The following is a 144,179-nucleotide window of genomic DNA, read 5'->3' as shown; positions in this document are numbered from 1 at the left end:
CAGGAGAGGTGGAGGAAGAGAAAGAGTGATGCGCTGGCGAGCTGGCTCCGCTGACCTGGCCTTTTGTCCTCAGGTTTCACAAACCCTTTTCAAACAGGAAGGAACACATAGGAAGGAACACACAAAGAGTCTCACAGCATCTGAAGGTGGGACTGCCACTGACCTGACAGTTTGACCAGGGCAAAGCTACATGACCCTCAACTTTATGCCACATTTTGATTTATTGTTTTTTTCTCAGAAATAGTTTTCTCATTTATATAACACAATGTATTGTCTGCATTGACAAAATTCAATTTTACCCAATGTTTTATGTGTAAATTTGATTAACTTGAACAAGGAACTTGAAACTAGTCTCTGCCTTTTGCTTTTGTCATTTCCAGACAGGAGAAACCTATTGGTCATGGACGTGAATCATTTTGGGCTGTTTCTACAAACTGCACTCCAATGAATGACTGACCCTCATTAGCAACCATGTGGATGAATGAGAAATGAAACGTCAGGCATTTTTGACCAATTTGTGTACTCCTGCTCCTCCAGTCTTTTCTTTGTTTCGCTACGCTGTAGCGTCCACTAACCTGATCCCCATCTTGCAGTCCATGACGCAGGGCAGGTCGAACTCGGCCAGCAGGTCGTCCATCTGATTGTACTTCTCGCCGTCCTTCTCCACGTCGCCATGGTAGGCGGGTACAAAGGGCTTGAGCACGTCCCTCATCAACCAGTCCAGACAGCGCTGCTCACACTCACAATGCTTCTTCAGGATGTGCCCGTTCGCCCCCGCCTTGAAGCTGCCTACACACAATAAAAACATCATCAACAACAATAACAAATCAACAACATGGAGGTCATTATTCAGAGGTATTCAGAGGCAGCACTATGTGGACAAAGTGGAGCTGGAGGAATAAATTAGCCTAGCTTTTCTTTAAGCTGAAATTGGAAATTCATTGGAATTTTACTTGTGGTTCATAACATGAAATGATGGGCCATTCAGAAAGGCAATCTGCAAATCAGTAAATAGTGGGGGTGCATAAGGTTATACATAAACATATTCCAAAGGGTTCCATAGTTAAGTAAAATTAAAATTGCTATAAGTGTATTTTAAACACTATACGACTTTTGTTGCACAGTGCAGTGTACTTATGACTGTCACTATGAGAATATGGAAGATATACAATAATTAAAGATGGACAATAGACTTAAGAGGACAGTAATGGGAAAAGATGGCTTTAACACTGAGTACAACAAGACTGATATGTGCCGTGTGGTGTCAATTTCATCAAACATTTCAGAGGACATTGTAACTGAGTTCTTTTGGTGAACACAGTTTTCATTCTCTCCTCTCAAGTAGGTGAGGTCATTCAGTAACCCTTACAGGTATGTCTGGTTTTTGGCAAACAGTTGCCGGAAATTTGCGGCAAGGTCATATTTTCACAAATAGGTTTCTGGCAAACAGTTGTGGTTAACTTTTGGAAATGTTGCAGCAAGTTGACTGGAAGTTTGCCATTATTGGCTAAGTGTGGTGGCAAATCACTGGCAAACACATTTGCCATTAGTGGCAAACTTCTCATTGTTGCCAGAACTTTGCTGGAAGTTTTCCTGTAGCGGCCAACATTGGAAAACTTCTGGCAATATTTTTCTAGTGAACTCATTTGTTTGCCACAAATCACCCACTTGTTTGCTGCAAATCTGCTGCAAAAGTTTTATTTTTGTGAGGGAACTCAGGAAAAAATTGCCCAAAACCAATCATGCCATAAAATCTTCTTGATTCTCATTTCAGGCCAATACATAAAGGCTAAACAGCCAAAGCAGTTCTATAGCCTATATTGCATATCATTTTGTATATTGCAGAATGAGTTATTGTTAACTGCTCTTTAATCTGTATACTGTATTTGCGCATACATATGTATATATGTATGTATGTTATACTCTATTTACATATTATGTATTTTGTTGTCTCAGACCTACACACAATAAACAGGGCCAAAGAATCCTATTGTAAAGCCAACACTGTCATCGGTTGTGGGTAGCAAATTGTGGGCTATGTGTAGCCAGTATCCATCGAAATGTTTGTCCTCAAGCCCTACCTGCATGGCCAGCCAGCTGGATCCAAGGGTACTTCTTCTTGAAGGACATCACAAATGGAGACCAGTGCACCATGTTCTTGATCTTCTTCCATGATTTATGCTGCACAAATAAAAAAAAACAGTGGAAGAATTGAGCGAATGTTATGTAATGTTATGCAATGTTATTTAATGTTATGTTTATGTTTATCACAACAAACATGAATATTTGTAAAACACTGACAAACAACGCAAATGAATGGAGTGGTTAAAGAAAATACAAAGACTGGACATGAATCAAAAAGAGCATTTGTGCGTTGAGTTCTGTCTAGACGAGTTTGAAGAGAAGCCTCAACATAACCCTGCAGACATGTCCGGTCCAAGACCCAGTTCCAAGGAAGAGGGTTTAATGAAATCGCAGCAGATAGATAAACAGATAAAACACACACACACACACACACACACAACGCAGTATGTGCCATACTGGCATTGTCATCACCAGCCAATCAAAGCTTGACAAGCGTACCAAAACTTAACAATCAACCCATAAAACAGGAGACACCATCAACCAGACTTCTGCAGAAGTTGGGCGTAATATATGCTCAGTATAAATATGGTGTCAATTTGGAAACCCCTCTCTCATTACAAGAGGGCTGTTTTTTGTTACTGTAGTGCAGCCAGCCACGATCTGTGTGTATTCTGACACACACACACACACACACACACGGATGGTGAGGCATGCTGTTACGAGTCATCGCGGCTTGGCGATGTTCCGAGACGGCATGTTTACAGGTGGCCCTCGTTCATCCCATAAGTGCCTTGCCTACACACACACCGGGCAGTCAGTTGTTTGGCTACTTCACCACATGAGTGGTCAAGAGTCCTGGCCTGGTCTGGTAAATGCAAAAACATGCAGTCAAGTTTTTGACTTGTCGAGATCTAACCTTCTATCATTCAATATATATTGTCTAACAATTCTATTCGACGGATCAATTCAATCAATTTGTTAAGCCATTCCTCTAAAGTTCATCAGTCATATTAGTAGTTATTTTCTTTTTGGCTCTGTTCTTTTCAGAAGTTTATGAGTTAATTGTATGCAAATTATGTGCACACACCACAGGCTGCAACATGAATGCACCTCTCCAAGTTCAACCTGTATGTGCAGAGGTAGCAGTGTGTTTTATGGAGCAACTCCTCTGTTTAATGGTATTACTATTATTACTGGTATTATTATGGTGTTAATGGTATTACACGCATGAAAGAACACTCACACACCCTACCTATCTTTTTTTAGGGGGGGGGCTGTTTGGCTATTCTGAGGTAGTCTCTGTGCCGGGGAGTGTTATTCCACCTCACTGAATGTCCTTGAGTGAGCTCTCTTTAATTTTCCATGCTGGCAACAAGTATTTTTTTTTCTTTCGTTCTTTCTTTCTCTCTCTCTCTCTCTCTCTCTCTCTCTCTTTCTTTCTCTCTCCTTTTCTCTCTCTGCTCTCTAAAATGGATTGGGGTTTCCCTTAGTGACCGTGTTGTGCTCCAAGCTTGGGGAAGCCTTTTTTTTAAAAAAAGGGAAAAAAAGCTTGCTTCAGTGCACACAGCCAACTCTGAAGTAGCCCTCCCTGGGCACACAGTAACCAAGGGCAGTCCTCTTCTGAGCCTGTCCAAACTAAGGAAGGCAGTCAGGGGGGAAACCCCTTCAGTCAACCAAACACAACCATGTTAGCCAAAGAAAGAAAGCAAATAAAAAAAGCACTGCACAAAATTAGCAATCCTGAGCAGAGATCAACCCATTGCAATTATCTTACGGCCTTTGGGAATGTTCTCCATTCGAGCTTTGGTTGATTTTATCTACCAGACAGAAGAGCAAAAAATGTGGTGTGATTTGTTGATAAGGTGAGTGCGGTTGCCATGTGAGCGGTTACCATTCTTTCCCCGCTCAGAGAAAGCGCTTGTTCACTCGCTCTCTTTAATTAAGGCAAGGCCCTGTCCTGCCCTTAAAAGGCATCAGTGGTAACTCGGTGCAGGCTTTATTTTTCCCATCACATGAGGGCCCCTTTGGCCCTGCTTCAGTGGAGGATGGAGAGAACGAGGGAGAGAGGGAACATCTCTCTCCCTGCAGGAGATGGGAGACACAAGGAGGGACCCACAGCCACCCACACACACACACACACACACACACACACATACACACACACACACACACCCACCCACCCACACACACACCCACACACACACACACACACACACACACACACACACACACACACAATTTCCCTGCTTTGGGGAAGTGTGAAGAGGTGGAGGCAGGTTTGGCGTGTCTGTATGGTGTATGTGTGTGTGTGTGTGTGTGTGTGTGTGTGTGTGTATGTGTCCTCTCACTCCCTTAGCGTGCACACACTCACACACACACACACACACACACACACACACACACGTCTCAGCTGGATCCTCAAGGCCAACTCTCTCCACAGATCATGTGGTGGAAACTCAGCCACCCCTCTCATGTCAGGGACAACCGAGCCTATTGAACCTTCAGTCATGTGATTTTCCCCCAAAACTCACCTGTAGCGTACCTCAGGAACAAGCCACTGCATGTAAAACCAAAAAAAGATGAATGAACGCACGACCAAAAGATGCATGTCCAAGGACAACCAATATGCGTAGACTCAACACACAAACATGATGTACAACATGATGTAAAATGATGTCAGACAACCAACATACTCGATATACAAACAAAGTACCTGACCAAAGACTCAAAGCACAAACCACATGCACAACCCAGGACTTACTATGCAAACAACATGCATGTCCAAAGATCTGAAGCACAACACCAACGCCAGGTGTTTGATACACGTAACGCAGATTGTGTCTATGGAGGTTTGAACTTCTGACTGAAGCAGCCAGAGTCGGGTCACCTCTCAAGGGTCACTGAGAGGCCAGCATCTACAGATTGTGCACTCTTCTCTAAACCAATCATGTGTGAACATCTACGATTCAAATCAATTTCCTGGACAGGCACAGACAGGTTGATACGAGTGTGTCTGTTTTCTCCCCCAGAGTGAGTGACACCAAAAGGTATTTCAGAGTGCAGTACCCAGCCTGACAGCCTCTCAGGGGATTACATGGCCAGGTCTCTGCTTTCTCTCACCGAGGTTGACACGAAACAGAATCTGTCTCAACGTGAGGGCCAAGAGCTCTGGCTGAAAATGCTTTGAAAAGCATTAGGGGGTTGATGGACAGGTACCATAGGTACTGAGGACAAAGCGAAATACAAGACGTCTTCTGTAAGCAATATGGAGGAAGTGAGGAAATTTAAAATAAAATAAGGTAGGTCACTGGATGGATTATATGGAGGCAGTGGGCCAAAACACATAAACGATGGGTTAGTGAGAAAAAAAAAACACAACAAGTAGAACAGGAAGTGTTGTAGCTTGGTACGATGATAAGATTGGTTAACGCCAGGACACAATGAACATCCCTCACTGTCAAGATAAACAAACAATTTTCGACACTGTGCCTATTTAAATGGTCACATTCTAGCACACCGCATAAGCAAACAGACATAATTTGAATGATGGGCAGAGTGCAAAGTTATCTTAATAACTAGGCAAAGTCAATCTGCTAATTTAACATCATGGGCTAGACTTTAACCACAAACACTGATGAGTCAGTACACAGCTCCCACATGCCACACAATAGCTACAGTTCATACACGAGAATTCTGCTTGCTGACAGACTTTGCACTTGGCCCACTTTTTAAATTAGGGCCTATCGAGTCAATCATCTCAGAGTAACAAGAAAACCAGCCAATGACAAAACAATTTATTATGTAATACAGGAACCTACTGTATAACATAATTACTTTTGTTATTGGCCCAGAAATGTTATCAGGTTATTGGCCACTTATTATGTTATCAGCTTTATTAACTATTAGCAGTTATTATGTAATTGGCCATACCATAATTACATTATAGGCTGTTACTCCTGTTAGTGAAGACTGAGTGTACATCTTCCTTTTTCTAACGACAAACAACTCACAGTACCCCATACAATGGGTGGCAAGTAAATTAACACCAAAACAATTCTACTGTTCCTTCCCAGGTGTAGCATGGGGTAGTGTAAGCCTTCTATGTAAAAAAAATACATGACCAATTATTACTATTGTTAGAAAAATGACAAGACAAGGTGGTCGTAATCTGATTTCACACCATGTGTCAAAAAAGCATCAGAACCCATCTGAGGCAGCAGCACAGTGTATCATAGACAAAGAGTGTCGCAACTGAAGGCAAAAGCAACGATACTTTTACTGTACCTGCAACTCAGTGAGGGCAAAGACGAGAAAGGTGACGACAGACTTCAGCAGAGGGAGAGCAACACGCTGGACACTCGAGAAAAGCGATGTCATGGTGGCGCCCGGAGTTAAAGATAATGGTGTGCCAGGACTTTCTCTAAGGTGGACACAGGGCAGAGCATGCCATTTGGTCATTTGCTTCCACACAAAACCCTCTGAAAACAGCCGAGCAGCCCCCATGCAAATGCCTGGTTGAGGAGTCAGAGTCGAGCACATAGGATGCCACCATGTGTGTACGAGGCCGTGGATGCTATGTCCAGTGCCATGCAAATGAAAAGCATACCCCCATTCACCTCCCTTTCATCGGTACTAGGTCTGGTCCCGGGAACAAACCCAGAAACGTGAGACCAGCCAGACATCCATATAATGTTGAGCAGAACCACTTCAGACCTTTGGAAAACCTCGGCCCAGTCTGAGAGTGTGGTAGCGAGGTCAACTAGAAGAAGCGGCCTGTTTGGTGTGGCTCATCTCTGCAGTTGCACAATATTTGTTCTGTATAAATAAAAAAATCCCAGCAGTAACTGGTAACACCCAGGACAAAAAATAAACGCAGGCCGAAAAATAAAGGCACTCCATCTTTCGGTAAATATGTGTTTATATATTCAGAGCATATTCAAACAGATGATAGACAGGTTGTTCCGTGTTGTCATAGTTGACCTTGATCCATAAGGGCACTACCTTAAATGTAGCCTAACTGTTCAGTTGAGTACTTCTTATGGTTGTGTTAAAGAAGTACCCTCGTAGGTGCCATTTCAGTTGGTTCATACCTTCAAAAGTACTGCAGAGAGACAATCACGTTTACAATGTTTAGAGTATGTACCAAGAGTTTCTGCATTTTATGCAAAACATCAAATAACAAAAAAAGCGTTGCAAGCACGGTGGGGGTTAAAGGAGCTCTAGAAAATTGTTTTGTTACCAAACCATGACGGATCATTTGCAAGCACAAGCTGATTTGAATAATGCTGATTAAATTGCAAAATGAGCTCTCAATTGGGCAGGAGGAGAAAGCTATTATGTGAACAACAGGGGAGGTCTATTCTCCATACACTAAATACCAGGAAATTACCCTGCATAATTAAACAGAGAAAAAGGCCAAAGCTCTGCAAATACAGCCGTCCCCAAACCCCCCACCCACCCCTCTCAGAGAGCATCATTTGACGCTGATGATGAAAGACAGGTGTCTTGACCAATGTGGACGATTCACACCGACTGTCATAGAGATGACACACCAAGATCTGAATGCTGAGGGCGAAAAAAATTCTTGCGTGCTTTTTTTTGTCTTTCTTTCTTTCTTCACTGCAACCAGCACAGTCTGGAAACCACAATAGTTTCCTACTACAGTCTCATGTCATGATGCACCTCTGAGAAAAAATCACTCAGGTGCAACACAGTGTGAGCTGAGACTTGCAAAGCAACCCTGTGACAAACAACCCTGCTACAACCCTGTCAGACACAAAAAAATGATTCACCATGGAGTGGCTGGTGCGTTTGACCACCTGTCTTTCAGTGGCTGGCTCAGATATTCACATTTGAAAAGGTTAATTTCCAACCCTATCATTTGCCATTCTATACCCTGTTGAACTTTTAAACCCAAGCCTTAGTGTTTCTAACCACCCTGCCTTTCCAACTTACACTTACTCATTTTCCCGTCTCTCTTCCCTCGGGCAATCCATCACACAATCCTGAGGCAGCAAGACTCCTAGCAGGCTTATTTCTGTGACCAGGGAGCAGCCGTTGCCCTATAACCTACCCCCAACCACCACCACCACCACCACCCAACTTCCCTCCTCACCCCCCCAACACACTCATCTCTGATAATTGTTTGTGAGTGTGTGTATGTGTGTGTGTGTGTGTGTGTGTGTGTGTGTGTGTGTGTGTGTGTGTGTGTGAGAGAAAGAGAGAGAAAGTATGTGTGTGCATGTCTGTGTGTGTGTGTCTCCACTATCAATAGCCTCCAACTTTCTTAAATTGGGGTGGGCGGAAAAGGCTACATCATATCAAGGGGAAAGCACGAAACCTCAGTGCGCCGTGCCATTGTTCTGATAAAAAAAGGGCCGGCGTGCTATATCAAGGCTGGAGGAAAGGGATGCTGCACTCTGCGAGCGACTCCTCGACCTCAGCGGCACTGTTAAAGTTTCCACTGAGTGCAACATGGGAGGAAGTGGTTTTAACCCCTTGAGAGGAACCTCTCTGCAAGACAGGAAAGCGGTGGAGCTAAGAGACAGTATTTTCCACGTCGGTAACTCACAATTGAACACACAGACACACACGCAGACACAGACACACACACACACACACACACACACACACACACACACACACACACACACACACACACACACTCACACAAATACATACACAAAACATTGATCAGCAAAAAAGGCCAACGTGTTTCTAACTACATGGCACTTTCCATTAACCTTATCTCACACACACACACACACACAGTGGCTCTCACACTCACACACGTGAACTTTTGTCCACTTTTAGATCGTGTTCCCCACTCTGCAAGTGTTTGAGTTTAAGTGAAATTACGCAGACGTGTTGACCAATCAAGTCCAGTGGACATGCAGCGGCCACATTGCTTCACCGCTGGAATGTTATTTTGAAGCGAGTCAATATTGTACAAGGACATGATGCAGCCTTCTTCAAGCACACCCCCACAGTTCATATAAACAAAACAAGGCCGCTGGCCTTCAAAGAAGAGAACATTTTCAAAGATATTCTCTTGATATTCTTGTGAGGTTGAGCTAACAATGTCAAAGAGCATGCAGGCATAGGTGAGATAAAGTAATTTAAAACCATAAAACACATACTGCAGTTAAAACAACAACATATCGCTTGACAGGCCTTATGATATTTCCTCCCTTTGCATATCTCACTTGTACTGAGAAATCCATCTCTGTTAAATCAAAGAGTGATCATGAGCTCATAAAATTGTTGATTGCTGTGTGAGGTGTCGTGGTATCAGGTGACGTTTGTGATGGTGTGTGTCTGCAATATCCCTGCACACGAATCTTTGTGTATTCGAGGACTACCACTAAATGTCATTCACTGACACAGTAAAAATACAGGTTCCCTGTGAACCACAGCCAAGTCGAGAAAGGTGAATCTTGCTCAAGAATGCGTGTGCTAACCGTCCTTGTGGGTGAATAATGTATGTGTGAGATAATAAGATAGGGAGACAGAGAGAAAGTGTGAGTGGTGTGTTTGAATGTGGATGTATATATGCGTCAGAGTTTGTGTGTGTGTGTGTGTGTGTGTGTGTGTGTGTGTGTGTGTATGTGTGTGTGTGTATTTGTTTGCATGTGGGTGTGTGGGTATGTTTGTGTATGTGCCTGCATGTGTGTGAGAATGTGTGTGATTGTGTCTGTGTCTATGCGTGTATGGCCATGATGAGATGTTATAGGGGGGGGGGGGTATGCAGTGCTGTGCTATGCTATGCAATGTTTCACCTGTGCTTCTAAGCCACCACTTCAAGGGGAACGCTGACGTAGAGCGGCGAGGTCATCAAAGCAGCCATGGCACACTGCTCCGTTCCCCCGGTAACCCCTCAGTCCCACACACCACTTCTCAGAAAGCCAGCGACAACGAGAGACACAACTCTCTTTGGAAGACGAGACTATTGGATTGCACTCAATATGCTATTCTCTTCCCTAAAATAAGGCAGCTGGTGAATATTTAACTCTTATCTCTCTAGATGGATTGAGACGAAAATAAAAACAACAACAACACTACTACTTCTGCATGCAGAAGAGTGTGTGACGCAGTTGTGACTCCGTGTAAACTTTGGGTGACGAACATGCAAAAAAGGAGAAATCCCTAAAAAGGAGTCAATACACTTGAGAAATGCAAATGTTCTTCCGCAGTCTGCCCGAGTGTAAACAGCGGCTGATTAAGAGTTTGCCGGTGCTTCCCCCGGCCGCAGCGCCGAGCACATTGCCAAAACGCACATCAGAGTCACTCTCTGGCAGCCACGGGGGCCCTCGCCTCGAAACAAAAACACCAAAACGGGCCCAGCCAATGAGGGTGAAGTGGTACACTTATACTTCCTGTCTCATGCATATGAAAGGAGTGCCTCCACCACTAACGCTGGAGTTACATAGAACCCCCCCCTCTTTCTCTCTCTCGCTCTCTCAACCACTCACCCCCCACACCCCCTCCAACACACACACACACACACACACACACACACACACACACACACACACACACACACACACACACACACACACACACCCCGCCCCCCACAGCTGTTTGAACTGAGGCTGACTTGACGTCACCCGGTTGTCAGGGCAACAGCCTACCGCAAGGGGTGTTACATTTTCCATTGTAACTGAGGGCCTCAGATCCTCCAGGGCAAGAGTGAGTCTTCTTGAGGCACTAAGAGTGTTCACTTGCTGAGGGTTAACAGCCAGAGTGGCAACTTTTGCTCTAGAAACCCCTGAGCTGGCAGCAGTAGCAGCAGCAGCAGCAGCACTAGCAGCCATTGAATAAGACTGAGAGTGAGATGGAGACCAGACTGTGTTTAGAGAATGACTGCAGAGGGTGATCCATGAGGCCCCCTTGCATGACAAGTTCATGAGAGATGCCTGCAGAGCAATAACCTAACTGACAGCCCAACATACACAAACACACACACACACACACACACACACACACCATCATGGAACTGGTGAGTAGGATTGGGAACTGAAACATTACAATCACATAGAGTTGAAGTGGAACTGGGACTGATAAGAAAGAACTGGGACATATAAAAAAATAAAAATAAAAAAATAATCCTGATTTTGAATTGGGGTTTTGACTATCAATTCCTAAACACAATAGCCCCTTTATTATTGCAAATAAAGACAAGTAAAGAAGTTTGTCACTTATTTTGAGACACTCCAAAACAATAAGTCTTAGCAGTTATTATAATAAGCTGCTCCAGACTCATCTGTATGTATTATTAAAGCCATAGTGTTTTAATGCATATGTCTGTGGATCAATATTTGTGAATAAATGTTTTTGAATGTTCAGTAAAGACTTAGACTACCCCTGGAATAAAGACCAAAGACATATTCATATTTGATCTAAACATGGAATCAAAATGAGGACTCGATAGGAACCGGATTCGATAAGCTGAATTAATACAAAATAAACGTGACCCAACTCTACTGGTGAACTGAGTGCAGCACACGGAAGAGGTCCTTTCAAAATTTACGACACCACTTTCCAAGTGGAAACAGTCTTTAAATTACACACCACCTCTTAAGCCTTTATGTTGGAGGGCCACTAGGAGAGAAAACACCGACTGTGGTTTGCTCACGTAACAACATATACACACAGAGTACAAGTTTTTTGAAACCACAATGACTATGATCAGATTGGAGGACATGTTACTTCAGGTCATTGGCTCGTGTTGAGATATGCTGAGGGGCTGAAAGGAAGTCCTCTCACCTCGTAATAGATCCTCTGGGGCAGAGTATCAGCACAACAATGACGGCAAAAGTGGAACAAATTTAAGGCTAATTACAAAAACATCTTGACTGCTGACATCAATGACAACAGTAATTCTAGGATCTAATTTTACTTAAGGGTTCATAAAGGTTCAATGAAGTTAGGGGGTTGAAGTTTTAATAATAATCATCTGTTTATGTTATAGAATATCTGAGGCATGAAAGTGAAATACAATGGGCAAACAAAAAATATTAGTAATAAAATGTGTTAATAGTTAAGAGAATCATTTGCTTAGTAATAAATGTTAAATACTTAACGCACAAGTTAAATGAACCTTAATGTAACATTTTACCATTTCCCTCGGTCTTGAATGGAAAGGATTGATGCTCTTTGCACAGCTATAGAGCAGCTCGGATGAATGGTCAAAACATTCCCTAGTGCTGTTTCCCCTCCCTCCCCCCGTACACTGGAATACCATCTTCCCACACTGCGTTGGCTGGGAGCATGTGAAACCAGCCACTCATGCCTTGACATGTGCTTCACACCACACACGCAAAGATTAACGAGTGATCTGACAACAATAGAACAATCTGCACAAAAACAACAAAAAAGCAATAATCTTGTCAATAATAGTGATAAGACTGTATGTGATCATAGTGCTACAACAAAAACACAACAACAGCAACAACAGAGGTAGAAGTTGTGAAGTCAGCTGATTAATGCAGACAAGAAGCCTCTGAAAGATGTTTCACATCTGGGCTTTTCCAGGGATAATAATCATGACTGACTCAAAAACAGGTTCTTCTGATGAAGAAATAACTGATGTCACCAACAACAGCACAGACAAATTTGTATCAGTTCTGTCAGTCATAACATGTAGTGACAAGACAATCACTGTTATCCCTGATGGCACCCTGCATCGCCAGCATGGACAGACGAAAGAAAACAACGTGGATAAAGCACTAAGCATTTCAGGCCAAAACAGCAACAAGTAGTCCCACATAGAAGTCCCACACACAGACACAGAGTTCCCATTATCCTTCCACTTAATATATAGTGTCTTCAATAATAATAATAATAATAATAATAATAATAATAATAATAATAATATACTTTATTTATAATGCACCTTTCTTATAAAGCACCTTTCAGGACACCCAAGGCCGCTTTACTGCCATGTACTTAAGTTAGAGTAAAAGCCTGTATATCCTACTTGTGTCCCATATTTGTCACATAAAAAACATGTTATTATTGATGAGAAGCTGTTCAGTAACCGGAAGGTTGCTGGTTTGAGCTCGAGTCCTTGTGTCCTGACCCTGTCGAGGTGTCCTTGAGCATGACACTGTCTGAATCCCAAACTGCCCCAGAAGTGGTGGTTGGCACCTTGTATGTCAGCGTCTGCCATAGCGGGTGAATGTGTGAGTGAATGAGTGAAAGTGAGGCGACACTTCGAGTGCTCAGAGGTGTAGGAAAGTGCTCTATAAATGCAGTTCAGTCCATTTAGCATTATAAAATAAGCAGATAGGGGAATACCAAGCTGAGAAGCATCTCACGGTCCATATTGACATGTTCTGTTCTGCTAACCTCAGGGGCTTGATACTAATGTTTTATGCTCTGTGATAAGAGATATTTATCACTACATTCCATTCCTGATCTGAATCCAACCTGGTCGTGCACAGCTGTGGAACTTCTTCAGATAAACGCTGCAGAGATGCAGACTATATAAATAGCCAGTGCAGCCAGTTAAAGTTTTAAGTAGGTGGGTGGTATGTATGTTGTAATGAAGACTTAATAACTGTAGCATTTGTATCTCCGTTAATATCCTTATTAACGTTCCTTATTAATCTCCTGAACTTGTATATCCTGCTTTCTAGGGTACCCTGGGGGAAAATGCTACCAAAAGTGCTAAAAAAGTGAGAAGAAAAAAGCCTAATCAAAACAGGGTTTTCACCTCAAAGTTTCAAAAGCTTTGGTATGAGGAAACTTGACTTGCATGCTGTAATAGTCAACTATAATATAATAGTCATAGTGCTTAATAGTCATAAGCAGAACATGCTATTGTGCATTTTTACATGTGTGTGTGTGCAGGCAGGCACACACACACACACACACACACACATACACCCCACACACACACACACAAATAATAATAACACTAAGGGCTCTTCCCTTAGCTGTCACAGGACGAGGAGACACCATTAGTGTTATTGGTCTCTTCTTGAGGTTAACAGTACAAACAACTGACACTTCTGACCAGTTCTGCTTCTGCACTGTGCCTTATTTAAAAAACAACAAACACCACCGACCCATTGATGATGCAGTAATGTTTGAGGCCAAGGCACAACCTTTAACTTTGTATTCCCTAGAAGAATTTCCAACTTCTTAAAAATTATTTTAGCATTTTTTTTGCAAGCCTGCACATATAGAGATATATATAGAAGAGCTCAGATTTCCCTCCTCAGTGGGATGCAATACCATTGTATTACAGCATGTACACCACAAGTTGTGTCAGTCAGTGTTCATTACGACTAACATTGAAAACATACAAGGGCCAGAGAAACAGAAACGGGCTGCAAATGCCTGCCTGCATATTTCTACGAGTGCATGATAATACATGACTATACGGGCATTCCACTCTGCTGACGGGCCAACCTCTTCGTATCTTGGCACTCTGGCAACATGTAAGAGCCAGGACGTTAGTGTGGAGGTGGCAACGGGTCCACCCCCTTTAAGGGCACCTTAACCCCTCCGTCCCATGTCGGTTTGGCATAACCTCAGACCAGATCAGGTCACAAGAGAGGAGAGAGGGAATCAAGTATTGTTTAATTTTAGGCAACACCTCTGGAGAGACTTACAGTAGTTGAGGACAGGTCCTCCTCCGCTGTACTACAGTGGGGTTTTCCACTGGTGTTGAACTATGTAAAGCACTCACAGAGACAACAAGGAATGAATATATAACCATGCTGTTGAATGCTATTTCATGCAGTGTACAATTATTTGCCTTGTCTTTGCTTTGTCATGCTTTGTCATTCCAGTTAAGATAAACTTCATTAAATATAATTAAAGTGAGATGGTCAGATGAACAGAGAGAAAGAGTGAAGTAGTTAGAAACAAAGAGGCCCAACAGGTATTAGTATCTGAAGCATAACATCACGCTTCAGGGGCGGAAAAGCAAGCCCAATGGAAACTTCTCTGGGTCACTAGTAAGAACTGACAGCACCGCAGCTGATAAAACTTTTTTATCATTACGTTGTTCCTTTTTTTCCTTCTTTTACCCAAGAGCGCAGCTAATCTTCATCAACAAGGACTGAGTTTTGCTTTGAAGCCTAAAAAAAGAGACTAAAAAACAATTAGGGGGAGTGTTGATGGTTATGTGGTTCGATTACCTCGTCTAGAGGTACTTATCAAAAGATGAATCATCCTGTTATTTTTTGCCAGAAAGGAACAAGTCTATCAGCCTTTTTTTAGACTTTTCTCTCTTTCACTGTTTCTTTTTAGCCATGAAGTTAAGTCATCTAGCAGACCTGTGATGAGAGTGGAAAACAAACACAATGTCTGAAAATGCTAACAGGCCGTGACATTCTGTCTAAAAAAAGGCACAAGACCGTGGGCTAGACATGTGCTTTCTGACATGGCTCCACTCGGAGAAGAATACGCCTATTTAGAAGCGGAAAAAAAAATTGTAGGGGAGGTCCAATTTGGGTGGAAAAGAGGTCTTTAGGGAAAAGTGAGACAAGCTTAATGGGGCCTTTTTCCTGCATCAGATTATTTATGTCGATGGACCTTGTTTTACATGTTTCAAAAAGTGTGGCAGTCGGGTGGACAACAGAAACAACAAGAGATGAAATAGAAGCACTGCCCTTTTTTCAAAATATATCTGTTATGCTTGGCATATAATAGAAAACATTTCACCAGAAACCCTTTTGCGGACTGTTTGGCTCTCTAAATAGCCCTTTGCACTGGGTGGGTAAGGCCAATGTCAAAGTATTCATCATTTTCGACAGAGCAAAGATTAGTCTTTGTATATTTGTATCTGTGACCACAAGTTATGATAAACATTCCACTCACTCCTTTGAAGCTGTAAATCTTTTGAAGTTTAACAAAAAGCAGGACAATTTCGACAGGGTATGTGCTCTTCAGTACCAAGCATACCAATAATTCAACCACAAATGACCAGAAACATACCCCCACCCCTTTCCCAAAAACACATTTTTCCAAATTTCCCAACTTTGTCCATGTACCAGGAGGCCATCTCCACTTTCACAAGACAAATGCACAGTAACTCAATAAGGACAAAGAAAGACTCCAAGCACATGACAGCATTCCAATGCAAACACAACACAAAAATGCTCTGAAATGCTCAGACAACTACTCTATCCTAGTGCACTATCACACTAAAATGTTTGTAAATCTCATAAGTTTGTTTGCTGCCCCCTCAACAACCCCCCCCACACACACACACCCCTTGCCCGAGCTGGCCCAGGAGGATGTTTTCCCCTATCCTGATGATTTGGTGTTTACATGAACTCCTGATGATTTGGTGTTTACATGAACTCCTGATGATTTAATGTTTACATTAACTTGATATCATAAGTGGGGTGACTCGGCGCAGGCATCTTGACTCAGCCGCCATTGTTCTTTCAATTAGCCACTGAAGGGCTTTCCCTGATAGCCATCTCCCAAACAACCCTGCAGTTGTGTTAGCGCACAGCTGCGGCAGCATGTGACTCAGCAGCGCTGACTCGGCAGACAGACTCTCCGGTGATCGGAGAGACAGCACGTTTGACCCCAGGAGAGCTCAGGGAGGTACCCTAAGCAATCACCCTGGCAGGGCTGCTCCCTGTTAATGACCATCGTGCCCTGGACTGTCACCAGGGTTGCCACGACTCATAAAACCTAATTAGGCAGAGAGAGCTTTGTAGTGTCTGACAGCCACTGGTCGGGCCCATGTTTATCTATGACAAATGTGTCGCAATTTTAAATGGCCCTGCTATTGCGGTCAATGCTTACTAGTGCCCGACCCCATACTGTGGTTATGCTGGGAAAGCTGACGTTGAAAAGGTTTTCAGTACAACTCACAACTACAAAAAAAGACAGATGGGAACTATTACCATTTAGTGACACAACAAACAAAATTAACTGATAAGGCTTTGCCAGTCCGGCTAAAAATAACTTTCGCTAAATATGCCACGTCCTGTAGAAAGCTCTACCCATGAACCAAGCCCAGCCGGAAGCGGCCTGCTTCAGCCTGAAGTAGTTCTCCAGTAAGTCAGTTTAAGGCAGAGAGACATGTAAGTCCTTTTGTTAAGTGAAAATGTCAGCCATTTCTCTTGCACAAGGAGGCCTAGTTCTAGCCGGGACAGAAAGTTAACTGTGTGACAAAGAGCTAAGCGCAGCCGCTTAAAAATAAACAATTCATTTAAGTGCCTTCAGTCAGTCTGAGCCAACAAGCTCCAGACCCCCACGGCCCACTAAATGGCTCCCGATGGGGGATGTCATAACCCTGAAGCCACGTACAGTGCTGGGGGCTGACAAGCCATTTATTTTAAATAAAAATAGAGCTAATATTTATCTGTATGCCTATAGGCGACATTGGACATGAGACGCAAATGAAGTACAGCATATAGTCAACAGAATTAGAGAAATGCTTGTTTGGACAGGGAAATTAGGGAGAGAGGCGAGAGAGTGGATACAGGTTTGGCAGAGGAAAATCTGGTGAGGCTTACCGCTTTCTGCTGGGTCTGGAGTAAGGCAGGTGAGAGGCCCTCCACCCGCTCTGGGTCGCTGGAGATGTCGTCCTCCGATTCCTCCCAGGACGAGGAGAAGCCCGTGGACGAAGCCGAGGAGGAGGAGAGCTTCCGCAGGGCCCGGTTGGAGACAGGACTGGGCTGAGGTTGGGGCTCGGCATCACCCTCCCCGCCAGCGGCCTCCATTCCGTGGTCTGTCACGATGACGGCCGGGATGGTGCCGAGCTCCAGGCCGCCCCCTTCCCCGCTGGGCCCGCCGGACCGGGCCCCGCCACCGGCCTGCACCTGGACGTCCGTTGGCACGCCTCGCTCCTGTGTTGGCAGCAGCGTCTTGGCCGGCGCTGTCGCCGCCGTCGGCAGACCCTCGCACTCGGCGGCCAAGTCTCTACCAACCCCCAGCAGAGAGCTTATGGCCTGAGCATGTTTGCCCGAGCCGTCAGAGTCTGTCCAAGTCCCGGCTGGTTTGTTCACGTGCTGCGCTCCACCACCAACACCACCAACACCCCGTTCCGTATTTGGGTCAGTGGCTGTCAAGCTGTTCCTGTCCTCGTTTCTTTTTATGTCATTCACTGTTGCTGCTGTTGCTGCTGCTGCTCCTGCTGCTGGTGGTTGTGCTCCTGCTGTTATTACTCTCTCTGGGCTGCGACATCCTCTCCCATTCTGGAGCTGGTTGGGAACACTGGGAGGGCAGTCCCTCCAGAGGTGGGCCAGGACTCCCCCTGGGCAGGGCTTCCCCAGGGGGGAGGCAGGGGAGGGGCCTGGCCCAGGGCCAGGGCTGGGGCCGGTCCGCCGCGGAGCCCTGGGGCTTCGCTGGATCTCGGCGCTCTGCACCTGGGCACGCAGGCCGGAGATCTGTGCCTCGAACAGGCCCACCTTTTTGTTCACCTCCACGTTCTGGAGCTCGCGGTGGATCTGCACGATCTGCACCGTGCGTTTGATCTCGCCGTTGGGCGCACCGTCACCGCTGCCGCCGCCGTCGTCCTCGTCACTGCCAAACCGCCCGCTGCTCAGGCGCCGGACCCGGCTTCCCACGTTGACGCCCAGGGTGTCCGGGTTCCGGCAGGGCGACCGAGCGCGAGACACACTGGGGCTCGCCACCGGCGGGAACACAAAGGACGGGGGCGCTCCGGGCGAGCCGGGACTGGCACTGCCCGGGCTGTAAGGTAAATCCAGCAGGGGGCAGTAGGTAGAGCGGTCAGGCACGGGCAGCACGGGCCGCCCCGTGCGAGGGCTGCTCTCACCTTTCATGTTGTTGGCGTTCATCATCACAAGGCCGTTCAGGGTGCATGCAGCCATAGTGCAAGGCTGGCTCCCGCGGTGTGAGCGCCCATTTAGGCCCGGTCCGGAATGGTCCACCCACTCGTGAATGCCACCATATCACTGGGCAGGGCAGTGGTCAAGGAAGATCAGCTCAGTCCTCTATTAATGTGGCAGACGCAACGTCTGAAAGGTTAGAAACACATAACACAGTCAACCCCAGCTGTACATGCACAATTAAAAATAAGCAACCATAGAAATAAATCTCAAAACACTTTTAAGTAGGCTTGTGCCTAAACAGTTGCTCCATTAATTATAATGGTGGATTTTGACGAGGCAACACGTTTAACATTTGGATTAATGAAACACTGAACAGAACAACATGCTTAGCACCAGCCGAAAAAATAAATACATTTAAAGACTAAAAAAAGACTTTATCAGCAGTCCCATTTAATAAATTGCTCCTTCCCTTTAAAACCCAGTTCAGTACAATGAGGCAGGCAGGTTAAGAATATCCCCAAACCTAAACAAATCAAGTTACGTAGACATTCGCCCCTTGGCTGTTGCCAAGGATCCTAATGGAGAATTGCTATGCAACTTTTTGTGGAAGTGTTTAGGCACTAAACACTACAAGTCATAAGCAGCTATATAAACTGAGTTGCTGCTTTACGGGTTGGAGGTTTATTTAGTTGTACTATTAATCTTGGGCACCACGAGGCACCACACCACGATGGAGGAAAACTCTTTAGCATTACATAAACGGGATAGAGTTTGCCTCTCTATAGCTTTTTTCTATAATGAAAATATACACGGTGAGCCCCAAAATACTGAAAACACGTTTTCCAAAAGAGAACAGTCAACATGACCTTTTATGTCCGTGCGTCAGTGAGAGAAAGAGAGAGACGGGATTAATGGTGTGCTGCTGTGGGAAAAAAAGAATCTGTGTCTCACATACCACAACTCTTATATCATGTACAGTAAAGGTGGGTACGTGAGTGCTTATAACAAGATTCTGCCCTAACAAGGGACCACAAAAGAAGGCAAAAAGGGTGAACAGACAGACAACTTTGTGTAGTCTAGCTCTCCTTCTAGCTCTCCTTCTAGCTCTCCTTCTAGCTCTCCTTCTAGCTCTCCTTCTAAGAAATATACAGCTGACCGTCTCCTGTTACAGGACTGAGAGCAAGACGTGCTGGATGAAACATTAGATCAAAGATCAACAGAGTCTGGGAGGCCTTAGCTCTCCCCATCCAGCAGCCACACCATGGGACACTGCGGAAAACAGACAGCAGGGAGACCCTAAAGTGGGCCTGCAGCCATTTAAGGAAACAGTTATACATATCTCTCTTGCATACATCCCTTGGTTTCACTTAAATTTCTGCAATATCACCCTTGCAGTAATCTTGATGTATGTAAGGGGTAGTATTTATTGTTACTCTATGGGCTCCTATGGCACAGGAGCTTGAATGCAGTTCTTGATTTCGCATAAAAGTCAGCATAATGGTTAAATGTGAAATATAAGTGGAAAGACACATTTCAATAACGCCTAGGATCCACACATTTGTCTGTGAAATTGTCTTCAAGGATGTGTGGATATTTATGGACACTGGATGTCTTTGCATATACATTGCCAATAGTGTTAAACTCTTAAGAAAACTTACAAGTAAAAAAGAAATACAATGACTCCAGCATTTATATGAAAGCAAAACTGCTGTATAGGCTTCACTGGTAACATCACGTCACGTCAGCCTGGTCGTATAGCCTACCAGAGAATACAAGGGGATTCACGTATGAAAAGTGAAAGAGCGCTCTTGCTCATTTTACATTGATTCAAACTGTAACAGAGTAAAGTGAAGTTTGTCTCTTCTCTTTCACAGATTGTCTCTTCTCTTTTACGTGTCTGTCCAAATGATAACTTTCTCCAACATTGGGGTTACGCCTGCGTGCGCCCGTATTTCAGATGACACAGGGATGGGACCCATTCAGGTGACTGAAAATCATGAGCGGGTCGGAGGACACGCACAAAATAGCTGAACACGTGCTTCTAGGGCAGTCAGATGTTACATTCGCCTGCACTTCAAGACAAAACACGTCTGTCTTCCAAATTGTAACCAGATTTCATTAGCTCATTGGTGTAAATAAGCCTACTAATTTAACCAAGTAAACCTGTGAGATGTCCACAAGACTGAGGGAATAGGTTAGATACCGGCCCCTGCAATTTAGCCAACAAAAGTCACTGTACACATATCCAATGTTATAATTGATAAATTAATACAAATACACCAATGAAAGTTAATTTGACCATCATACTTGATAGGTTATATTGTATGTTGGTAACAAACTGACTGTTGATGCTATGCGTAAAATCAGCGTAAATATCATTAGCCTAATAATTGGTTCGCATAATGTAGGCTAAGTCGTGTATTGATGTAGCCTATATATGTATGCCATCAACAGTTGTCCTTCCTTACCATAAAGAATAAATCTTTTTGAATCAACTCTTCATTTTCTATACACCGAGCTTCATAGAAACACAGGCCAGGGAGTTGCAGCTTTGCGAACAATTAGAGTAAAAAAGGACGATCAGCTTACCTCGGCAAGAGTAAAGTAGCCTAAACCTTTTGGGACTTCAACAATCACCGTCTGCTGCTGTCAGCTTTACCAAGTCAACTGGCGATTGATCCAGAGGAGAAAACATCTGTAAACGACGGAAAGATCCAGGCAGAGACAACGCTGTTCAACACATTCCACAGAAGAGCTTCTTACTATCGCAAGAAAAGTTCCGAATTTACGTTTGTCTTTTTCTTCTGGTCCATGTTAGATCTTATTGGTCGTACTCCCATGAGTTCTTCAACACCTCGTCTCCGCGTATGTTTGTTTAATGTAAGCTACAGAAAAGCAGGAAGGAAGTTAAACTGACAGTGACACTGAATACAACGGAACCAGCAGCTTTTCTCTCAGTTGCCCCGCACACAGAGAGTAGGGAGGAAAACATTCACCATCCCAAACTCTACAAGATTATGAATAGCGAGTGCGTCAACATTAGGTAATTTCATTTGTTTGGGTAGCATTCTTTTCGCAAGGGGGACACTGATTAACCGTGATCATGTTTCTTGTTCTGCGTAGACACAACACATTGTTTGCTGTGACAATTATTGTCAACAACAATAGTAACAACAAAAAAGACCAAGTTAAATATACAGAACATCTATAATGTAGGTCTCACTAGTTGTTTGAAAATAGAGTTAAAAATATTCAAGTTAACTGTGTAACCAGATTGATAGCAACATGCTTTTTTTTTAAACAATGGACTTAAACAACTTTTCGTAGTCTACTAAATTGTCTTTAAATAGTCGTTCCAGGTCATACAACCCATAAGTAAAACTCAGGTGTGTAACCTGGCAGATCAAACTGAATGGAAAATACTATGCTATTGCCCCCTCTGATTTGAATGAGACTAGCTACCTGATAGGTTTATGAAAATGAATTTTCCATTCCCTGTGATTGAAACTAGGTTCACATGCAGGCAAAGAATCTTGTTTTCCCTCAAAGGTGACATCATTATCTGTTCAGTTTTTTGCATGCTCTTCTTATTGAACAATTTATAGGTATTTCAGTAAACAACATACATTCAGATTAAAGAGATTTGGCTCCAGGCCTACCACTAAACACAATTTGGGGTGTGAGTGTTTCTGTCTCTGTCTCTGTCTCTCTCTCTCTGTCTCTCTCTCTGTCTCTGTGTGTGTGTGTGTGTGTGTGTGTGTGTGTGAAGACAATAAAGCATGAAATGGGAGTGATCATTTTAATACATGCATATTCATATAACTGTATATGAGCATACACCCATAGCTCTGTAAATATAGTTTTATAGCTGAGTAAATACAGTTGTAGTTAAGCTCTGTTTATTTTTCCAAGTAGGCATGGGTGTAAAACTATTAGGCTATATCAGGTGTGTCTGTTGCTGTTTCGCCAATATGACCTTTACTCCCTATAGCAGGAGTTGACCATAAACACTGTGACACTGTGTATTGATCCACAAGGTTAGCCCTGAGATTAGCACCACTGCATTTTTTCAGAATCCCATGAAGAGGCGTGGCCGGTATGTAGGTGTCCACATCCTGATAGCAAGATTACTTATCAGCACATTAAATGTCAACACTTGAAGTAAACATCCAAATAATCTTTGAATGGTTCGATGGTATAAGGTTGGTGTTCAAAAAAAGTGAGCCGTGGGGTGTTGCTCCAATCTCACATTTCTTACCATGTAGTAGCCTAGGCTAGGCCTCTCCAGTAGTTTGGTAGGCTACTTTGAAATTATGAGCATTTAACGCCACCTGTTGGTAGGCCTGACGAGCACAATACGCAATTCTACCAGTGACCACACGGAGGAGACACGTTTTAGGCCTATTATTATTATTACAGTATTATTATTATTATTATTATTATTATTATTATTAATAATAATATTGTTGTTATTCTTATTATTTTACATGTTATTGAACTGACAGACTACTGGACTATGTGATGCAGCCCCATTGTGAGTTTGAGGTTTAATTATATTTCAGTTGTGCAGTCAAATTGTCTTCTAACCTCCACGAACATAGGCCTAGGCTACTCCTGAAATTGTAGACCATGAGGCTCATTCTCAAAGATACTTGACACAGCCTGCTTAAATAGGTCTAATGCTGAAGGAACAGTACAATTCAATGCCATGTCTTCATGTCAACGTTAGGTGGCAGCAGATAGCCAGTGGTGGAAGAGATTCATCCATAGTAAAAGTACCAGCACAACCAGAGAATGTCTGGTACAACCATAGACTGTAAAAAATAGAGTAGACAACCCAGCAGATTATGCAGATGGAACACTGAACACTGTAAAGCCATGGGACTTTTCTTTCTTTCTTTCTTTCTTTATTCGATATTTTTGTTGTTTCAGTTCAGTGGAATTTAACAATACAAATTAATAGTAATAATAATAATAACAACAACAACAACAACAACAACAACATATTTATATTAATCGTCACCATCGTCAGGCTATTTGTTTTATTATTTTTTATGTATTCATGCAGCTCACAACTTTGCATTACTTGAACACGTACGTTGCACGTGCTAGACCTATGTTTTATCAAAGATTGTTAAGGCGGAGCAAGATGTTTCATCAGGAGCCACTTCCGGGAACCCGGATCGCACGAGGGGGGGTCAAAATCCCCCTTTATGCAGAGCAGAGGCAGCGACTGCTCCATTGAAGTCTATGGGCATAGCTCAGAATTTCACCACATATGCTAAGGTCTTGGTTCTATAGAGTTAGGAATGTGAATTTCGGGCACGTTTTCATGATCCTCAAACCCTTCTGAACATTTCAGGTACATTTTTAGCATTTTTGAGCATTCCAGTCTGGAGAAAATCAACCTTATATCAGGTGTGCGCCGGTTATTTATGCAGCTGCTGTTGGCCGGTTGCAACGTACGCTCGTCAATACGTCATCGACACGCCTCTTTATGCAGACAGGATTCGATCCCCATTTCGCGCCCATAGACATGAACTACGACGAAGTATCTTGCTCCGCCTTAACAATCTTTGGTTTTATTTTACAGTCTGGAAAGTGGGACTGCCTGGGTTTTGAAGGACATGTAAATAACAAGGTCGTAGCCTGTCAAATTCAAGCATGGACAACCCCTCGAATCCAGATGTCTTCGTATTGGTTAAAAGGTCTGTTTGACGTTTTGTTTGTGATGTGGCCAATAAGAGGTTAGAGCTTGGCCACTGCCCACAGTTTTGAGAATAGTTAGATAGCCAATGATATATTGCTAGAGGCGGGCTAAAATAACTCAAGCAATCACAGTCTAAAGTTGGTAAACAGCAGCACAAGCTGGCTGACCTGACCTCATGGTGCAAGCTTTACCAGAGAAGGGGACGAGCCAGAGTGCGGAACGACACTGATATTCGCTAATACAGGTGGTAGGTATTGAATCTTAGTCTTCTTATATGCAACGTTGACGACAAAGTAGCAGATATTAACGTTATAGCAAACTGTTCAGAATATGGAGGCACATGTCACGTCAAGGTTAACGATGACAGGATCTGCAGCTATGCCCACGTAATTCTCGCTAGCACCGTTGTTGTGTCTGTTATTTGTCGTCGATTTATTTCTGATGTTTTTAGTTAGAATGGTACGGATGAATTCTAATTCGATTTTAGATGTGGATAAATTAGACAAATCTGTACGGACATGTGTGACTAAAGTAATGCATAAACTTAAAATTATCTTACTGATTCAGTGGTATAGTGATGCTAACGGTTAAATGTATTAACGTCAACGTTAAACTGATTCAAACCTTTTAAGCTGTTTAAGTGTAACGTTAACGTGCCTTGATGAGCGTTTGGTTGCTAAGTTGACTAAGTCAACCTGCTATTTAGTTAGTGGTGTGCAGTTTTTTTGTAGATAGTGATTTGATTTGCCTGTGGCCAGTTACTACAATCTACTTTCAGTGCTTTCTCAGCAGTTGGAAAGTTGATGTGGTGCATGATTGTAGTCACGTCCCCTGTGAATCATACGAGCAGGGCAATTGATTTTAAACGTGATTTAGGCCTAGCACTACATCCTGTGTGGTGGGAAGTTCAGGATCTGACAATCGATGACTGAACTTGTGTAAACTTGTGAGCTGTAAAAAACATTATTGTGATTCAAAAGTAAACTAAATCCTCTCCTACTATGCCATGTTTTCAAGCATGATAGACCAAAGTTACATTTAAGTGTAAACCTCACATTCAAATGCCACTTGGCACCCTCAGCAAAGTAGGACTATTTAGGTGAGGCTACTTGTTTGCCGATTCTGTTGGTGCCAAACTTCACTTCAGTATGGTCTTGGTGTCGCTTTCATATCAAGCCACAAGCCTGTCAAGAAGTGTATGGTAATCAGGAAGATTTTCCCCCTTTGAAATCAGATTCTTAGAATTTCAGATTTCAGACTTTCTTTTTTTACAATCAGATTTTTAGAATGCAAAATACATGGACAGGATGGCATGCGTAAGGTTTGCCATGTTTCAAATGTAAACTAATTTATCATAATCAGAAGTGTTGGTCTGGTCTAATCTTTGACTGATGACTAAGGCATTAGGGCTTAGGCTACCATGAATACTAGCCTACATTGTTTTATTATCTGTATTTTCTTTATTAATCTACTGCTTTGTATAGTCCAACAGTTTTTATATCATATCAGCTCAGTTTGATAATGATTAATATGGAGCTATGTGGTTTTGCTAGGAATGCTTAATCGAGCAATTGTAAACAGGAAAGACAGGGGTGTTGCCCCAAAGTCCTTTGATTCCTGATCCCTGATTGGCTGATAATACCAAAACCTTTCCATCTCTCCTGCAACTCTCTGTCCCCATCTCTGCTCACCAGACAGTTGAACCCTTGGGTGACATAGCCACCCCCTTGCCCCCCTTACCACAGACACATAGTCCTAAGCACACGTCATCATCACCTTACCAAAGACGTATGCTGTTCCTCATACCACCCATCATCGGGACCTCCCAGGCTCTCTGGATCATCTCCAGCACTGGACCAGAGTGCCCCATCCCATCCAGTTCACATCATTCATATTCAGAGACATTGTTAATGGACGTGATTACAATGTCCTCTTATTCAATTTGTGAGTTTCGGACGACACACACACACACACAAACACACCCCCACACACACACACACACACACACACACACACACACACAGAGACCTCTCAGCCTCCTAGAGTGCAGTAGTGCTGTGGAGGGGACAGTGCAAAGGAACTGGCCTCTAACCTATCTGTTAGAATCATTTGTACACGGCAGCCATTTTCCATCTGTTAATTGGCATTTGTTTAGAAGGCAGTGCTTTTATCTTTTCCTCCATGCACTTTTGTGTGTGTCTGGTGTCGTGGGAACCGAGGGAGACCTCTACTGAAGTTGACGTCCTGGAAACTGACATGTGGTCACATTTTTGATAGGAATGGGGACTGTTTTAGGATGGGTTCTGATCTTCACATTAACTCATTGTTATGTTCTAAGATGGTTCTATGGTTATGGTACTTAGCAGAAGATGGTTCTATATTCATCATCTACATTTTCCTTCTAAATGTGATAATCATATAGCCTGGTCTCCTTTTTATTAAATTATTTTGATGTAATATAATAAATCTGTTGGCTACAGTAGGTTACCATTTAATGGCAACAAGTGTTCCAGGCCCATGGATGTTTATGCTGATGTTCCTGTTTTGAAATTGTGCAGGGAAGTTGTGCAATGGTGCATTTCAGCAACTGTGATATAGGCCTACACAATCAGGCCCTTATTAAAGCTTACAATATTCCATACACATTTTAAAAGGGTACCTGTGACTGAACTGATGTAGGAAGCTTCACTGATTGATCATGAACTTGCCTAGGCTATGTTATGGGTAGGCTTTGCTCACTGGAAAATCAGATTTTCTATGTTCATTTTATAAAACTTCTCCACCAGCTGATGTTGAAATGCTAACCTAAATAGAATAAATCAATAGGCTTAGACCTCCAAATGTAAGGTTTAAAACAAATCATAAAACTTTATAAAAAATAAATATGGGTTGGGTATGCGCGCAGGCATGCCACCACCTACACACTTCATCTCTAGCGTAAACAAGCGATGTCAGCGTTCAAGCGTGGCTCCGCTCTGCTTCGACACGCCCCTGGCCTCCACACCCCTGTTGTGGAAGCATGGCTGTGGTGATATCTCAACGCTTTGACTGTTTGTTGATAAGACAACTGAATAACACTCGTGGACTCAGTGCCAGTATGCCCCAGTATTCAGCTTAAAGCTTTTTTCTTTTGTGCTTTCAGGTTGTACCGTGTACTTAGTACTGTCATCATTACAGTACATGTAATATTTACTGTGCCTTTATTTGACAAGCCTTTGACCATTAGGGCCTCTCTGAATTCCATGATACGATCAAAGTGTTTTAATCAAAAGAATTTTTTAGGTGATAACACTGATGAGGGCGTCAGTTAGTTGGGTTTATGATGAGAGGAAGGCAAACATCCTTGCTCTCCTCGTTCCAGCTTGTGGAATTCGGACCCTGTGAACAACACACATTGGTGCATTAGGTTAGTTACTCTATCAGGCATAGCCTAAGTAGACCAATGTAAACATTGGCTGCTACAAACGGTGTTGTTGGTCTGCATGCTGAGGACGAATGGCCGAAGCCATACTAACTCATCTGGCATGACGCCACCAATTACGTATGCTGCTGGACTTGGAATGCGTAGGGCAAACGAGAACGAGAGGAGACGTTCGGTCAGGTGAACAGAGACACCATTCTTGTTGAGTTCTAAAGTCTAAAGAGAGTCCACCACAGCCCTCTAATGTTAACAAATGTCACATGCAGACGTCACGCCATGGCATGGTCACTAATCAAGAGCTCGCTCACACACACACACACACACATGCATGCACACACTGTCTTTGCAAACGATCAAGAGACCTATAGACACACCCTCCTGTTTAAAGTAGGTTCTTTGCTCTTCTGCAGTTGGTCACTGCTGTTGCCTCTTAGCTGTTTTATATGTCCGGCTCTCCCAGCAGTCTAGGTCAACACAGCAGTGTGCTGCAGAGAAGGGAGGGCTGCGGGGGATTATTTCTGTCCAAGCGAGAAAGTCATCCGGAGAGACTTACTGGCTAACGGGAGCAGACTCCTGTGCGTGGGTAGGTGTGTGCTTGTGAGTGAGTGTGTGTGTGTGGTGTCTGTCCTTCGACTGTAAAGTGTGCCATCAAAGACGGTGATGGAAAAGAGTGCCGTCTCCACCAGAAGCCTTTTACAGAGCTTAGCAAGACGTTCAGAGATTAATAACACAGAATCCTGTATGTGCATTCTTACTGTTTGCCTATTGGAAAATGAATCAAAACCGTGGGGGCCATTTTTATACAGTAATACAATAACACACAATGTCAAGAAGACAGACACTATGAGGTAATTTCCTTGTGCAGCTCTCAGTGTGTGAGCAAACTGTTAAGCCTTTGGGAAAGGCCATGCAGTGGGCAGTGGGCAAATTTACTGGCAGAGCAGTCTGGCAGCAGAGACAATCCTCCCTTTGGCATCCAGCAATTCCAGGCCTCCCGAAAGAAGGGGAAGCGTGAGTGACGGTGCCCTTCTAACACTTTTATAACTGCACAGCACCGATTCGTCTCGTCCCTATTCTTAGCTTGAGGGCGATTTGTCAACGAGCCCTGTTTGATAAGAGGACAATTGCTTTCTTGGCATGTACCCCATGGAGGACAACAGGAGCCTTGCTTGGTTGACAAGTAAAACAAGAGTGCATAAAACAAGGGGTGCAATTCATGCTTGTTGTGACCATTCGCGTTTTGTTTATACACTATTGCACACGGTTGGTTGGTCGGTTTGAGTTATTAGGCAGAGGCTGTCTCTGGATCAGTAGCCGACAGTCAGCAAGCTGTTTTATGCGTCTTATTATTTGCCCTTACAATGTTTGACTTTCAGAAGTGCACAGCAGCCCCGTCCGAGTACTGGAATGAATGAGGCTTTCTCTATATATATTTTCAAGGGCTAGTTCACTCAATAATGTGAAGGCTGGAGTCACCCATGTAATTCCATCTCAGTGCAGAGCTAAACCTTGTGACCAGAAAGGGAAAAGAGCCATCCTCAAAATCGATACTAGTCTATGGATAAGGAAGAAGTGTTTGAGTAGGCAAAATAGTTTATTCACTATGTCAGCACAGTACCAAAGTAGTGGGCTTCCATTAGCCATGCTGTCAGACATGCTAGTTATCTACGATACGTGGATGTTATACTCCGTCTGTTAGGATCGCTTGGAACACCCTCACATGTGTCACAAGTGGTTGCCATCCTGTCAAAGTGGTGAAAACATGATGGCCCAGTCTTATCGCTAGATAGCTCAGGTACCTGGTGCTACTTTGGTCAGTCACAGGTTAAGGACAGCCATTTATCTGAGCTGTGTGAAATTGGCCTAACCTTTGAGGGAATGTCTTGGCTGCAGTGAGGCACGATAGCAGCTGTGTTGTGCTTGCATTCCTAGGTTGTTGATCCTTGGTGTTGAGTGCTTTGCTGGCCATATGCCCCCATGATCGCCACCACCGTTATGCTACCCTGAGCCAATAGCATGACACCCGCCCCAACGCACCATGACCAACATTTCTTACGGCCTATGGAATCTCTGGTTCGGTTCACCCTCGGCTCATTTTACGGTTACCTAAAGCCGATGACGGGTCATATTTCTGAGAGTTAATTTTAGCACTGCATTGTTTGTTTGCTTGGTGTGTTTTCACTGACCGTCACTTTGTGGCTCTGTTGTTTGCTGCGGTCTGCTCTCTTACCTTTGCGACAGTGAACTGAGTCACTGAAAAATGCCTGCAATGTATCTTGTTGTTTACGCAATAGTGTCACAGTACACAACACTCTTATTGCGTATGAGAGAAGCCTGTTGTGTAGTTGGACAATGGATCAGGTCACTTCAAATGTGCTTTCCGTATCTGTCAGTTTACAGTGTCGGCCATATACACAATCACAGCGTTAACTATAAAGTATTAGCATTTTGTGTCAACCTCAAACCCCTTATCATGGATACTCTTCATCATTGTAATTCATTTAGCAAAGCCTTTTTATTTAACATGTCTTGCAGTATATTACAGATACACTCTTTTTTTCAGTATACTATTCATGATATACCCTTACCTAGCGATGAAACTCATTACCTTGATGTAATTTGCACCTTGCTTATAACAGTTGCTCACTGCGTGGGTACTCGATGTTAGCATCTAGCGTTTTATACGCAAACTTCAACACACCCCCTAACCCAGATCCTCTATCTATCTATCTGTCTGTCTGTCTGACTCTTTATGTTGTGTCCGTCAGGTGTGAAGGAGACCCATCATGGCGGGGGACATGATGTTGCTGATGCGGGGCCTGGCCAAGCTGAGCCAGGCGGTGATCGAGACGCAGGCCAGTATGCTGCGCAATGGCGGCGCCCAGGGTTTCGCCCAGGGCATGCAGATGACTGCAGAGCAAGGCATGGGAGCGGCCATGCAGAAGATGCAGGTGAGGAGCAGAGGGACTCAGTAGAGGTGGAGGAGAGAGGGGTGTGGTGTTAGAAACAGGGTTCGTACGGGTGCTTGAAATCCTTGAAAATGCATGAATTTTAATGTTACGTTTTCAAGTTTTGAAAAGTGCTTGCATTTCGGATAAAGTGCTTGAAAATGCTTAAAATTGACAAATAGCTATTTGATGGAATAGTTAGCTTAGCCTATTAGATGCAGAAAGTCGGAGAGTTTAAAATTAAAACTTCTCCGCCATGGTCTTCGCTCGCGCCTCTGCGTGTGTGACTGATCTGCCAGTCTGTTTTCATGCGTGACAACGCCCCCCTGCACACCGTCGGAGATGACCATCAACATGAAGTGAGGTTGCCGTTTTAATGAGCGTTGGTTAGAAAACAGCTATTTCAGACTGTTGAACAGAAATCATGTAGGCTAGGGTCATACAGATGCATTACTAGCTGGGTCGCCATTTAAAGCTAATATATTATTGAATAGGCTACTTAGCTCCAATCATTGGAAGACAAGGAGAAAGTTAGGTTGAAGAGGGAGACGAAACTTTATGGTAAGTGAATGCAAAACCGCACCAGTCATGCTATGGCCGTATCTACCATAGAGGTCACCTTTCTTCAAATTTCGTTTTATTTATTAACTAAAAATTGCCGACAAAACAATTATCCTTGCATCAACGCACCGTCACGCAACACATAGTTGTAGATACCTCTGACATGTCAGAATGAAAGTAGAGTTGACTCTGCTATCGCAGAGCTATGTCCTAACTAACAAACGCAACACGGTGTCTCACGCAGCTCAAATAAACTTCAATACCCACAAATCCATTGTCCAAAATAAATAATCGTCAGACCTGAACAAAGGCTGACTTCAAGGCCTACTCAAAATGTTATGCTGAAATTCAGTGGAGTTGCAGCTAGCTAACCTGCACTGAAAATAGTAGCATAAGGATAGTAGCCTAGATAGTAGATAATAGTAGGCCTAAATATTTATATGGATATTATCTAAGCATGATATTGATTATTGGTCAGTTATTTGCACAGGAGATAGGAGAAGGGAAATCGGGCAGAAAGGTGGAAATGAGGAGAAAGAGTTAAGAGAAGAGAGGGAAATGATAGGCAAAGGGCCCTAACAAGTGAGTGAGAGTCAAGAAGTGACACTCACTGTGTCAGGCTGCTGAGCTTGAACGTTCTATGACCCTGAAATTTATAAATGCAACATTCACTACTCTGATGAGAAGAAGCAGAGCATTCTTAATTAAAGATGGAGCAGAAATCCTCAAGATCCTTGGAGAAAAGGCTCTTAAAATATACTGTACAGGTGCATCTAAAAAAGTAGAATAATATTGTGGAAAAGTGTATTGGTTTAAGTTTTAAACAAAACATGTCATAAATGATCATGATCACCTTTATATTACAGCCCTCTATGGTGAAGTCTTTCATAGGCATATATAGGGCTACTTTGCTCTTTTATAAATGTACCATATGCCTAATAGGCTGTATTTCTAAGTGTGATTTATGATATAATGTATAAATTATATTTATGTCTATTTATCTATTAGTTTCCGCAATATTCACCATCATTTAAGGGGTTATTTTTCAAATTTTTCTTCCTTGGGGGCATGCCCCCGGACCCCCATAATATTTTGCGGGGGGCAACATTTCTATCAACACCCCTGACCTCGGTATTTGAATCCTGGCTACGGCCTTGGTCAGGTCTCAAACTTCAGCTTAGTTTTGTGGTTTAATGCTTATAGGCCCTACAAGTGGAAAGGACATTAAAACACCATGCATTATGTGCATATCGTGCCGTTTGGCAAGAAGTTAAATTTATCCACTTATATGACAACTCCGTCATCTTCATGTCACCCAACGTCACATCTCCGCATTGCTAGCCTACTGGTTGGTAGCTCATGATAACAGATGTACTGTAGGCCTGTCTGCATGCCGTTGTAGGCAAGAAAGAGACATAATCAGTCTTGACTGTCATGAAAGAGCGAGCCTTAACATTAGTTTGAGTTCACATATTCAGCAAAGAATAGTTATTTGTTGAGTGATTTATTTTCTTATTTTATTTTATTTATTTATTTAATGTTTTTTTTTTTTTTGTGTATATTGACACAGCCAGTTAGATAGCAAGCAAAGTCTACTTCCTGACAGGTGACACATTTTTAAGTTTTCCTTTAATTTCTTTTCCTGCTATTAAGAAACACACTTTTGTCTATTAAAACCATCTCTAAATGATAAAAAAGTAAAAATCATTTTGAGTTAGTATTTGTATAATATGTCATTTGCCACCGCTGTAAAGTGCTGAAAAGCTTGAAAATTGACCTTGAAAGTGCTTGAAAAGTGCTTGAATTTGATCTTGGAATAGGTGTACGAACCCTGTAGAAAAAGTGCTGTTGGAGGGGTGGAGGAGAGAGAGGTGTGGTGTTGGGAAGGTGGTGTTGGAGAGAAGAGGTGAGGTGGGGCTGTTGGTGGTGGAGCTGTGTTGTAGTCTAGTCAAGACCACCTAAACCGAGACCAGAGTATCAAGCATCAAGGGAAGGCAAGACTTTGGCTAACATCTGCTTGATCCTAGACAACAAGAGCTTCTTCTAGATCTTTACCTATACCCTGTATTCAGTTGCATTCGTGTGTGAATGGTGGGGTGAACAGCTGTTGAAAAGTAGGATTATCAAATTATTAATGACATTTGATTTGAAGCATTTGAAGCAGAATGTTTTATATCCAATCACAGTAATGTGTTTACAAATACTTTTTCAGGCATTGTGATCTAGTGGTCTAGTCTTGAAATAAAACCTTGAGTCCTCTATGTCCAAGACAATACAAACAATACAATCAATTCCTAGACGAGACCAAGACTGTGATCTTGAGAACGGTCTAACACAGTGATTGGGTGGGGGGAAAGGGTGGCGTTTGTGGAGTGGGGTTGAGAGTGATGTGGGACGGGTGGGTGCTGCTCTTATGTGTTTGCCCCTGCTGTTTGTGTGAGCTGACATAAACCTGCTGCAGTCCTGCCTGCATGGAGCTTCAGTCGCAGGTTGGAGCTTGCTTCACTTGCCCATACACAGGCAAGAAGGGGAACCTGTTTAACAGAAAGGAATGTTGGCGCAGACAGCTTTGGCAAAGATGGAGTCCCGAAGCCATGACGTAGCGTTGTCAAGGCAGCAATTTCACTGGATCTAAACAAATCAATCTACCATTAGAAATCACCATAGCGGTGGCTTTCTTAATCTATTTCAATAATTTTACAACGTTTTCTAAGACGTTAGTATATTTTTTTTTACACTGTAGGAATCGTATACTACAACATATATTCATACCAACACGATCAAATTTGTGACTACAGAGTTTTATTTTAGCATGGATTTCCTCCGTAAAAGAGGCCTGCATGTAACTTCACAGCATGCGGTTAAAATCCTTAAATTCACAGACGTGTTTTGCCTTTATTTTTTTGGCAAAAAACGTCGCTCTTAACAGCCGCCAGTCTTTGAGAAGACGTGAAATATCCACTGGAATTTTCTTTCTTTCTATTACACCTGCCATGGAATCCGTGTTATGTGGCTAAGCTGCTGCCTAGCAGGTAAAACACCTTTAAATGGATATAGGCCTATTTATTTTTATTAGCTAGAAATGATGCCACATGTCTACATTCAATGCTATTTATGCCATTTCGAAAGTTTGTTTAGATCCAGTGATTCTACCGTCATGGAAACGCTACGTCACACTTCGAGACTATTGCATCTTTGAGCTGGGGCATGATGTAATAAAAAGATTTAATTAAACCCTCCCAATACATTGTCCACGCTGAACAATGCCTTAAGCCTCTGACCACGCTTGAAGAATGGATTCAGAGTGACCTACTGATTGCTGCATGAATTTTTAATTGTAAACCCCAAACTTTAAAACAACCTTCTCATTGTGGACATCTCTGTCGAGAAAGTGTTGGATGTCGCTTTTGTCTTGCAGCCTTATTGTTGACTTAACATGACAAAAAGAAACCTCTTGGTCTATGTTATGTAGGAGGTAGTGCAAAGTGTTTCCTCTATGCATATAGTAACAATCACGCTCTATATTTAGAAATGTCTTTATACTGGCAACTAATATGTGTTTCATTTATATGTTTATTATAACATAATATATGTGTGTTTGTTTTTTTTTTTCAGGAATTTAGTGGTCAACAGCAGAGCATGTCAGAGTTTGATTCCGAAATGGACACAGAGTACAACTTCACTGCAGAAGAGGGCATGGAAGGTTCTGGTTCTGGCCAGAGGGGCATGGAAGACGAGTTCAGGCACCACGCGGGCTCGACGGCAGCAGCGCCGGGGGCAAAGTCCAACCTGTTCGAGGGCTACAAGGACCCCAGCAGGCAGTTCTCCAGCCAGGTCCGCTCCTTCCACCAGGTCCGCTGCTACCATCAGGACCACTCATCCGTGGGCGGCTTGACAGCCGAGGACATTCAGAAGGCCAGAGAAGCCAAGCGCAACGAGGGGAAGCCCCATAAGCAGATGGTATGGCTGCATGCCCTTTCTCTCTGCTCCTCACTGTGTAGGCCGGCACGGCACAGCCAGAACCACACACACACACACACACACACACACACACACACACACACACACGAAAATGTCATTAATTGATGACATTTCATTATTGGCACAAGAAAGGATCTCGGTCACATAAAAAAGATTAAAGTTCTAAATACTCAAACAGTTTACTCATTATGTCCTGTGGCTCTGGCGACTTATAAACTCTCACGAGTTAGCCAACAATATCAGCTGTGTTTACACTGCTTGTCGTCCTGCCTTGTTCTCCATTATAACTAAGTGGGAATGCAGTAATGATTAAGCCGCATTAAAAGCCGCATGCCATTTGAAACAACACCAATAATTATATATTTTCTATCTGTGTTGAGGTGGTGGTGTAAGTAGTGTAAATGTACTCTAGCTGTCTCAATTTACATTTGTTGTGTACTTGTTGATATATAATTGTGAAAACTGTTTTCACTGCTGTCAGTTAGATGCATCCTGCGTAAGACTAGTGAACTTGAACTAGTGCTGTGTTTTCAACTCAATGTCAACAGAGTGATGATATGAGAGAACCTCAGCTCACTCCACTGTGAGACCACAGAGACAGATTGAAGATGATCTCAATCTAATGCATCACACACCAGATCTGTCAGAGCAATGGCTTCCTCTTAGCCTCTCAGTCTTTCTCGTTTCAGCTCAGCGAGAGGGCCAGGGAGCGAAAAGTGCCTGTCACACGATTAGGAAGGCTGGCCAATTTTGGAGGTAAGGACCTTTCAGCTTTTTGTTATATACTTTCTTTTTATTATTATTTTTTTAAATACTGCAATTAACAAACATAACCTCAGAGGAAATCTGAGAGAGAAATTATTTCCCCTGAATTTTAGCTGAATCAAAAATTTGTATCTGATATTCAGTGCTTAATATTTATCCTCTCTCAATATGTTGTTGGTTAAGAGAGAGTTTTGAGTCTCCCTTTCATTTTTGTATACATCCTTATAAGGTTGTAGCGTATTTGTAACATTATCTGACCTTTGGGAAAACAAAACAAAGTCAGATAAAGGCCCTCTCCTTGTGTGTTGACTCAGCCAGTGTTTGTCTTGGCAGCACCACCTCTCTATTTTAGACCTGTGTTCGTGTGGGGCTTTACCTCAGATCCTGTTTTAATGAGCTGGATTTAAGGTTGCAACTTAACCTTTGCAACCCTCTTTTCTTTCTTTTTTTTCTCTCACACCTTCCCTGCCCTGCTCTCTGGGTTTTTCAGCTGTCAGTGTGATTGCTCAGATGGAGATATTGGGCGGTCTTGGGTTTTGGGGTGTTGGTGAATAAGTATGGTCCATAATACACTACTCACACACATAATACACTACTCACACACACACACACACACAGACACACACACACACACACACACACACACACTAATGCTTTTATTTGGATCTTAGCACAGAGGAAGAATGTACAGACCCAAACATTGCTAGAAGTATGTTACAGGTTTAGACAGGTCTAATGAAACCCAGAGATGTGTTGTACTATTTTTCATCCTTTCTGCACTTCTGTTTTCAGTGTTACCCAAACAGATCCATTACCACCATTGTTATAAATTGTCATCCTAGACCCACACATACAGTACAGTACTCACTCATTCACACACACACACACACTGTAGCACGTCCACGCACAGGTACAGTACAGTACACCTACGCAACCAACACAAGATTGAGAGATGGAGCCCTCTGGGCACTTTTGCGAGTGACGCTGCAGACTGTTTTGGCCGTGGCCGTGTCATGGTGCATGGAAGAGCTTGGCTCGTCTGGCAGGCTGACGCCAGCTCACCTGTTTCCCCAGTGGGATCCCGGCCCTCGGCTGGCTGGCTTGCTTCAGCTTTAGTTCTCACTGGCTGGGACCACTTTTCACTAGTTCAGGGTCATGATATAACAACGCTCCTGGTCCAACATAAGATTGTCCTCCCCCTGGCATCTGAACCCAACCATTTGACAGACATTTAAGTGCAGTATGTCAAGTTTCTATCTAGTTTTGTTCAAATTGAATCGTGTTGTGTTGAAGACTGGTAGGGCCTGAGGATAGAAACTCGTAATAAAACCCCCCTATTCTGATTGGCCTTTCCATGTATGATACAGATGTAATGTTTCTGGTCGTTCGCCTATTCAGACAAATGTGTCCGTTCTGTTGAAATACAGTTGTTTTGTGTAGGCTATGCAGTTGTCAGTGTGAATGCTCAGATGAAAACTGATAAGGATTTAAGTACATACACAGTGATATACAGTATGTGACCTGTCACTGTTACTCTATGTATAGTATATCACTTATCTTTGCTTGTCATCATATATAATTTTCATAATTTTACCACATAATTGTGTTTATTATTACGTAATAGTATCTGTAGTGCTTGTAATGTTCCATAATGCAGGTTTTTGATTGTTTCTGTTGTTGGTAATGACTCGTATGGCCCAACTTTAAAATTAATTTAACTAAACTAATATTTAAATATGCCCATGTGGGTCTCCTCAGGGCACGGTTCTATTCACAGTAACGACGGGCACGAGGCACATGCAGACACAAATACACAAAACTATAATTGAATATTAGGCTTGAGTATCTGAACATGGCCTTTGTCTCGCTCACAGAGGAGGCTTTCAGTGACCTCTTTCTCCGTGGAGTTGGACTCAGTCGGAGAGGAGAGGGAGGGCGAGTCTGTTTGGGTGTTTGTGTGTGCAGTCGCTTGGGCTCAGGCTGGTACTGTAGGTGGCGAAGGGACATGTCACTGTCAGGCCAAACGGACAGTTCAGAGTGTGGGAACGTTCGTGCGAAAAGCTCTCCTCCTTTCAGCACCCTCCTTTCTCTCTCTTCTCTCTTTTTCTTTTTCTCTCCATCTCTCTCGCAGTCTTCTGTCCCTAATGTTTATTTTCCACTGCCACTTGATACCCTGTACATGATAACAGAGTGGGATTACTTGCTAAGTTCCCACCCTGGTGGCAGGAACACGTGTGGCGCTTTGGAAGGACGATATGTGGCGCTTTTTCTCCCCGCCTCCCGTTATCAGATCCTCAATCTTAACGGGACGTTTAAAAAAAAAAAAAAAAAAGAGCCAAAAGTGGATAGGTAAACACCCGCAGGCACCTGTTCACATCGGCCCCTTACAAGGCCACGCCGCCACTCGTATACATTACAGGAACGCCAGTTCGTCATCGCGGACCCCGCAGCATCTCCCCATCACCCTCACCCTTGACCTCTCCTTGACTACCAGGCCCGGTCTCCACCAGCAGAACCTGAATACCCGGCCCTGGCCGGCCTTGAGAAAACTGCAGCCTCACCGACTTTCTCCAAGATTAGGTTCTTCACAGGATATCCAGTTCTGGTTCTCCAAGATTAAGTTCTTCACAGGATATCCAGTCCTGGTTCTCATATGCTCATGCCTGTGTAGCAACCCCAGCATTGGAAGGCAACCAAACACGATGAAGGATTGACCCCTGAGATTAGCGAAGGTGTACTGGCTGGCTTGCACCACCACCATCTTGTCGTTAACACCTGTCACACTTTTGAAATCTCATTAAAGCATGTCTCTCGAGATGCATCGAAATGACCAGTGGGGACCTGCTTGCAAACGACCATCAACAACATAGCTGCCTGTTGTCACATTTATTCCCAGTCTTACCATCTATATTTGTAAACCCTCTGTGCCATGGCAGCTCAGGCCTTTTGTCCTAACTTGGTTGCCTTAAGAGTGTCCCAGGCAGCTGGAGAATGGCCCAAAAGGCCACTCAATGTCACCTCAGTGGTGGATGGCATCAAGGAGGAAAGGTGTGGGATGGGTGGGGGCTGGAGGAGTCAAGTTTGCACAACAACAGACAACGACACGAGTGAGGAATGCTCTAAACTCATTGTGTGTAGAGGAGAATTGGTTCAACACCAACAAACCAGTTTCTTTTATGCGGAAGAGGCTAGACTGGTTACTGTTGCATGGTTTTGTGCTTCGGTATAGTGGGCTAACACACTTTTCATGTTTCTATTCGGTCCATGCAAAGTACCAGTCTCTGTGGGATGTTTATGAGTGTAAACCACAGAACTGCATGCCCTCAGGCACAATAGACAAATTACACACACACACACTGCACTAGCCGTGCTATGTAGTAATAGTGTTTTCCCAGAGCAGGTGCGGTTTATGTCTGACTCCACAGCCTTGTAGCTCTACCTGCTGTGGTGAGTATTACCAGGGGAAACGGTAACCAGTGGTGTAATCAATACCTCCTATTGATCCACATTCTCCGTTCTGCCAGCCAAGTAGAGCTGGGCAGAGCAGAAGCCTCCAGAGCCTGAGGTTTGCACTGCACTGCACTGCACTGCCTGCTCTAAAGATCGCTAGTTTGGGAGTATAAGCAAACTGGAGCAGGATGGTTCAATTCAGCTCAATTGCAATTTTATTTCTATAGCACTTAGAGAGCAATGGAAATGGTCTCGAGGTGCTTTACAGAGTCCAGGGCCTGACCGCCCCCCACACACCCTTGAGAGCGAGCGCTATGGCAACGGTGCCAGGAAAAAGATTAGATTAGATTAGATTTCTTTATTGTCATTGCATGACACATACAATGAAATTCAGATGTGAAATGGAGCTCAAAATACTACTCCTCAATCATTCACATACAGCAGCTCATTCACACATACACAATTATCAATATATGCAGTAACACTTTACTTGACGGGTGGGTTCATAACACATTCGTAGCAGCTGTCATAAACTGCACATAAAGTATTCATGACTGTTTCATGACACGACTCAACATTCATACCAAACCTTTCATGAATGTGGAAGACAGAATGACGACCAACAAAGTCCAACAATCGCAAAGGTAAACTAGCCATTCAGCTGACCCGTATTTGTGTAACCTAGATACCATTCATTTAATCTCTCCAACCTTTGTAAATATTTCATGAATATCTTCCTCGAATTTCACTTTACTATACAAGTTATGAAGTATTCGTAATCACTGAGTTTAACGCTGGGAGGTAAACTAGCCTACATTAAGCTGACCCGTATTTGTGTATCCTGGAACGGTTAGACATTCCCAGTAGCAAAAGATGGGAAATCATCTGCAAAGGTTACATCATAAAACAAATACATTTTTATGAAACAAAAAATATTTGCTTGACCATGTTCTGTCTTTTTGGCACTGGAGTAGCCCATTGACTCAGATGTGACGTGATCAAGTAAGAGGTTTGGAACAAAAACGGCAATGCTGCTTTGCAATTGTTGGACTTTTATTTTGACAAATTGTCGTCGTTCTGTCTTCCACATTCATGAAAGGTTTGGTATGAATGTTGAGACATGTCTCATGAAAGTCATGAATGCTTTATGTGCAGTTTATGACAGCTGCTATGAATGTGTTATGAACTCACCCGTCAAGTAAAGTGTTACCATATATGCAAACTAACTCTTTTAAAAGAGTGTATTGCACAGGTTAAAATGATACATATATAATAATAAATATAATGTTGCACAGCTGTGTCTATAAGGTGTGTGATTTCGGTGCAGAGTTAAGTGTGGCTTTGGGGTACACACTGTTCCTCAGCCTTGTGGTCCGTGCTTTGATGGACCTCGAGTTCAGACGGACTCCCTTTATTTTCCTTGGCTCTTTCCACGTTTCCCCGCCTAAATGCCCCCTCGCACACACCAGGCAGTCCTCTTCGTTCACCCGTCCGCTGCTTGTGGATCTCCACAGCTCCAACAGAAGGAGGAACTGCGGATAACGTACAGTGCGTTACTGTGCTCTGCTCTGCTCTGCAGTTCCTCCTTCTCTGCTGAATTTCACAAGCTAGGGGAGTATTATGTAACGGCTGACGTTACGCAACACCCCAGCAGCCGAAAGCGTGCTCACCGCAGTCTTGTTATTGTTTTTTCCTGCCATTGCCCAGTAAGGAGAAAAGAGAAAGTGCTGACTGTTAAAATTACTGTTTGAGACTGTGCATATCATTGGCGTGGCCTATTTGAAGTGTTGCCCCCACCTCAGAATATAGTGGTATGCTGTGGTATTTGTGGCAGGGCCATGTGCGTTGCTTTTTTGTACGCTCCCTCCGACGGAGAACAGTTTGTGACAGCTGCAGATAAGACCTGTTCTCTCACCTCCGTGCCAAACTCACTCACTCAGATGCTGCTGCTGTTGCAGTCGCATGGGTAGAAAAGCACTGAAGCCTGTATGCTGTCCCAGAAATCCCAGATGTCTGATTACTCCACGAAAAATATATTTAGATATTTTCTGTGTAGTGGCAAAATAATGAATACAGAAATCCTTTATAGAAAAACCTATGTCTGCTTGTGTATTTTTATATTAAAAAAAACAATGCCTGCTTGTGTGTTTTTTGTTTCAGGCCTTGCTGTTGGTCTGGGTTTTGGAGCTTTGGCTGAGGTGGCCAAGAAGAGTTTGGGAGGACAAAATGAGGAGAAAAATGGTAAGATAATAATCAAGATTTTTATATTAATCTCTGAGCATTCACTACTGCATAGTTCCCTCTAACATAGACTAACTATTCCCAGTCTGATATGTTAGTATAATTAATGTGGTGGTTATGGTATTTAGCACTTTTGGACACGTTTGTCCAAAGCGACATACAAATAACAACAATACAATCTACAACAACAATGCAAAGCCCTCCTCATTGCAGATTGGCAATTCCACAACCCTACAGAAAAAGTAGGACATACTGAAGCCTGCTGGACTGATGTTAGTGCTGCCTGTCAACAATAGGGCGCTTACTAACCAGATTAGATACAGGGATATGTTGAAAGCACATTATTAGCAGAAGGATTGCCAGATAACAAGGTGAGACGAGTGAAACTTATCTGAGAGGTGCCTTGCTTGTGTCCTTGCTCGGTGTTGCTTTACAAGCAGTATATTGTGTTATGATCCTGAAATCAGTCATTTATGAGGCTCTCCTGAGTCACGATGCGTGTGCTGCCACTCCTTGCGCTATCCTTAAAGATCTCGATGAATTACTCTACAACCTGGTGGCAATGAAATGAGACACCAGGGTCACTCTTTGTTTGCAGCATCTCTCTCGCCCTTCTTATAAAACCTGTGACTCTTCCTCCTTCGTGCAGTCGCTTCCTTTTTATTGACGGGACGGCCGAGGTTCGTACTTGTCCGTAAAGTTCAGCCGGCAGCTGCCAAGCAGGACCAGCCACATATATTAGGCCATATATTCAGCTGACCTTTAAAGCCCCACTGTCGCAGAAGTCCGTCACCAAGGCTGGGAACGCCGTGCTGTGTTAGAACTTTAGAACCTGTGCTGTCTTAGAATCCTTTGTCATAGAAACATCAGGGACATTTAAAGGGTTCCTGTCTTAAGTGTGTTGAGAATAGAGCAGGACTCGTCACATTGACTTGGCATGCAATTGATGCAGTTGCACACCACCATCTGTTGGAAATGTATATTGCATAAATTATATAAACAGATCAGGTGTAAACATATGCCTGTGTTTAATTGTAGAGTAACTCCCAACTCCCAGTGGCCTGGATAACGTCACACACATTCTGGCAGATTACAGATCTTGAGTAATCCGGGCTCAAGGTAGTAAGTCGGCTAAAGTTTCGCACAGTGTGCGTCTACACCATGCTGCAAGTCCTGGCCCACTGACACACATTTGTATAACTCCTGCTGTTGACCACTAGAGATGGTTTTGTGTCCATTCTTTTCCTAGTGTTGTAATAGAAAATGGGGAATCAAAGAAAATGTTTTCTTCCTGTGTGTCCATAAATGCCCACTTGAATCTGCCTTTAGGAATCAAACTGAGTAAAACAAGGTGTGTTTGTTCAAATTGAATTGTGGCTGCGTACAAAACATCTGTGATGGACGGGCCTGCAGCTCTGTAGAGTGCCCAGGAAGTTATCAGGGACCAGTAATGACACACACACACACACACACACACACACACACACACACACACACACACAGGACCAGTAATGAGATCCAGCCTTCAGATGTCACACAGAGAGACTAATGAGGACAAGTAACTTCATAAACACGTCCAAGAATAGCTTATGCTTGGACACACACACATGCACATAGACACACACAGCCAGACAAACACACACACACACACACACACACAGCCACACACACACACTCTACAGTGCCATCCTGTAAACAAGTTGAGGGGATCCTCCAGGGCCACCATAGACCTTCATTACAGGCAGTGTTTACCAACAAACAGTGCTGTCCTGCTCTCTAGTGTGCCCAGTGCAAAGGTTTCTTATGCAAACATTCTAACATGCACATTTTGCATTGCATAATAATAAGCACACAATGCAACAACATGCAGTGCAGCCAATGATCAGTGCAATGACAGCAAACAACTGTTGCTACTCCAACAAACACGCTACTGCATTATTTCATTTGCTAGCTTTTTTTTTAGATTTATTTTTGAGCTTTTCTTGGCTCTATTGACAGGATGGCGGAGAGTAGACAGGAAATGAGTGGGGGGCAGAGCTGCCTTGGGAATTGGCCTCAGGTTGGACGCGGGCCTGGGTCCCTTTGGGCACTGCATGAAGTCTGGGACACCGACCCACCATTTGCCTGTTGTGTTATATGTGCACATATGCATATGTCCTGTCATGTTTTTGTATTGTGTTTGTGGCAGCCTTCACCCCTATCCAAAACAAATTTCTCCCTTGGGAGACCTAATAAAGTAACCTTGAGCCTTGAAAACAGCTACATGGCTATGTTTAGCCTCTTAAGCTGTTTGAAAAATAAAGCATGTGTTTCCACAATATGATTACTGTACATGTTAAGCTGTGGTAGTTCTTTATTGTTGATGTCTAAAGACACCAAATACTGTAACTTTGTCTTTGAGTGTTATGAACACCTTGATTTAAGCAGCAAAGAGTTAAGTCACTCTCTGAGTCTGGCATTTTTTGTGTGGGTTGATTTGACAACATGGACAACAAACCTGACGGACGACATCTCTCCTTTCCTCTCCTCAGGGAACAAGAAGTCAGTGCTAGAGTCCAGTCCATTCTTATCGGAGGCCAACGCAGAGCGCATCGTCCGGACCCTGTGCAAGGTGCGCGGTGCCGCACTCAAGCTTGGCCAGATGCTCAGCATCCAGGGTGAGTCCTCAAGCCTGGTCCTCAATGTTGGGCCCAGTGTCGTTTCATGACCTTCCTCTCCAGTGTTGAAGGAACAACTTTTTCCCAACTTTTTTAGGAAATTAGCTTATTTGCTGTCTACCCCAGTGTTAGATAAGAGGATGCATACCTTGGAAGTGGGTTACACCAGTTAGCCTATGGAGCTATAGCCTGACTGGAATAACCCACTTCCAGTGAATTAGCAAGTAATAGTGAGCCAGTGAACTAGCTAGTAATTGCCGGCACAGAGAAAAGAAGGGCATGTATCCTCCTACCTAACTCTGGGGTATATGGCAAATAATATCCTAAAAATTGGCCTGTTCCTTTAAGTGTTTATAGTGTTATCAGGGATTAAACAGTGTTAAATAAGTGGATGCATACCTTGGTGGCATTATTGCATCCCTTAGGTAGGAATACAATGCACAATTGTTCTCTCGCGATTGAGAGCTCCTGTAGCCGCATGTGCATTTCAAAACATTGCGACGTGAAATGGCACAAAAAACAGTTTGTAAATGGGCCCTAGTAAGGTAGGAGTCCTCTCAACGACTTCTAAGCTGTCCCATTATTTATCTCAATTCAACGATTCTTAATTTGACAGTTAGGAGCTACTTTTAGCCTTAAAATTCTTTGTGACTATGGAATTTTCCAGAAGTTTTTTGGAGCGTACAAACACCGGAATACGCAGGATTTGACAAAAATATTTATTGGATTAAAATTGAGTCTCGCATATAATCTTTTCACTTTATTCACTCTTAGCCTAGTTCTCATGGTGAAGTCTGTTATCATGGACCCTAGGGCCTGTCCCTCATTATTTATGGTCACTCACTATGGACCTTGTGTTAGCCTAGTCATAGGTCATGACACAGTTCTGAGAAAGAGAGAGAGATCAAGACATGACTGTCTTACTAAAAAAAAACATCTCTTGGCTGGCAACCTTGAATGTAGTCATCCATGTATGTTCCCTATGTGTTGTCATTGACAGTGTCATAAGTCAGCATCAGTGGTGACTGTTTTGGCCAAGAGTGAGGGGCTGATTTAGTGAGCCCTTCAGTGAGCAGTGCTAGTTAGTAAATTACTTAGAAAGCAAATCATACTGAGTAAAAGATGGCAGACAGAGATCAGGGCAAAGCTTTAGTAAAAAAAAGCTGTGTAAGCTTATCGTCCGGATTCTTGACTGGCACACTTGAATTTAGTTTGCGTTCCCTGCTTGTCAGGTCGTCATTCAAGAAATTTTATCCCATACCTCTTAACTCATTTGCTGCTGTGAAGTTGATACGATCTTGACCGACATTGACATGCAGTGTTTCCCACAGAATTGAATTCTATTTGTGGTGGTAGGTTTGCAGAATTAACTCGAATGCAACAGTTTTTACCAAATTAGTGCAGCGCGGTTATGATTCTAACCAGATATAAGCACAATTTAGTACAACCAGGAAAATCATTGTGTGGTGGTCAATGTTGATATTGTGGTGGGCCGCCACAAATAGACACTGACATTGTCTTGCCCCTGACATTGACCCTGGGACTGGGTGGACTGGAATGTGAGAGAGAGATGCTAGTGAGTCTTCTCCCTGTTGTCTCGATGTGAGAGAGGTACTAGTGAGTCTTCTCCCTGTTGTCTCGATGTGAGAGAGGTACTAGTGAGTCTTCTCCCTGTTGTCTCGATGTGAGAGAGGTACTAGTGAGTCTTCTCCCTGTTGTCTCAATGTGAGAAAGGTACTAGTGAGTCTTCTCCCTGTTGTCTCACTTAGGTCATGGTTCACTAGGTTGCACTTCATATTAAGTCTAGTCATTACAATGCACATACATAAACAACACATGGCACTTTGTACTTGTTATGCACATGTAGATTCTTAGGGCTCCTGCAGACTGCCTGCGTGGCGTGAGTGTGTCAGCTGCGTGGCGTGTCCGTTTTTATTTCGGCTCCCATGTTAACAGCTTAGAGCTTGCACACTGCCCACGTGGCACGCACGTCTCAGGCGCGACTCAAGCCACGCCGAAAAAGCGCGTATGCTAGAAAGAGGTCCCACGCCTATTTTTCACGCGACACGCAAGCGCGTTGGAAGCGTTTCCATTCAAAAGGGAAAGTGAAGAGATGTTTTAATAGACAGAGGGGCCGCCGCAGCGCAGCGTCAGACACGGAAGACATAGAAAGCGCCACGCAGCCGCCACGGAACTGACATGCCACGCTAACGCCACGCTCACGCCACGCAGGCAGTCTGCAGGAGCCATTACTGTACACGTTGAAATCCTGTCACAATATGATACTATTAAAATATATTGCACAAGATAATGATGGTGTTAAAATGGTAAAGCAATTCTACCACATCAATGTCTTGTGTGAATGTGGGGGTGTACACAGTCCACTTCCTGCATCCAGCGTGTACGTCTACCAGCAAAACACCAGGCGCCTCTGTGCAAAATGGCCAGGTCCCCTTTGGCACACTTCCAACATTGTCCTGTTGGTGGTGTGTGTGTGTGTGTGTGTGTGTGTGAGGGGCTGGAGCCCAGGCTTACATGCTGAGGGACAGCAACAGCTAAGGGGTTGGGGGGGAGGAGGTATCAAAATAAGCCCTCAGCCATGCAAGGACTGTGACCTTCTCCCGCTGAGATGTAGCAACCGTGAGTGGCCACCAAACACGTACACACAAGAGAAAAACAAAAGAGCTGTGTTTGGTGTGTATGGACAGACGGGTGCCATTTGTGAGGGTACACAGGACTTCTGGCAAAGGCCTTTCGTCCAGCAGTAGATCAAGGTCATGGATTCAGTCTCATTAGAAGATAAAGTCCATGATGTTACACTGTATGCAGTCAAAACAGCAGTTAAAAGATTTTGGTACAAGCGAAACCTTCAAGGTCATTATTTCAGCAGACACTTTGAAGTACTCTGTGGGATGGACTTAATTCATGCAAATAATGTGTACAGAGGCTTCTTATCATTGCTACTGAAACAATTGACAACAAGAACTCTGTGTGTGTGTGTGTGTGTGTGAAAACAGTCTGTAACACTAAGGCCACACATGCAGGCTGCAGTCCTGTAGTATGGCCACCCTCATGACGAGCTGTGTTTGGACTGTATGTGTGCTTTCAAGAGCAGCCCCACACTTTTCCTTCCAGCAACACCTGCATCTGCTGCGGTTGTGTCAACATGCTTAGATCATAACATGCATTGTGTGCAGAGGGCAGCTCGACTTTACATAGCAGAGGTCACAGTTGTTTGTAAACGGTCAGTCATATCAAGCTGGGCCTTAGGAATGGTGAATGCCCCTAGCGGATTTTTTGGGAAGCTACAGCTATTATGCTTACAGTTACATAACATGATGGTGTGTTTCATAAAGGCAGTTTTCTTGTTTTCTCTATCAGAATATATGTGTTAATGGTAATGCTTCCTTTTGAAACTAATGTTTAATGCCAAAGAGTAGTATCGGTCAGGTGCAACTATTTATTTATTTACTGTTGCCATCACTACCATTGTCCAAAGTATTGCCCTAGAATTGCAGTTTGTATCGGAACTCCCCCTATTACCGTCGGTCCCGTATTTCCACCGTCTTGCGTGCATGTGTCACTTAATATGCATTTCTATACAAACCAAGACAGCAGACTCCTAAAGAAACGCAACCACCCACACCATAGGTGTATCTAAATTAGCTATGTACCAAAAATTACATTTTACCGTGACTCGAAGAGCTGTGACTCGAAGAGAACAGTGTTGTAAGGCTGCGTGTACACAACCGCTTGGAGCTCCAGTGGAATTTTAATTTCATGACGAGAATTCTCGGTATAACCGTTCATGTGCCGTAGAAACGGTGTAAATAGGCGACCCATCAGGCCAGCACTATAACTCAGTGTGTGGTAAACAAAATGGGATATTTCAGGCAGTAAATGCTCCCGTTAAGAACCAAACCAGATTTTGCTCAAATCTACACACCTATGGCTACTGAAAAATGTAAGTTTAATTTAGCAAATATTATTTTGAAGTGTTAAACATCGTTGTTTTAGAATTTCCGAACAAAAGTGGTGATAATTGGGGGTGTTACGATATCCATCTTATTGTTGATTGTTGGATCATTCATCGCACAAGAATAAGGTCGATCTCTCTCGATGGCTGAACCGACTGTTCCATTGCCTGTTATGTCTGCTTATTTTCAGATGATGCCTTCATAAACCCACAGCTGGCTAAGATCTTCGAGCGCGTTCGCCAGAGTGCTGACTTCATGCCCATCAAACAAATGACGGTAAGACCTGCTGTTAATCTTGGCTGTGGGGTCATAACTGTGAAATGCTATGACTGTTGGGTAAGCCTGTGATTCCCCGATGGACGTGGTGCGATTAGTCACAATGAAGAGGTCTTGAGTGATTTACATCCAACCAACATCCAAACAGGATCCCTGCATACTGACCAATCACAGCAAATCATCGGCTAAATAAATTCATGACCTAAATCTGATAGAGTAGACCTTTCTACCAGGTGCCGGCCTGAGGTCATTTGACTTATTATAAAGCAGGTGACTAGCCCAGTGACCAGTGTTTAGTCAAATCGAGTCAAAGCTCTTTTCTGTCCCTGTCTCTGGCAGAAAGCCCTGAACAGCGACCTTGGGCCCAACTGGAGGGACAAGCTGGAGTCATTTGAAGATCGGCCCTTCGCCGCGGCCTCCATTGGCCAAGTGCATTTAGCCAGGCTGAAGGACGGCCGAGAGGTGGCCATGAAGATCCAGGTGAGGCGAGCGTGTGTGTCTCCTGAGCTCACAATTAAAGGGCCGATGTGTAGTACTAGTCTTAAACACGTCATCACGTTCTCCACAACACAAGTAGTTAACGCAGCGCCACACAGGAACAAAGTGCTATTACAAGAGAGGCTGCCAGACGTTCTGGTGCTATTTCTAGGTCATTCTTGAATGTTTTAAACTTAGCTCATAGCACCTTTATCTCTTGCCAATCTTGTAACTCAAAATGTTTACTCTTATATGTATAATGAGATGTAATGAAGTAATCTTGAATCTCTTAAGTATAAAGACTCGAAGGCTGCAGTTGCTCAGTATCTGATATGACTGTGCCAAACAGATATGTTATACGTGAACTGTTAAGAATCAAATTAACTGAATGGACTGTTGCCAAGTACACTCATGGTACAACTGGCTCCACGAATGCTTAACTATGTATCATCTCCACCAGAGTTAAAACGTCAATGTAAGTGGTTGAAAATGTAATATTTCTTATATATCTCTTATATTTCTTGCTGGCATACCACAGCTGTAGGTTATACTGCTAACATTTAAACTTGGGGCGGCGTTCTCCATGGTCTGTCGTCCTCGCGTTCTTTTAACTCCGTAACGGCTCCAAGTGTTGCACTGCTGATTTGTGCTTAGCTTCCATCACACCAATAAACAGACTTCCTTATAGTCAAGTCTCAGCATGTTTCTGGGTGTGTAACACCCTTATCTGCTCCACTGTTGCTTCTGTGAGTATCCTAACCATAGAACAATACAACAGAGTAGTATATACTACAGAGATGTATCATATGGTGGTGACGTGCTGAGACATGCTAGTCTTTAAAGTAAATAAATGTTATGTTCTAGCTTGTACTCTTTGAGGTAAATAAATGTTATGTTCTAGCTTGTACTCTTTAAATTAAATAAATGTTATGTTCCGTTCTCCTCTGTTGTTTTGTTAGTACCCCGGGGTGGCACAGAGCATCAACAGTGATGTGAATAACCTGATGACTGTTCTGAGTATGAGCAACGCTCTACCTGAAGGTGATTGTCTCTGATACACACGACACGTGTTATAGCTACAGTGGTTCTGCATAAGTTTACACCCCCATGCTAAAGATCTAAAGGTGACCAAAAAAGAGGAATACAAAATTATCTTTTGGAAATGTATCTAAATGCCTTAATTTAAAAAATGAGGAATAATCCAACCTTTAAGGACACCAATTTTCTTTGCGAATTAACAATGTATCGTAAATAAATAAATGTTCTTCCTTAAAATACAGGGGGCGTACGTGTTAAATTCCCATAGAGGCAGGCAGATTTTTTATTTATTTTTTTTTTTTTTTATTTATTTATTTATTTTTTTAAAAGGCCAGTTATTTCATGGATCCAGGATACTATACATTCTGATAAAGTTCCCTTGGCCTTTGGAATTAAAATAGCTCCACATCATCACATACCCTTCACCATACCTAGAGATTGGCATGGGGTACTTTCCATAAAATCATCTCTCAATGCAAATCAAACCAGCTTTTAGGCTAACTGAAATAAAACCATGCCAGAACAGCGAGAAGAAGGAGGTTTTGGTTCAGGATTCACGATAGGTTATTTTGTTGCTCTGATTGGTTGGTTAGGTCTATCTAATTGAGTGCAAAGGCATTTTTCCCCATGTCGGTTGAAACACGCCCCAAAATCACGTCCAAATGGAGCAGTATGAGATTAAAATTCTGACTGTCAGGCTAGACTGCTCCTGTGTGGTTGCAACAACTGCAATACTATTTGGACCCTGTTAATCATCACTTGCGGCTTATGTTCTATTTCTCTATGTTGTTACTTATTTCTTTTTTAACACTTTGTGTGTGTGTGTGTGGTTGGAGTAGGTTTGTTCCCGGAGCACTTGATCGATGTTATGAGACGTGAGCTGGCCCTGGAGTGCGATTACATAAGGGAGGCCAAATGTGCCAAAAAATTCAAGTGAGTCACAAACGAGACGATGAAACTTTCTCTCATCATCTCTCTCTCTCTCTCTCATACTGTATAAGATGATGTCTGCTCAAACACATACTCAAAACGAGCTTTTCCCATATTTTATCTGTTTGATGCCATTGACACACACTGGTTCAGGATGTTGATGTGGTCTGGCTGTAGGTCCCTTCCAAATACTGTTTTTAAGCTTAAAAACTAAATAGCCTATCATTGAAAGTTAAAAATAAACTCCACAACAAGAACTATGATCTAGCAATTATGGAATCACAGATCCCTCTCCCAACGACTGCTTGGAGAGCCTGCTACTGAGGACCAAGAATAGCCCCAGTGCCGGTGTTGAGTTTCGCCCAGTAGGTATGAAGGCACAAACCATTTGTACCGCGCCTCCTTTAATATAGCCCAACTGAAAACACACACACACGTGTGTGGATAGAGGTCGGTGTGCCCTTCCTTACCCACCTGCCCAAGTCTATACCAAACACACACACACACACACACACACACTCTCGAGTTTAGGGTGGCAGTGCCACGGCTCCGTACCCTGTAATGACAGGAGGACTGAGGGATTCTGGGTTCAGAGCATGGTGCTTCAGTTACATGCAGCAGGCTAGCATGGATGTCACTCAACATGTCGTCTGAGACCCAAAGCTAATTGAGCTTGTTTGTAGTACATGTTATACAGATCAGCATAGGATTCTTAATGGGTTTCAATAAGACGGCAGTTTTCCGCAATACTTTGAAATGATGGTGTACAGTCACATATTTCACCCAACTAAGAAGAGCAGTGTGGCTGTCTGTGTTTGTGTAGATATGCTCACACATGCGGGAAAGGAGCACGTCCTTGATTAAATACAGCACATTTTTCAACACTAGCGTCAAAAAAAAAAGTGTCTGGAAAGACACTTCAAACTTTGTCAGTTCCCTCTTTTAAAAGAAAAAAATGTGGTTGGGCTGCCAATTTTCCTGTGGTTTTCTGACTCAGAGTGTGGTGTGTGTGTGTGTGTGTGTGTGTGTGCACATGTATTTGTGCCTGTGTGTGTGCGCCCGTGTATGTGTGACGTGTGTTTGGTTTGCAGGGAGCTGCTGAAGGATCACCCCTTCTTCTACGTGCCAGACGTGGTGGACGAGCTAAGCGGTCGACTTGTGCTCACCACAGAGCTGGTCCCCGGCTTCCCTCTTGACAAGGCTGAGGACCTCCATCAGGACCTCAAGGACGAGGTACACACACACACACACACACACACACACACACACACATTCATGCACACAAAAACAGACACACACACTCATGCACACTAGAGCCCGACCAATTTATCGGCGGGCCGATATTAGGCATTTTCCAAACTGTCGGCATTTATAATGGCCGATAAATGAATATTTTAAAAATAAAATAAAAACGGACGAAACACCCTTCAACCATGTCATGAGTGTTGGCGTTGTATAGTTTGTCCACCAGAGGGCACTCTACACCGTCCCTGCTGGCAACACTCGTGTATAACGCGCCACACATCCTGCAACCTGCTGATCCAGCCAGAGTCTCCAGTAGGGGTTAAGTCATTGAAAGACCTCAGACCCATTAGACCAGCCTCAGACGAGTCCAGGAAGGGACGTCAATTCCGGAAATAAGTACATAATTTACTTTACTCTTTATGGAGAATACAGCTGTAAAAATGTGTTTTCTTTTACAATTCATGGAATAAATAGTCACATTAGGTAGAAGAGAGTCGGGCAGAGAGAACCAGTTATCCACGAGTGAGATCATCAGTGAAGTGTGTTCATGGTGATTTGGTCACGAGACATACATTGCTTGAAATAACAATTAAAAGAACATTCCCATCAGTTCTCTTAACTCAAATAAGCATGACAAAATTCGTGAAAACAATGTCCAGTTTTGCTGCTGTTAAATAAGCCGAGAGTGAAGCGGAATTAGCTAGTAATTACTGTACGTTACGTTATAACAGTGTAGTTGACTGTCTGTCCTTTTAACTTTTGACAATGTGACTGAAGATGTAGTTCTTTAATAGCGTGACAGTTATTTTAGTGAGACGTATCATCTCTCCCCGGCCTGTTATTTTGAAAGCGTATGTTTTACAATTTGCAGTATGACGTTATCCATTGCTAAATTAGGGCTCATAGCTAACCACAAAGCTAGCTGATGCCATGAATATCAGTGGGACCGCTAACTTTAACATTAATGAGCTTGGAAACCACAACGAACTTATTCTGCCTAAATAAAGTAATGATTTATAACTAGTATATCTGTAGTTACAGTCCCTGCATTGTAAAATGTAAGTTAGACGTGCGATGAGTGAACATTTAGACAGACAAAAAGTATCAAACGTAGCTTGTGCATAAAAGTTAGCTTTTCTTTTACACGTGTGTGAAATCCAATGACGCCAAGTGTGCGTTTCAGACTGTCGTTCAGCCGCAGCATTAACGAGTTACATAATGGATTTAGATCACTAAATAGTAGGTTTTTAGAAGGCAGGCAGCAACTGATGATTGAAAATGGTTTGATGTAGCTTGATGGAAATAATTTTAAAAGTGCAGGAAAAGGGATAAGCAAACTGACATTGTAATTATAAGGCAGCTTATAAGGCAATAGGGACTAATTATTACACACGCACACTCAAACATTTAAGAGTGACCTTTATCTTGTTTAATGATAATACAAATGATGATAATAATAATGTCATCATTATTTTTTGTAATTATTAAGTCTTAGTTCAAAATTATATTTATGAAGCTTACTAAGTTTTTTAACACTGGTAACTTTGATTTGGTTGTTGTTGTTATTGTGTTTTTGTTCAAAAGACTAAGTTTCATATCTTAAGTTTCTATTTTTATACATTTTATTTATCAGAACTTTAATATATTTTGATGTTCCTCTGTGACAATATTATTGAAAAATAAACAACTTTGTTTTTTAAATGTATTATCATATTATTTTAGTCAATACTCATAAATAACTACAAATAACTAATGGTAGGGAAATCTGTTAATGTTTTGTTGCGCGTTTCTGAAAAAAAAAATCGGCCGATATATCGGAATATCGGATTTTTAAATCAACAAATATTTGTATCGGTATCGGCCTTCAAAATCCTTTATCGGTCGGGCTCTAATGCACACAAATACACACACACATGCATGCACACAAACACACACGTACACACAGTATTTCCTCATTCTGCATGCTCTCAGAATGTTCCTGGCTCTTCTAGCTCCCACTGGTGGACCTCAAAGTCAACACCAAGCAGCTACATACACTCCTCATGCCCTCGGCACACACACACACACACACACCACCCAAACACACACTCATTCATTTACACACACACACACACATACCCTATGCCCCTGTCACCTCTGTTGCAAAGAGACAGCTGGAGCCAGATCTGGGAACTTCTACAGACTTTAACACCGCTGAACAGGGCCAGGGAGATTTTGATATAGGCTCAGATTTCCTCTAAGGATTCCACCCCATCACGCCACACCTCTTGCTTGTATGTCTGATATATCTGTGCATACTTACATGTCATGTGAAGAGGTTGATTGTGATGCCAGTGTTTAGCACATGAGTTGCAGGCAATGCATTTTTGAGGTAGTGTCCGCCATCTAGTGGTGAAATAAAGGTATTGATCTACAAGGAGCAGGAAGAGGTGGTGATTTGATGTCGAGTTGGGTATTGATTCCATTAGTATTGTAGTCTTCTTTCTCTTATTCGGTTTCTTTCTTTGCCTTGCAGATTTGTGAAAACATCTTGAACCTCTGTCTACGTGAGCTGTTTGAGTGGAGGTATATGCAGACGGATCCTAACTGGTCGAACTTCTTCTATGATCCACAGACACACAGGGTAAGGATGTGTTCACGCAGGTTATGATTATTTTAGCTAACCTTATTTAGTAAACATAGTTTTAAATTAAATGTGTCCTCTTACAGAACTGTACCAATTATTTACTCACTGGATGTGGATGAGTTAAATAGTATAACTAGATAGTATAACTAGACACCAATATTTTTATCCCCAGGTTGCGTTATTGGACTTTGGTGCAACGAGAGGCTTTGATAAGAGTTTCACTGACACATATATTGAGGTAAAGTTATTTCCATATTTCTCCCAAAAGCTAATATGTCGAAGAATATGCATATTTGAGGTCATGTGTGGAGTTTGTTTTGATGGGTTAGCTCAAAGTTTCTTAACAGTACTGTACCTGTATATCAATAATGTATGTAGGGGGTAGATAGATACACATGATTGAGATGTACTGTACTGTGGGACTGCAGATGTAAGTTAGCCCAAGGCTAACTCTGGTGCAATGCATCAAATGGTTACATATGTTTTATTTGCACACTGTCCCTTACAAATAAAATTGAATTGAATATATAGCAGCGTTTCCTCTTAACAAAAATGATTTGTTTTCCGGACATTTTGATGTCCTATTATCACTTCTTAATTAGTCAAGTTGAGGAAAACTGGAGGCAGGCTATGTAGCTTAACATACAACAATTATTAGCCCAACTTAAACATGCTAGTGTCAATGTAAAGATCTGTTATTTCCATTTTTTTCGATTAGACTAGCCAGTCTCTATGCTGTTTTCATGGGCAGCAAGAATCCGCTTCGTTCGTTGTTTTAAGTTTGTTTGCTGCTTCTACTCCAGTGGTTTAACAGTTTCACTTGTGCAGATGCTCACACCACTACCCCCTAATGCAGGGGTGGGCAAACTTTTTGGCTCAAGGGCCACATTGGGTTTTGAAAATTGGCCGGCGGGCCGCACAACCCCCTTTCTCAATGATCTTCTGCCCGCTCCGCTATGGCTAGTGCTGTAATTATGACTGTGCCCTCTCACAGTTTTTAAATGGTCAGTAGTGGGAACTAAGTATAAGTATATATACTCTTTTGATCCCGTGAGGGAAATTTGGTCTCTGCATTTAACCCAATCCGTGAATTAGTGAAACACACAGCACACAGTGAACACACAGTGAGGTGAAGCACACACAAATCCCGGCGCAGTGAGCTGCCTGCAACAACAGCGGCGCTCTGGGAGCAGTGAGGGGTTAGGTGCCTTGCTCAAGGGCACTTCAGCCGTGGCCCACTGGTCGGGGCTCGAACTGGCAACCCTCCGGTTACAAGTCCAGAGTGCTAACCAGTGGGCCACGGCTGCCCCAAAAACTACTGTTGCCTTTCCTTTTAAAAGTTTCTTATAAGAAGGAGATATCAATTATCAACAATGACAAGGCAGCTGGAACCTACCGCTCTCTATCCCTCTTGTGAGCGCAGACGCGTTCCCAATTAAATGGATCGCATAACGTTCAAGTTAGATCTGCTGCAAAGGAGATAACTAAGAGTAGGCCTATCATCTCTATTTAACATGATGTTTTGACATTGACATTGTAAACAGGAGAGTGAAAAGCAGTTTGCAGTAAAGCTAACCAACGTTGTCTCTATCGCAGGACAAAAATACCGAGCAGCCTGATAACCAAATTAAATGCTCGCTGGGCCGAATGAAAGTGCTTGGCGGGCCTGATCCGGTCCGCGGGCCACAGTTGGCCCACCCTTGCCCTAATGCTATGCCTCTTTATTTGATAAAACTCAATTAAGAAATATTGGCTAATCTGGAAACTTTTCAGTTTTCATTGAGCTGCACTTTCTACTCACAGCCTTTCCTATCCCCGCCCGCTCTCTCTCGTAACGAGCCCACTGCTCCTCTGCATGTGCATTTAACAAAATATTCACGATTGTTGTTGCCACACAGAAGCACTGCATAGAACAGTGGGCTAAATTGCTATTAAATCCGCTTAGTATCGTGACCATGCTGTGCAAATTTGTTAAAAACTGCTGCATTAAAAGTTAAAGTAAACTCTGCTAAGGTCTTATCACAACATAGTACATTGAGGAGACTAAACTAAGTTAAGTTACAGTATGCAATCAAGCAGTATCTCAAAGCTAACGTTAATACTGTTTGGATGTCAAGTTTAGCATGCTTACTTGCAGCTGCTTGCATCATGCAGGGCTCATTTTATTTATTTTATTTTATTGAATGTTTGCAAAATCCCGATGTAAATGGAAAAGTGTTTTCCAAGACTCAAAAGTGCTTGTCCAAAGGAGAAGTAGGCCCTTCAAACCATTATTTGAACTGACAACGTTATGAATTGCATCCACACATCAGCAGCCTTTTAACTGTGTTAATGTTAATTGCAAGGATTCCCCACACGAACGTCTTAAAATGACAGGCACTCAATTAATTGACACTAATGAACTTTATTGAATGCTACCTCTGACTAAGAAGGTAGTCTTATTTTGGAATCTTAAGAGCAATAAACAAATATTGCAATGTTAAAAAAATCATGTTTTTTCCATTCAGATATGTAAATAAACATGTATTGCTATTATATATTAAACAAGTTGCTATTATAGTGAATTAATGGGGAGATAATCTAATCGAATTGAATCGGACTGAAAAAATGAATCGTTAGATTAATCGATGCATTGAAAAAATAATCGCTAGATTAATCGTTAAAAAAATAATCGTTTATCCCAGCCCTAATGTCTATTTATATCCACAAAAGTCACCAGAATCTATCACTTAAGGGACTATTTATCAAAATATTCTCTCAGGGGAGCACACTCCTGGATCCCGCTTGACAATTATGTTGATCACGGCATATATCTTGGCTTGGCCTCCCAGATAAAAAAGTGGGGTTCGACCGCACCCCCGGCACCTCCACTTCCAACTTCACTGATTCCGACCGATACGCCCGACACTTCGGCTTTTTCTCTGGTGGTAGTGGAGCTGACCGGATATCTGATGCTTCAGGCGTTACCGATTCACTGTCATCCATCGTGTCTGGCCTCTGAAAAAAGCTTTTAAGGCTAGTCTGCCTGGTGTTGTTTTGTGAGCGTAATGAGTGGATGCCAATTTCACTCTCATGATGGTGCTGTTTTGTTGCCTTAGATCATCAAGGCAGCAGCTGATGGGAACAGAGAGGGCGTGTTGAAGAAGTCCATAGCTATGAAGTTCCTGACAGGTTACGAGTCTAAGGTGAGAGCCCACATACGAGTCCCCACTCACACACAGAAACACACACACACACACACACACACACACACACACACACACAAATACACAAATACACATACAGTACACACACACTCCCAATGTCTCTGTCAGGAACTTCCTATGTACAGGAATGTCCACACAGATGCAACACACAGAGCCTATCATCTCCAAAACAATTTAACACACTTCAAATGAACAAACACACAGTATGCAAATATATGTTAACCAAGAGTAGTAGTAGTAGTAGTAGTCGTAGTAGTCGTAGTAGTCGTAGTCGTAGTCGTAGTCTATTCCAGACATGGAAAGTCAGGGAATTTAATCATTCTTGGGCAAAGTCATGGAATTTCAGGGAATTTTGTTGTAGCAGTTTAAAATTGATTTGCCAAAATACTTTAATACAGATATTTCCCTGCCGAATTGGTGTATATCTGGTTATTAGCTTTACTGCTTGTTTGAGTAGTTGTAGTTAGCCAAACTTTGTTTATTCAATGCCTATGCATTAATTCATCTCCCACTCTAAAAAAAAAAGTAAAAGATTCTTGAACACTCTGCGGCTGCTCTGAAATCTTTGGTCGGTATATTGTACCATTCATTATATAGTAGGTCATGGAAATTCTTTTTTTTTGTCAGGAAAAGTCATGGAATTTTACATTTCACTTAGAGTGGGAACCCTGATTGAAATAATTATTGTGTGGCACTGACTCCAACTTTGCTTTCATCAAAACAAAGAAGTTTGTAAGTGAGCCCAAATTAGTAAATGGTGTTGTATGTACTCAATGTTGCATATAGACCCCCACTCATCTGAGGTGTTCTCCCCTCTCCCTCAGTCCATGGAGAACGCCCATGTTGACGCGGTGATGATCCTGGGCGAAGCGTTCGCTGCGGACGAGCCGTTCAACTTCGGCTCTCAGAGCACCACCGAGCGCATCCACAACTTGATCCCGGTCATGCTGAAGCAGCGGCTAACACCGCCGCCCGAGGAGACCTACTCGCTGCACCGCAAGATGGGCGGCTCCTTCCTCATCTGCTCGCGCCTCAACGCCAAGCTGAGCTGCAAGAATATGTTCGACAAGGCCTACAGCGACTACTGGGCCCTGCGCCCGCAGGGACCAAGCCAGTGACCGCTGGCGGAAACAGAGAAGGTTGCCACGGAGCCAAGCGATCGCCATGACGCGTGAGCGCATCGCACCCCAGGAGGGAAGGCTGGTTCGGGAACTCGTTCTGTGAAGTTGGAAGTTGGACCCACGTAAAGAGGGTTGGTTGTGAATTGAATGTGTAGAGATGGCACTTTCTTGTTTCTTTTTCTGTTTATTTTGTTTAGTTTGTTTAGTTTTTCTTTTGTTCTTTTCCTTTCCTTTCCCGTGCTCCCTAAAGCATTATCTTTTTTTGTTTTATCTTTTGTGTGTGTGTGTGTGTGTGTGTGTGTGTGTGTGTGTGTGTGTGTGTGCATTTTGCGCGTTGGTTGGGAGCAGCGTATTATCCTCTGTGGTACAAGTACAAAAATTTCACACCTTGTCAATGGGATTGGACAAAGTGCTGTAATGAAAGCGTTTTGCAAATTGCAATTGGAATCCACGTGCCTACACAGAAAAGGTCCACGTAGAGTAACCGAGTTGATTAATTGCAGTGTGGGAATATTTTAACACTTTTGAGTAGTTTGAATCTCCATACATATCATAATGGACCTCGAGCTGTTTTTTCTTTCAGCTTTTTCTTTTTTTGCCATAGTTTGGCAACCCCATCTTGTGAGGACAGCAAAAGCAGCTTGTTTGACTCGTATTATCATGGGAAGGGCAGTATTTTCCATTTTTTTTTCCGTATTTACTGAAATCTGCACACAAGAAAGTGTTTGTAGGGGTAATGGCCAAGTTCTCCATGGAGGAAGAGAAGGAGAGAGACAACGGCACAGTTCCGCATGAAATGCGCACTCTCGCTTTTAAGCTTTAGTGAATGCAACCTCTTTTTCTGTGCTGAAAGGACTCTACTGCGCTTTCTCTCTAAGTATTGGAAAGGGAAGGGTAAAAGATGCAGGAGGGAGTCAGGGTATCGTTTCTTCCAAGGCCTGACTTCCTTTTTTAAACAACCCTCGTTGATGATGTTAATTGCATATTTTAGCACGGATATGCAAAGATATGTGTATTCCGTGGTTGTCAATTGTGTCTCCAACCGGTGAAAGATACCCTCATGTTCACCAGAGTACGATAGACCTCCTTCAGGTTTTTTGTTTGTTTGTTTTATGAAATTGTTATGTGATGAGAAACACTACTGTACCAAGCATCAGCAACCAATGTGCTGATTTTGTGTGTTTGATTTATGTAACCAATGAGTAACTTCTTTGTTAGTAGTAATGAAATGTAACAACAAAGGGTAAAACGAAACTGGTTGTTGAATTTTCCTCTCTTATTTTTAAGGTGAGATTTAAAAAAAAAAAAAAAAAAAGCGAATGTGCCTATAGCAGTTCTAGGACATTTCACCCTAGAAAATCAAGTATTGGTCATAATGACTTAAATACACAAAAGGAAATTGTGGGCAAGAATGGTTTTTAATTTTCATACAGCGTCAATGTCATTCTTACAAAGCATTGAGAGGAATGATATTAAACCTTTGCATTGAAAGACTGTTTTATTTTTATTGTGTTCATTATTTGGATAATACTAACAAACAATTTAGGGGAAGAGTGCAAAAAGTCATACCAGTCTGTTATAACTGGTTTAGCCAGTTTAATCAGTATTAGGTAGTTCTAGAATGTTTGTACATCGGAGAAACTCAGAAGAAACTGAGTAAGATTTGTTATTCAATGATATGCATGTTTTCAATTTGTATTTGTGTAATGTTTCAAAGCAGACTCAATGACTGCAACTGCGTGCTTATTAGGTTCACAGTTCAGAATCCCTCCCATTGAATCATGGAAAAATATGTGTACAACCTCTCTGACGTTCTCTGGGAGACTTGGTCTTATTCCCGTCACACTTTGCTTGGGGCTACTAGTATAGTGCATCACCAACAGGACGGCGTCTTTGTTTCCTGTTGGGAAACATCAGGGAAAAGAAATACACATTTTATGATGCTTTTCACAAACAAAACAAATGAACCAGCACAGGAAGGAAGCATAACCATTTTAGTTTCTATAATTGAGGGAGATACAAATCTTAACAAGGCCCAAGTCACCCTAAACATAATAGAGGCCTTACACATTTTTTTTGTGTGTGTGTGTGTGGGGGGAGAGAGAGAGGGAGTGAGACACAGAGAACCTCTTACCAGGAACATCTTTCATTGCTGCAGCAATGTTTGTCCCAGCTCGTGATGACACCGGGCAAAACACAAGGACCACTTGGCACTCCTCTAAGCTGACCTCCAGTGTGGGCACACCTAGACGCTGGAGCATGTCCTTGTGGAAACCCAGGGTCTTTCCACACATCAGTGAGTGGATTTTCACTTGACGAAGGCACAAACAAAACGTTAAATTGAAACAACTGCCACAGAACATAAAGTGCACTGTCACAGAACATGCAGCATGTGAAGTGCTGTATAAGCAGATTTGAGTTGACCGAGTGAAGTCCTGCGATAAAATGGAAATAAATTGAGGTCGGGCTGGTCGGTATATCAGAGACTTTATAATGAGGAGACCGCACTCAAAGAATCCTCCAAAGAAATGTATAAGGGGTTAGTTCGTAACACCAATATGGCAGTTGTCTACACATATCCCGCCCCTTCTTGTATTGTAAGTAACCAACTGCATTTTTAGCCTTATATTAGCGATATGGGGGCAGATATTTAAATCATTCAATTCAGATTTAAACACACATTGATTCACCTGATGTAATGTTTATGTTCTTATTCTCTTGAATAGGAAAATAGTGTAAAGTGTGTTACCAAGATGGCGGCCGAGTGGGGGGACTTGCCTAAAAGGACTTTGGATTATGGCCTAAAATATGATATATTCTGAAGCATTACAAGACAAACTTTGCATAAGTGATTGGTCTTATTTCACAGGCATGTTTTGACGTAGTGCCTTCTTCAGTGTGCTCAGGGGAAAATATACTGCTCAAAAAAATTAAGGGAACACTTACAGTTTTCCACAATTGTTAAAAATCATTTTTTGAAACCCTTTTCTCCATTCTCAAACTACGTTCACAGAATGTCTGACAGTTCTTGCAAAATAAACCACTCGCCTCAAAAGTTTTACTTGTGCTCAGAACCAAACCGATCTCAGTGTCAGAGTACCGATCCAGTGTATGAAGTGTTCCCTTATTTTTTTTGAGCAGTATATATTGCACACAGATCTTAAATACCCACACCCATACACTGTCATCAACCAATGGCAATACAGTGTATTGGCATAATTGCTTCTGCATTCCAAAATAACTTCTTGCATCATCTCAGTGTGCATGTTTTACATGGCCACAGTGATACCCTGCTACAGTATCTAGCATTTGCAGGTATGTTGCTGGTATAGTAAAATTCGTATAATTTGTACCATATACCATTTATATCTTCTACCCTTACACTGAGGTTCCTATTTGGTGGTGTGTCTGAATACAACTGCACTGTGACAATGGCACAGTTCTTTATTTACCTGGAGTGGTTGAGTTGTTCAGACGAGGCTGCGCTTGATCTTTACTGTGAGATTGTGGTGGGCATTTTGCAGCTGCCACATCGCTGCTAGGCTCCTCCAGCGGTAGAGTTCGCAGGCTTTCTAGCAGTTTCACATGCTGCCGCAGACAGTCCAGGGAGCACGCCAACCGCGTCTCAGCATCGTGCAGAACGTGAAGGTAGTCCTCCAAGAGTCCGCCAGAGACGAGCAAATCTAGAAAGTACGTACAGAACATTTTATCAGTATATGTGGTAGTTAGGTATCATGTGAATATAAGACCATGACAAGTTCCTACAGTTCAACTCCACTGATTATGTGACGGTCATGTGATCATATAATTCACAAATAACAGTGTTCACGCAGAGTTGAAATATATACCAGTCACTTCATATAAAAGCAGCTGATAAATTAATACATGTAAGAGAAGTAAGGGAAAGTTGCTTTCTAAAGTTAAAATCATTTGATCTATTTCATTGCAAATATGTTAATTTATAGTATAGATAGTTTGTACATAAGGCCTTCTTGACTTGAATAAAAAAACTTACGCTTAACATCCTCTCTCGAAATCACATCCTTCAGTCTTTCAATTAAGGAGCTCGAAGAAACAGGTGACTCCTTGAAACCAATTCACAAAAAAAATATTCATATTCATAAAAATGTAACATAATTAATAGCAAGCCTAAAATGCACAAAAATAAAATGAGATCCACACCTAAACAATAATGTGTCTAAATATATATTTATATAATTTGAATGGCAGAAATTAAAATAACCACACACCCCTATGTTTGGTCTGTAAAGAAAATAGGGGCCTATGTGAGGCGAGACATGGTGACCCCCTTAAATGATGAGTGATGGGAGTAGCCTAGTATAGCCTACTGTTTTGAAGTGGTAATTCCAGACATTTCAGACAGGCTATAAATGGATTGCACCTTCCCTCACTTGTGTAGCTAAGTTGATCAACTCCGCAATATTTCGCCGAATCTGGAAGTTCTGAGGCCCAGGGAGTAGTTCGTTTAAGTCTTGCCTTGTCAAAGTGAGTATGCCTGATTCATCAAGTCCTGCAGCTTAAACAAATGAAATGAATATGGTTGGTTTCCAAACTCTCTATACAACGGAAGCAGATAACCTAACTTTTGTGTAAAAGGTTAGTTAATGACATGATAAGAGAATATGCAACAAGACTGGCTAGTTAAGATGCACCTACCATCAAATACACGAGCTGCGTCACCTGAGAGTTGTTTTATTTGTTCCCGCAGAGTACATGCTCCCTGTCAAAAAAATGAAACTTGAGTGTGTAGGCCACTCGTCGAGGTGCAGTATTTTTTGCATCCATTCATGTTCGGGAGAGCAACTACGTAGGCTAAGCAACAGACAGGACCTTTCATCTTTTTAAACTTACCTTTCTAGACATTGGATGTGTGAACAGTGAATTTGCGCTGTCTTGAACGAATGAACGAATGCTGCTAAACATTTTGCTGTGCTATCGGAGGCGCGGCGTTATTGACTAAATGAAACTGAAAGTGTACGCTGGTTATGCTTATATTCACAGCCAACCAATCGTTCCGTCACTGATATCCAACATTTGTGGGAGGTATTTCCTTTTTTTAAAAAACAGAGATTAATTAAAATGCGAACCTTATTGTAATTTTTTTCCTAGCTTCACAAATACTGCCAAATCAAAAATAAAACTAGAAATGTAATGCCAGACGAATTACAATAGTGGATGGAAAGCTGATGGCTTAATGTTGGTGGGGAGATTCCTGGAAAAAAAAAAAACCATTGAATCACTTAATCTTTGAAACCCTCATACCAAAATACCTTTTATATTACATTACATTACATTACATTACATTTGGCTGACGCTTTTTAGCCAAAGCGACTAACAACATAGTAAACAGTTTAAGTTTTAGAGCAGTTCTCAACAATTTTAGGACAATTTAAAAACATTAGAGTACAGTAAGAATAAGTGCATCAGTGAGTGCTGTTTTTAACAGTTACTTGTCAGTTTGAGACGGCTGGTGAGTGCTAGGATCAGTAAGACTTGTTGTAAGTGTTGCTATGAGAGGAGATGTTCTCTAAAGAGCTGGGTCTTCAGGAGTTTTCTGAAAATGGAGAAGGATGTCTCTGCCCTTGTAGGAGCTGGCAGTGTGTTCCACCAACGAGGAACAACAGATGAGAAAAGTTTGGATTGGCTTGAGCGTGCGGTGGTAGAGCTAGGCGTCGTTAGATCTGAGGGGCGCAGCGGTCTGGAGGTTGGGCGTATGTCTGTATGAGGGCATTCAAGTAGGTGGGAGCAGAACCGGAGACTACTTTGTAGGCAAGCGTTAGAGCCTTGAATTTGATGCGGACCGCCATAGGTAGCCAGTGTACCTTGTGTGTCAATTCTTTAGATATAACACTCAAGGTGTTTTTGACCTTGACATTTGACCTCCAACATCAATTCACTTCATTTCTGAGTCCATACAAACACTCATATCAAATTTCAGGCATGTATGTCAAAGCATTCTTGAGATATCGCGCTCAGAGTATTCATGGACTTGACCTTTGACCTCCAACATCAACTCACTTCATCTTTGAGTCCATACAAACACTTGTACCAAATCTGAAGTATATGCCTCAAGCCGTTCTGGAGATATAATGTGCAAAGCATGAGATATGGCTGTGACTTTTATTGTGACACGGAAAACACTTAACAGGATGTGTCTTTTTAGGGAGCGCCAGATTGTATGCATTAGAAGCTGAGACAGTTGGATTCACAGGTGACACCTGTGCCAGTGTTCCGATTAGCCCGGGAACTACTCTGGGAGCTTAAAGGTGCGATTTGTAGGATTGTTACCGAACGTTCTGTAGGCCAAAATCAAAACACTGGTGAACGTTCTCAAGACTACCAGAGGCGAGCCTCTTCTGGGTTGCCAGATGTAATGAAGACTTAGCTAACGTTAGTTGACCTGCAGCTGCTTTAACGTTTCTCCAACCATGACCCAGCTACACATTACGGAAGCAGTGAAAACAAAAAATACCTCTCTAACCAACGTAACATATTTAGCTGAAGTTAGCGATGCAGATGAAGTTTAGCCTACCTTTAGCCTACCTTTAGGCTACCTGTTGTGGAGAAATATGGCCAGCTCTGCGTCAGACTTGATATTCTTCGTTTGACGAAGAACCATCTCAGGAAGCTCCTCCGATGTCCACTTAATTTGTTTCTTGTTTTAATTTTGGAAATTTGCCTGCCTCTCGTAGGCGTTCATGACTACTGACAGCTGTTGACAGTTGGCCTTTGCTAATTTGGCAACCCAAATGGGAGGGGCGCTAGCCCATTATTATCGCTATTCTAGAATTAATCGTTCAAAACATAAACGAAAATTCCAAGAGATTCCACCCCGTAACTCATTTTTTATGGGTTTTACGGGTTAGAGTAATGTTGTCAAATAAGGCATTACTTCAATTCATCGTGTTTCCTTACTCTCTGACAACATATGGTGATCATTTTTGGAATGGTTACAGTTTATTTTCCATTATTTCCTACATACTGGACCTCTAACGAGCGCAGCTGGCTTTAGGCCATTATGACATCACAGCCATTCAAGTCTATGGGGGAAAAAATTAGCTTTTTAACATTTATAATCCCCTATTTCTCAAAAAGTATAAACTTTTCAAAAAAATGAGAAACAACAACTCTCTTGCCCCACTCCAGACCTTCAGAACGGTTATTTCAACATGTCTGTACGTTAAGCGATTAGAGCCGCATTCATTTTTGAAAAGGTAAAACGAAAAGGTTATAATAACTAGATGTACCGCAGAGCGGTACAAAAGATGACCGCCGCCCAGTCCAGCACATTTTTTTCAGAAAAATAAGTCACGCTTGTCAAATTGTGTTCATTTCCTACTTTGTTCCTTTTTTGTGTGTTTGTAATTGAGTGTATGTAGGTGTGTTTGTATGTGTGGGTGCATATGTGTGTGTGCGTGCGTGTCGTGTGTGTGCATGTCAGTGTGTGTGCATGTGTAGTGTGTGTGCGCATGTGTGTGTGTCTTTATGTATGTGTACATAAATAAAGCAAATCAGGGAACCACCTACTCTTTGCGATAAGTGCCATGAGATCTTTAACAACCATGGTGAGTCAGGACCTCAATTTAACATTCATGCAAAGGAAAACATCTCCTGCAGTACAGTGTCCCTCTCACTGCAATAGGACATTGGGATTGATATTTGTTTGGTGGCTTATGGCCACAGGGAAGAGTGCCACCTACTGGCCAGCCACCAACACCACTTCCAGCAGGAACCTACTCTTCCAAGGAGGTTTTTTATCCAAGTACTAACTAAGCCCGTTTGCTTCAGTAATTCAGCAAAGTCAGGGTATCTGCTGGCCTGGCTGCTGGCTAAAAACAAAAGGTGAAAGGCATATATGATTCTAACTGTCTCACTGAATTGCATTATGCACACTCAATTGTCACTGGTATCTGCTAGACAACAAGTACCAAAACATGATTAGTTCATAGATTTCACATGTAAAATTCATTTTATACAACCCCAGCCCCATCTTGCCTGTTCATAATTCTGAGAAATTCTTGAATTGTGTGCATGTGTGCGTGTACATGTTTATGTTTATGTGTGTGTGTGTGTGTGTGTGTGTGTGTGCGTGCTTGTGTGTTTGCCTGCGTATGTGTGTTTGTGCATGTGCATGCATGCGTACATATGTCTACTGTGTGAGTATGTGTCATACGTATGATTACTGTGAATGTATGTGTGTGCGTGTGTATCTGTTTATGCACATGTGTGCACATGGAATGGGTTAACATGACCCCTGGAGGCAAACATACGGATAAAATTGGTCATCCTAGGCCCTACGGTTCTCAAGATATTCACAGAAAACTGTGTCTGCCCTACCCTCCTTTCGGGGGGTCCAGTACAGCGGGGGGGGCTACAGATCAAAACAAAAAACGATGGTTCCATGCTATCCATGTGGGGTTACATGCCCACCAAGTTTCGTGTACCCCGGTCTTTCAGTGTCCCGGGAATCCTTGTTGGTGTACGGTCACTAAATGTTAGGGCTGCACGATTATGGCCAAAATGATAATCACGATTATTTTGATCAATATTGAGATCACGATTATTTATCACAATTATTAATTAATTTTAGTGAAAAACATTTTTTTTTTCCCTAAACATAATGGACTTGCTATCTGGCTCACCCAAATTCTTCACCTCACATTTACTCCCCTAAATTACTGCAAATATAGACTTGACTGCGACTTCCAAACTAATTTTTTGTGCGTGCTACTTTGTTAATAGTTGGGGAAACGTTAACAGCCCACCGGGAATCCTCCCAACACTCCCCATTAGCCACTTAAGCTCTGCTTCTTGTTCATGAGTTTAATCATTTAGTCCAGGGGTGTCCAAACTTTTTGACTCAAGGGCCACATTGGGTTTTGAAAATTGGCCGGCGGGCCACACACAAATAATAATAATAATAATAATAATAATAGTAACGTTTTGTATTATTTAAATGACAAAGTAATTTCGTTGTATAAAATTAAATACTGTTGATTTGATGCTGTCACTTTAAGCCAGCTTCACTCAAATATAGCCTATGGATAGTGTGCATGGCTATGCCCTCTCACAGTTTATAAATGGTCAGTAGTGGGAATTACTGTTGCCATCGCGCTCTCTCCCTCTCGTGCACTGTGCACGCCCAAATGCGTTCCCAATTAAATGGAGTAGCATAACATAGTTAGATCTGCTACAATGGAGATAGGCCTACTATGTATCTCGATGTAACAAGTTGTTTTGACATTGTAAACGTTCTCTAAGAAGAGTGTAAAGCAGTTTGCAGTAGTCTAAAGTTAACCATAACGTCGTCCATCGCTAAAAAAAATTAGTGAGCGGCCTATGATAAACTTATGCTCGGCGGGCCAGATTAAAGTGCGTGGCGGGCCGCAGTTTGGGCACCCAGGTTTAGTCATTCGTTGATATATAAAACACTGACGTGTAGGCTACATTTTCATTATTGTTCACTCGTTTTGAGTAGGCTGTGTCTTGAAACGCATATGCCTTGTAGGTTGCACATGTAGCTTATAAAATACATGAATAAAATTCACGGATCCCGTCGTTAGCTCAACTCTTAGTATAGGCTATATCGGAGGAAGCAAACAAGGACTAAAAGTTAACGTGATAAAAAATGCATATGTGGTTTACGTCATGTGATGTGTTTAACAGTATTGAGAGCCCTGCTTTGCTTATGTTTTTGGTTAACTTCACTTCAATCCGAAATATTTTCGAAAAACGGATGATCCGTGTAGAGGGACAAGCTCTTGGCCTTCTGCTGTGCCACACATTTGATTTTTACTACTAACTAGCCTACTAATAATTAACATAATGCTCATCTATTCATAATGCTTAGTCTACAGTGCATCAGGCTGAGCAGTGCAGGGAACAGCTGTCTGCATGCAGTCACATGGTCAGACAGGTGCAAGGAGCGCTTGATTTGTTTTGTAGCTGAGTTCTATGGGTTGCCAGGTTAGTTGTATGGGTAGAGCACGCATTTTTAATATCGCTCGATCACGCAAATTTGATCACGGGAAGCCAAAATTGTGATCGTGATTAAAATTCGATTAATTGTGCAGCCCTACTAAATGTACACATAAATTATTTTATTGTAAGGCCCCCCATGAACGAAAGTTCACAAAACTTGGCATGCATTCGGAGGGTGTCATAATGATCCTACACTTTCAATTTCGTGCAGTTTTGACCATGTCAGCCAGAGATATTGTGATGAAAACACCTAATTTTTGCTTTTTAATTTTTTAACTAGATGGGCTATACATGAAATAAGTGGTAATGGGATGGGTTGACATGCCCCTTAAGACCAACATACAAAAAGGTGGACCTCCTAGGCCCTACGGTTCTCGAGATATTCACAGAAAACTGTCTCCGGCCACCTACAGGCCAATTGGTGTATAGTAACATAAATTAATTTATTGTGTGGCCCCCCATGAACGGCATTCCACGAAACTTGGCGTGCATTCAAAGGGTGTCATAATGATCCTACACTTCCAATTTCGTGCAGTTTTGACTATGTTAGGTCACAGATACCTGTGATTACAACACCTCATTTTTACTTTTTTGTGTTTAACTAGGTGGCGCTATACATGAAATGAGTGGTTATGGAATGGGTTGACATGGCCCCTTGAGATCAACATAGAAAAAAAAAGGTCCTCCTAAACCTTACGGTTCTCGAGATATTCACAGAAAACTGTGTCTGCCCTACCCTCCTTTCGGGGGGTGCAGTCCAGCGGGGGGGCTACAGATCAAAACGAAAAACAATGGTTCCATGCTATCCATGTGGGGTTACATGCCCACCAAGTTTCATCTACCCCGGTCTTTCAGTGTCCCAGGAATCCTTGACGGAAATTTGGACATGCGAAAAAGAAAAAGAAAAAAAAATCTGACTAAACCTATAAACTCCTCCATTGCAAGCGCTAACTGGGTAAGACGTAAACACGGAAGTGACGTAGCCTAGTTCCTGCCTTGACGAGTGACTTGACAGATTGCAATGCGTTTGGCAGATTGAATTTTGCAACACAAAGAGCGTGACCAAAGTGCAATGCAATCACGGGGGGCGCTATTTCTTTTCCATTTGAATAAAATGCCTCAAAACGATGGCAAAACGTTTTGCCCAGAATAATCCAAAATCTTTTCAGGCTGGCATTGACAGTTTTGCCAAAAATGCAATTTTTAAAATGCAATCCTACATTGCACTTTAAATATTAAATTGCAAAAACAATTGACAGTTAAATGATGAAACTGAATATAGCAAATTGAAATGCAAAATGAATTGCCATTTGAATTTTGAAACTGAAGTACCATGGCAAAATGGAATGCAATTCAATCCATGTTTATTCTATTTTTTAACCAAAATTATTGGAATTGATTTTAGGATTTCATTGTCACTTTGCAGATTAAAATACAATTTGTTGGATATTATTGCAAATTGCAATATTAAATTGCATAATGAATTGTCAATTGCATAATGTAATGTCTTTTTGAATTGCATATTGCAGATTGCATTCTCAATTGAATAAAGCTACTTATATGCTTCCATAGAGCTGCACCAATGTTTGTCCTTCTTTTCTCTCATCTTCTCAAAAGAACTCTAGATCTCATTCATAGTGTATATATAATATTTCAGTCTTTTATTTTTTATACATTTACAAAACACTCCAAACACTTGTTTTTTATGGGTGTTGGGAGTATTGTGTGTAGATTGATGAAAAAATGAATTGAATCCATTTTAAGATGAGTCTGAAACATAATGAAATGTGGCAAAAGGGAAGTGCTGTGAATACTTTCTGTATATGTATTTGTCAGTTAATTTTCCTCACGAGCACAAGTCTGTCACACAAAAAAATAAGCCATTTGCCATTTCATTTTCATCACCATCCTTGCCAGATCTTAAAACCGGAACGGCAAAGAAAAGAAATTTCCCTTTTCCTCATGAAATATTTTTGTAGCCAGTAGCCTGTGTGGAGGATGGAGACTGTGGAGGTTGTTGGCCCCATATGCGTGAGCTATGACATGGTTGTCTCTTAGGGCATTTTCAGACCTGTAGTCCAGTTATTCAGTCCGCAGCAGGCAATAAATTGTTACAATGTTGCAAACATTGAGAGTTGTTCGGTTCGGTTTCACATACACATGTTTCTAGGCAAACCAAAATGCGTAGGCGGCCTAAGCACTGAAGTGACACGATCTTGGCTCATTGTTTGCATTTGTGACTTTTGGCAAATTGTGGAGTTTGGAAACGAGTCGTGACTGCAGCTAGCTAGAAAATAATCTGATTTGCGAGGCCATGTAGGCTAGTCAGCCGACCATACACATATGAAACATTGTTTGTATCTCCTCACGCATCCACATTTGTCCATGTTTCACATTATTAGGACCAATTGCACATGGCAATTATTTAGGAAGTGAATAGGAAATTAAATCGACCTAATTTTAACGATCCAGCTCATTACAACTAGACCGTTAAACCTGTTTGTTTCAGGTTTGCTTTCTCACCAGCAGGACCACACCAGAGTTCATTAGATGGTGTCAGGGGCGTCATGCAAGCCAAAATTCAGGGGGCTAGTCAGGCACAGGCAATTTGGGGCAGAGTTTTTTCCCCCTGGAAATTTTGAAATTCTGGCTGCTAAACATACCATTTCAATGCAGTTTGGGAGGGACAGAAATAACTTAGCAGAGCAAGCAGCAACCCTCCTCTATCTGAGGACTAAGCTAGAGTATCTATTTTGTAAGTTAATGTAAAACATATAGTTTGGTGAAAGAACTGTAAGCTCAAATTCAGCTCATTAAAGTGTAAGCTCATTAAAGCATGTTTAGACACACACATTTACACTTAGGCCTACTACACATGATTTTAAAAACAGTAGGCCTACCATTGCAGTTTTTATGATTTGATTGATATGTGACCTAAGAACAATCTTACATTAAAAAAGGTGCTGAGGTCTGACTTTGTGGTGCTCAGAAATTAAATTATTTTAATCTTAATTCATGTGATGAAGGACTTTGAAAGAAGTTTGACAGGTTTCAGTGCTGAGTAAGGTTAACACTAAATATTTGAATATTTTACTACTAGTAATATATTTTTCATTACCATTATGGCAAGCAATAGGCTACCTCATTTGTAAGTTGCTACCTGCAAATCATGAGCAAGTGACCTGATAATAACCTAAGTTATGAGCACATGAGAGAGACTATTATACTTTCTTGCCCTCTACATCACGGTAATAGCCAGGGGCGTCACTAGACCTTATTCACTTAGGTTATTCACTTAGTAAAAGTCTCCAGTGCCCCAGTACAATTCTAGCGCTGCTCTGGAAATGGCATTCATGAGCGCATCTCCGTGCCTGCTTAGTCATGACTCGAGCCTGTCACTTACCAGCCAATAAAAAAAACAAGGAAAAAGAAAGGGGCCATAATAGCCAATCAGGAAATAGCACCTCTGTAGCTGGGTAAGATTGAACGCAACGACCAATGAAAATCGTTCACATCATTCTTCCGAGTATTTCATCCGCTGGAGCTCGTCATATCACTTTGAGCACAGAGTCAGGGATGGATTACTGCACGGGCCTACCGGGCCCAGGCCCAGGGGCCCAAGGGGTCAGGGAGCCCTGAAGCCCAAGTCTTTGCATGGAATCATTGCCTCAATATCAACAAATCAGGATGAAGGCTATGAATCTGATTAAATTTAGTACTGGCCATCCCCAAAATGCACCAGAATACAGGAAATCACATAAAAAAAAATGTAAACATTTCTGGGGGAGGACCCCCAAACCCCCCCTCCCACATATACGACAATAAGTGGGGGGCCCTTAATACATCTGGGCCCAGGGGCCCGAAAGTTCATAATCCGCCCATGCACAGAGTAGGTCGTCCCCTGTTTTAATGTTACAACAAATTCACAACTTGTTTGACAGAAAACATGACAAGTTGATCGCTGTTAGAGAATGTTGCCCACATAATTAGCATCTGTTTTTCAATGCTTAGCGTCGTAGCCTAAATTTAGCAACAGTTTCCCAGCTTGTGCTCTCTCCCGCACACACACACTCACACCATGTGTATAGGCTGCATGCACACATGCGGACAATTAATAATGATTTATACGTATACTGGAGAGAGAGAGAGTCCTGTAAATGTAGCCTATACTGTTTGTGAAGCTGTCCTACTGTAAAACTAAACATAGCCTTCTGATAAACTATTCAGAGATGGACATCAGACAATTCTTCCTGAACAGAGGGAAAGGAACAGTGAGGAGAGATGAGGAGGACGAGGGAGGTATGATAATTGCCCACATTAAAGGTAACATTTATGCTGGTAATAGCCAGTGCTGTGATTTGATCAGTGGTTTAATGGCAAACTTAAATAAGTTTGCTGCATTTGTAAATGTAGCCTATAATAATCTACACAGAATCACTAGATTATTAGGCTATATTTGCAAATTATCACCAAAAGTCAGTATGAAGGCTTTAGTAGGCTATTTAAGATACAACTGCAGTATTGCCAGGATGACTACAGGACCGTTGTCTGGGAGGGAAGTATATCTCAATTTTGACTAAAAATAAGCTTCCCTTGTGTAGGAAAGCCTATTAAATTCATGCAGTGAGTATACAGTAGGCCTACTTATGCCTATGTGTTTGGATGTTGCTGCAGTGGCTGCTACAACAATTGAGGGAGAGAGTGCTGGAGGAGAAGGAGAAGGAAAAGAAGGTCGAAAAGAAAAGAGAGGGGAGAAAGAGCACAGGCTGGGCAGTCCAGTACCAGACAGGAGGAGGAGGAGGAGGAGAGAGACAATGGATGAGGACATGATGGGGGCTAGACGTAAAAGCCACTTATTTCTTTTTTACATTTTTTTTATGTATTGGGAGTTGGGGGCCTGTGCCCCAGCAAAGCTCTAGGTCTAGAATCGCCCCTGGTCGATCCTATTTAGGCTATATAAAACAACTTTAGGCCTCCTTTTTAACGGGTAGCCTCAGGGGTGCAGGAGATATTTTGAAAGTGAGGGGGATCAAATTGTGAACACAAACCCATAGTGAGATCAGATTTCCAGATATCGGATTGCCACCTCTGGCCCACTTTCGACCATAAACTTGCCAGAATATTAAGATAATACCATTGATTGTTTTCAAAATATTTTTTGATAAAAATGGTCAAAACTGTGAGATGAGCACAACACCAGATCTGCCCTCAGACCAGCTTCTTGCTATGTGCAATTCTACTTTTATTTATTTATTTTAGATTTATTTCACACTATTTGGGCCAATGGTAGAATACTCTAAAAGCAACATGGGATGTTGATATTTTATGAAGCCATGAATGAATCATCATGCCTATGATCCAAACACAGACTACATGATCAAATTAGTTAGTTAGGCCTATACTTAAATTGTCTGGTATAAACCAAATCAACTCTCCACTATGTGTTTGCAGTTAATATTTATGCAACGTTAGAACATGTTGGCTTAACATGTTACCAGTCCAGAACACACAGTAAATTGCAACAGAAAGTTGACTTTATAATCAACTTCTATTTGTTCCAACAGCATTTAAACAAAGCATTTATAAAATTAAAAAATAAATACTGTTACTGTAGTAACTGTAGGCCTACCACATTATCCCAAGCTTCAAAGAACTCCCCACGTCTGTGATAGGCAGACGTGACACTGCTAAATTCTCAGCTTATTTATACCCCACACTGAACACATAAATCCTCAAATTATGCCCGGGATTGATTCTATGTATAGCCGGACAAATAATGGCAGGTTCCCACAAGACGGGGTAACAATTGCCTATACCAACAATTGCCATCAGTCCACCAGCACTAGAAGACATTGTTTCGATTTCAGTCAATGAAATAACACCTCTTCTTAATATTTTATTATATTGTTGGTTGGATTAATAGCCTACGGTTGGCAAAGAAAAGTCGTTTTCCTACCATGGGTCTCCAACACACGTTCTCAAGCTCACTCTCTTGCTGCCCCTTTCGAGGTAATTGCCAGGCTGAAGCCTGGCTACTACATTTAAACACAATTGTTGCGCGACTCAAGGCATTCCAGCCTACGAATTTAATAAAAAGTACTAAATCATGCATATTTAAACAATAACTCAATTTAGGCTACTTAGCTACGCAAAAAGGTTTCTATTAGGCTACAGCACAACAATGAATGGCTGCCTTGTCTCGCAATAAACAGCTGCATTTGTTTCACTTCAATGTCACAATCCCGACACTTTTTCAACTGCATGAAACATAACAGTGAACCATCAAATATCTCCCAGATTTCAGTGCCCATCAGTCTCAACATTTAGCAATATAATCAAACAGTCCAAAAGTAAATTAAATCCCAAACCAAACCGAAAATGTTATGCTTTTGATAGCCTACGGTATGCCGCTCCAAACTAAACGCATGTCTAAATGCAGGTTAGAAATTTAAAAAGCCTGCCTCGAAAAGGCCTACCAGCTTGCCTCAAATATCAGCAAAGATGCTGTGCTTTGCAGAAGACCCCAGCCATAATTTGAGGATTTACGCTAAGAAAGTAGCCTGGATTATTTTATGATGGTTGTTAGTAGACAAACTGGCTTCAGATATCCAACAGAGTGAATATGAGATTGTGCAGTCTTACAGTACTGTAGATGGCTGTGGTTAGTGATGTGATGCTGTTAATGGGGAGTTTTAGTTAGCGCAAACCCTATAGGTTATTATTTATTTAGCGTAGGCCTACCTATAAGGCTTTTTTTCCTTATCAAAAGTGAGGGGGACGATGGCGTCTCTTCAGCAATGCGGGGGACATATCCCCCACGTCCCCCGTGCCTCCTGCGCCCTTGGGTAGCCTATCCCTTTTCACTACATGAATTAGCTGCCAGATACAGTGAATAGAACAAGTGGAGAAACATCCATGCCTTGGTACAGTAGGCCTAATGTTATTAGGTTGGATTTTGTAGTCACTGCAAATTTAACACCCTCGTTTCTATGAAACTTTAAACAATTGAACCACAAATATTTGTACAATTTGTAAGAGTAGCCTAGGCTACGTTACACTGACACCATGTAGGCTAACGTTAATGTAATGCTCTGAAATTCGCGGCAAAACGCGGAAAATCAAATCCATAGTTCTAACTTTTTGATCACCAAGTCAAAATTTCCTGGTCAACCACAAATAATTCCACTACTTTTTATTGCTTAGCTAGACTACTTACCACTTTAACACCATTGACTGTATCTGTTTAAACTGTTACTGTAACAGTTCAACTGTTCAAAGTGTAGCCTAAAGTTAACTGTAACAGTTCAACACAAGCAAAACATTGCGAGCTCAATGCGCGTGTGAGTTGTTACGGGAACATACACAGACACCACTTTTAGGAAAAGGGCTGATGTTGACCGGTCTTCAGCTATTTTGCTATGGTTTATTACACATCCAGAAGAATACAGAAGAAGAATAGGCTCTGGCTTATTATGGAGCATAATAGGAACAAAGTTATGATCAAAAAAATTATCAGGGAAGAAAAATCCGAGGGGGCACGTGCCCCCTTTATTTTAATGGTCATGACGCCACTGGATGGTGCGGACCAGAGCCATAGAAAAGAGAGTTGCGACACTCTTTGAAGTCGCCGACACGCGGTCACGTGGTTCACGTACGCTTCAACAGTTCCAAACAGCTCTTTGCGTGTCGTGTTATTTCAATGGGATAGACAGCAGCGAGTGCGTTATTGAACGGGAAACATTACAACAAACCAAAAAACGAGTGTTAGCATGCTTACATTATAGTGTCAATTATATATTGCGAGTATAATTAGTTTGCAACATCAATCTAAAATATGTTCTTTGTAGTTCTAACATTGAACATTTGTTTCTTGCTGGACATGAGCTGTTATTGGATTCCTACATTTGCCTGTATCACGCTACATATACTTTACTTACATTGTCAAAACGTAGGCTATGCATTTTGTATCCTTTTTGTGTGTGGACATTAGATCCAGTGTCCTGCCCCCAAATCTACCACACAACTTTGATCATTGTAGCCTATAAGACTAGCAATAAACGTCTATCAAATATATGAATGGCATTCAGTAGCCTAACTAGCTCCTATATCATTGAAATGTATAGTCTGGAATCGAACCATTCACCTCGCTTAATCCAAGGGGTGGGCAGAGAATTGTCTTTCAAAGTTGACGCCAACGCCGATTCAAACAACTGCTCTTCGTTCGCCATAGCCACCTTCCTTGTTGTTCACCGTCGCAGGACTGTCGTTATCCTGTTAAGCCCGCCTTAAGACTTTCTAACAAAATAGAGCACTGTGATTGGATGACGTCCACGGCGTCAGCCAATAGAAATCCCTATGGTTTGATACTAGACGTACAGGCTGAGCAAGTTAATTTGCCGCCGCTAGGGTGCGTCTATATTTCTAGGCTATAGCCTAACAGCTTAAATTTTAAAAGTTTGATCAATGCATTAAATCTGTTCAGTTCTTTTAGAGAAATAGCATAACGGTGGCCACCACACAGCCTTGGTAACATTTTAAGACTAAGCCATAAACATGTCAAAAACACATAGGCTAAATAAGAATCAATAACAACTTAAATGTGAAAAATGTGATTAATACTGCAAGATAAGACACCCACTGTTTCAATAACACACTTGTAACTCAATAAGCAATCAACTATTTCAATAAAATACTTATAACTTAAATTTCAGCCGGCTGGTGAGACTACAGCATGAAAAGGATGACTGATACATGTTAGGTTTTCAATAGAATTTGTATTAAGTTTTTAATGTGTGTTTAAAACAAGAACAGGAACAAATGCAAAAAAGACTGGGAGGAAGGTATGGAGACACTGCAAGATAAAAAGGAGGTCTGACACTCATTTAGGTTTCCAACCAACATTTGGCTGGAGTCGGGAGTGTTATGGGAGGTGTGGAAGATGCTGGATCAACACAACTCCATTTGTGGAAGGGCCCCATCGTGTGGACCTCAAACATAAAAAATGAAATTATCTGACCATTCCAGTCATATATCGCAAACCCTTCTTGTCCTCTGCATCCTTAGGCCTATAAACATAATAAAAACCTGTTGACAACCAACCTATCATCTAAAGTTGCTCTACTACAATAGGCTAACCAAATGTGTTTTGTCTGAAATTCATTATTGACTTAGGAACATTATCTTTAAGCTAGCCTCTCTCCACATCAAGGTTTGCAGGCTAACTTTTGGCTTTAAAATTTCGGTCAACATTTAAGCAATAAATATCAGTTAAACAAGCAGCACAAAAACCTCAAAGAACAATACCAGTATCTACTAGTGCAATTGGTATAGGAAATGCATATGCCAATTAAAAAAACGTCGTACTTTCATCTACTTACCACTGAAAATATCAGGCAGAAAGCAATGGAAGTGAATGGGGCTAAAGCCGTCAATGTCAAAGTTAGGAACTTTTGAGCTCTGCATAACCGCCATTGTTTCCTATGGAAGTCTATGGGAGTGTCGCCACTCTGTTTTTCTACCGCTCTGGTGCGGACCAAGACCACCTCTTTTTGGAAGTCTCGGACCGATCAATTTGGTGCGCACCTGACTGTGATTGTTGCATTCGGCCCGACACAAACAAACTGAAACAAGGGCTCAAACGCACTCGTGTTGCCACGATAGTCAGGATAAGTCGAGCAACGAGTAAGAATGAACAGGTATGATAAGGGATCAGATTCCAAAAATAATTCGGTGGAAATGCATGGATTCCAGTTTCTTCCAGTAGCAGCAACTGGAATCCATGCATTTCCACTGAATTATTTTGGAATCTGATCCTTATCATACCTGTTCATTCTACTCGTTGCTTGACTTATCGTGACTAAATTCAAGATGGCTGCAAACGCTAAACTTCGTGAAGATACTGTCTGTATAAATCGTCTTGTAAGTAAACTACCAGTGCTTTTTCAAAGTTCTCAATGTCTCGTTTTAAATGTCAGGGCCCTCAGAAGTCTACCAATGAAGTGTGGAGATACATTGAGCCTCGTAAATGGGTGTAAAACAGTGATTTATTTGCATGGCTAGCCCGATGCCGAAGCACCACTATTGAAAAAGCTGTTGGTAGCATCGGCTAACTTGCGCCAGATTTTGGAGTGCAGGGGACAAGCCGAGATGGGCTATGAGACATACGTTCACACTCGGTATCATGTTTCAATACACTTTAGGTCAATATCACACCGGAATTCTCCTTTAAGAAACCAAGCTAAACAAATACAGGGCTCACAATAAAACGGTCAAGCAAACACATTGTTCAAGAGACTATCAAACCACATTACAAAAACAAACTTCACCCAAGGGTAGGCTACTTACCATTTCAACAGCAACAAAGCCAAGTTGGCGTCCGTTTTGCAGTCTTCTTCGAAACTACAATCTGACTACATTTTCGAGGCGCAATTGGATACTTCCGCTGAGTCACATCCGGATTTCCTCGGACCGGGAACAGAAAGTTGCATATTCGTTTTTTACGCGGAGAAGTGATAGGGGGAGACGAAGCACCAGAAAGTGTTGTAAAACCATCAGAACGACTCTGCATAATTAAGGTCATTTTTGATCAAATTGTTGCATAGTGCTTCTTTAATATTTATTTTATTAGCAGAAGGGAAATAGGGCTGCACAATATCGCAACACAATTTGAACCAATGCAATTTTCTAATCGCAAAGGCTATACTTAATCATGCATGGCTAATCTTGTCACATTTATGATTTTTATATTCATACCACCCTTTTTGTGTGACAGACTGTGAAGCTCACCACTAGGAAGTATTCTGCTTCTCATGCACTAGGCATGTTCACCCATCAGAAGTGGCATAAATTAAAGAGACATTTGGAATATTGAAGTATTTCTTGACAATGAATAATATTCAAAGATCACATATCTGTCAGAAAAATCTAACTAGACATTTTTTACAAATCGTGCAGCCCTAAAGGAAAAGACAATATTATTCAGATTTGACCTTCTTTTTGAATAAAACTGAGAGACATTTTTTGATTGCCAGGAACATAATCAATAGTATGAGCAGCAGAGCCATGAGCAGAGTCAGAATGACGTCTATAGAATAATAAGCGATCCAGGACATTCTGAAGGACTGAGTGCGCAGGTGAGGGGCTCCTCCGTTCCTCATGACGAACTCGATCCAGAAAACTGCCCGGTCCAGAGGCTTCATGGGCTGGTCATGGTGGATCCTGGAGAGCCTCTGCATGTTCTCCTTGTAGGACGGCTCATAGAGCACTTCCTCTAGCGCCTCCTTAAACACTGCTCTGTCTAGAGTACAAAAGTCTACTACCTTAGCGGTTCCTCTTGCCTCCATTTTGAAAAGATTATCAGGCTGATCTAATATCAGAGGCAGGCCCACTATCGGGACACCATGGTAGATTGCTTCTTGCACACCATTGGTGCCCCCGTGGGCTACAAATACTTTAGTCTTTGGGTGCCCCAGCAGGTCATTTTGGGGCATCCAGCCCACCAATAAGGTGTTGTTGCCAAGAGTCGAGGGCTTGGCACCCTCATGTCTCCAGATGACCTTTTGCGGAAGCTGAGCAAAAGCTGCTGCAATGTTCTCCGTAGTATCACTTGGAAGCTCGCCAAACAAAGTTCCAAGGGACATGACTATGACCCCATGTTCCCCTGAGCTTTGGACAAACTCTTCCAGATCAGCAGGAAGTGGTTTAGCAGGCTTGCATTGGAAGCCACTCATGTAGACCACATTAGGCATGGTTGGGCGTGGAAAGTCAAATGTGAAGTCATTCCTCATGAGCCAGATATCAGCATCCTGAAACAGGGAGAAGTAGTCGACGTCAGGGCCAAAAAACCTTTTGCAAAAAGCTGTGTAGTGAGAAGAAACCATCATTGGCCATTGAATAGAGCCCACGGTCCAAGCCAGCACATTCTGAAGTCTCTGGGAGAAAGTCATTTTGTCCGTCAGCTCCGTTCTTGGGTAGGGGACATATGACAGAGGGGAGGGCGCAATAGCATAGTGGGCCTCTCCGTGGACCGTCCACCTCACGTTAAACACCAACGGAAGACCAAGACGTCGCGCCAAAAAGACTCCGTTACCCATGCCTGGATCAGTAAGGACGACATCAAACTTGGCATCTGTAAGCGATTTCATGAGAGCCTCGTCTTGAAACATTATTGTCAACATCTCACACATTTGTCTATGCATCTCTGAGAACTGGCGTATTAATTCTAACTCAAACATCATACGACTCCAAAACTTTTGTTCTTTCCGTATCTGCAGCAGTCTCTTCACAAAGGAGCCGAAGAACTCCTCATCAAAGCCTCCAGCGGATGGGATAGTGATGGACGTGTAATGGGGAGACTCCTCTTTAATGTACCAGCTGTCTGAGGGTCGCACTACGGTAATGTTGTGCCCCCGAGAATGAAGCTCTTCAATAATGACCTTCATGTTCACCCAGTGGCTGCCATCTGCCGGGAACACCAGAACTTTACCCCCAGAACTCATGGACAGAGTGACCGACAGCACCAAGGCTGTCCAGGTAATGTGATGCATCTTAACCAATCTGAAAGAAAAGAACAGAGCCAGTCACTGTGTGGCCTGCTAATATTGTCAAACTTCCCTGATTCAAACGTTACTCTTTGTAAGTTAATTTTTGCTTGTTATGTTAAACCAGCTGTTGGGCTATGAATTAAATAAATAAATGAAGCCTTTATTGCCCCGGACCTAAGGAACTATTTGTCTTGTACTCAAGGGAGACACGTTGAACCTTTAAGCACAGACAACAGTAAATAACAATACAACAACACCCAACAACATTAAGACATACGGGACAAAGAAACAACAACAACATTACATTTATATAGCGCTTTTCTCAAATTGCTTCACAGTAAAGGGGGGGACCACCAATGGCAATGTGTAGCATCAAACAGAACATTTGAAGTGATTTAAAACTATATCATATAAAAATAACTATGGTGGTAGCATATAATCATCAGTCCAATATCTAAGAAGTACATAAATACACTGCAAAAACTGCTTATCTAATGAAATCTAACCTACTAATAAGTGTTATTCATCTTATATCAAGATCAAAACAAATCTAGTTTTCATTGTTTTCAGTATAAAAAGACCTAGCGCCTTTTCGTAAAATCATTTGACTTAATTTCAGAAGAGTTTGACTTATTAATAAATAGTGCATTATTGTGTCTATGTGCCTGTGGCTGACCTGTTAAGTAGTTGAATGCTCCTTTTTTTTTTTTTTGGGGTTGTTTTAATGGACTCTCCCTAGAGTTGCAAAGTATTTATATTTTATCTTGTAAAACCACCATTGTACAGTAAATACTTCCCAAGCCAGAGGACTAGCAACAGGCGAAGACAATCTCCAAGTATCTAACCAGGTATCTGACCAGGTAATGTTTCACGATTCTCGTGAGATGTTACTGGGGCGCCAACAGCCAAATTGCAAGGCTGGTTTTCTGCCTGCGGGGCACTACCAGCTATGGTGCGTGATTCTTCCTATTGCAAGTTTGTTTACAATGAAATATTACTTTGAAGCTGTGATATTTAGGTAACAAACTTGCATAGGATGCCTTTAAACCAACTTCCCTTATCAAGACTAAACACTTGAAGAGTGGGAATGTACAGTATAGAGAAAATGTAACTTAAGCCATATGCATGGCAAAAGCGAGTAATACTATAAAAGCATTTACCCAATTGAAGGTACACTATGCAAGTTTTTTACCTTTATAAATCTAATTTGATAATAAATGAACTTATAATAGGTGAGTCGTTCGCTTAGCATAGCAATACAGCATAGACGTAGCGAGTCGCTACCGAGAAAATCAGCCTAGCTGGTTTCGTGAATTTGCGAGAATCGTGAAACATTACCTTGTCAGTAGATATAGATCTTTGGAGATAGTTTTTGCCTGTTGTTAATCCTTCACCTCAACAACAAAAGCATTTTTATTGTGTAGGGGGGAATAAGTCATGAGAAGTTTGCTATTTACAACAGCAGAGTAAAATATAAATATATCGTGACTCTAGAAGGAGCTCTACAGTCGCCCAAAATACCTAAACCTGCATAGTGTACCTTTAATCGTTAGTTTCATCAAAATGTTTGCTGTTCAGTCTGTCCATCTTAAGCAGTTTAAATGCCTAAATACATCTTTGCAGCAGCCAAAGTAAAATCCAGGATGAAACATCCCACTATATACCACTCACCCGGCAGGGGACAGTCTGAATAGAGGGAAAGAGTAATTCAGGGTGGACTGAAGTCATGTAACAGATGAAAACCTTGCTACATACCTTGAATAAACCACTCCCAGTTACGACATGATCTCTGGACCTTGCTATATCTACAGTGGAAAACAGAGCCAAAGTTTGCCTGTGCTGCTCGGGTAGACTAATCTGTCACCTAAGGCAATAAATGTGTCCATTCTCAATGAAGGCAATTGCTGAAAATGTGTTTTTGATAAACAAATGGCTAGAATGTGCTTTTGTTAAGCAAATGGCTAAAATGTGCTTTTGTTAAAAGAAGACTGAAAAGAGCTTCCTGCATTCATGTGTTCTTTTTATTTTTTTTCCTTTTCGTACTTTGCCCTCTTTGACAGATTTAGTGTGAGGCAGAGAGTCACCATAAAGTAAGTTGAACGAGGTTTGCATTCACCAGTTGTGAGGGAATAATATGTTCAGGTAAAAACCCATGTAGAGAATTATTGAGAATATAATGAGTGAAATTACAAAAATGCCCACAATATGTTCTTCATATTGAGTATATTTTTGCTGCATTCCTTTAGACTTAATAAATAAAAAAAAATACATAACACTGTAAACAACATAAATAATGAACAATATAACTTTGGCAGATGCGATGTGCACCCTGGTGTCAATATGCAACAATGCTATTTGTACCTGAAGTGATGGGGATAGCCTGTGTAGGTATTTACACCTGAGTGTACATAGCTTGGAATAGCAGAATACTGGTGTCTGTAGCACCGGCATACTGTACAGTATACTGCATTTCTACGATGCACTTACCCAGCCCAGGTCTGAGGTCAGCTGGAGGAAGTTCCGGCACTATGGATCCCGTCTGAGCAGATGTTACAACTATGAACTTATATAGTAATTTTGTCGACACAGAAAACTCTGTGGACTATGGGACACAAAAACATTCCCACTTTTCAGTGTACAGTACAGAAGGGTGTGATTGTGTAATGACCGCTAGGGAAACAAAGATCCGCCTGCTCTGCAGTGTTAGACTCTCATGGGCAGGATGTAATTTGATACCCAAGGCCAGAAATGTGCATTATCTTAACTCCTAGCAAATACCACTGCTAGCAAGAATGTCTTAGAATACTGACCCATGAAAACTGTTTCACTTGCGATCAGCCTGAGCACTGTAAATAAGTATTATTTAGTATTTGGTCTGTATCAGAGATGTTACAGTATAATGAGGAGACACAACACTCAAAGAATCCTCCAATGTGTGGGGTTAGTTAGCCTTATAGAGATTTGGGCTGACTGACCACCCCTGATCTGTGATAAACCAGTTTGCAGCAGTCTGCATAGTTGTTTGTCTGCTGTCTATAGTGTCAGGCAACTCCCTCACATGGATCCCAGCTCTTGTTCTTTGGCAGCCCATCAATAAGCAGTCAATACATGTCACATGTCCGTTAGCACCACCACATGCCAGGCTCATCGACAGATGCCCTCATCCAGGGTGATACCCACTCTTCAGATGCCCATACACTCTCTCAGAGGACAGCCATGACAAATTCATCAAATGCAAAAGTTCATAAATGGATATTTATGTGAGGCATTTTCCAACGGCTATATTTTGGCAACAAACTAAGGGGAGGCTGTAGTTCTAACCAAGGGAGTGTGTGGATCCAACAAGCAGGTAAGGTTCTAACCAGATGAACTGTAGCTCTGATTTTTCTGCAATTTGAATTGTGTATTTTCTTTCCATCATTTTCAATTTGTTCAGTAGATCATGCCAGTGGGTTTCTCTAAAATTCTCTAAATTACCATATAATGAAGTTTAACAAAGAAAGAACCACCTTACTGGGAAAGATGTCTTTAAAGAGGCACACAGTTGATGTAATCTGTATACTTAATTTAATTGATATTCTGTGAATGTGCTGTTCCATGACACCTGTATCTACATTATATGGACCATCTATAGCATTGTGTATTAAGGGGATGATATAACGATAAAGGTTTCAAAAACGCAAGGTTATTTACTCAATTCTAAGATGCAAGTCTAATACTGATGTCATCAGTGCAGTTGGTTGTTTTCAAAAGCACTCCTAACCCTACTCCCCTGTCTATCATGTATAAAGCCTGACACATGTCAGATGAGTGGTTGTAATTAGTTCTTGGGTTTGAATTTGTAAGTCGCTGTGAACAGTAAAATTGTCAGATGGATCTGCAAAGCAATTTAAATGCTTGGGTTTGTTGTTACAGTAGTTTGGGTTTACCCAGGCTCCAGCATTCAAACGAGACAATCATCAGAAATATTCAGCCAAAATAATTGAAAACAATAATGTCCCAAAATGTCCCTAGGACACATGCAAAAAGCATTTTGATTGCTCTGATATTAAAGGTGCAGTCAGGGATTGCACAGGAAGTCGCGCTAGTTTGTGTTTATATTTAAATGTATTAGCAGACACGTTTGTGCAAGAAAACATACATTATATTTTAACCAAGGACCAAACTAAACAGGCCAGAGAGGTACTGTAGCTCTGCCTTCCGTATTCCCAGAGACATTCCATGCAGGGTTTTGTTTTTGTTTGGGGGACAGGCTGCCCCCACTTTGTTTGTTTCCAGTTTTCAGAGCCTGGGCTGCCTACAGAGACCGGGCTTTTTTTAGTAGTGTGCTTACGGAATGGGCAGCTAGCGGTCGTGGGGAGATGATTGCTGAATGTGACAAAAAAATGTATGGGCTTGAAATTATGTAAAATCTACACCTTTAATAAAAGCTTTTCCATTAATTATTTAGAAATTTTATGAATAATTTTGGACATGGCATTTTTCATCTGTATCCTTAGGACACTGTTTTACTATCTCTTGACATGTGTCAATGACATTTCCAGTCAGAAGAATCCTATGGTCAAATAAAAATGTACTTTAAATCAACTTTTGTCAGGGGTTTATGAATACTTCTGGGCGTTTCACCGACCCAGTGCATCATGGGAACCCTGGTGGTGGAGGTCTGCCCAGCTCTGGGATGGGAAGTGGCAGCCTTCACTCATCAGTGGAGAGCGTGGGGGCAGAAGATTCGCCCCACCCAGCCCTCTCTGCCAGACAGGACCCCCCTGGACAGGAGCATCCTGCTGCCGAGCCCCTCCCCCGCCACAGCAAGATGCAGTGGGAGGGAGCCTGTCACCATGGAGACTGCCTCAGCAACCGCCTCCAGCTTATGTCTCTGGTCCGGTGCCAGGTCATGACCACTCCCACTAAGCGTCTCAGGAAAGACCACTCCCCCTACCCATCAGCCCCGGCAGTATTCCACGCCCATCAGCATATCCCTGAGTTCCACCAGTGTAACAGGCATGTACACATGGCAGGATTGGCATGTGTGTGTGTGTGTGTGTTTGTATGTTTCTGTGTTTGTCAAGATTATATAATATTTTGTGGATTGTGGGTTTGTATGTGTGTGTGTGTGTGTGTGTTTGCACGGTTATACAATGTATCTGTTATGTATGTGTGTGTATGATTCAACCTTTGTGCTTGTGTCGTCTGTAAGTTTGTTTCTCTGTGTGTGTGTGTGTGTGTGAAAGTATGTATGTGACAGTGTGTGGGTGTGCTCATGTGTGTATGATAAAGCCTTTGTGTTTGCTTGTCTTGTGTCTCATAAACAACCAGAGGTTTGAGTTTGAGTTTATTCACAATACCACTTCAAACATTACAATAATCCAGTAGGGGTACAAAGACAGATGGGTAAAGTGAATGGGTCCATACACAGTTACCACCTGTAACCAGATGATAAATAAATGCACATAAAGCGCACCAACAAAAACATAACATACTTAACATTACATACACATACATCCCAGTGGTCCATGAGGAAACAGTTTTATATTAGATATAGATTAGTAGGAAATTATTTTTTAGCTGTCTTTTGAAGTTGGAGATAGAGGGCAACACCTTGAGGCCATCATCAATCCTGTTCCAAATCTGCGGCCCCCTACAGGCAACACTCATACTGGAGCGCACATGTTGGCGACATTTACCTGATATGAGTGGTTTAGTTCTTGTTTGGTATGTGTGCTGGGGGCTGGAGATGGGAATAAGACTACACAATCTAGGGTTGATCCTGTTGACAATTTTAAACATAAGGCAGGCATTATGATAATAATTTAGCTCAGCCAATCTTAGTAACTTAAACCGGTGAACTAGAGGGTGGGTGGGGGAATTTATCTCTGACTAGGACAGGGCCCGTATGACTTTCTTTTCCTAGGATACAAGTTTTTTAAGATGGCTGGTGAAGGTGTTGCAACATATCACATTACAGTAGTTAAGGTGAGGTTCAAAGAGAGTTTTGTGCAACGTGAGAAGGGCAGACAAAGAGAGGAAATGTCTGATCTTATAACAAGCTAACATACTTGGACAGTTTGTCTACAAGATAAAAAATAAAATAAATAAGATGGTCAATATGACATTTAAAGTTGAGACAGTCATCAATGTGGACTCCTAGGAATTTAGTGGCATGCACTCTTTTTATTTCCTGGCCATTAATTTTATTCAGGCAGTGATCAATGTTTTTTAATTTTTTTGTTCGATTTGAATAAAATGGAATTTGTTTTGCTGACATTTAATAACAGTTTGTTACATCATTAGGTGATCTCGGTGTATTAAAGAAGCCCTATGGAACAATATTAGCAAAAATGACCTTAATTATGCAGGTTGAGAGTCGTTCTAAAGGTTCTACAACACTTTTTGGGTCGTTCGGTGGGTGCTTTGTCTCCCCCTAGTGCTTCTCCGCGGAAAAAACAAATATGCAACTTTCTGGTCCCGTCCCGAACAAATCCGGATGTGACTCAGCGGAAGTAGGCCTATCCAATCGCGTCTCAAAAATGTAGTCAGATTGTAGTTTCTAAGAAGACTGCAAAACGGACTCCGACTTGGCTTTGTTGCTGTTAAAATTGTAAGTTGCCTACCCTTGGGTGAACTTTGTTTTTGTAATGTGGTTTGATAGTCTCTTGAACAATGTGTTTGCTCGACCGTTTTATTGTGCCGTTTTATTGTGAGCCCTGTATGTGTTTAGCTTGGTTTCTTAATGGCTAGCTCGCTAGCTAGTGGGGGTTTAGCGTAGCAGTCACTTGCTACCGAAGCTGCAGGGGAAGCTATGTCGTGAAAAATGCGAGCCCAAATCAGGCGAAAACCCAGAAACAGCGAAGGAATAACCAGACCTGCATAGGGCTTCTTTAATATGATCCAGAGAAAACTTCAGTTTAATTTGTCCCAGATATAGACAGAAAAAATTGCAGATATGAGTTAATAATAATAATGCCACTTAAGGTAGGCCTATACTGTGTGCAGCTGTGGCTGCTTTAGAGCGTGTACAATAGCCATGGTGCTAGATATAGGAATCAAACTGAATTGAATTGGGTCTTTGGATCTTCTTGACAGGTATGACCATCCTGACCTTTCCTCCAAACCCCACATTCTGCCCTCTTTGCCCCCGGCGATGCGCCCCATCGTGCCCCCATCTGTGGCCGTGTCTGGGCCCGCCGGGGGGTGGGAGCCTGCCATGTCCCACCATGCCCAGATGGAGGCGCTGTTGTGGGAAAACGAGAAGCTGAAGAAGGAGCTGGACACCCAACAGGATATCAGCTTCAGGATACAGAAAGTCAGTGTACATACATACAAACACACACACGCACGCGTGCATGGACACACACACACACACACACACACACAGCTAATATCAGTGTGCTTTTGGCAGCTTGAGCAGGAGCTGAGGCACGTTTCTGATGCGTACAGTCAGCTGATCCAGACCTGCGCTGACAGAGAAGCTGAAGAAAACCAGCAGAGGGAGCAGTTACTGCAGGAGATCAGGAGACTGCAGCAGCACAACATTAACCTACAAGGTACACACACGCACACACACACATGAGACTACAGCAGCACAACACTAACCAAAGATAACATACACACACACTTACACATGAATAAACACACTTCCACTTATGGACAACACTACAGTCGGGTAATCTGAGTCATGCTGTTTCATGATTGGTGGTTTTCTTTGACAGACAGATTAGAGGAAACCAGTCGACAGGTCACCGAGGAGGTGGTGATAACAGACCAACACCAACATCAGATGATGGCCCTCATTACACAGAGTGAGCTCAAACACACACACACACACACACACACATAAACTATACCGCATAGCGGTACAAAAACTGCTCAGTCCTGCACATTCTCTCCGCAAAAATAAATCATGCTTGTCAATTTGTCTCTATCTCCATCTCCGACTCTTGGAACTTTTGTGTGTGTAAATGAGTGTGTGCATGTGTGTTTGCTTTTGTGTGTGCTTCTCTCTCTCTCTGAGTAATGAGGATCTTACCACAAATCGCACTTAGACCTGTTAGAAAGATTGCCTTTAACAGAAAATCACAAAGCAGTACAAAATCACATCCAAGATGACGTGACACATACACATAACTTGTGGGTCAGAATCGATTAAAACTTTAGTTGAAAGACTTTCCCAGATTCAAAAATATGAAACATGAGTGATAATGATCTTAGTCAAACATCCAGTGAACAGCAGCACTCATGTGTGTGTGTCTGTGTATGTGTGTGTGTGCGTGTCAATGTGTGTGTGTACGTGCGTGCATGTGTGTGTGTGCCTGTGTTTATGTGCGTGTGAGTGTGTTTCAACATCATCCTCTACAGGCAACCCTTTGCTCAACACCATCATCTACAGGCTGATTAATGTACAGTCACTAAATGTACACATACATTAATGTATTGTATTGCCACCCATGAACAGATTTTCATAAAACTTGGCATAAATTCAGAAGGTGCAATAATGATCCTCAAATTTCCTGCAGTTGTTAGCCGAAGATACTGTACATGCGTTTACAACTCCTCATTTTTGCTTTTTAATTTCTAACTAGGTGGCGCTATACCGCAAATGAGGTAATGGGTTGCGTTGAAATTGTCCCTTGAGACCAACTTAAAAAAAATATTTGGTCATTCTAGTGCCCACGGATATTCACAGAAAACTGTGTCCGCCCTACCCTCCTTTTGTCAGACACCAAACAGGACGAGGACCACAAAAGCGCCACGTTCAAAAGTTTATTTAAGGGTTGGGGGGGTTAAGGGGGTTTCAGGGGTTTCGGGGTACAGGAGTTCCAGAGTCTGCGTGTGTGTGTTCCCCAGTAGCGAACAGCGATGGCAGGAGCTGGATGATCCGGGAAGTCCTGGGGAAACACACACACAACAGCAATTGAAACAAGCAGCAGTACAGTCAAGGACTAAGGGCGTATTCGTGAGAAGAGGGACGGAAGGCAGGTCAAGATACGGGGGCTGGAGAACACAGAAGTAGTCGAGCGGGTCAGGATCACAGGCAAAAGTCAGAGGCGTTTTCAAAACAGGCAGGTAACTGGTGCTGGTTGCAGTGCAGCTGGTAGGTAAACGAGGTGAGGCAGAGCAGAGCAGGAACAGGTGGAGGTCATCAGACTTCAATCAGCGTGTTACCAGGCAGAGAGAGAGCTCATGACAGAACCCCCCCCACTAAGGGACGGCCCCAGAAGTCCCCAAGAGTGACACACCACGTCGGGGGCGGAGGGGAGCCGGTGGAGGGCTAGAATTCCTCGAAGCGGTCAGTGAACATCCTCATCCCCGAGGGAGCTGGAGGGTCGTGGACAGAAGAGCCGGGACAGGTGCAGACAGGGTCAGGGTCAGGCACAGGACAGGAAGCCAGGCGGCAGGGCGGTTAGGGACCCCTGGGGGCCCCTACGGATTGCAGGTTGATCAGGATGCAGACGGTGGAAGTCGGACGTGAGTGTCAGGTCCACAATCGACTGGCTGGCACCCAGGTTCTCTCCTCAGGTCCCATAGCCCTCCCAGCTCCGGCCCGGATACTGAGGCCCCTACCTCGCCCGCCTGGACAAGCAGGCGTCGAAGCAGGGGTACACCAGCCCACCGTCACCCAGGGCAGGAGGAGGAGGAGGAAGCGGCGGGGGACCAGCGGCTTTCATCGTCGGCTTGACTTCAAAACATGGAAAGTAGGGTGCACCTCATGGAGGTTGGCAACTGGGCGGACTGCAGTTGGGCTGATGACCCCTCTGGATAGGGAACGGGCGAGGAAATCGAGGTGCCAGTTTCTGTAATTCCACCCGCAGTGGGGAGATCTTTGGCTGACAGCCACACCTTCTGGCCAACACGGTAGGCGGTGCCGGCGATCGCCGGCGGTTAGCCCCAGTGGCATAATGACAGCTGACTTGAGTAGTGTGTACGGAGCCAGACCAGGCACAGCGCCAATGGCGGCATAGGCGAGGGCAGGCGGGCAGGACACATCTCCTTCCTGGCTGGGGAACAGGGGGGGCTGGTAGCCATACACACACTGGAAAGGTGACATACCAGTGGCAGAGCATGTGAGGGAGTTGTAGGCATACTCTATCCACATCAGTTGTTGTGCCCAAGCCTGGGGTTTGGAGAAACCATGCAGCCTTCTCCAGCTCCTGGTTTGCCCGGGCTCGGATTGACCATTGGACTGGGGTGGAACCCAGAGGTGAGACTCACTGTGGCCCCTAGAACTGGCAGAACTCCTTCCAGAATGTAGAGGTGAATTATGGACCTCGGTCAGAGACAACATCCTGGGCAGCCCGTGTAGACGGAAGACATGATCAAGAACAGCCTGGGCAGTCTCTCTGGCAGATGGCAGTTTAGGGAGGGATGAAGTGTGCCATCTTGCTGAACCGTCAACCACAGTGTGAGAATGACCGCCATCCCACCTGATGGTGGGAGGCCAGTTACAAAAGTCCAGGAGGCGTGGGACCAGGGTCGGAGGTGTGCACAGGCAAGGGCTGGAGTAAACCAGCGGGGGCCAGTGGAGGACTTGTTCTGATTGCAGGTGGGGCAGGCACGGAGGGCAATTCTCGGACATCCCTTCTCAAAGACCACCAGAAGCGCTGGGCAAGGAGATGGCAGATGCTTGCGGAGCCCGGTGGCAGGCAAGGCGGGAGTTGTGTCCCCCCCGTATGACCGGGACCTCAATTCTCTGGGACGAAGAGGCGACCCGTCTGGGCATGCACTGGGACTGGGATGGTCACCGGAGGGCCTCTTGAATTTCTCTCGATATCCCAGGTCAGAGCAGCTTCGACGCGGGGATCGGGCAGAATGATGCAGGATTTCCTGGGAAGGGCGTCATCCTTATGAAACTGGACGCGGAGAGAGCGTCCGTGTTCCGAGAACCTAGGCGGTATGACAGGGTGAAGTTGAATCTGGTGAAAAACAAGGCCCAGGGACTGTCTGGGGGTTAAGGCGTTTGGCATTCTTGGGATGTATTGAGGTTTTGTGATCGGTCCAGACCAGGAGGCGGAACGGTGGACCCTCCAGCCAGTGGCGCCACTCCTCCAGGGCAAGCTTGACAGCCAACAGCTCACGGTTTCCAACATCATAATTGCACTCTGCAGGTGAAAGCCGGCGAGAAAATGCACAGGGGGGGTGCAACTTGTTGTCCTCCTCTGCCCGTTGAGAGTATGGCCCCGACTCCCCGCGTCTGAGGCATCCACCTCGACAACGAACTGCCGGTCTGAATCCGGCATCTCTGGAGGATGGGGGGCAGTGGTGAACGGGCCTTGAGGGTATGAAAGGCTGTGTTGGCCTCTGGGGTCCAGAAAAAGGGTGTTTGATGCTGGTCAGAGCTGTGAGGAGGCGGCTTGAGCTGTAGTTCGGATGAATTTCCGGTAGAAATTGGCAAAACCGAGGAATTGCTGCAACTTCTTCCTATTCCCCGGAACTGGCCAGGAGGTAACTGCGAGACCTTTTCTTGAAGGTCCATCTGGATATTGCCTTCAGCGACTTGATGTATCCAGGAATGACACAGTCTGAGCATGGAACTCGCATTTCTCCGCTCTGACATAAAGAGAGTTCTCCAGGGCCGTCGAAGAACCAGCTGGACATGGCCGGGTGTGTTCAGACAGAGTTCTGGAGAAAAATTAAGATGTCGTCCAGGTACCACTTAAGGCAATTTATTCAGCATGTCCCGCAGCACATCATTCACCAGCGCCTGGAATACCTGGGGCGTTGGTGAGCCAAATGGCATTACCAGGTACTCATAATGGCCGGTGTGGGTGTTGAATGCAGTCTTCCACTCGTCACCCTCCTTACTCGGACTAGGTGGTAAGCATTTCTAAGGTCCAGTTTGGTGAAAATAGTGGATCCCTGGAGCAACTCAAAAGCAGAGGTGAGTAAAGGCAGAGGGTACCTGTTCTTCACTGTGACATCATTCAGACCTTGATAATCAATGCAGGAAGAGAACCATCTTTCTTTCCCACAAAAGAAGAACCCGGCACCAGCAGGAGAGGAAGGCGGGCGGATGAGTCCAGCTGCCAGGGAGTCCCTGATGTAATCCTCCATAGTTTTTTTTCTTTCAGGAGGGATAGTGAGTAGAGGTGACCTTTGGGTGGAGCAGTCCCAGGGAGGGAGATCAATGGCACAGTCGTACGGACGGTGTGGGGGCAGAGATGTGGCTTTGGTCTTGTTGAACACCTCTCGGGAGGCCATGGTAACATTCAGGGACATTAGAAATGTAGGGGGCAGTGCTGGGGGTACTGAGGCGGGGGGGCATGCGAGCAGCAAACAGGTCAGGTGGCAGGCATTTCCCCACTCTTTCACAGTTCGGAGGCCCAATCGAGGTGAGGATTGTGGAGGCGGGCCAAAGGTAGCCAGGGATTAGGGGGTTGGCCTGGAGAGCTGAGCAGGTGGAGGCGGATGGTCTCGGTGGTTTCCTGACACCATCATTGAGATGGGGGGCTGTGATGCTAGCCAACTGTGCCAGTGCGTGACCGTCCAGGGCCGGGCTGGAACAAGTGGACAGCGATGGCTTTCCAAGCCCAGCTGGCGAGCAAGTCCTGTGTCAATAATGTTTGCTTCTGCGCCAGAGTCACCAGGGCTGCCAGGGTGTGGGTGGAATCAGACAGGTGAAGACAGTCTTGGATGAGGGGTTTACGGCTGATGGAGGGCTGAATGTTCATTGAGCTCATCCAGATTCCTCCCTACATCTGGTGAGCTCCGGCTTTGCTGGACAGGTGGCGACTTCGATGACCATCACCAACACAGTACAGGCACAAGTTGGAGGTGATCGTCGCTGGCTCTGCAGGGGTTAGGGGAGGCTGCCGATCTCCACCCGGTTCGAACTGGTCGGCTGGCTAGATGGTGTGGCAGGTGCCCGGACAGAAGGGCAGTTGGGACACTCCGTGTGCTGGTGGATGGACTCTGGGCCCTCTCTCACGGCGGCGGGCCTGGATCCTGGGCGGCCGATGTGGACAGCCAGAGCAATGGCTTCATCAAGAGTGGGGGTTGATCATGGGAAACCAGCTCGTCCTTTATGTAGTCCGCCAGGCTGTGGAGGAAGGCATCACCAATGCTTCCATGTTCCAGGAGCTCCGACTTGCCACAGTTCGAAAGTCAATGGGTAATCCATAACAGTCCTTCTGCCTTGGCGAATACTCATCAGGGTCGAGATGCCTCGGCTGTTGTGGATTCCAAATCGAATACCTTGAGCATCTCCCTCTGCGAATAGGTTGAAGGTTGCACATGCTGGGGTCTGGCGCTTTCGAACTCGCCCGTTCCCCAGAGTCGGCTTCGGCCCGTCAGGTGGTGATCGCGTAACCGACCCTCGCCCCTTCAGTGGCAAAAGTCCTGGGTTGCAGGGTAAACTGGACACGGCAGCTCGTCAGGAGCAGCGTACCTGGGTTGGGTGGCCGCTGAACCGCTCTGGATTGCGATCCTGGGTTCTGGGGCTCCGGCAGCCGCGGCAGCAGTGGACTGGGCAGGAGACTCGGGTGCTGGGCGGTGAGCAGGCTGGCTGGGGGCTGGGCGGTGGGAGCAGGCAGAGGAGAAAGGTTGGTGAGAAGTTGAATGATCATTGCAAGTTGTTGCTGCTGGAACTGCTGGCGCTGTTGGTAGCCCGGCTTGAAGTAGGGGAGGCAATGTCAGCAGTGTTGCGGTTTACCTCTCTCTCTGTCTCTTCCAGGCGTTGCATGGCGGTGGAGTGGTTCTGGTTGGTCGGTTTCCATGCTGGTTCGACCGTGCGCTGGGTCCATGTTTGGTCAGATCCTACTGTCAGACACCAAACGGGGACGAGGACCACAAAAGCGTCCACGTTCAAAAGGTTATTTAAGGGTTGGGGGTTAAAGGGGTTTCAGGGGTTCCGGGGGTACAGGAGTTCCAAGAGTCTGCGTGTGTGTGTTCCCCAGTAGCCCGGAACAGCGATGGCAGGAGCTGGATGATCGGGGAAGTCCTGGGGAAACACACACACAGCAGCAATTGAAACGAAGCAGCAGTACAGTCAAGGACTAGGCGGTATTCGTAGAAGAGGGACGGAAGGCAGGTCAAGATACCGGGGCTGGAGAACACAGAAGTAGTCGGCCGGGTCGGGATCACAGGCACAAAAGAGTCAGAGGCGTTTTCCAAAACAGGCAGGTAACTGTTGCTGGTTGCAGTGCAGCTGGTAGGTAAACGAGGGTGAGGCAGAGCAGAGCAGGAACAGGTGGAGGTCATCAGACTTCAATCAGCGCGTGTTACCAGGCAGAGAGAGAGCTCATGACACCTTTTGGGCGGTCCATGCGGCGGGTGGATGATGGATCAAAACGATCAATGGTTCCGTGTAATCCATGTGGGGCTACATGCACACCAAGTTTCGTGCAGCCCAGTCTTTTAGTGTCCCGGGAATCGTTCACACAAAATTGCACACATATACACAATATACATACACATGCAAACAATTACATTTTTGTGAGGAGAATGTGCAGGACTCAGCTGCGATCATATTTTGTACCGCTTAGTGATACATCTAATTTGCATCTCTTCAGGGTGTGTTGCTGGCCTAGGCTCCCCTGATCTGTGTGCAGATTGCTTGACAGACTTTCCCAGTCAGAGTTGTGAAGTTGTGAAAAGTTGTGAAATACTGTATAACCGCATATTCTGTTTTTTGAATGCTGGCGACTGGCTACATTTAAAAAAAATCCTTTGGTGACTGTCGCTACATAGTCTACCTGTTGCTAGCTTGACTCAAGGGGAGACAGGGAGGGGGCCTTCATTAACTTGCGGGGCCCTAGGCAACTTGCATAGTGTGCGTATAGGTAGATCCGGCCTTCTGCTGGCCGTCAAGGGTATACAATATTTGGAAATTTAGCAAACCTAGCATTAGTCATTGAAATGAATGGTAGTACTTCCTCACTATCTTGTTTCTCTGTCTCTGTGTGTGTGTATGTGTGTGTGTGTGTGTGTGGGGGGGGGTTCTGTGCATGTTCAGACGAGGCACAGCAGCAGGAATGTGCGTCTCTGCAGCGTCACCTGCGTCTGCTGAGCGTGCGCTGGCATGAGCTGCGCGTGCATGCGTTTGCGGTGGAACGCGCTCTGGGCGTGTCGGAGCGGCGCACCAGGGAGCTGCAGAGGGAGCTGCAGATGCAGCAGACCTGCGGAGACACCGCTCAGCAACTGCAGGGGGCGCTCTCGCGTCTGCAGGACGCCTGCGTGCGCAGAGAGGAGCTGGACATGGAGCTGCGAGTACAGTTACAGCAGCAGCTCAGACACATGTCTGACAGGTATAAACTCACCTCACCTGAGACTGATACACACTTTACAGGTAGACTCACCTGAGCCCAATACACACCTGTCTTCTTTCTTTTTTTCAAACTCAGCAGCTCTTTCCCAAATGACCAGCCAGACCCAGATATGGAGAGCAGGTAAGCGTGTGTATGCATGCAAGAGCCTGTGTGTGTGTGCGAGCTTGTGTGTGTGTATGTGTGTTTGTGTGTGTATACATGCATAATTCATGCATGCGTGTGTGTGTGTGTGTTAGGCTGGCTGTGATGACCGCTTTAGTTCATCAGAAGGATGAAGTAATCCGCCACCTTCAACAGAGGCTCCGAGAGGCTCTGAAGACTGCTGCCAGCAACCACAGTCAATCCATATTGAGTACAGGTAATTTCACACACACACACACACGCACGTGCAGGCCCGCACACACACACACACACACACACACACACACACACAATCATGCACATTATGGAGATACATGCTACATGTCTACAGACAGGATCAGACTTGGGGGGAAAAGAAGGGAAGAGCTGGCCTGGAATCTTATCTGACTAGTCTATATCTGTCAGCTCATTCATGCTGTCCTGTGTGTAGAAGCAGGAAACTCCGAATCAGAGAAGCAGCGAGCCGAGTGCTCGTCATCCACTCTCTCCAGCCCTCAGCCCAAGACTGCAGCAGCCAGCAGCCTGCCCCAGACCCTCACCCCAGCCAGCAGCCCCGGCTGCCATCTCAGTGTGGCACCCAGCACTGCCAGCCCTGTGCCCTATGCCAGTCCAAACCAGGCCAGTGTGGGTGAGAGCATAACAGTATAATCATAAACAGATGTAGCCATTACATACACACACGCGCACGGCACGCACACACGCACGCACACGCACGCACACACACACGCATGCATGCATGCATGCACGCACGGAGCCACGGACACACACACACACACATTATCCATACCTCCAAATTGATTAAAAATCCACTCAGTTAAAGCACCTCTAAGAGATCAGAGCCAACCTGATGAAGCGCTTAGCGAAACGTGTTGTTCACTCCAAATAAATAAAAAAAATTATAAAATAGTGATCAGTGTGCAGTGACTTTGATCTTTCACTTTTGGATTACACCTATAAGAGATCTTTATTTATCTATTTGTTTGTTTTGTCTCCAGACTTTGTGCAACAACTGACCGCCAGACCTCCTGACCGGCTGGAGGGGCTAGACGTGATGCAGGTGGAGGCCGTGGAGGTGTTTATATGAGGATCAGACAAGTTTCCAACACAGAAGGTTTCCGGACTAACAGAGAAGCTACACCAGGCGCGTAACTGAAGCGTTCCGTTCGCAACGCGCAAAATCCATTTTAGAAGAATGGTCTATTTTTTTCGAATGTACTAAATCCAAATCTGATTTTTAAGTGATAAATAATGACTTACAAAGATATGAATGAATTTTAAACCAAACTACACTTTTAAGAACTCTCACATCCATCCCGACTTTGAATGTTTGTTTTTTTTTTGCATTTTTTTTCCATTATGCAAAGCTGTCATGCAGCATTTCATTACACATGCTTCAGAATAAAGGTTTTTTACACTGGGTCAATATAGTGAAGAGGAGGCTTTAACAAACAAAGGCAACTTGTGCATTATAATTAATGCCTTATGCTGCTTTATACAGTAATTACTTACATACACTACCGTTCCATTGTTTTTTTAATCAGGGAAGCAGTTTTCAGACTTTATGCAATCTGAAAACTGCTGCCCTGATTAAAAAAAAAAACAATGCAACCGATCTCAGCTGGTATTCTGTCTGTGATAAAGTGGAATGGAAATTTCTAAGTGACCCCAAACGTTTGACCGGTAGTTTATATTGCCATGCATAAATTATTGTACAAACATCTACTATATGTATGATAATAACATATACAGTATGTTTGAAATTACGGTACTATTTTTGTTAAACTCAATATATCTTAAAGGTCTGATTCATGTCTGAATGTAGTGGACTGCTTTAGAACTTGTTATGCACAACCATGCATACAGCAAAATCCCAAAAGAGCATAAACCCATACACTGCACAAACAGACTACAGAGAGAGAGAGAGAGTGAGAGAGAGAGTGAGAGAGAGAGAGAGAAAAAAAGAGGCAGAGACAGACAGACATATGTGGTTCACACACACATATACTCGTAGTCCATTGATTTATGGGGTGGCAGTATGAAACTCGTGACAAGTGCCCTGAAGGCAGGATTGAATTCACTTCACGAATGTGTCCTTGTGATTAGATACACACACACCACATGCACACACACACACAAAGTATGTGTGTATCATAGCTGTAAAAATGATTTGCACAAGTAATTGTCAATATTACAAATATGCCCTGCACTTACAAATCTATTCTATGGGTACAGATCTGTCCAATAGCTAGGCCTACAAATCATCCTACAGTTACGAATATCTTACTATTACAAATATATTATAGGCTACAGCTACAAATCAATGTTCTACATACACAAAGCTCTGCTACAGTTATAATTGTTTTGCACAACCTTGGGGATCAAAATGCCTCATATGTATTGTGTGTATCATGCCATGTAACTGAAAATTATTTGCAACGATAGAAATTATTCACATAATTGTATTAATTAAAAACATAATTAATATGTTTTTATTTTTATGTATTGATTTTTTATCCTATTGTGTACATTTGTGTAATTTATTGTTTTATGGAATGCTGTATGTATCGTGTACGTGTCCTCTGATTTTACAACATACCTCAACTTGCACTATGCTGTGTAATACAATCACACAGTGTGAATAAACAAAACAGATAACAGAACACCAAAGTATTGTTGAGACAAAAATGAATGGATGTAAAGTAACTTATTCACTGCTTGATTAAATTTCCCATTGTTCTGCGTTCCTTATGTAACCCACCATTAAGTTTGGTTATTATATATATATATATATATATATATAGACCATAACTTTAGTTCAAGAATGGTTAAATGGATAAATATTTTAATATATGAATATGAATAAATATGAATAGCAAGAACAAGAGGCTGAGTTTACATGATTATATGTATTTCTTTTTCATTCCCAGATTTTTTATCTGCTTGAAAGTGCATGTATTTCAGTATTAACTTCCGTATCCATCCAACTTCCAGGCGTTGATTGTCTATGGGAAATAACATGGCGTTTCGAAATATCATACCATACCATACCGGTAAAACATCTGTAGGTAGCGAATTAGAAAAAGCTGGTGGGCAGATTGGCCTACACACTTCTGCCATCTAGTTTCCACTGGATTTTTTGATTGTCGGTGCCGTTTAAGTAGTATACTATAGACTATACTACTAAAAAATTATTCAGTACATTTTGTCTTTTCACAGTTTCTTCTCGTACCAGAAAAATGAGAAAGAAATGAAACAGACATAACAAAAATGCTCATTTTGAGAACTAGATTTTGCATTTTGTTGTCTAGTGTGTAATGACTGATTGAAATCACACAGTGATTTGACAACAGGATGTGTTGTTTGAAGGCAAAATTGGCTTCAATAATTAAGTGTTTTGAGAGAGTAACAGCCTTTTGCAAGCAAAATGTGTCATTTTGGCCAGAGTGCTTTTGTTCAGACATGGGTGTTAACTGTTTTGAAAATGTGATGCCAGAGTTGACACAAGCATCAAAGCGATCGAGAAAAACTGTAACATGTTATTTGAACACCAATGAAGTAGATCCATTTTTTTGGCCGTATCACACTTGAATATTTCTTTTTTTCTGTTTATGCCAGCCCCTAGAACTGTATGTATAAGGAATAGCAGGCAGGAGTTGGCATGAGAACTTGATGTCCTCTGGCCCATGTTAATGATAATGAATATGCTTAGGTGGGTACTGAATACAAAAAGCCTATTCTGCCAGTTACACACACGTACCTGTTTCAGCAAAGCTAGCTTTTGTGGAACCTTGTGGTCAGATCTGCTACAGAGATTTTTTACATAAAAAAGGTAGGTGTCAGCAATTGTATGCAATTTCAAATCCATAAATATTTTTTGTCACCTTCAGTGGACATTGGCAGCCTGTCCCCCAAACAGAAACAACAAAACACTGTGTGAAGGGAGGGCTACCTCTCTGATGTTTTTTGTTTGGTCCTTGTTTAAATATAATGTATGTTGTTTTGGACAAAAGTGTCTACTAAGAAATGTAAATATAAACATAAACAAACGTGATGTCAAGCACAATCGTTGACTATACCTTTAAAACTTAAAGTCTCCATGTCCATAGCACTCCACCAAGGGTCAGTAGAAATATATCTGCCTCAGAGCGTATATATAGAGAGTTGCGACAACTCAAATCATGAGTGCCATGTTTCCTCCCAACGCTGGATGATTCTACAGTGTAACCCTATGGGGCGAATACGGTATGTTGAAATAAATCACTTATTTTCGTCATTAACAGGCCTATAAATTATATTATCAACGTTTGTCAGTATGTAAAAGGCCCTTTAGGAAATATTCCAGTGTATTTACCTTGAATATGTTAAATGGCCCTGTAAAATGCCCATTAGTGAGTGACAATGACACCTAATCAGTCTCGGAATGCTAGCGAAAAAGCTAACGCTAGGATAAGGCTTGGCAAACTTCAAACTTAATTCATTTCTAAAGCAGTTTTAGAACTTTTTTGACAGATGGTATTACTATTTTCCTATGAAATGTGTTATCATAAGTTGAAATTGACATTTACTTCACATAATATTGAGTAATTTTTAGCCCTCCAGTTTTGTTTCTTCACTTTCTGCCTTTTTGAGTCACGGGGAAAATTGTGCAGCTGTTTTCCACTTCCCGACCCTGCACTGCAGTCAGACAGGCAACAATTTGGCATTTTTTAAATAAATAATTGTATTTTCTAATAATTTAGATATGGTTTCCTCTGTTCACTGTGTAATATGTAAATGGGGATCTGCTGAATATTGGGATGAAACATGGCGTCCATGAAACACTTGGAATCAATCACTAACGGAATAGCTCAGAACATTTGATTCCGTAGTTGTCGCAACTCTCTCTATAAACAGCTCTGATCTGCCTGCAAATTCCTGCATAACAATTCAACAGTGAAAATTGGTAGGCTATAGGCCCAGGGCATCTCAGATTTGTAAGAATAGCAGGGCCTTCAGTGGCAGAATCCTTTCACAGAAATAAATAAATAAATAAATAAATAAATAAATAAATAAACAAACAAACAAACAAACAAACAGCCATAGGTTCAACATTTAGATGTATTATAAAGACACTATGAAATGTATTATATTCATCCATCGTTTTTTTTTTTATTTACAATTTATGTTGCGACAAACATGACAAATTTATTTTATTCATCCATCATTTCTTTCCTTAAATTTACAATTTATGTTGCGACAAACATGACAAATGTATGATTTGATCCTTTTAAAACACTCAATAGTTAATGCATTCAAACCTTTGATATCTCAAAAGGTGATCTTTACAACTTCATGACTGATGACAAAGACTGACTAAGAGTGAGCTTCTTTGTAGCGATCGACAGCATTTGCAATCCAGTAGTAATATTTGCTAACTTGTAGGTAAATATTGGGCCTCCTTGGGACTCCACACTTCTTTGTTATGATTCGAAGCCCTCTGACATAGTGTCTTCCAGTGGTGGGGACATAGCAACTCAATGGTCCACCAGTATCGTCCTGGAGACAGATAAAAGTATAATATAGTGTAAATTATATATACAGTTGAAACCAGAAGTTTACATACCCTTAGCATACACATGCTAAAGTGGACTAAAAAGAGGAATAAAAAATCATCTTTTGAAAATTGATCTTACTGTCTTAATTAAAAAAATTCTGAAAATATTTATTCATTTGTTCAAACAAGTCTTAATGGTTGTACAACTTTTGGTTGTTGGTTGCAGAGGTTTTAATACATTTTTAAACTGTACAAGCAATTTCACCAGCCAAACAAAATGTCTAAAAAAATAAAAAATAAACAAATAAATTTGTTTTGGTAAGTATATCTGAAAGTGAAACTATATAATGGAGAGAAATTTTGTAGTTGACCCTGGTATTAAAAGTAAATTATGAATGGTTGCACCACCTGACGATGCAGTCGCGCCACTTGACTTTTGCTACTAAATTCAAATTATACAAACATTTTCTTGGACACCTATAAAGCCTTTGGGCTTTGCTAGCAAGTTCATCCATTCAATTTTCCAATACAATAAAGGCCTCTAACACGGTCTAAAATGTATGGTTACTGGCGAAAAGTTTGTGTGGGTTGTCCAGGCCACATTAAGTGTGCTTGGTGCAAGAAGGTGGGCTTTATGTTTCTTAATCTGTCATGGGTGTGTTTTGAATGTGAAATCCTTTAAACCAATGAGAGTGACATCTGTCCTTCCCTTTAACAGCAAGCAACGTGACTTCAAACAGTGCAATGAGTGCAGCTCATTGGCAAAGTGAAACTAACTTCACCGTGGTGTCAGTCAACGACAAAACAGTTATACAGAGTTAATTACTTTCACTATTGAAAATGGGCGACCATCGAAAACATAGCCTGGAAAAAGCAACACTTACCCCAATAATGTTCGAATGACTGAATAAAAAACATTTATCCTGCAGAGGAATTACTGCTTACATCTTGTGACAGTGCGTCTTCAGCTATGCTTCATATTTGCCTCTCGCCTAATCACTTTTATCCGTCATTACCAATTTGCAAATGATGGTGAATAGCTGGGAAGGAATATGTGAAAAATCATGAAGGTTGGGCACTTCTGGAAAAGTTTTAGATTTTTGCCAGGGTGTTAGGTATAGGCCTAAGGTCCTATGGATACAAGTTGGGGTGGCCCCCCTAGTGGCAGTTATCCATAAAAACCAAAATGGCCCCTGCCGAAAAGAGAAAAGGTTATATCTCAGCTTCCTTTGGTCTTAAATTGTTGTATAATGTATTTTCTCTACTTTGTTTGATACAAGGAAAACAATTTTGATATGTTCTTCTTATTTTAAGTCCATTTCCATGTAGTATCATAGTCATATTTAGCTCATCAACTGTCAATATCTCTGAAAAAGTCACATTGAAATATTACTCCTAGACCCATATGTTACCTCCAAGGTATGTTTTTCTTTGTTGAGTGGACAGGTCACTATCACTATAGTGTCAAAAATCACATGTTGTGACCAAAAGGACCATTGTTGAGGCCTTAAATAAACACAGATTCAGAACTATGCCACAGTGAAAAGTTACAGTATATTAGGCTTTTCACCATGTTAAGGATCAATATTATATTTTAGTCAAATAACACAAAAAAAACAATTCATACTTAAACCAGAGACTTTTTAATGAGGAGACACAGCACTCAAAAAATCCTCCATAGAAATGCATGAGCTTAGTTTGTAACAGCAATATGGCAGTTGTCTACACAATTCAGTCAATGAAACCCGGAAGCTTCTTTTCACTCATAGCCTCAAATCCCTGGATTCAATCCCCCCGACCCATCATGCCTTATTCCAGCATGGAAAGCGTGCCCTGCACACATTAAAATGTAGGGTCTGGGCACTCACCGTTCGCAGTGCTCAGTCCGAGGGGCGGGATAATCGATTGTCTTTCAAATTCCCTCTGCACGCAATAGGACCACGTTATGCGTCCCATGCGTTTTCCCACCAGCGGAGCTAGTTGGCTAGTTCAAACTTTTGCCAACTTAAAAAAAGCTTAACTCGTGTCACACTGTTCGCCAACAGCAACATCCATCTTCTTTGTTTTCAAGTAGCAGGGAATTCAAGCCAAACCGTTGCAACTCTGCCATCAATCATTATGTTAAGCCCGCCTAACGACTCTATACACAATTTAATTTTTTGAGCTCACAAGCCAATGGAGAGTTGCAAGACTAGCCGCTTGGTTGCGTCTAGATTTCTAGGCTACTAAAATGTAACATTGATCCTTAACATGGTGAAAAGCCTAATATAACATTTCACTGTGGCATAGTTTGGAAGTTGTGTTTATTTAAGGCCTCAACAATGGTCCTTTTGGTCACAACATGTGATTTTTGACACTATAGTGATAGTGACCTGTCCAATCAACAAAGAAAAGCATACTGTACCTTGGAGGTAAAAATATGGGTCTAGGGACCTGAGTATTTCAATGTGACTTTTTCAGAGATATTGACAGTTGATGAGCTAAATATGACTATGATACTACATGGAAATGGACTTAAAATAAGAAGAACATATCAAAATTGGATTCCTTGTATCAAACAAAGTAGAGAAAATACGTTATACAACAATTTAAGACTAAAGGAAGCTGAGATATAACCTTTTCTCTTTTCGGTGGGGGCCATTTTGGATTTTATGGATAACTGCCACCCCAACTTGTATCCATGGATTTTTGAAAACCTTAGGCCTATACCTAACACCCTGCCAAAAATGAAAAACTTATCCAGAAGTGCCAGAAGTTCATGAATTGCATCCTAGCTAGAATAACTACTCATTGCGAGATGTTTTTCGTAATATCTTTATTCTAATTATGTTTACAATAGTAATCGTGTAATTTGTAATTTGCATGGATGTGTGCTGGTGTGCGTTCGTGTATGAGAGAAGCAGGGTGTGTTGTGCACCCGCCCATATTACTGTTGATAATGCACTCTTAAAATAAAATATAAACAACTCACCATGGATTTCTGACCAGGTTTGTCTTGGTCAGTGGCATAATTTGTTTAAGGTATTGTACGATAGCGAATTTTAGACAACGCGCCAGACCTCTCCTTAGATCGTTAATTGCCACACCCTATCGTGTTCCTCAAAAAAAGAGACGGGCATGGCGAAAAAATCGTGTCTAGGATAGGAATAAGCTTTGCGTTGTGATGATTATAGAATTTTGATTAATAACTTTTTCTTAGTTTTGTATTGGTTGTACAACCTGACATGTAGAGAAAGTAGCTATTTTTTATCAATATTTTAGAGAGATTTACAAGCGTTTCACTTACCGGTAAAGGTCACTTGGGGCCCTCTTGATGAGGCAATATTAGTCTTTTCTCTCCTCGATTTAAAATAATCATTCTATGCGGTTGCACCGCTCTGATATTTCAGATATGCAAATTTCAGGAAAAAAGTTTTTTTTTTAAATGTTCAAACAATTTAAGAGCTAATAAACTAGTACACTTTGTTTATTTGAATGGTCCATAAAGTTATGCCCCCATAATTATTTTTAACTTCCTTACCTTTGAAATTCTATTAATACTATTCAAATAGTGCTAATTTGCTCAGATTTTGAGGGTTTGAGATGACAAAACAGAACACATATATCATTTGTATGACAAACAGAACAAATTATACAGGTTTTATAGAATAAAATGATGCTTGTTATGAATCATTTCAAATTATTTTAGGCTAAATCAAAGTAATCAAAGGACTCAGACACTTAAATCTCCATGTCACATCATTGACCCATATACACATATTACACAAACACACACAAGATACACCAATGGGGTATACTACGAATCTCGATTAGTGGGTTAGCAGGTATGTTGCACTCAAAGCCAGGGTATGCTGTGACACAAAAGTGGATCTGTTTTAGCGTCGCTATATCACCATGGTATCTTATGCTCGCAACTAAACCTGGTCGGGAGGAGGTTATGTGCTAAGTTATAGCTCAAATCGTGTAATCTACCGCCCACTGACCAATCAATTGTATTGAAAAAAAGTTCTCACGTGAAGGATTCTGTCATATATCTTACAGGTGGAGCTCCGCCTCTACACACATTTTGGATATCATATATGCGCTTTAATAGTGTTGTGCGTGCAAATATGCCACTATGGACGTGCATACCATACAACATCTGATGACAGTCGATGTATTTGATGTTATAGGCTAGACGCTAAAAATAACCGCAGTGTAGATTACACTATCGCTCATAAATGCGGAAGTAATTGTTTTTTAATATAGGCGGCATAGGCGCCTATACCGTGGGTGCTCCGTCGCTCGAGCACCCACGGAAAATATCGAGCACCCACGTGTGCCAGCTTAGTCCTGGCTAAATTTACATTAGTTTAAAATCAAACATCGCAGTTGATGTTAAATTCAGCATCTCTCATAATGTGATTGGCTATGTTGCTGTCAATCCCCTACTCCATATCCTAACCACCAATGAGAGCGTCTCTCGTATGAAAATTCCTGACACTTCCCACCTGAAGAATTAATGCAAGGCCTTGTCGGGTCTTCAGCCCCGAACGTTTAAAATAGCCCTGAATATCATTTTAAAAGTAGTCTGACAAAGCTTATTGTTTTGTGACACAGCTAAACACTGGTACCTCATAGAATGTCTATAACATAGCCTATTAATGTGATGAGGTGGTCGCAACTCGCAAAAGTAAAGCAGATAGAAAGAACTCTAGCCTACAACACACAGACAGCTTCATGCGCAGGGGAGAGAGAGCGAGCGCACAGGTGTTTTATGATTGTTGGCTTCTGATGGTATCTTGCTAATTCACTGAAGAAAGACTTATGATTATGTATAGAACATTCTGAAAAGAAAAGGAGTAAGGCAATGAGGAGCAATGCTATAGTGGAATACTCATGTTGCTGTATCAGCAGATGAGAAGAACCTGAGAGTGCCACTGACGACGTGACTGCCTCATAGGCTCACAGGTTGGTGAAGGAGAAAGCTACATAGCTGAGCCCAGTGACTATGCTTTTGTGAGAAGGCACACCATTCATAGGCCTAAGAATATCCCTGGCAGACCTTTACAAAAAATATGATACCATACACGCCTTTTACACCAGTGTAGGATATGGCAAAGTTTGAGAACCACTGCTTCCACTTACTGTCAGCTAATGCGCGCTTCTGGATGGATAGGCTATATCTCGTTTTTTTAACGGCGTGATGTCAACACGAAATATAATTTCTGTTTATAAAAACAAAGCAAAGTGTTTTTCCTTTTAGTTTGGGTTAACGCAATTAACCTTCTGTTACGTAAACTGTTCAGGAGTCAAATGTGTAGGAGTAGGTGACTGAAAGTGCACAAAAATTGTGACTTTGCTTAACAGCATTTAAGAAATGTCCTCAGGGGTGACACCCACGGACTCCCGCAAACTGTATTGACGTTTTGTGTGTCGGCCGCTGTTGATTTCCTAAAGTGTTGAAGTGCATACATTACTTCTCAAAAACTGTATGGCAACAATACACATGGGCGTTGGTATCAGGCATTTAAATGTTTGAGCACCCACCGACGGAAACATAAATCGGCGCCTATGATAGGCGGTCTTGTGCGTCTCCATGTTTAACGATTGGCCAACGTCATCCCAACACCGAGAACGAGCGCAGATCTGAGCTTAAAGCCTAGTTTGACAAATATATCACATAACTGCTATCGTAGTATCACTTAACGTATACCCCTGAGTAGGGTTGGGTATCGTTTGGGTTTTATCCGATACCGGTGCTAAATCGATACTTTTAAAACGGTGCCGGTGCCGAAGCGGTGCCTGAACCGGTACTTTGTTTTTAAATTAAAATGGTCTAAAGCATGAATTGCTTTTTTTATTGATAAGACAAATTTGAACATGAAATTGAACTGTTATATTCAATTTACTATCAATATCTCATTGCTCCTACGCATAACACATTTAAATGTTAAAACAGCTTGCCATGGATGCACACACAATGGTAAGCTCTGCTTTCAAGTTTACCCCATAGACTGTATATATAGTGTATGGTTTACCCAGTGTAGGTGGTTTGCCATAAGGTATGTTAAAACCGCTTGCCATAGAACTGCCAGGTCATGGACAACGGCATTTGCAAGCAAACTAATCTAACAGGGACTCAACTTTCTAGTTAATTCAGTGTGTTCCCAAATGCTTCAAGAAATTTCATGTCTTCTCCCATAACACGCAATAGTTTTGAACATATCAGGCTACATTATGTCGGTGTTGAAGTGTTTAGATTCCCAGCGCTAGTAGTAGGTATTTTAACAGCAAATGGCTATGCGCCAACACCAGTCAGCTGAGTTTAATTAGCAATAACGTACGGATATGGTTCCTAGCCTCTTTGACAGCTCAGTGACATCAGGTATGTAACCTATTTATGTTTTTGCCAGCTAACTTTTAACATGATGTTCATATGCATTGTGATGCTATATGGGCCTCATGCACATGAAAGATTAATATCATGCCATTATGTTGTTTAGAACACACCGTGAAATAAAGTTTTCACCTTACTTTGCTGATAACATTTCAAATAAATGCCAGATAGCGCATTAGCAAGGATATTGTGTAGTATACTGTTGATGTTGTTTCATAGCCTTTTGCTTGTGTGTAGTTAGGCCCAATGCTAGATTTTGACAGGAGCTCGTGATATCTTTAAATAAGCTACTTGGGCTCATGCAAGCTGTCAAACACTGTCCACTCGCCTATGTGGTGCACCCCTCTGGTTTATACATCCAGTGTTTATGTTAGCTAACTGTATCTGGATGTGTTGCTATCAGCAAGACGGTAGAGATGGGGCATGACATGCAGTGATGCCTCGTATATATATATATATATATATATATATATATATATATATATATATATATATGCCTCATTTATTGCTTAAATGGCGAATTTTTTTTTAAAATATATATTTAAAAAAAAACGCGATTTAATCGGGCTAACCAAATCCACGCTGTTGTTATTCGATGCAGTTACTACCGTTTGCGTCGGCACCGGTGCCATATTAGAACCGTGTTTCGGTGCCCAACCCTACCCCTGAGTCAAGGCTTTGTGAAGCCTCGATATGTCTAACGTGCTTCGTAGTATACCCCACAGATTAATATATTTTTTTTGCTTGAGCCAGAAAGTTGTTGCACATACCAGACATCCATCAAAACCTCCATACTCGTAGCCGGCGCAAAACATATCTGCAGACACTTTGAACTTATGCCATGAAAGCATGTTACATGTTGAATGTGGAAATATGTTCACAGGGCTCTCTTTCAAAACTCCAGTGTTATCTATTTGGGGGAAAGGCTGTTTTTGAAGTCATAAACAATCATATTTTCTGTGTAACCAGATTAAAACAGTCAAAAGAGAATTAACAAACAAAACGCTTAATTATATTACCATGGACAGTGATGTGGCACGTTGAATACTTAAACCGCTCCACATTCATTAGGTCAGGTATGCAGACACGATCAACAAAGTTATTGAATACCAGTGGTGTTGTCAACTTCACCAGTGCAATGTTATTCCATGATGAGTCAGGGTGGTAATCTTTGTGCAAAATAACATCTTCCATTGTGGATGTCTGTATGTGGGGGCTATTATAATTCAAGTCAGAAGACCCAGTTTGGATCCTCCAGTTCCTTGAATTTCTGCAAAAGAAATGCATTATCTCTTTGTACTGAATGAATGACATAATTATGGAAATTTCACAACCCCAATGCTACACCTTGACCCTTGGTTAGTAATTTAGGGGTTACTTTGAGGTGGTGGCTACTTGACAAACCTTTTTTTCTTACAGTTTTTCTCCATTGGTTTGGCTCATTTCTTGAAACAGAAATTACATTCTCAAAATAACACGGACAAACCTCCAAACTACTTGGCAATTGTTCACAACAGAATTTAATTTCTCATTCATTTAATCAAATTGCAAATGTCTTAGTACATGTCTCAATGTCTCAGTATATCTGCAAATGATTAAGTACAGGTAGCCTCCATATAGCACAATTTTCAAGTGAATAGACCTTGTTGGTCTAAACTGATTGTTGATTCTCAGTCTAATGGTTGTTCTCTCAAAAACATGTCAGCATCATTTCATTGTATAAGTCATCACATGCACAATACTCTGTTCAATTGTCAAAATTGCACTATATTGCACTACATTTTCTTTTTACAGCTTTGTAAAAAAGCCGCTTTGGTACATTACTCAGATCAGAATTGAAATTCTCAAAACTACCTGTTCAATCTTCACATCATTGTGTCACTTATGCACATCAAAAAAACACCATTCTCATTTCTCTACTCTTACCGTAAAATCCCATTTTTTTCTTTTTCCATTCTATACACAATTATATTATGTTAGCTAGACAAAAAAACGAGTACAGTAACCATTGTCAATGAAGGTAAGCTACAGTAAGACTGAGAGGTGGACATGAGGGATATTTAAATGGTCCTCTGCCATAGTGACAAAACATCTAAACATTTTGACTTGCAGTGCTTACACCAGTGGTCCCCAAACTACGGCCCGCCACTTCATTTTGGGTGGCCCTCCAAAACATTTCCGTGGTATATAGCATCTGCCCCGCATGGAAGTACGACATCGTCAAACTATAACCTCCGTAATTTCCCCCATTCATTCTCTATGGCGTGTTTTACAGTTTTTCTCAGTCGCTTTGGTGCTTTTTTCAGATCAGAATGAAAATTCTCATAACTATTAGTTCAACCTCCACAACATTTAGTCATTTATGCACATCATAGTAGCAATTTCTCCTTCCTCTGAACAAATTACAAATACTTTTGGACATGTATCAGTTGCTTTCATACAATTCTCTGCTGTTTTTTAACATTATCATTTGCTTATGTCATGTCAGTCAAAATGAACTATACTTATGAATGCTGAATAGTCGTTCCCAATAAAACTAATAGTCTTCATTTCATTGCTTGAGTCATTACATACAAAATTGACTAGTTATCAAAAAACTAGTTATCAAATTCTGTCACAATGCTGTAGAATTGCAAAGGGCATACAGGAAAAATGTACGTATTCAGTGTCTTGTACTCACTTACTCACCTAACTACAGCAATGTGTAACTTTACTGTAGATTTCAAATGCCTGTACAAGTACTGTATAGTGCTGTCTTGAGCATGTTCAGGTAGTGTCACCGAGTTCTGACCTTTTTTGCATTGGAAAACACTGAGAGAACTGTCATAATGAAAACATGACAAAGCCGTTTGACTATCTTGTTCATAAATGATGGTGTCAAGACTTCTCATTTTGATGACACTGACAGTTTCATTGACATGAATACCTGCTTTTGAGGAATGGACTATCCATTTTGAGCAAGTGACGTGCTTTTGCAGGTCATCCACTAGGTTTTGCAGTTTGCACTAATTGTTTTGAGAATTGCACTAACTGCTGTGCAAATGTTAATAGTGATGTGAGAAAAGCACCAAAGCAACTGAGAAAAACTATAACAGTACACATGTAATACTCTTTTTGTCCACTGGTGGTTGTTTTGGCGCTGTTTCGCGTTTGCCATCGAAAACGGAATGAAATGTAGGCCTACCTGCAAACAATGTAAGAGGCCTATGCTGACTGCATCAGTGCTCAAAGTATTCTAAAAGTTTATCAATTAATTGCTAATAACTAACTAACTTCTATTCAAGTCATATTTCTGGGACTTTCTGGGATAATTATTTCTATTTTTTATTCACTCGTTCAAATGTTCTCATCAGGTGAGTGAAAGTGGTCATTTCAGGTGTTTTTGCCAGCACTTCATAAAACTCTCATAGTTTGAGAACTTTAAATTATTTGTAGGATATTACTTGTTCACAACTTAAGCTGTGTATGCAAAGACACAGAGTTCAGAGTTCACACATTTTGAATATTTCATTTGAGCTACATTTTACACTGATATGGCATGATGGCAATATAAACACATCTAACAATGGTATTAAATTGCAGTAGCCTATGATTAAATGTAATGGAATATTCAACTAAGGTAGACTGCTACAGCACTAAGCTATTTATGGTTACTGATATACTCCGAGTCTCTGGCCCTCTCTTAGAGCCAGTCATAGTGAGCTGGCCCTCGGAAGAAAAAGTTTGGGGACCACTGGCTTACACAATGCCAAAGGGACGATGCATTGGGGGCATTGGCTATTTATATGAGAAAGAAATTTAGTTTTGACACATGAGTGAACTGTTTTTGGAGAGATATGAGCTTTTGCAGGTGAACCATGGTGTTGTGCTGAACCATCCAGGTTATTTTGGCAAAAGCACCAAGAGTGTTGAGAACGTCCGGTCTGTTTCAAAAAATGAGCCAAAGCAATTGAGAAGGATCTTTGCCATTTTCGTGACACTGACTCTTTATATGGGAAAGGAATTTAGTTTTGAAGCATGAGTGAACAGTTTTGGGAGATATGAGCTTTTGCAAGTGAGCTATAGTGTTGTGCTGAACTGTAAGACTGTTTTGCCAAATGATCTTAGAGTTTTGAGAATGTAATTTCTGTTTCAAGAAATGAGCCAAACCAATGGAGAAAAACTGTAATGTAGAGGTACTAGAAACTTGCCAGAATCAGGACTTTTTTTCAGGATGGAGAATAGGCTGGTTGAATAAAAACACTCATAAATTAGGCTATCTAGATATAGCGTACTGTAGCCTACCAGTTACATATTTTTATATAATTTAATATATGTACCAGTAATATATATATATATATACACAATTGATCTATATAATAGATATTAAGACTTAAGAGGTTCCATGATTTTACTGTTTGTTAATTTGAGTCAAATGTGGCTTATCTTTCCACACTCCACACGCTAATAACAGGAATGACAGCACCTTCGACCCATCACTAAATTCACAACACAAAAAAAACTTTTCCGTTTTATGCTTTATGTTGTTTAGGCCTAGGTTTTTTTTTTCAAGCTTTTGTGTACCTTTGGGTAGCCCCGTGTTTCACGTCACAACACTATGAATTGTAGGTAATAGACCATCACAGTCCCGCCCACAGCTGATTCCGGAAGTAAGAATCCAATACAATTTCACCATTGACAATTGTATAAGCCATAAAAACGTAACCATACATGGTAGACTTAAAACCAGTTACGGCTGTACTAAGCAATTGTATAATATAGACGGAAAAGGCCATAGGGCACCAACCTTGTTTTGAGATAAATGTCTTTTATTCGCGATGTCTTGGATAAGTACTTCATTACCCATAATCCTGAACAATCCCACAGTGATGCCTCTGATTGGTGAAAGTCCGTTATGGTAAAGTTTGAAACTTTCTCAGCGAAAATTGCTGACCAAGATGGCGGAGTCTTTTACTGCCTATGGCGAAAATCTTAAAGGGATATTCCACCATTTGCGGAATTACACTCATTTTCCACCTCCCCTTGAGTTAAACAATTGATTTTTACCTTTCTTCACACCAGCGCACGTCCATGCAAAACATTAGAAATTGCACGATTACAATGGGAAACGTAATTAGAATAAAGATATTACGAAATACTGTACATCTCATGATGAGTAGTTATTCACCATCATTTGCAAATTGGTAATGACGGTTAAAAGTGATCAGGGGAGAGGCGAGAGACACGTATGGAGCACAGCTGAAGACGCACTGTCACGAGATATAAGCAACTCCTCTGCAGGATAAATGTTGTTTTGTTCAGTCATTTGAGTAAGTGTTGCTTTTTTCAGCCTATGTTTTCGATGGTAACCCATTGTCAGTCAATAGTGAAAGTAACTGCATATAACTGTCTTGTCGTTGACTGACACCCTGGTGAAGTTATTTTCACTTTGCCAATGAGTTAAAATAATAGACGAGTGCAAATGCGTGAAGGCTATGCTAGGTTTTAGTAAAGCATGGTTTAGTGGAATGACTATTCCATACGGTCTCGCAAGCAGCTTCCTTCAAATGCGCCGTTGAATGCCAAAATACCGATGCATTTATCTGACATATCGCACTTTGTGCCGTTAAAGGGAATGACAGATGTCATTCTCATTGGTTTAAATGATGTTACGCCCCAAACACACCCATATGACTGATTAAAAAACCTAGGGACACCATGTTGCGCCATGCGCTCGACGTTTGATAACGAAACCCCTCTCAATGTGGACTGGACATCCTCCTAAATTTGAATAAGCTTTTGACGAGTGACAATGCGCTTTAGAATGTCATGATAGGGCCCTAAGAGTGAGTCTTCGTTGCTATGGATGACGTCATTACTCATGCACAAGCTTGACTGAAGTGACCACCTTGATTAGCTAATGATTGTAACGCGGGAATGATTGCAAACACCTCCCTTACGATGATGAGTAACAGGTGACAGGTCTGAGAATGCGTGTGCTACACAAGGATGGAAGAGGATGATAGATAGATAGATAGATAGATAGATAGATACTTTATTGATCCCCAAGGGGAAATTCAAGGGTCTCAGTAGCATACGGACATCACACACAACATGCACTTCCAGCAGAAATGGTAAACATCAGTATAAGTAAAAACATATAACTAAAATCCACTGTACAATAAAGACAGTAGAAGATAAGACAGATAAGAAAACTAACAAAACTAAATACTAAATACACTATATAAATTAAATTTAAAAAGTCCAATGTGCTTGGGGGTGATTAAGCATAAGACGCTTGTAGTGACAGGGCCAGGACTGGTAAGGGGCTAAAGGGAGTGAGTGTCATGGTGAAGGTGCAAAAAGTAGTCCAACCATAGTCCTTTAGTTATGTGTGCATGGCAAGGTGCTCAAGAGAGTGAGTGTCATGGTGAAGGTGCAAAAAGTAGTCCAACATTAGTCCAACAATGCAAGAATAAGGTCTAGAGACCAGCATAAATAATATGGACAAATAGGAGAGTAAAGTATAATGTAGACAAGGTAATATAAAAAACTATGTCAGTGCAAGAACAGGTTGAGGTAATAGGGTTATAGCCATTCATTCATTCAGTATTGTAGCAGAAGCCAGACCGCAGCCATTGATCATGTGTGCTAATATAGCATGAAAAACAGTGTAGCAGTAAAACAGTAGTGAAAACATTAGGCTGTGGACATTAGTAAAACAGTAGTAAAACAGTAGTAAAGCAGTAGTGGGCAGTCAGTACTCAAACATGGAGAGGATGGAGAGGAAGACAGACTAAGCAGAGAAGTCCGTCTCTCCTCTTCCCTTTGGTGAGGCATTGAACAGTTCAATGACCCTGAGGACAAATGACTTCCTCAGCCTTTCAGTTGTGCATGGCAGTGAGCGAAGTCTCCAGCTGATCAAGCTCTTTTGCTTTTTAATAGTGCTGTAGAGTGGATGACTTTCATATTCCAAGATGTTGATCAGTTTGTTCAGGGTCCTTTTGTCAGATATTGAAGTGATGCACTCCAGTTCAGCTCGGACAGGCCTGCCCCCACTGCTTAAAAAAATCCTAGAGGAAACACTGCTGACCAGTCCAGTTTATTGTCCAGGTGGAGACCCAGATACTTGTAGGTGCTTACCACCTCCACATTAGACCTGCGGAAATCCACCACCATCTCCTTGGTCTTTGAAGTGTTGAGTTGAAGGTGATTGAGTTTGCACCAATGCACAAAGTCCTCCACCAGGCTCCTGTACTCCTCCTCTTGCTCGTCCCTGATACACCCCACAATTGCAGTATCATCAGAAAACTTCTGCATGTGGCATGACTCGGTGTAGCAGAAGTCAGATGTGTACAGGGTGAACAGGACTGGAGAGAGCACAGTTCCCTGTGGCGCTCCGGTGCTGCTGATCAGTGTCAGAGAGACAGTTCTTCAGTCTGAGGTTACCAGGTGAGCGTCCACACGCTCTGAATAACTGAATAAAAAGGCCTAGCCTAAATGAATCAAGAGTAAGGCAAAACAAATAGCCTAGTAGCCTAATGAAACATATGGATTGATGCAGTATCTTTGTAACATTATTAAATTAATCTGTCACCATAGCCTATGCCTACATTTGCAAAGAGGACATTTTAATTTGATTCACATTAATATGTTACATTTAATTTACCTGTTGACAATGAGTAGCCTAGTTTTGGTTGTTGTTGGTGGCGTTATTGCATCAGTTAGTTATGCCTACAATGCAAAATTGTTTCCTCGCGATTGGAAGCTCCTGTAGCCGCATAGGATTTCAAAACATCGCGATGTGAAATGTGAATAGGTCTTAGTGAGTTAGGAGTCCTCTCGACTTCTTTTAAGCTGTCCCAGACTTAGGTGCTACTTTTAGGTCTAAAATGCTTCGTGAAATACTTTTAGTGAAAAAAAATAGGAGTCCTAAAGTTAGGAGTGACACGCCCATTATTTTTAGGAGTTGCTCCTAAATTCGCCAGTTAGGAGCTACTTTTAGCCTTAAAATTCTTTGTGAATACGGCCCCTGACCAGGTGTACAATAGTGATTTTTAGACAATGCTCCAGGCCACATTGTTTAAACACTCAAACTTTTCAGGTAGCTGACAGGCTGACCTTTAGCATTTCCGACATTGCATGTCATTATGCTGCTAACATTAGCCTACATGGGTAACACTCCATAATAAGGTGCCATAATAAATAGCAAACTAGTAATTAACTAACCCTTTGGTAATATTTGTTAATTTTTACTAAAATATCTATTTTAGTAAACAAGTCTATGTACAAGTTAATAGTTTTTTCATCATTAATTAAATATTAGTTGTTTGCACAAAATCTGCATGTTTTAACAAATCTATTAACTAATAATGTATTAATATTTGTTAATAGTTAACTAAATGTCTTTTTAGCACCAATTAACAGTTATTTTTACATCATTTAAATGTTAAATGTTTATTTACAAACTATATGCTAATATAAAAGTTAATGACAAATTATTATTTATCAAGCTTTTCTGATTAGCTTTGTGGAGAATTTTTGGAATTTATGGTTTATGGCTTTATGGTCTTGTGGGGTGTATAAGGCACCCTACTGCCAGTGGTTGGTTGTGTGAGAGTTTGCGCACCTATTCTTCCACTTCATCCTTATTGGATACCTTTGTGGTTGGCTGTCCTGTAATTGGTGACCCTCTGTCTAGTGTTTGAAAGTAGACAATCTTTGCCTTTGGAAGTACTATTTGGTTGCTGCTCGAATTTGGTGAAATTCAGGGGAGGTGGGTGTAACAGAGTTAGAAATGTAGTTTAGTGTTTGTATGTGATTTTCGCCGCTTTATTGAGATTGGTGTTTTGGAGCCCCCTTTGGAGAAACGGTATACTGCAGCTCTGCTGCGTTTTGTCCTTGTATTGTTGCCATAGCCGATCAGAAGCGGTATGCTTTGCATTGGGTAGGTTGCCTGTATAAAGCACTCCCCACTTTGTTTTAACTTTGTAACTGTAAAATGTTGTTTAATTTGAAAACTTCGATATACCACCTGTATTATATTACTTTATTACACGGCTCTTCGGAGTGCTGCAGAAAGTTCCATTCACATGAATGGGCCTTCCCAACGTTCGGGCCTATGTGAAATCTATATAAATCACCGTTCGCTTATTGCAATGGAATTTCATTGAAAGGGAAAGTAAGCTAGTAAGACGTTGCCATTATGACCACGAGTTCATACACACTGAGTCTTACGTGACTAGCTGTAAACTCCGCTAGCAACTTTCCACGCATTTAGTGTAGTTAAGCTTAGTGTGCATGGAAAGTGCAATTCAGTCTAGCAGGAAATGAATGTACACTTAGTTTAGCATTATGTTTATGCATTACCTCCGTATGGTCTACGTCTGTGAATGTTTAGTGAGTCTCAGAATATTAATTAACTGTCGTTCTGTGCACCTGAACATTCCATGTCGCATGTCTCCCTTGCTAGTATAGGGCTGACAGTGATGGTATAGGAATGATTCATGTAATATAGCCCATTCAACTACTTCTTTTTATTTTGCTTGTGCAGATGCTGTTTTATGTATGCCAGTGCCTGAAGGCATGTTTTGTTTTAACTTTTCCTAAAGGAATAAATGTGATAAGCCAGTTTTGGTCTCAGTCCCTTCACTGTCTGACTAATAGTTATGTATTACTAATATATTAATAAAGCTTAACCAACTTTATTATAAGGGTCCCCCATACTGATAGTTATATATTACTAATATATTAATTAAGCTTAACCAACTTTATTATAAGGGGCCCCACACTGACAGCTACATACTACTAATATATTAATTAAGCTTAACCAACTTTATTATAAGGGTCCCCTATACTGATAGTTATATATTACTAATATATTAATTAAGCTTAACCAACTTTATTATAAGGGGCCCCACGCTTATAGCTATATACTACTAATATATTAATTAAGCTTAACCAACTTTATTGCAAGCGGTTCCAGCGCTGACAAGAGTGACAGAATGTCAAGGTAGCTCTCTATCTATTGTAAGGGTCCTATGGGGAGTGGTTCATATTGGGATAGGCAGAAGCACAGAAAAGTCATTAACTTTTCTATTAACATATAGTTTGTAAATAAACATTTAACATTTAAATGATGTAAGAAATAACTGTTAATTAGTGCCAAAAATACATTTAGTTAACTATTAACACATATTAATACAATATTAGTTAATAGATTTGTTAAAACATTAACATACAGATTTGATGCAAACAACTAATATTTAATTAATGATGAAAAAACTATTAACTTGTGGCAAATAGATATTTTAGTAACAATTAACAAATATTAACAAAGGGTTAGGTAATTACTAGTTTGCTATTTATTATGGCACCTTATTATGGAGTGTTACCCCTACATGCTGCAACACAGGTATGAAATAATATTATGTTTTAGTGACCTTGTTGTTTCTATGAACATGAATTGTTGCTTATAGGCAACATCCACTTAGTCAAGGCATAAAGAGCCCTATATCCTCATTAAGTACTTATACTTTTGAACTGATAGCTCGTTGCCACCACCGCCTAGACACTGCAGTGAAATGGTTAGCGGTTTGGCCGTCCATGCCCCCGTGGCAATATTTTGCTGTTTCAAGGACGAGAACAAGTGTCCAAAGGGGTGAAAACCACTTTAAAATCGGGTCACGTTATTGACTGTTGTGTGTCCAAGAGTCAGCTTGTGGGTTTTGTATAGAGCCAGCATGAGGGACAATACCTACAAAGTTGTGGTGAGTTTTGCAGGGAGGTTGGTAATGCTAGTTAACATTAGCTAGGCTACTGTAGCCTTCATACTATGAGTCATACCAATCATTAACTCATTGAGTGCCACCTTCCCATGCGTTGAGTGCCAAAAACGTACTATTACGTTTTTAGCTTTTTTTTTTAAATTACGAAACTAGACACTCTAACACACCTTATATGTGATTTTGGGAACTCTGTGATGAATGGAAATGAAATATATGACGATCGAAAACTCATGAAAACTCATGAAATCTGGACATTTTATCCTAACTTGGTTGCCGCTTTGGGTCGAATCAGTGACGCATGCACGTCAGGTCAAAACTAGGCCATTTTCGTGGGTCTATCACTAGGTGGCAGTCTCACCAGGTCTCGCTGATCAATTCCCGGAAAGTTTACCGAAGTTTACAGGCAACACTTCATATTTCTTGAAAGACGTTATATCTCCATTTCTAGAAAAAAAACAGCGAAAACTAGCCACTGTTTAGCTTGGGATTTCTCAGGAACAGAGGCGTGTAGAAATACACGGTTTGCACCGACTGAGAGCTTAAAGTGTCACCTTTTAAACAAGTCATTGTATGTGTTCATAGCTATAACACAGAATATGCTGTGGCTGTACAAAAATCATCAACAATGGTCTAGATTGCTGGCACTCTAGGACAAAGCTTCCGAAAACAGCTTGGCATTCAATGAGTTAACCTAGGAATACTTCTTTGTGCATTTAATGAACATTTTGTGTAATAAATCATGGCAAGTTAATAAACTGAATATGGTGGTCAAAGAGCAGACCATGCACTGATCCATGCATCAGCCCGACTGAGCGGTGATGGCAGTTAGGTTACCAAGCACTGCACCATGTTGCTAATGTTAACGTTAACTGCTTTCACACACACACACACACACACACACACAATATAAAATCTAAAATTCAATACCACTAAACACTATTGTTTACACGATTAGTCCTGAAATAACTGCACATTCACTATATAAAAATCACTGTTTAGAGGAAAAGGTTTGTGTGCTGTCGTCAGTTGGAAGTTGTTCAAATGGCTTTAGCGGTTGTGCCTTTATATTATTATATTATGGGATGAGTAGTTCCTTCACTCGGAAATGAAAATATGTACACAGTCATGTACACACAGTGCATGTACCTTTTGGGATTTTCTCTTTGTTTTTTCCACTCAAAATGATATGTTGTATGCTTATGAGTTACGCCGTAGCTGGTTAGCCTAAGACATGCTCTAAAACTCTTTAGATACAGATTTTTCCAAAACGTTAATGGGAGAAATCAATGGGAAACTTACTTCCAGAAACTAAGCTCTCTTGGCGGAGGGGCGGGACTGTGAAGCTCTATTCCCTTGAGTAGCCTAAAGTGTTCACATATGCCGACTTGGGAAAAGGACTCGGAAAGGTTCATCTCTGATGAATATTCTAATTTGAATAGACCTCGGCTAGACCTACTTGATTTTGGAGATCATAGCCTACTGTTTCTGGGTCTATCTTCTGTAACATTGGCTCTTTGTCCTGCTTATTTGAATCCAACTGATCTCCTAATAAAGCACAGGTACACTGACCTGAATGCAGTCTCATAGAAACATGATGTTGCTGTCAATATCCAGTCTTCATAAATGATGGCTCCTGAGCAGTATTGCTTAAATGAATCCAAGCCATTGTGGCTGTATTGTAAAGAAACAATCCATGGCCAAATACTGATGTTTACAGGATAACCAAATAAAGGCATGTAATGCAATGGTGGCAGCATTGCCTTGTTTTCTGGTCTGTTGCCACAATCAGCTGTAGAAAGGATGGAAAACAGACACAACAATGATTAAACTTTACCCAAATCAAACTGAAGGTTAAGTTTAGTCATATCTTAATAGAAGTTTTATCATATCTTAAAATATCAGTATCATGAAATAACGTGATAATTTTATGTAATAACTTGATACATATCTTGTTAAAACGTGAAAAAGATTTTGTTATAACAAGAAACTTTTCACGTAATTACATAATACTGAGCATTTTTATTTATTTTAGTGTGGCAGCAATACGTTTCCGTATGTATCTAAATTAGCTATGTACCAAAAATGACATTTTACCGTGACTCGAAGAGCTGTAAACAGTGTTGTAATAGTCCAGCAGCCAAATGCCATACTTGAAGTTTTTTTTTTTTTGCTGTTTCTTGTTGCCAAGGGGTAACTCAATAAGATTAGAGAGGGTGCCCGGTGATATCCCTTGAGCAATTCTCGATATCAAGCCTCTCTTGTTCAATGTGTTGTTATAAGGCGAGGCACTACAGGTGAATAGGGTAAAAAAAAAAAAAACTAGCAGATATCACTATGAAACTTCCCCAGTTTATTACTTTAATATGGGGGGGAAAATGTATTACAAGTTTTCTGTAATTTAATGTTTAAATATGCAAATTAGGCATGATCTAATTAAATATGTGCTGATTTGCATAAACTTTAAAAAAGCTAAATCTGAACATTGGATAAAGCCAGGTTCAAAATTACTTTTTCATTGTGTTGACATATTAGATGAAAAGTCTTTGACACAGGGAATTATAGATATCTCTTTTAGTTATTCAGTAAATCAGAAAATACTGCCAATAGCCTTAAAAAAACAATGTTTGCCATGTTCTTAGGAATAAAATGTCATAAATCAGGCTAGGAATAATATATCAACAAACCCCTCAGTAAAAGCCATCTATATATAGTTAGGTATAAGACTGGAAAGTTTGGTGAATGTAAGTGCTTCTGAAGTGCAGATTTCATTCTCAGAGTGGGACAGGAAACTCATCCAGGTGCTAGAATCTCTCACTAGCACGTCTCTTAAGGTGTTGGGAGGGAGGTTTACTTACTGCACAGCTATGTAATTACAGTGCATGAAAATGCACTGTGCTGTTCTTCCTAGGCTTTTTACAGTGCATGAAAATGCACTGTACTGTTCTTCCTAGGCTTCTTCTTATTCTTCTAACGCAGTTAATGCAGCTTCAACCGTTTAACATAGAAACTTCATTTAACTATGTTACATAGATCTTACTTAGGACATCTGGGCTATGTATTTTTCATCTTTGTAACTTTTATACTTTTTAAACTATTAAAGGAGAATTCCGGTGTGATATTGACCCAAAGTGTATTGAAACATGATACCGAGTGTGAACGTATGTCTCATAGCCCATCTCGGCTTGTCCCCTGCACTCCAAAATCTGGCGCTAGTTAGCCGATGCTACCAACAGATTTTTCAATAGTGGTGCTTCGGCATCGGGCTAGCCATGCAAATAAATCACTGTTTTACACCCATTTACGAGGCTCAATGTATCTCCACACTTCATTGGTAGACTTCCGAGGGCCCTGACATTTAAAACGCAGACATTGAGAACTTTGAAAAGCACTGGTAGTTTACTTACAAGATGATTTATACAGACAGTATCTTCACGAAGTTTAGCGTTTGCAGCCATCTTGAATTTAGTCCGCGATAAATTCGAAAGCAACGAAAGTAAGAATGAACAGGTATGATAAGGGATCAGATTCCAAAAATAATTTAGGGGAAATGCATGGATTCCAGTTGCTGCTACTGGAAGAAACTGGAATCCATGCATTTCCACTGAATTAATTTTGGAATCTGAAACTACTCAAAATAATAATTTAACCATTTAAACTATCCACCTATTTAACTGTTCAGTCATTCCAACTATATTAACTCATTGAATGCCAAGCTGTTTTCGGGAGCTTTGTCCTAGAGTGCCAGCAATCTAGACCATTGTTGATGATTTTTGTACAGCCACAGCATATTCTGTGTTATAGCTATGAACACATACAATAGCTTGATTAAAAGGTGAGCCTTTAAGCTCTCGGTGGGTGCAAACCGTGTATTTCTACACACCTCTGTTCCTGAGAAATCCCAAGCTAAACAGTGGCTGGTTTTCATCAAAATCGCTGTTTTTTTCTAGAAATGGAGATATAACGTCTTTCATGAAATATAAAGTGTTGCCTGTTACTTACTTGTGTAAACTTTCCGGGAAGTGATCAGCGAGACCTGGCGAGACTGCCACCTAGTGATAGACCCACGAAAATGGCCTGGTTTTGACCTGACGTGCATGCGTCACTGATTCAACCCAAAGCGGCAACCGAGTTATGGTAAAATGTCCAGATTGTGCGTTTTCATGAGTTTCACGATCGTCATATATTTCATTTCCATTCATCACAGAGTTCCCAAAATCACATATAAGGTGTGTAGAGTGTCTAGTTTCATAATTTTTTTTTTAAAAAAAGCTAAAAACGTAATATTACGCTTTTTGGCACTCAACACATGGGAAGGAAAAACGTAATATGGCACTCAATGAGTTAAACCTCATCTACCTTGCAAATAATTTAACCATTTAAACTATCCACCTATGTAACTGTTCAGTCATTCTAACTATATTAAACCTCATCTACCTAGCAACCAATATAGCAACCACCTCAAGTACCCTAGCAACAGCCTAAAAACCACTTCCACAGTTACAACCTAGCAACCCATATAGCAACCAATGAGTTTAACCTAGCAACCAGCATAGCAACCACCACAACTAACCTAGCAACAGCCTAGCAACCACCTGAAGTACCCTAGCAAAAGCCTAGCAACCATTTCAAACACCCTAGCCACAGCCTAGCAACCACTTCCACAGTTACAACCTAGCAACCAACATAGCAACCAATGAGTTTAACCTAGCCACCAGCATAGCAACCACCACAACTAACCTAGCAACAGCCTAGCAACCACCTCAAGTACCATAGCAACCGCCTAGCAACAGCCTAGCAACCACCTCAAGTACCCTAGCAACAGCCTAGTAACCACTTCCACAGTTACAACATAGCAACCAACATAGCAACCAATGAGTTTAACCTAGCAACCAGCATAGCAACTACCACAACTAACCTAGCAACCACCTCACATACCCTAGCAACGGCATAGCAACCACCATAACTACCATAGCAACAGCCTAGCAACCACCTCAAGTACCCTAGCAACAGCCTAGCAACCACTTCCAAAGTTACAACCTTAGCCAAGTGTGCACTTTATGGTTAAAATGTACTTTAGCCAAGTGTGGAGTAACAACAGCAACGCCTCACGAGACTTCACGTCACGTGACATTTCAAAATTCCAACCTGTTAGTAAGCTAGGGTTTGCTGTTGCATACAACTTCATTTCATTTTCGAAAGAAATACTGGACTATGTTTTAAAAAAAAAAAACGGCGACGAAATTGTGAATTTCCAGAGCGTGTTACTCCACAATCGGCAATCGACTCCTACGGACCTTCCCAAGATGGCAGCTGCAGCAGCAACATTTCCGGAAAGGTACTGGCTTGATGAAGTTCATTCTGGACTCTCTATCCGACCACATAAAGACTTTGGGATACTTCGGTTTGGCTTTAAGGACCCTCTACTCACTACCACGTAAGTATAATGTTGTTTGGAACTGTAGAAGAGGTATAAAAATAGCATTTTGTAGCGGCGAAATCCAGGCTAACGAGTTTTGACTAAAAACTGTAAAATCGAACTTTCTCAAACCCTAACCCTAACCCAACTCAACGTATGTACTCCCAATCATCCGTAAATTATCTACCTACCTGTAAATTATCTACCTATACACAGCCATTAAAGTATTTGAATAGCAACATTCATTAAACTTTCAGTCTGTCAACAACTTTTAAACTATTTACATTCAACGTTTTAACGGTCTACTTTTAAACTATCATTAAACTATCCGTCTATCAACAACTTTTAAACTATCTACATTCAACTTTTCAAACAGTCTACTTGTAAACTATCTATCTATTAAACTAGCTGTCTATCAACAACTTACATTTAACTTTGAAACTTTTAAAAATCAACTTTTATTAAGCTATGCAACCAGCATATCTATCCTAGCATCACCGTAGTAAACATCTCTGTATTATCTATTTTAACTATACATGATATTTTACATCACAACTTTTGCATTTTGCATGCACTGGTAATTCCTTGGAATTGCATTTCTAGTTCTTATTTTTCTTCTTCTAACGCAGCTAATGCAGCTTCAACAATTTAACGTAGAAATTCATTCAAACTATGTTACGTAGGTCTTAATCAGGACATGTGGGTTTTGTATTTTTTAATCTTTGTAACTTTTATACTTTTTAAGCTATTAATTAAAAACTATTAAAATTTCCCCTTTGACTTAACATTGCGATTATGACATCACAATATGGCCATTAAGCGTTTTCATTTTTGGAGATACATGGATTTTCATTAAACCTGAAATTCAAGTAGTTTCACTGGAAAATGACATGTCGATAACGACTTTTGCAACTAGGGTGCGGCCATATTTTAAAAATGCAGGCGCTTCGTCATCAGAATGGTTAGCGTTTGTTTGTGGATGTTTTAGCCATTAGCGGATGTTCACTTTATTTCAATATGCCTACGCAAATTCTGTTGATGTTTGTTTTTGTGTTTGTACAAGAACAAGGGCCGCTGTAATGTAGCCTGTAGGCCTATCAGAGACAGTACTTGATTAGATTTAAAGATGCCCTGCCACACGTATTTCATTACTTTGTGGTAATGTCTGAAGTTCTACCATGGACTCTGTAACATTTTTTGTGGAAAACATGCCTTGGTTACCTTGTTTCAAGCCATTCTAGTGTGGTATTGAAAGCCTGCATGAAGACTTGGCTCGATTTGCACCAGTTCTCATTAATATTCAACGAGCTAAGCTGCTTGACTCTGATTGGCTAACAGCTAGTAGGTTTCGTCCATAACATGACAGCTGTTATTAACTAATTTTAGCTTCATGGCATGAATTTAGCTTGGCTAGCGAGTGCTAGCATTGTCCAAATGTGCATAAATAAAACCTGCTAGGCTAGCGAGTTCATTAAACCTGTATAACATAGCACTTCTTTGACAATTACGTTTTACTTACAGGCACTGGTCCTCTTACAGACTGCGATGGTAGCCTGCTCCAGGCTTCAACAGCAACGTTTTTGCAAAGCCTGTGGCATTGTTCCAAAAAATAAACTGAAGCCATTTTATCCTCAAGTCTGGGTTCTTGGGCAAAATGCATTGTTAAAGTTCTATTTGTGCATAGCGCACAAGTCCGTTGACATTCAGCCATTCTTGCATAGGCCTACGAAAACTGTCAGAGCTAAACGAATTTTGTGGGCATGGTCTCAACTGGGCGAGCTCATGAATAGTAATGAGCTCATCAATTCCACGTCAATCTGAAGAGCTTTTGCAATTGGCCTAATTTCTCCGCTTATTTCTTTTCAGTGGCTAGAGCTGACAGAGGAGTTAGCTGTTCATTTTCACATTCACGACATAGCACAAACACATATGGACCTAACATGTTTAAAAAAATACAAGTAAAAACGGTTTTGTGTGGCAGGGCACCTTTAACTTCAGTCGCAATAATGTGTTTGGATGTTCTCGCACAACTTGTGGATTACGCAAATTAAATGCACACACACACACACTCAAGCCTCCCAGGACACAACTGCATCACACACACACACACAGCAAGAATGTATTGTTGAATAAACTCGGGGGAGCGAACTTCTAATGTGTGAGTAAGAGGTTTCTTTTTGTGATTGAGTAGTATCGATGACTGCATTTGTTTCGCTCAAGAGGTAGTGGAAACTATTTGCATAGACTTGCCAACCTAGGGCCTATTGCACAAAACTAGGATAAGGGATTAAGCCGGGATATCTTGTTTATCCTGGCTCAATTTATCTGTGATCCAGTTGCACAAAAGCGGGATAGGGGGCAGCAGGATATGTTATGGTATAAATCACCATGGCGATTTATTCTGTGGAGCTAAGGACCAGGATCTATTTAATCTCATCCCTTATCTTAGTCAGCAGTCACCACAATCGGAAACCAATGGTTATTCCACTGCCACTACACACTGTTATCACATATAACTAGACCCACTGTCATTATTTAAACGTTTGTGATCATTAATTAACTTTTACATGATCGCCATTCCCGACCTGTCATGCGACAATGTGACGTCAGGGGAGTGCCTAACCATTTCGCACGTGGTGGTCGCGGAACTAGTTGCAATATTCTCCCAAACAGAGGTGTTGCTGTTTGTTGCTGTTGTGAAAAGGCTATCGCTACCTACTTCACACCGTAGAAGAAGCAATGAAGCCGCTCTAGTTGCCATGGTGAATCAGTGAATCTGTGATCGGTGGCGGGGTCTATCTGAGGGAGCCGTGAACACGCACTTATCCAGGATAGGTTTCACCTGGCTTGATGAATCAGTGTCTGCTCATCCTGGCTTGCTCGTTGTGCAACCAATTAAGCCTGTACGCTCTTGTTTTGGATTCATTGCTCAGCTCAGTAATTTATCCCGGATGTCTTAATTCTGCTTTTGTGCAATAGGCCCCTGGTGAGAACCTGTTGTGGGTACGCTAGCCTACGTCTGACTTGTGTAGGCTACTCTGTAGTAGCCTAGGTCTGTGATTGTCCGTCTACGTCCTTATTATTGGACATTCTCTGGATTGTGACAGGCATGGTTTTGTGGGTAGACGTTTATGGACTGTAGGCTAGGCATCTGAGTTTTGATTTGTTTATGTAAGCTGACATTAAAATATTGCTGCAAGCAACAATGTGGGGGCCTAGCAGAGCGCTAGCAGGAATGGTGTTGAGCAAGCACTCACAGCAAGTTTGATGGCAATCGGATAAAGAATGGTTGAGAAATAAGCTCATTTTCTTTGTTACAGCGCCTCTAGAGGCCAAATTACACCAATGTCCTTGTGCGTTCTCACAATCAGCTACCATGTCCCTCTACCAAGTTTGGACTTCATACACCAGGGCTCTTGAATTGGCGGCCCACGGGCCAGAGGTCATTTGTACTGGCCCTTTAAAAAAATGTAATCTCTAGCAAGCGCATGAGCTGTCCTCCACTCTTGCATCTCTCGCTCGCTTTAGTCCTGCAGCCACTGCAGCTCAGCCCATGGCACAAGTTAGGCTACATTACAATTCATTACATTTGTACGTAAGTTGAACGTAAGTTCCATCTTAGTTTAGTTTCAACCTAAATTGAAGTTTATGAACTACTAATATTTAACAGGTTGCACCACACAAATAGTTTCTGTCAACAATATCGCAAAAAACCACAGGCACAATTTCTGCAAAACTTGGTGAAAAGGTGGAGCAGATCCGACTCAAAGTATTTCTATAGCCTGGCTATTTTTTTCGCAACGATAGCGAAAGAAAAACTTGGAGTCTCTGTGTCTGATGAATTAGTGAATGATGAATTTGTGCGTAGGCTATTGCCGATGTAGGCTATTGCCTTCATTTCTTCACATCTTACAACATAAACAAATGCAATAATCGTCTAGTGAAGTCAGGAATTAGTCTGTCTAAAAGCCTCTTGGAAATCATGTGGCATGTTACATTAAATGCGCACTCAATGCGATTCGAAGCAAAAAGTATCACTGATAGCCTAACGAAGGTAAATTGCATATTTGTAAAAACATCCACCAACAAACGCTAACCATTCTGATGACGTAGCGCCTGCATTTTTAAAACACGCCCTAGTGGCGAAAGTCGTTACCGGCATGTCATTTTCCAGTGAAACTACTTGAATTTCAGGTTTAATGAAAATCCATGTATCTTCAAAAATGAAAAAGCAACCAAAAACTGGTCACAGTTCTCACTGCTTCATTTCCACTTTAAGGTACTGTAGGATGTTCAAGAACAAATGAGTCAGAACTGATCAAATCCAATAGAGGAAACGTGTATATTGAGAATTATTACAGGAGATATCTGAAATTATGAATTCATTATTTGACATAGAAAAGGGTTAAATTTTCCCAATTTGAATGCATGAAGTATTGTCTGAAAACTATCAGTTTTTCATAATTTTGGCACATTGGGCTTTTTTCACATTTCAACATTACATTTTCAGAAAACATTTTTTTCATATTAATGTAAGTTGTCAACTGGGGAAGTGTCATAGTAATATATCTGCTAGTTAATTTTTTTACCCTATTCACCTGAAGAATCTCGCCTTATATTCAGCACATTGAACAAGAAAGGGATAATATATTCAATTGCTCAAGGGAAAGCGCACATGAAAGTTTCAGGTGAGCACATGGACATTTACCTGAGCACATGAAACTAAACTTTAGATTTTTTTTTTGCCCATGTCCCCTTAGGGGCTCCGTAGATATCACTGGGCACCCTCCTGAATCTTAAAGAGCTACCCCAGAGAATGTCTAATAAGGGCTCTGGCTACCCCTAGTCTACAAGATAAAAAAAAAAAACTTCAACCAGAGAATCGGCTCTGCTTTAACCGACAAAACCAGGTCTGACCCCATGGCTGCCGGACTATTAGGTTGTGTAGCCTACAAGTACAAATCCGTTTGCAGCTGGTATGGAGTGGAATTTTGATTTCGCGAGCCCAACCGTTGCTGAGCCGTGTGAAATAGGGCACCCATCAGCCCAGCACCAAACCCAGAGCACGGTAAACAAAATCGTATTTTTAAGGCAGTAAATGCTCCCGTTAAGAACCAAACCATATTTTGTCCAAATCTACACACCTATGGCTACTGAAAATGGAACGGTTCATTTATCAAATGTTATTTTGAAGTATTAAAACGTATATAAAACGTATTGTTTTAGAATTTTCGAACGAAAGGGTCGGTAATTGGTGCTTTTACGATAATATAATTGGTCACATGTTCTGGTTAATTTCTTGCAAAATTAGGCTACTCGACTAGCCTACTTATATTAGCCAACGTCAACACTATTTGTCAACCGAGTTAACGCCTAGGGCCTAACTCACGTTACATTAAACATTGCTTTGTTTGTGCTTTAGCCTAACAGTTAGCCTACGTTGACAGTAGGCTAACGTTAACGTTAAACTTAGGTAAGATGTAGGCCTAACGTTAGCCTACAGCACTGATAATACATAAATACAATACAAAAATATTAACTCACACTCCAAGTAGAAACCACTTTGTTCTACAACGCCAAAGTATAAAATCAGACAAATTGAACCGACGCCAATTAAGCATGAAAATTTCCCGCAGAGGTTCATGATTCCGGACTGTCTCACACCCAGCACAAAAGGCAAAATACAGATCTGTAAACGGCGCTAGATTCTACACTCCAGAGCAAAGATTCTAGAGCGCTACGCGCAAGATGGATTACTGGCTGGAAAATACGTTGGATATGTTGAAGTACGTTCTATGACTCTGGGCGCCATTTTAATAAGCTCAGGTGTCGTCACAGACGCTGGCTACTGTGGGAATCCTATGGCGCTGATCCTAAAATGTTATCAATATTTGAAGGGTTCAGATGCAAAAGCCTCTAAATGCCACCTATGTCAAAAATGACATAAAGATGGTGAGGGGATGCTCTCCACACATAGTATACGCTAATCAAATGCTGTATGTTGAAATTACGAGAAACCCAATAGACCACACCATGTCTAGACCAGTTAAATATATTGTATAAAGACAATGTCGAATTATTTCCGAGGGTAAATTAGGCTAGGGCACTGACATCTGTCCATCATCCACCAAAACTAAGTTCAATAGACCTATGTTTGGGATACAAGGAAGTTTATTGTCACATGCATATAGTTACTGGAAGTAAGAAATGTAGTGAAATTATGTCTGGTGTCAGCCTATAGCGTCGTTAATGTAATTTCGTTACTTTGTTGGGAAACGAAGTAGCATAGTCTAAAGGTAGCCTAGGCCTACATTTAAATTTCATTAATTCGTTACATTGAATAACTGTAACGTCCATTCCTGCATTATGCCTAGGCCTATTCATATAGACTATTTTTGTCTCCATGATTGCTTATTTAAAATATGGATTAGTATTGACAGGCTACATTATTTCATAGAGATGTGTGTAGGCTACAGCACGCATTCTCTCCCTCTCTCCCTCAAACGGGTTCAGCCTGCATCTCCCCTAAGCAAATCAAAACGGTGGCTTGTGCAATAACTGTTCATGCAGACTTCAACTGGCGCGGTAGCCTACACAACTTTGCAAAGTCAACTTGAATGTATCAATTTTGAACAAAGTTAGTATTAGGCCTACCCTATTTAACACAACGGTGTCTGTCGCGTTGTTAATCGCAAACGCAAATTTATTCAAACGGCTAAGGAATTAACTGTAGCTTAATTTGTGGAGATCGAAGAGAAAGCATCTGTTTGACATAGGCCTACGCGTAGCCACGGACGGCACGGTCTACTTGTCAGTCTTGCCCGTCCGATTAGAGGGCTTTCCTTCGTTTACGCTCACCATCTTAAAAAGACGCGCATAAGTCAACACTGCGCTGAAACCTCAAGAATCAAATCGCGAAAAGCCACAGCTCCGTTTAATTGTCAGGTGTGATGAAATGCGTTCATAATCCACTTCTTAGGCTATGTCATAAACGTTGAATGCCTATGGAAAGGTTTTGTGGTAGGATTGTCCAATGGTCAGTGTTGCTTCAATTTGTGTTTTGATTTATGCGACGAACCGATGCTGGGTTCATCAGTTTTGCGCAAGTTTAAAACGTTTAGCCAACTGTCAATTTGTCATTTTCGTTCTATAATTTCCATTTCTCATGTCATGAATGTAACATGCCTATGATAAGGCTTTGCAGTTGTACAAGATGGTCAATCTATTGTCTCAATTGTGATTCATGTGATGCGCACACCAATGCTGGGTTCATGCACTTGATCAGCCTAGAACAAGAACATTTTGGAGAGGGAATGAGAGAATGAACCACGCAAGAAACACTTTTTAATTAAACGTAGGCCTAATTTACAAAGACATCGTAAAACACTGAAAGTTAATATTTACACCACGGGTCTCACGTCGCTCTCAAGATCAGTCGCGTGCTGCCCACTTTTGAGCTTGCAAGAGGCTTAAGATGCACAATTGCGCAGCCTATAATAAAAAGTAAATAAAGCTTAATTAAATAAAGGCATGTGCTTACGCAGCCTATAAGTAAAGAAAAGACCCCTGCCAAATTTGAGGATTTACAGTAGGCCTAGATGAGTAGGCCTAAATAATAGGACTACAGCTATTGTATAACTCAAGCAAATTGTTTTAGCCTAATTGCACAAATTAAGTCCAACGGTTAGATTCATCTGGACGTGTTTTAAGGTGGCTGCAGCCTGTAAATAGGCTAATGATTTTTGAAAACAAACTTCTGTGGACATGTGGGCAAGCAGGACAATTTGGGAGTTTTTTAACGTTACTGCATGGAAACGATACAATAGACTAGTGTCAAGCACGGTTGTGTTTAGCCTAGGCCTACCATTTGCATTTATTTAAGTTATGAACATTAGACGCTTGAGTGAAATCTCGACCTTATTAGTGATTGATATAGCCTATCATATGCACTGTGTTTAAGCAGGCCGTGAACAAAGGGTTAACTTATAGCCTACAGGTAGAAAAAAGAAAAATGGTGATAATATAACTAACGTTAGCTAAGTTAGTTTGCCTGCTAGCTAGCTTATCAGTAGGCTATACAGTCTCTCAATGGGAATTTATGTGATCTATTTACCAGTGCAATAGCTACGTCTGTCTAAATAATAGGCCTATTTACCTCTCCTTATTCAGTGTAACCTTGGAAAAAGATAAATCAGGCCTTTCACACTGTCAGTTCTTGCAGTTCATTACCGAGAAAGAAAAAAAAACAGCTGGTAACGTAGGCATGGGAAATAACCTCAACCAGCCAATGCGACAGCCGCTGTTTGGAAAGCGGTAGTCCCTGCTTCGCCGCCCCATAACAGACAAAAAGTTGAGTGTGTTCCCTCCTCAACGACTGCGTACAGGCCAGAGAAGCTCTCAAAGCCCTGACTTGGCACAGAGTGAGCAACTTGTCGCGCTCTGCCTGTGAGGCAGCAGACGGCTGGAATTGGGTCAGCTCCAGAACCTGGTTGATAGACTGCTGACTTAGAACCTTAGGCAGGAAGGCTGGATTAGGCCAAAGTGACACGCCAGTGCCCCCTGCCTGCCACCTCAGGCAGTCACAGGGCGCACAGCTCCCCGACGCGCCTGGCCGAACAAAGAGCCAGGAGAAAGCTAGTTTTCAGAGACAAAGATCGCAGATCTGCATCTAAAATGGGCTCATCTGGGCTTTCAGTAAGAGACAATAAAACGGGTGGGCAAATCCCAGTTTGGTGCCCATTAAAGTGCTAACTGGGACGCAACCGGCGGGCCCCTTTTAAAAACTGACCAATCAGTGGATGCCTACCCAAGGGCCTGTTATCCGCACCCTGGTGAAAGGCTGAAATGGCCGAGGCATAAACCTTCACAGTACTGACCGCCTTGCCTTGATCCAAATAGGACTGCAAGAAGCGCAAAACTTGTGGCACAGGGCAAACCGCTGGCTCAAGACTCAAGCTGGCACACCAATCCGAAAAGATCCTCCACCTGAGTGCATAGCAAGCTCTAGTAGAAGGAGCCCTGGCGTTGTTCAGAGTCTCCTGCACAGACTCAGCTAGCTGTTCAATGACTGACTCTGCAGGGGCCAAACCCACAGGCGCAGGGCACCTGGGTTCGGATGCCACATCTGCCCGTCTGCTTGTGACAGAAGATCCGCCCGGCAGGGTAACTGCCATGGCTGACCCCGCAGGAGCCGGAGAAGGTCTGGGAACCAAGGCCTCGCCGGCCACCGTGGAACAACCAGCAGAACTGTGTGTTGGCCCTCCCTGATCCTCCATGGGACCTGAGGTACAAAGGGGATGGAGGAAAAGCTGTAAAAAAGCCTGTCGGCCAGTCTTGTGACAGAGCATCCAGGCCCAAACTGCCTCCCTGTCCCACGAGAGAGTACCACTCTGGGCAGTGAGTCGTTTCTGCCGACGCAAACAGGTCCACTTGTGCAGTCCCATACTGAGCCCAGACCTGGCTGACCACCTCTGGGTTCAATCTCCATTCCCCCGGGAGTGGCCCGGTCCTGGAGAGAATGTCGGCCGCCCTGTTCTCCACGCTTGGAACGTGTACTGCCCTCACTGAAGCCAGACGCGGCCATGCCCATGACAGCAACTCCTCCGCCACCTGGAGGCACCGCCAGGACCTCGTGCCGCCTTGGTGATTGACATGATACACCGCCGAGGTGCTGTCTGACCTCACCAGAACATGTTGGCTTCGCAACCCTGGCAGGAACCTCTGCAGGGCGAGATGGATGGCCTTCAGCTCGAGGACGTTGATGTGCTCTGACGTCCAGGAGGGAGGCCACACGCCCCTCGCTGACAGCCCTTCCCAGACAGCTCCCCAGCCTGTCAGAGAAGCGTCTGTCGAGATGACTTGCCTCTTGTGAGGAAGGCCCCCCAGTGGAACACCCTGGAGTAAGAACCTCCTGTCCCTCCAAGGGCCTTGGGGCTCGGATGCAAGCAGGAGACACCCAGAACTTCACATGCCTGTCGTCTCGGGTGGAGCTGAAAGGCATTGAACCAACACTGCAGGGGGCGTGCCTTCAGCAGGCCCAATGGCAGTACCGCAGCTGCCGCGGCCATTAAGCCCAACAGCCTCTGGACTTTGTGGGCGGTGACCAGTCTGCCCAGCCGAAAGCCTGTCAGAGCCTCGGTCAAGCTGTCTGCCCTCCGTGGAGTGAGAGAGAGCCGTCATGCTGACCGAGTCGAGGAGGACACCAAAGAAATCGCCTGCTGGGGGGCTGCAAGTTGCTCTTTTTCCAGTTGACCGTGAAACCCAGGGCCTGGATATGGGTCAGAACCGTGTTGGTGTCATGCACCACCTGCACCTGAGATGGGGCACAAATTAGCCAGTCGTCCAGGTACGGTAGGATCTTTAGGCCCTGGACCTGCAGGGGGGCTAGCGCAGCTGCCACCACGCGAGTAAAAATTCTGGGGGCCAGTGAAAGGCCAAATGGGAGGACCTGAAACTGGAACACCCTGCCTTGGAAGGCGAAGCGGAGGAAGGACCTGTGTGCTGGGCAGATAGAGACGTGGAGACGTGGGACGTACGCGTCTTTTAGATCCAGAGACGTAAACCACTCCCCTTCCTGGATGGAACGAATCACTATTCCAACGAGGACCATTATGAATGGCAGCACCTTGAGGTACTGGTTCAAGGGCCTGAGGTCGAGGACCGGCCGGTAACCTCCGTCTTTTTTGGGCACAATAAAATATTTGGAATAAAACCCAGTGTGCCGTGCATGCAGCGGTACTTCTGAGATGGCCCTTTTCAGAAGCAACTCCTGGACCTCCTTGACAAGCACGGAATTTAAAAGGGGGTCTTTCACAGACGTCATCTTGACCCTTGAAAACATAGGGGGCCGCCGTTGAAACTGTAGGCGGTAACCGTGAGTCACCGTAGCCACAACCCAAGAGTCTGGCACAATCCCTTCCCAGGAGGTCCTGGACAGCTGGGAAGGGCAATCGACGGGCAGCCCCGGATCCCTAGGCAGGACCGCCACCGTGGCCTGCACCTCTGCCTGCGCCCCGTCGAGGTCTTTGCTGTCCTCTGGGCCAGGGAGTTGGGGCTGAGCTCTGGTCTGGTGCACGAAAGCGCCGGTCCCGTGGGGCAGCATAGTTGATACTTACCTGTGGTGTTCGGGCGGGCTGCCACCGCCCATACTTACCTGATGCTGCCCTGTGGGGAACCGGAGCCCGCCTGTGGCACACACGCTGACCAGTTTCTCTAGAAGTGCCAGCCTGTTCCACTCTGTCCAGCACCCCCTGGGGGTCTGGATGGAACACATGCCCAGGCACCACAGGGAGACCTAACAGGTCTGTCCTGATGGCATCAGGGAGAGAGGTTTGGGCAAGCCACACCTGTCTACAGCACAGCACTGCAGAGGCCATAGCACTCCCCACATCACGCGTCAGCTGGGAGTGGGCTGACAGTGCGGCATCCACCAGGCCCCTTGCATCATGGTCCTCGGGGCTCATCGTTTTTCGCAGAGCCGCCAGAGTGATAGCCAGGGCGTTGCCCATACGGGCTGCCCGTGCTGATGCGTCAAAGCAGTGACTGATGAGACGGTCCGTCTTGGCACACTCCTTACGCGGGCAGCGTGGATTGGGAGATGCATTGGCAGGCCCCAGGGAAGTCCAGGCGGCGATGGACTGCTCGACCGGTGGCATATCCCCTAGCCCTGAGTCGGCGGATAGGCAGCCTTTGCCAGCTGACGGCAACCTGGATTGAATTGGGGGCGCTGTAGCGACTTACCCCATGCCGTCCGCAGCGCCTTCGTGTAATCCACTGCCACGGGTATACAGGGTGGTGGGCTGCTGTGCGAGACGCCTTCCCAGACGCCCCCAAGGGAAGCCATGTCTGGCATAGGGGCCTGAAGACCCAGGATCTTGGAGGCACTCAACACCCGTGACATCAAGGAGCCGACGGGGACCTCCCCTGGCACCGTGGATTCATCAGTTGGCTCCACCATGTCTGAATGTAGCTCATCCAGGAGGCCGTCCCCGCTTACGTCATCGATTGTAGAACAAGGGGCATGGAGCGACAGCACATCCACATCACCCAGATCAACATCCGCACCATGGCTCTCAGGCCTGGATGGGGAAAGACCTTCCTGGACAGGGGGCAGAGAAGGGGATGACGTGCCCTGGAGACCCTTCAGCCTGTCCATTCTCCTAGCCAGAGCCTGGAGAGCTGAGAGAATCTGAAGCGACTCTGTGCCATTACCCTCGGTCATGGCAGCTGGAGCCGAGCGCTTAGCAGGTCCGGGGACCTCCACCTGATCATGCCTGGAAGGGGACTCATGTTGCCAAACACGCTTGGCGTATGCTACGGCCATGCCTATGAGAGTGGGATGGTCGGTCGGGTGAGCGCCCGCCTGTCCCGCCCACGCCGCGTGGCCACATGCCTGGTCAGCGGGCGGAGCCGTTCCTCCCTAGGAAGGTCACAGGCTGGCGCTGCAGGGGCTGTCGACATCCTCCAGGAGGTGGGCGGCCCCAAGGCAAGCGGGACACTCTCTATGCCCGTCATTTGGGGCCATCATTGGCCCTACAGACTCTGCAGTAGTGCGGCGCCATTGCCTACCACCACAAAAAAACACAATGCAATACAACACAATACAATACAATAAGGCACTTACCTTGGCGTATTAACGCACTGGGTCTGCAAGCAGCAGCCCCGAAAAGAGATACAGCAGTGGTGTAATACAGTACACGGGTGGCCTGAAGCAGCGTCTTGCGGACACGCTTTAGCAGGCTCACACTGGCCCAGCTTAGCTGCGGACAGCAGCGGCCACGGGTACACAACAGATAAACAAAAAGGCGACCACCAGCTTGAACGCGCCGCGTGCCGGCGACACCAGTGGACAACTGGAGAAAAAGACACAGCAGCCCGCGCACCTCGTGCAAGACTGCACATAGCAGACACAAACAGCTAAACTTACCTTTTTGCAAGTAGCCTAGCACACAACAACAAAGCTAACAAGAAGCACACAGTAACATTAAGCCCTAAGCCGCCGAAAGCACACATGGCGTGATCAGGCCCCCACAGGTTCCGCTGCCAGAGCAGTAAACAGAAATAATAACGATTATCCACGCCGGTCTGAACGCACCCAGCAGGCTCACACTAAGCCCAACTAGCCACGAACAGCCAGATAAAGTACACAGTAGTTGACAAACAACAACCCGAAACCTGGCACACACAAAGGAAAATAACACTGAAACAGCAGCCCGCAGCAGTCGCCGAACGCAGGCAGCAGGTTCACACTAGCCCCTCCGCCGCGCGGTATGGGGTGAACTCAGGGAAGGCGTCAACAAGTTAAACAAAGTTTCCCGAAAAAAACACAGGTTACTGCCACATGCAGACTAACGAACACAGTCAAAGCAAGAAAGCAGTGAAAGTAACGCATACTCACGTATCACAGGTCTCAGATGAGGCGATCAAGGTGAGACTGAACCGGGAGCAATCTCCGCTATTTACAAGCTCGAGTCGTTCTGCTTCCGGAGGTCATGGGCATGACTTTGTTGACATATGGTCTCGGTGATAGGCAGAACGAAGGTGATCATTCCTTTTTTAGACCGTAGTGACGGTCAGAGTGAGGTCGAAACAGATCCGCTGTCACTCCCCGATGTGAGTCGCTACCGAATGTGAGTCGCGCATGTTCGGATTTTAACGGTTTACGGCATGGCATCTAATGTCAAGGGATCCGACAACAAGCAAGGTGGGTTTGTTTGTTTCATACTGACATTTGTAAATGTAAAATAATAAACTTTTCTTTTTCAAAAACGTTTTATAGCCACCTGTGATTATTTGATTGCTATAGTTAGTTCAAAACGCCATTTAAGTGACAGTCTTTGTTGTGATGGATTGCTAACTTGTAACGTTAGCCAGCATTGAACGAACTACGTCATACAGGTCCATTTTTTTATTGACATAGGGAGGGAAAGTGAAAACCAGCGCCCCAAGTGGTTGCGTTCCTATCGAAGAGCAGCTCCAATGTTAAGTCCCATAGACCTATTTTTAAAAACAATATTGTGAAGCCAAATCAGCGATGTTATCCACCAAAATTATTTTTCAGTGTCTATACAGTAATAATCTTCTAACTGTGAAAATGTCAGACACTATTTTGCCTTATTTAAAAAAATCGAAATTGCTCCTTTTGTTTCATAAACGAACTACAAAAGAAGTCACGTGACTTTACCCTTCCACATTACTCACGGTAGCATGGTTTGTTTATTAGCCTGGTTAGCATTGACACTTAACACTTACTGTCAGCTCTTCGTGTGAGTAGAAGCACAACAACAGTTATCCAGACATAAAGGTTATCGCCACGCGGTTTACATCACGTTCCGTTATTACAAAAATATGTTAAGCCAGTTAAGCAAATTGCCGTATTGATCAGTTAAAGATTAAGCGCCCAAACCTGTGACGTCACATGCAACTGTAGTCCATTATCACCATGTTACGACAAAAACTCAAAACAATTCAACTAATCCTAAAAATAAGATATGACCACTTGAAGCAATAGAGGTGACCCCAGTGCATAACAAATGGAAGGCATTAAATTAAGAGCCCAATGTGCACCGAGATATATTTTTTCTAAAAAAAATCCCATCCACTCCGCTAAACTCTAGGAACGCAACCACTAGATGGCGATGAGATTACTTTCCCTCCCTATTACATACGTTAAAATAAATTACTGCTATGTAATGCAGTGTTTCTCAAAGTGTGGTCCTCAATATAGATGAGTTGTTTGCAATATTGAACCAACTTGTATGTAAATCCAAATAGATCTGCAACACTGCCTATGTCATTTTAAATCATATGAATCATCAATAAGCAAGATGCAAAGACAATAAGCAAGGTGGTTTATTGAGTAGGCCCATTGTGTAAAGTACTGTTTTGTTTAGCTATAGGTGGCTGTGAGGTTTTTTTTTTGTCTGCCTCTACAAGTTCCTCTACACTTCCATGACCTGACTATACTGACTGTTCACTGTGTACTCTTTTTACTGGCTATTAGCCCATATGTACAAGCCCTCCCTCCATCCCCCAGTCTGGACTGTGGTCTAACATCAGACATACTTGACCAATGGCTGATACCCTATTACTTAAAAGCTATCTTTTTTTTATCATCCTGTTTATGTTGTGTGTGGTGTCTTAAGCTACTGGGACCTTGAATTTAACCTTGGGGATCAATAAAGTATCTAAATCAAATAAAACCACCGTCAGCAATATTAAATAATTGAATTGAATGCAAATGTGACAAAAACAAACATTGTGAAAATAAGACACAAGATAGGCTAGCGTTTAAAAAATTGTTAGTATGAATGAACCAGTATGAATGAGTATGAGTATGAACCAGTATGAATGTTCTGTAGCTTAGGATAAAGTCCTAAATTGTAAGTATGAATGAACCAGTATGAATGAGTATTAGCTTGAACCAGTATGAATGTTCTGTGGCTTTCAGTCTGCAGTCGGGTAACTCCATACGCCTGCAGTATTCTTATGATGATCTGAAAAACAGTTCATTTTATTACCTTGCGGTCGTCCAAAAACAGTGCACTTTTCATGTTTTAGTTTTATATTGACTCAATGATAAACCCATTCATTTACTCTAATTTCTGAATAAAGCTAGATTTAAGCAATAAGCCCCGAGAGGCCGTAGGTTACACTGATTCTACAACAGCTTAGGGGCGTTGTTAGGCACAGGGCTTATTGCTTTTCTAAAACTGTTATAAATACCAAAGTTTCATAAAGTAAAGGCACAGCAGCTAGAAATATAACAAGTTATTCCTAGATAATCATTCTTCCGCCAAAAAATATATTTCCTCTATCTGAATGGTTGCCAAGCAACGTTGAGAAGCAGCTACTTTTGATCAAGTTATGGTAGCGCAGTAATATAGAACGAAATGCAAGGTCAAGGTGTATGTTTATGCTGCATTTTACAACGGCATCGAACACGATTCAGCCAATCACAATCATGGACCGGAACTATCAGTTTTAGAATGATCATTTTACCTCAGGGTACATGACATCGAATATGAAATCCATCATGTGAATCTCGCCACTTGCTATCTTTTCCCCAATGCCAGTGGCTTCTTCAATGGCCCTCAGTAGCTCAAAGGTCTATTGAGACAGAAAGATTTCAGACAAATTAGGAAGCAACAGGTAAAATTACTATAGAGAAAACAACCGGTTATGGACTCCACTCTCATGACCCACGCATGTTTAGTCCACAACACTCCAAAACTGCAAGAAAACATACTGAACCTCATGTAAATTTTCCCACACAACATTTGGACAAGCCTATGGAATACTGGGAGAATGTAGCTTTGTGAGGCGGTTGTCACATTACACAACATGCTTATTTACCCGCTCTTCACTGAAATCCTGCATCTTCAGCTTCAGATGTTGCTTTAGTTTCAGATATGCTGGGTTGTGCCAAAGAAACATCCTGTTTGAACGCGTCCTCCCACTGGTGAGATCGTCATGCAAGCTCTTAAAACAAAGCAATGAAGGGTGAACATGTAAGCACTGATAGAGATTTAACTCATTTAAGCCCACATTTTTCCCAGACATGCAAATATGCAAATCATGTGTTAGTAGTAACATGTGATGAAAACAATGGAGCGACTGGTCTTAGGTATGCTCAGACGCAGGTACGCCATGCACTAGACCCGTTACAGTTTGTATACCAGGAGAAAGTGGGCGTGGACGATGCCATCACTTATCTTCTACACAGGACACATTCTCACCTAAGGGGAAAAGTGCTGTGAGAATCATGTTCTTTGATTTCTCAAGTGTTTTACTAATGTCCACAGCCTAATGTTTTCACTACTGTTTTACTGCTATACTTTTTTTCATGCCATATTAGCACACAATGGCTGCAGTCTGGCTTCTGCTACAATACTGAATGAATGAATGGCTATAACCCTATTACCTCAACCTGTTCTTGCACTGACATAATTTTTTATATTACCTTGTCTACATTATACTTTACTCTCCTATTTGTCCATATTATTTATGCTGGTCTCTAGACCTTATTCTTGCACTGTTGCACTGTTGGACTAATATCTTGCAGTATTGATCAAACTTTTTTACATTTAAGTTATTGATTCTTATTTAGCCTATGTGTTTTGACATGTTTATGGCTTAGTCTTAAAATGTTACCAAGGCTGTGTGGTGGCCACCTTTATGCCATTTCTCCAAAAGGAACTGAACAGATTTAATGCACTGATCAAACTTATAAAATTTAAGCTGTTAGGCTACTGATTGCTATTCAAATAGAGTGGGGTAAAACGCCCCTTGGGGTAAAACGCCCCCCCTCCTATATTTCACAAACTACTAACAATGTTAATGACAGTCTTCTACTGTCCTTATTGCTTAGTTGTGTTTTTATATTATATACCTTTAATTACTTTTTCTGCTGTTAGTGAATGTGTGTGTGTTGTCTGTATGCTACTGAGACCTTGAATTTCCCCTGGGGATCAATAAAGTATCTATCTATCTATCTATCTATCTATCGAAACAGTTGATTGCTTATTGAGTTACAAGTGTGTTATTGAAACAGTGGGTGTCTTGCAGTATTGATCAAACTTTTTTACATTTAAGTTATTGATTCTTATTTAGCCTATGTGTTTTGACATGTTTATGGCTTAGTCTTAAAATGTTACCAAGGCTGTGTGGTGGCCACCTTTATGCTATTTCTCCAAAAGGAACTGAACAGATTTAATGCACTGATCAAACTTTTAAAATTTAAGCTGTTAGGCTACTGACTGCTATTCAAATAGAGTGGGGGAAAACGCCCCTTGGGGTAAAACGCCCCCCCTCCTATATTTCACAAACTAATCACTAAATGAAGTAAAATGTTGTTATAATTTCTATGCCCTATGTTGACAATGGTGATGTACAAGTACCACCATAAAATGGATGCATGCTCTGTACTTCAAGAAAACAAAAGAAAAATGGATTTTTAGGCAAGTGTTCTAATTTTCAGCAGTCACTAAAACAAAGTTGGCTATTGTCAATATATTGATGAAATATAGTAGCTTGCAATCAATTTATTGATTATATTGTATTGCTTCACAATAGATTTTGTTTACTTTAGTTGTTTACTTTTGGTTTTTCTATTAATGCATGAGGGGCATTGCTTTGACAGGGTGGGGGCGTTTTACCCCACCGCTGGGGCAAAACGCCCCTTTTGCACATTTTTTTGTTGTTGTTAAAATACTAATTAACTGTTAACTCTGGACAATTTTCATATTTGGTTTATAATTCATGACATTCTCACTCAAAACTAGGATAGCAAATCTATTTAGCTTTATGTTACAGTAATATCACATATTCCTTAAGGGGGGCGTTTTCCCCCACCCTACCCTATTTATATATTTGATAGACGTTTATTGCTAATCTTACAATGATCAAGTTGTGTGGTAGATTGGGGGGTGGGGGGGCACCTTCATCTTCATCTCACCAAACGAACTGAAAAGGACACTGGATCTAATGACCACACACAAAAAGGATACAAAATGCATAGCCTACGTTTTGACAATGTAAGTGAAGTATATGTAGCGTGATACAGGCATGTAGGAATCCAATACAGCTTAATGTCCAGCAAGGAATAAACTTTCAATAGAACTGCCAAAGAACATATTTTAGAACGACGTTGCAGACCA

General features: G+C 42.3%; 6 protein-coding genes across 10 annotated transcripts in view; 2 read left to right on the top strand and 4 right to left on the bottom strand.

The window, feature by feature from the left end:
* itpkb (inositol-trisphosphate 3-kinase B) overlaps positions 1 to 21,828 on the bottom strand; it is a 31,306-nt gene extending 9,478 nt beyond the window's left edge. Inside the window, exons 1-4 of the mRNA XM_048250878.1 lie at positions 21,444 to 21,828; positions 17,577 to 19,040; positions 2,082 to 2,181; positions 576 to 789 (exon numbers count right to left, since the gene is read on the bottom strand). Coding sequence (XP_048106835.1) covers positions 576 to 789; positions 2,082 to 2,181; positions 17,577 to 18,893 — 1,631 coding nt within the window. The 5' untranslated portion in view covers positions 18,894 to 19,040; positions 21,444 to 21,828. The remainder of the gene's footprint in view (positions 1 to 575; positions 790 to 2,081; positions 2,182 to 17,576; positions 19,041 to 21,443) is intronic.
* Positions 21,829 to 24,677: 2,849 nt separating this feature from the next.
* coq8aa (coenzyme Q8A, genome duplicate a) lies at positions 24,678 to 60,978 on the top strand. 2 transcript variants are annotated; one of them, XM_048250230.1, is made up of 16 exons: positions 24,705 to 24,811; positions 28,446 to 28,568; positions 30,754 to 30,936; positions 35,110 to 35,454; positions 36,165 to 36,231; positions 41,851 to 41,931; positions 44,463 to 44,588; positions 48,756 to 48,841; positions 49,181 to 49,321; positions 50,278 to 50,359; positions 51,196 to 51,289; positions 52,378 to 52,519; positions 55,047 to 55,154; positions 55,330 to 55,395; positions 58,256 to 58,342; positions 59,188 to 60,978. In XM_048250230.1, exons 3-16 carry the CDS (start codon positions 30,772 to 30,774, stop codon positions 59,479 to 59,481), a joined length of 1,884 nt encoding a protein of 627 aa, XP_048106187.1. In that variant the 5' UTR covers positions 24,705 to 24,811; positions 28,446 to 28,568; positions 30,754 to 30,771; the 3' UTR covers positions 59,482 to 60,978. The 2 variants fall into 2 exon arrangements, with proteins under 2 accessions (XP_048106186.1, XP_048106187.1); XM_048250229.1 differs by lacking the exon at positions 28,446 to 28,568 and having other exon boundaries at positions 24,678 to 24,811.
* A 183-nt stretch (positions 60,979 to 61,161) lies between these two features.
* Positions 61,162 to 64,548, bottom strand: si:ch211-245h14.1 (uncharacterized protein LOC563420 homolog). Of its 2 annotated transcripts, XM_048250231.1 has the most exons (7): positions 64,357 to 64,548; positions 64,162 to 64,225; positions 63,897 to 64,021; positions 63,500 to 63,569; positions 62,937 to 63,167; positions 61,619 to 61,795; positions 61,162 to 61,384 (listed from the first exon to the last, which is right to left on the bottom strand). In XM_048250231.1, the coding sequence occupies exons 1-7, from the start codon at positions 64,426 to 64,428 to the stop codon at positions 61,173 to 61,175; spliced, it is 951 nt and encodes a 316-aa protein (XP_048106188.1). In that variant the 5' UTR covers positions 64,429 to 64,548; the 3' UTR covers positions 61,162 to 61,172. The 2 variants fall into 2 exon arrangements, with proteins under 2 accessions (XP_048106188.1, XP_048106189.1); XM_048250232.1 differs by lacking the exon at positions 63,897 to 64,021.
* Positions 64,549 to 80,090: 15,542 nt separating this feature from the next.
* Positions 80,091 to 84,661, bottom strand: LOC125299822 (UDP-glucuronosyltransferase 2A1-like). 3 transcript variants are annotated; one of them, XM_048251285.1, is made up of 2 exons: positions 84,516 to 84,661; positions 80,091 to 82,041 (listed from the first exon to the last, which is right to left on the bottom strand). In XM_048251285.1, exon 2 carries the CDS (start codon positions 82,029 to 82,031, stop codon positions 80,460 to 80,462), a length of 1,572 nt encoding a protein of 523 aa, XP_048107242.1. In that variant the 5' UTR covers positions 82,032 to 82,041; positions 84,516 to 84,661; the 3' UTR covers positions 80,091 to 80,459. The 3 variants fall into 3 exon arrangements, with proteins under 3 accessions (XP_048107242.1, XP_048107243.1, XP_048107244.1); XM_048251286.1 differs by lacking the exon at positions 84,516 to 84,661 and adding an exon at positions 83,700 to 83,754; XM_048251287.1 differs by lacking the exon at positions 84,516 to 84,661 and adding an exon at positions 83,569 to 83,648.
* Positions 84,662 to 89,124: 4,463 nt separating this feature from the next.
* Positions 89,125 to 98,513, top strand: LOC125299304 (angiomotin-like 2a). Its single transcript, XM_048250537.1, has 8 exons — positions 89,125 to 89,331; positions 89,428 to 89,572; positions 89,738 to 89,827; positions 96,976 to 97,267; positions 97,367 to 97,408; positions 97,525 to 97,646; positions 97,860 to 98,057; positions 98,425 to 98,513. Exons 1-8 carry the CDS (start codon positions 89,170 to 89,172, stop codon positions 98,511 to 98,513), a joined length of 1,140 nt encoding a protein of 379 aa, XP_048106494.1. The 5' UTR covers positions 89,125 to 89,169.
* A 4,054-nt stretch (positions 98,514 to 102,567) lies between these two features.
* On the bottom strand, positions 102,568 to 131,232 carry LOC125298912 (transmembrane protease serine 12-like). Its single transcript, XM_048249841.1, has 5 exons — positions 131,068 to 131,232; positions 121,677 to 121,896; positions 110,361 to 110,611; positions 110,112 to 110,251; positions 102,568 to 102,964 (listed from the first exon to the last, which is right to left on the bottom strand). The coding sequence occupies exons 1-5, from the start codon at positions 131,165 to 131,167 to the stop codon at positions 102,782 to 102,784; spliced, it is 894 nt and encodes a 297-aa protein (XP_048105798.1). The 5' UTR covers positions 131,168 to 131,232; the 3' UTR covers positions 102,568 to 102,781.
* Between the last annotated feature and the right edge of the window lie 12,947 nt (positions 131,233 to 144,179).

Source organism: Alosa alosa, chromosome 8 (genome assembly GCF_017589495.1).
Source record: "Alosa alosa isolate M-15738 ecotype Scorff River chromosome 8, AALO_Geno_1.1, whole genome shotgun sequence".
Lineage (NCBI taxonomy): Eukaryota > Metazoa > Chordata > Actinopteri > Clupeiformes > Clupeidae > Alosa > Alosa alosa.
The sequence above is the reverse complement of the archived record's forward strand: the minus strand, read 5'-3'. Positions and strand labels throughout refer to the sequence as shown.

Coding starts and splice junctions, on each gene's coding strand:
- LOC125299822 (XM_048251285.1), bottom strand. CDS start 82,031: ATGCATCACATTACCTGGACAGCCTTGGTGCTGTCGGTCACTCTGTCC.
- coq8aa (XM_048250229.1), top strand. CDS start 30,772: ATGGCGGGGGACATGATGTTGCTGATGCGGGGCCTGGCCAAGCTGAGC. Junction 35,455..36,164: donor GGAAGCCCCATAAGCAGATG/GTATGGCTGCAT, acceptor TTCTCGTTTCAG/CTCAGCGAGAGGGCCAGGGA. Junction 49,322..50,277: donor AGGTGGCCATGAAGATCCAG/GTGAGGCGAGCG, acceptor TTGTTTTGTTAG/TACCCCGGGGTGGCACAGAG.
- si:ch211-245h14.1 (XM_048250231.1), bottom strand. CDS start 64,428: ATGTTTAGCAGCATTCGTTCATTCGTTCAAGACAGCGCAAATTCACTG. Junction 63,570..63,896: donor TGATCAACTTAGCTACACAA/GTGAGGGAAGGT, acceptor ATTGGTTTCAAG/GAGTCACCTGTTTCTTCGAG. Junction 63,168..63,499: donor TTCGAGAGAGGATGTTAAGC/GTAAGTTTTTTT, acceptor CGTACTTTCTAG/ATTTGCTCGTCTCTGGCGGA.
- LOC125298912 (XM_048249841.1), bottom strand. CDS start 131,167: ATGAACCTCTGCGGGAAATTTTCATGCTTAATTGGCGTCGGTTCAATT. Junction 121,897..131,067: donor AAGTGGTTTCTACTTGGAGT/GTGAGTTAATAT, acceptor TCCTTTCTACAG/CTGATTGTGGCAACAGACCA. Junction 110,252..110,360: donor GTGCCACATCACTGTCCATG/GTAATATAATTA, acceptor TCCCCCAAATAG/ATAACACTGGAGTTTTGAAA.
- LOC125299304 (XM_048250537.1), top strand. CDS start 89,170: ATGCGCCCCATCGTGCCCCCATCTGTGGCCGTGTCTGGGCCCGCCGGG. Junction 89,332..89,427: donor TCAGCTTCAGGATACAGAAA/GTCAGTGTACAT, acceptor TGCTTTTGGCAG/CTTGAGCAGGAGCTGAGGCA. Junction 98,058..98,424: donor TCCAAACCAGGCCAGTGTGG/GTGAGAGCATAA, acceptor TTTTGTCTCCAG/ACTTTGTGCAACAACTGACC.